Source organism: Sapajus apella, unplaced genomic scaffold (assembly GCF_009761245.1).
Source record: "Sapajus apella isolate SASKATOON/1434 unplaced genomic scaffold, GSC_monkey_1.0 scaffold1, whole genome shotgun sequence".
NCBI lineage: Eukaryota > Metazoa > Chordata > Mammalia > Primates > Cebidae > Sapajus > Sapajus apella.
Window position 1 is genome coordinate 12456983 of NW_022436941.1, and position 144179 is coordinate 12601161.

Here is a 144179-nt window from a genome sequence, read left to right on the forward strand (position 1 = left end):
AATTCTCCTTTAGCCAGTTTTGCCTACTGGTTCTCTAATGAGTTGAACATCATCTTTATTTACTTTATTTGTATTTTCATGTTTTAAGCGTTTGGAACATATTAGTTTGACATGCAGTTGACTATTTCTGGAGGATTCAGCAAGTTTTCTGTAAGAAAAGGTTGAACGTCTAGTTAGGCTGGCCCTTGTCAAAGCAGAAAGGAGACAAGTTATTTTGTTAAAAGAAACTCACTCTTCTGCAGCTAGCAAGCATGGCTGGCTGAGATTAAACAATCAAAGGCCTCTCAGCATTTATAAATCCCAATGCTCAGTCTGATCCACAGGAGTAAAGGGTAGATTCTAAAACCATGCGCAGGATGGGGAGGGGGAGGAGCCTGAGAACTGGGAGACCCCTGATCATCCCTTCCTAAGTTCCTCCTTTTATGCATACCCTTCCGGGAAAAAGCAATCCAGTGAAGTTGTAACAGATGTGAATTGGACTGAATTATACACATTCTGTTGGAGGGTGGTGGTGGTGTTAACAAGGTTAAGAAGGCAAGGACAATTAAAATACTCCAGAAATTCCATTTGTCCTGAAGAAAAAAGTGGTATGAGGGAGATAAACCTGTCATTTCTGCCAGTGGTGTTGGCTCCCTCATTGTGAGATACCTAGTATTTACTATCTGTAATATTTGAACAACATTGTCCTAACTGCAAGCCAGCTGTTTCAGCTGGTACACAACTTAAGAAATGATGAAAGGAAAAGCTAACTGTGTGAGACTCACTGAGAAACAGAACTGTGTGGTTTGGGAGTGATAAGTGATTTTCGAGTGCAATACTGACTTCTCGTGATGACTTTAGAATGTGACTTTGCCTAAATTGCAATTCCACAGGAGGCATTACGACCATCATAAAGTATTGGGGCAGGAAAGAGAATCTCTGCCAGATTACTGCAGCCAGTAAACTGAGAATTAGAAAATAGGCTGTGTTAGTACTAAGAGAAAACAAAACGAACAAAACAAAAAACCAAAAGCAAGTTCAGAGTAAGGAGCAGACTTCCAAGGTTGCTGGAGGTGCTACCAGTCCTACGATGCCGAGTCAGATCAACAAGTAGCTGGCTAGTCGCTGGTGTTGCCACAGACACGTCCAGCCTGGCAACAAGCTTCTGAGGCTTCCCTAAAGTATTCCTCAAACCCCTGGGCCTACAGCAAGCATGGGGCCCGCAGAATGGGAATCCTTACACACAGCCGTGGGAGACAATGGGTAAGATGATGATCACAGAGCAGAACCTGGGGAAGCAGTGACTCACCATGGAACCAACTTTAAGGCCAGGGCTTCCTCTTCTCCCCATTTCCAAATGAGTGTTCTTACAGTAACTCTATTTTCTCTCCACAACTCTATGTAGGAGGGGAGCAGTCCAGCTGAGTAGTTATGAGCACAGGGATCAGTGACATTTACTGAATCTGGACCCTGGCTTTGTATTGTGACCTGGCTTCACTCTTGTTATCGCATCTAGGAAAAGGGGATTACAGAATCTACCTCACAGTTGTGAGGATTAAATGAGGCAAAACATCAGCAGTACACAGAGGCTTTCAATAAACATCAGTCACTGTAAGGCATATTATGGGTAAAAATATCATTTGGCCAATCATAGGTTGCTGGATCATGAGGAGCCACATCTGGATTTCATCATAAATATTCTGGACTAAGGTAAGTCCCTATAACTAGAGACTCCAAAGGAGGCGGATGACTTGGATTTTCTGTTTTTTAGTTAAATGTGGGCCAGCACTATTATTTAGGGCAATCCCAGGAGTATCTATTGGTTTGGTTTTCCCAACTTCCCTCTAAATTTTTTAGATATGTGTTCTCATTGCTGCCCAGGCTTGAGTGCCGTGGCAGAATCATAGCTCATTGCAGCCTTGAATTTCTGGGCTCAAGTGATCCTCCCACCTCAGCTCCTGCGGCTAGGACTACAGAAGTGTGCCACCATGCCCAGGGTTAATTTTTTGCAGATACAGGGTCTCACTATGTTGCCAAGGCCGGTATCGAACTCCTGATCCAGCAATCTTCCTACCTCAGCCTCACAAAGTAGTGAGATTACAGGCATGAGCCATCATGCCTGGCCTCCTTTATTTTCCAATAACAAAATATTTTTAATGGAGAATCTACTTCATGCCAAGTGGGCACAAAATTCATGCCTAATTCATGGCATGGCTGAATTGAGGAGATCACATTTCCCAAACGGAGCCCACAGGGACCCTTCCCTAGTCTTTTCTGCCAAAGCTTATTAGGAGACACCACCTTTTTACTGCAGTTGTTAAGCAACCAGGACTGAGTACGGTTTTCTCAGAAGCCACAGAGCACATTACACAGTGACAGTCTATGTGAAGAATCAAGCTTAGAAAGAAGGAAAGATGAGCCCTAGACACTGTTCATGTCCCTGCTTCCTCTCACTGAAGTCCCTGAGCTAAGCTGTCTTCTGTTTCCTTTTTCTGTTAGCCTCCTTTGGGTTCTATTCTTGCCACTGACAAAGACCTAATATAAAAGGGAAACTGAGGAATTTGGAAAGGAGATAATCATTTGAATTTACAACTGGTGTTAAGGGGAGATGGAAATACATGTATACCATGAAAGGAAGGACAAAAGGAAGCGTAAAGAAGGCAGGGTTATATTGAGAAGTAGCCTATATAAAGAATTTCACTTAGAATAGAGATTATGTGACAGGTGTAAAGTATGTTTTAACAAGCCCTGCCATTGATTCTGAGGCACACTAAAGCTTGAGAACCACTGTTCTAATCAACGTTTCAATACATAATACATCTGTGCTTCCTTACCAATTTTCTGAAAAAACCCAAGTGTGAAATTTATGTCAATAATACTAAACTCACAGGTGCATGGACAGTAAGCAAAAGATCATCTTTACTGATGGAAAGACCACAGAGAAAACAGACTACCTGAACGATGTAGGTTATTATAGCTCTGAGACTGGCACCACGTAGCTAACAAATGTTGGCTGTGTCAACAGATTTCAAAATTCAAAAGAAACTTCCATTCTTCACAGTTCACTGTTTCCCAAAAGGAAATGTGACACTAAGACTTAAAGGCACATATTTTGCAATTCATAAACCTCTTCTTGGAGCATAATTTTCCATCTCGCTGCCACCAGCCACCTCCTTCCCAAATTGTCCTTGTCATCATCTAAATTTCTTAAATAGTAACATTTCTTAGGAACTCAGAGGACAGTCTTCATGGCTTAAACAAAAATGCTGTAAACTTAAAAATAACCTGTGACTTTTTGGTTATTCAAATAAACGCCTACAGATTGCTCCTTTTCTGTGACTTCCTTGAAAAATGGCTCAAATGAGGCTTAAGTTAGAATGTAAAAGAGCACACGTAGTATCTTCTAGTAGTTATACACCTTTATGTGTACCTTATGTAAATAAATATGAACACTGCCTACTTAGTTTTAAAACTGTCTTTTTTGGTATATCTTAGAGATATGATAGCTAGATATAAAATCACCCTATACATTGCTTCCTTTCTTCAGACGAAGTTAACTCTTCCAGGATGAAATCTCCAAAATTCTCTACCTCAAAAGCTTTGGCAGTATTCTAACAAAATTCTGACGGGTATTTACTCAGGTTTCTGCATTCAATACCCATGGATCCTGACCCTGTTTTGTGGATCAAAAAAGTAAGCTTATTTTCATTTGTAGCTGTGGGTAGAATATACTGGTAATTTGTATTTAGATCCTAGAAAAGTGGAACAAGGATGTGTGTTAATAGTACACTCTCATTTTGGGGAATGAGTTCCTGATCTGAGGACAGCAGCCACAAGGAAGGCTGCACAGCAGGAGGGGACAAATGAAGAAGCATTTACATTTTCCCTAATAGTTTCAAACTTTTACCCTGTCTAAAACAAAATTAAATGGTACATTCAAGGGGAAAAAAATGGGCTGAGGTTCTTAATGCTATCATTTAATAGACTATGTTAAATGCCCATCACATAGGTAAAATAGGTCCATGACCATTGCCACCAGATTCCATAAGGGACAATGAGACTTAGATCCTGAGGTATTTGAGTACTCTACCAAAAAAGTATGTCAGGTTGGTTAACCCATCAACACACTCCATTTATTATCTGAACTAGATAAAGCAGTACTCTCTGTCGAGCATGTCCTAGAACTTGTACCATCTTTACCCCAAAAGTTAAATATTAAACTACCATCTATTTCCTCTGACCCTACAAACTTCCCATAGGCACATAAACAGGGAAGCATATCAAATGTATTTATCTTTTTTTCCTGGTGAACGAACAACAAAAACCTGCTGGCTCAAAGATGAATGGTGTTCCTGTTGTAAAACCTATTGTATGGTCTGATATTAGAAAATGTCACAAACGTAATTGCCTTTAAATTCTCTTTTAGCTTTCTGAATAAGTGAGCAAGCTGGCCTCAATAGTGACTTGAGAATAAGAAAGACAACAAATAAAAAAATGGATATTTACAATTTGTTTCAAACCTCTTAAGGCAGCCTGTAGCCAATCTATATTTTTAACTATAATTTGCATTACCTTAACACACATTTGCTGGGCAGACAGGGGTGAGTACTTTGGAAATGGACCAATCTATCCCAACCATCTTATCTTATGGATCAACCAGCAGTGAATGCATAATGAGGAAATTCCTGGAGATGAAAGACCTGGGCTCTAGACCAACATCCTTCCTTGATTTGCCCCACGACCTTGGAAAACTCCCTAAACTGCTCCAAGCTGCTTTCTCAAGGTAAAAGAGATAAATAATTGTCCTGCATATATATCACACTTACAGTAATGTTCAAATGAGAAAGTGAAAATGCTTTCTAAAACTTCAAATGAGCTTAGACAAAAATCTTTGGAAGGAAAGAAACATTATATTTAGGGACAATGAATCCCTTTTAATCTTCTAGTTTCCTCATGCACAAATGAGATTGGCCCAAAGATAAAACAGAATCAGAAATGCCAGGTCACTTAAAAAAGAAAAACCATAATATGCCACATCTAGATGGTTCAGGTCATACTGTCAATATGAACAGTGATTATTCCAAAGACTTAGGGATAATGAATGATTTCAAACAACTTTTTGAGGGCATGATTAGTAGGGTAGAAGCTATTTAAAAAATTCAGACACAAATGAAGTAATAGTTATCTAAATGAGATGAAAACCACAAAGCTAGCAAAGACTTACAAAACAGATAAATACTTAAGAATGGACATTGAATAGTTTTAATGAATCCACTTCCTTTATTGCAGTAACCTCTGTACAAGGCAGCAACTGCAATACTCAAGGTTAAAACATTAGAAAAGCATTTGTGTGACAGTTATAGTACAGTATTATCAAAATATTACATTTTCAAACTTAGCAGATAATCATCCACCAGAGCTCAAATCTTTAAATTATTTCCATAGTCTTAAAAAATATGTAATGTCAGAAAGCATATAAAAAGAATGTAAAAGGAAACCTAAAATACAAATGAAATAATGTAACAAATAAATATTTGATTTCAGTAACTGTTAATAATCAGCTTAACACCACCATTCTCTCTAAACTTATTTCTTACTTATAGGAATAATGAACTGTCAAATGCAATGGCATAATTATTTACCTCCACGCTATCACCAATGATTAGAACTAAAAAACATTTGGCATAAAAATCAAAATTCAGCATAAAGCTATTTTTAGCTTCAACACTAGGTAAGCGTCTCTAAGAATTGTTGAAATTTATCAGAGTACTGTAACAACCTTGAAAATTTTTGACCTGGTGTCTAGTGTTAAGTGAAAGTAATGTATATTTTTTTAAGTGAAAAGCTTCTTACATTATTTCACAGACAGTATTACCCACCCCACATTATGCATATGTAGATATATTTTATGTACTTTATACACACATGTATGACGCATGACATTTGGTTCCTGTAGTACAGATTACAATGTTGTTTTCCTGAATGGGAAAAACTTAAGAAAAAAAAAGGTAAGTGTACCTGTGCACATTTCAAGATAGCAGCACTCAGTCCATGCCCTATTACCCATTTTAAAAGTTCACACATATTGTTTACTGAATAATATAATATTTCTACTGTCTTTCCCCCCAAACATTGCAAAACCTGCAGTGTTTTAAAACAATGCTGAGTTATAATGTAGAAATTTGTTTTTAGAAAATCAGTTACTTCATTTTCTTAATATTCTGAATTCAAGTTATCAGAGCTCTATACTTAGCTCATACTCATGCAGCAAAAATGCTGCACACCATTGAAAATAATAATAATAATGTTATAGATGTCTATTCAAGATTCATGAAAACCGCGGGTGTGGTGGCTCACACCTGTAATCCCAGCACTTTTGAAGGCCGAGATGGGTGGATCACAAGGTCAAGAGATCAAGACCATCCTGGCCAAAACAGTGAAACCCCATCCCTACTAAAAATACAAAAATCAGCTGGGTGTGTTGGCATGTGCCTGTAGTCCCAGCTACTTGAAAGGCTGAAACAGGAGAATCACTTGAACCCGGAAGGTGGAGGTTGAAGTGAGCCGAGATCGCGCCACTGCACTCCAGCCTAGCAACAGAGACTCTGTCTCAAAAAAAGATTCATGAAAACCTGCATATATCCTCTACCACTGAAACATATATCAATTAACCCACTTAACAGTACTTCAGGTGAAGTATTCTCCATTTTCTAACCGGATAACTGTGTGAAATTACAGAATGCCCTTTAAATGATCGCCTTTGTTCTATGAAACCTATAACTGTTAATCTGATTTTGAACTTATGTTTACTAAAACAAAAGGTTTGCCTAATGAATCTTGATTATTTTAAAATGCAAAATACCAGCAACATAAATTTCATTATATATACACATGTGCATCTGTGTATGCATATAATATACACATACACATATACAAATATGTAGACATAAATCCCTTGAAATGTTTTCAGGAAATCCTTCCTTGAATAATAAATGAAAAACTTCACATTAATAATTTTATATAAAGCTTTTAGTAACAGTACATATGCACTGTCAAAATTGTACTAGTAGACTATGATGTCAAAACAGACATTTCAAAAGCACAAACTGGCAGTTTTTCTCAACACAAAAGTTTTAAAGTATTAAGAATGGATTAAATTTTAATGTTCGAATAATATGTTCAAACCTGAGTGTATTAAGACTAAGTGTACTTGACAATTGAATGAATTATGCCTAAAAACATTTCTCTAAGAAACCAGTGGTCCATTTAACCATTTGATGAAACATTATTTTAATGACTTGTAAAGGATAGTACAGTATACTGAAATTCCACTTAGTGTTTATTGAAATATTCTATTAAATGACATTGCTTTGTCTAAATTTCCTCCAGAAAAATCTGTTAGTATTTCTTAAAAGTCCCTCAGATTTGAGGGAAATTCTAAATTAGGACAGTTTTCTCTCCAAATAAATATGAATGATCTTGAGTATTTTTTTTTTTAAAGAATGACGTGATTTTCAGCATGGCATACAGAAATTAAGTATGGGATAAATCTTCAATCTTCCCTAAGGTTTCAATAAATAACAACAGCCAATCGGAGGGGTTAAAAAGGTATTTGGGGGCCTTTTTGTTCATAGCTCTATATTTACAAATACTCATATTAACCTTACCGTGGGGTCACTTTTGGTTACCATCTCCCCTTCCCCATTTTTCATTGATCTGCCCTAATTCTCACCTTTAATATCTAACAGATACGTTTACAAAAGTAACAAAAGACATACAGTACCCAACATTAAATGATCAATGAAAGAAGAAAAGCAGTGTTCATTTTGTTTTAAAGTGGAAGAGACTAGAAATAAAAACAATAGTTGAAGGCAAAGTTTGACATTCTATAAATTTATAAAAGAGGATATATGGATGAAATTTGGTTAATTTCAAAAGGCACCTCGAGGCTAAAGGCTTTTTGTACTCCTTTCATCAATCAAAAAGTAACACGCTTTTATTGCTATTCAAGTAGCAAAGGAAAACTCTACTCACAAACTTCAGTTCAATAGAGAAGAATCACCATTCATTAAGACTGAGATATGAAATTTGACTAAAACTGAAGTCTCCATACACATATCAATGGAGCAACTTTCCTGTGTGCTTTCAAATTAATGAAATCGTGAAAGAAAAGTCACCATTTGCCATTGTGATGTTAATGTGTCACTGAAGATTTCAGTTACTACACTAGGCACTGAAGTACCATTCTGGAGGGTTGTCCACTGTATAGAACATTTATGAATAGAAGGTAAGGACACTCTGATGATTCCCACGAACTAGGAGGATTGGTGGTAGGTCCTTAGATAGAGCTTCTAACCATGCCATGTAGAGTGCACTAGACACAGCACCTTTCCGTGCAACTGGGAGACTCCTGGTATCAAAAGGAGAGAGAAAAAAAAATCTGAGCAACACATTTACAAAATAAAATGTAGCAAAGTTTATAAAGTAGATTATAGTAACTAGAAATTACTATAACCACAGAATATTTCTGAGTGAAGGAGAATTCTGCATATAGAGTAAACAACTACAGTTGTGTTCCTTAGCAATGGACACACATTTCTTAGAACTTACTGTTAGGCAATTTTGCCCTTGTGAAAACATCAGGGGAGTACTTACACAAACCTAGATCATATAGCCTACTACACATCTAGGCTATGACACAGCCTGTTGCTCCTAGGCTACAAACCTGTACAATATGTGACTGTACTGAATACCACAGGCAACTATAACATGATGGTAAGCATTTGTATATCTAAATATAGAAAAGTTACAGTAAAAATATGTTTTTTCGTTTTTTTTTTAGAGAGATGGGGTCTCAATACATTGCCCAAGCTGGACTCAAAATTCCACGGCTCAAGCAATCCTCCCACCTTAGCCTCTGAAGTAGCCAAGACTAGAGGTGCACACCACCATGCCCAGCTTAACATATAGTATTATAATATTATGGTACCACCATCATACATGTGGATACACAAGACTCTAATCTTTCAACAAAAGACTTTTAAAAATTTGTTCATAAGAACAGTAAATAAGTATTTCTATAAACCAGAGTACATTCGGTATCTAACACTAAATCCTAGATTTCCCCTTCTTCAATAAGAATAGAATTCTTTTAGGTGAAAGGTATGTTTACTATCAAAATTTAAAAAACAGAAGCTATATATGGATAAATGCAATTTTTATATTCTCTTATCTCAGTTTTAATTTTTTTGAGGCGGAGTATCCCACCGTCACCCAGGCTGGAGTACAGTGGCACGATCTCCACTCACTGCAACCTCTGCCTCCCAGGTTTAAGTGATTCCCCTGCCTCAGCCTCCCAAGTAGTTGGGATTACAGGCGCCTGCCACCAGGCCTGGCAATTTTTTGTATTTTTAGTAGAGACAGGGTCTCACTATGTTGGCAGGCTGGTCCTAAACTCCTGATCTCGTGATTCACCCACCTCAGCCTCCCAAAGTGCTGAGATTACAGGTGTGAGCCACCACGCCCGGCCTCAGTTTTAATTTCTATTTATGAATGGTAGTAGCAGTGACCAGTTGCTGTATAAAGTTTTTATCTAAATTTCAATGTTGTAATGTCTCTTCCATTACAGGTATTTCATTATCATCAGCAAGACTTGAAAGTTTCTGATATGCAATTAAATGTTTGTTGTTAAACTAACAATCTTTTGGTAGTTTTTTCATTATTTGACTCTTTGTGTGTGTGGAGGGAGGCCTGAGCTTTCCTATCTAAGGACACAGGCTCCAGAAATGAGAAAATGTGGGTTCAAAGAATATCTAGTGTTGTTTAGTAGAGGAAAAGCCAAAGTAGACATTCAGCATCTGTATTTAACTCAAAGACAATGTGTCTGGATGTAAAAATCTGTGTGTGGGAAACATAAGAATGGGAATACAGATAGGAATCACTATTAAAATTTAATCTTCCAAATAACTTTTTTGGGGTTATTTTCAAGAGGAAGCTGTCCGGGGTACAAATTTTAACGTAGGATCCTCCTATCCCATACATGCTTAATGGCTATGCTGTAGTGTTCACCAAGACAAGGAATTTTGAAAAGGTGAGAAGAAGGACAAACAAAAGGTTCCAATATAACCTATCATGATAAAAAAATTACTTGGGATTCATATAAGCTTAAAGTTTTTGTCTGTCTTTCTCCACATGCTTAAAGCATAGTATATTTTTACAAGTTTGTTTTTCCCTCCTGATAACCACTAAGTCAATATGTGTGTTACATAGATATGTAGTTGGAATAGAAATTAATTCAAAGCATATTATCATAAATTAGCAAGAAAATCTTTATAAAGATATTACTTACATGACAATAATATTAGCTGTGCTTGAATGTTCCTTTAATAATTCATTTAACCTGATCTGCCGGTATGTCTGTAACGAAACAGTTGGAAAGTCATTCCTAGACCCTATGGAAATTAGAATTTAGCATGGTCCATAAAACTACAAGGAATTAAAAAGAAACTCAAATGAATTTTAGTGTAATAAAAATATCTGTTCTCTATTTTTTAAAAATGCTTTCCGCTAATCTCATATAAATCTAATTTAAGGTAGAGTTCATTTATACAACTGACCCCTCCCATATCAAATTGAAGTTCTTAGGTTTTAGGTCGGAAGTATTTTTAAAAATTAAAAATTATACTATAAAAGATTAATGACAAGGAAGCAGAAGAGAGAGAATACCTTGGTCTTATAAAGTTCAAGCTCATTATCCGTTATTCTCCATGGTTCATCTTCTTTCATTTTATCTGCAATATCTTGCTCTTTATCATCTTCATGAAGTCTGTATGGCTCAATCATTTCCTCAAAAGCTACAATACTTTAAAAAACAGAGAGAATACTGACAACTAATCTTATTTTAAGTTACGTAACAGCAGAATCTTAAATACTAAATTATAACTTACAAAGTTAGTGCCTCTCATTTATTATGCTCCTCTTCATACCCCAACAATAATAATCACTTTGGCAATTTACTTTGAAAACAGCAATTTCTAGTGTCTCAAACTGAAAATTAGAACCCATTTGGACCATATAGATTCTGCATCCCTAATTTAAAATCCAAAACGCGTCAAACCAATATGATGGAAATGCTCACTGAAGCATTCTGAATTTCGGATTAGGGATGCTAAACCAGCATGTATAATGAAAATATTTCAAAATAAAAATAATCTGAAATCTGAAACACTTGTGGTTGGTCTCAAGCATTTGGGATTAAAAATCTCCAATCTGTAATAAAATTGCACTTTTAACTGCTAAAGCTGATCTCCTTGTATCTAATCTCTCCCACTACGGCCATTTTCTCTCAACCTAAGTAAATTTTACCATAGTACCCAAAACGATCCCTTTGAGCAGTAAGTCAAATTGTGTTACTCCTCTGCTCAAAACACCCAAAGGTTTTCCCAGTTATCAACGAATAAAAGTAGTGTAAAAAAAAATGTACTAGAACATTTTGAAGGGGAAAGGACACTAAAAATTTAAGAAAATGCAAAATTAATTTCTACATCCAAATATACTTAACAGTAAAATAACATGAATGGCATTCTAATCCTCTATGAACATGAAAAACTTATTTTCAGTATCAAATCTAGTACGAAGCACCTGGTATACACTGTTTTACAATAGAAGCAACCTCACCCTGATAACAACCTTACAAACTGTAAAGCTGTAACTCAAATCCTCTCTGAATATTGAAAACTCTTTAGATTTTGTTTAATATCTGCTACATGCATGCCAACTATCAATACAAGATTTTTAAAATACTGACTTCACATGTAATTAATAGCAGGAAAAAAAATCTCTGGGTAATTAAGTTGAATCTGTGTCTGAGAATGCCATCTATAAAAGGATCAGAAATTTGTAGAGTAACTTACTTTTCTTTCTTTGGTTTGGTATTGATATCTCCTAGGACCATAATATCAGAGAAGTCTATCCGGAACTTGCTAAGCAAAGTAGCCATTCTACAACGAGAATAAATAGCATTAAGATACAAGTATTTTTATTCAGAATCCATATATCTGAAAAGCATGATTTATAAAAAAAGTCAGTCTATCATGTGCCATAACAATGTCCATTTGAATTAATTTACACCATTCATTCACAAAGTAGACTTAAATTCACTGAGTAGAGACTACTGTTACATTCTTTTACTTTCTCTGAATCTCTCCTTTGTACTGAGTAATGGACAAAGAAAGACATTAATAATGAGATTTAAATGGCAGCTAATGTTTCTTAAGTTAATTTTAATCAAATTACACTGATAAGTACATAGATTTCAATAAAAACTAGTAGACTAGTTTTGGATTATTTTTGGATTATTCTTTCATCCAAGAAGATTTATTTTTGGATTACTTCTTTTTGGATTATTCTTTCATCCAAGAAAAATGGTTATCTCAGGGCCCAAATATAACCTATGGGCCATACTGAAGATATAGCTGATGGCAGAGTAAGTTCATAGCATCATGGGGGGGGAGGGAGCTGGGATAGGACATAGAAAAGCAGCATCAACAAGCCTGAATTTTCAGCAAATACCTTTCTGAAGCCATAGTTGACAATGAAACATTGGTGGCAACAACAGAAAAGTTGAAGTGCACATACACACAAAAAGCAATTAGCAAAATGCAATTTTACTTGTAATAAAAAATGCTTTTAAACTGAATTTTGGATTAGGGATGAGAAAACAGATGTGCTACAGGTTGAACTATTAAATTTATTACTAGTATTTCTTGCATAATTCACTATTTGAAATGAATAAACAGCTCGTTGAATTTGAGGATCTATCTACTAAGTGCCTATTATAAAACACGCTAAACATTACAGGGCCCACCAAACTCAAATTTAAGAAAATAATACCAGCCAGAATGTGATGAGTGGTAGGCATCAAGTATATTGTGATTCCGGAAAGAAACACAACTAAATCGGTGGGGAGGTAAGTGGGGAAAAACAGGGAAGGCACTATGAAGAACTGAGCTGGATTTTAAGAATGCAGTAAACAGATAAAAGGAGAGGCAACTGAAGAGCTATTTACAGTAGAGAAAAGAGAGTAGGCAAAAGAGTAAAAAGCCTGAAGTCACATGCATGTTTAGGGCAAATGGAAAAGTGTACTGAAGTATAAAGCATACTGGGGGAAATAGAAGAAAATTAATGAGAAGACAGGTTGTCAAGGGCCTTGACTGCTACATTATAACAATTAGATTTTCTATGGCAGGTAGCAAAGAAGTTGTTAAAGTATTTTGGGTAGAGCAATGATATGGTCAAAACTCTGCTTTCTGAAAATAAAACTGGGTTTCAATGCTTCTAAGTACCCATGTCTTACCTTTGATCCAAAATGTATACATATACATATTAGGTCAAAGGTTATGCACGTTATGTACTCTGTACAATATATTCATTATAGGTCAAAGATAAAACAAGAGTATTTAGTAAGCAGGTGAGAAATAACTGAAACAAACTAGAATTGTGACAGTACAGACAAAAGGAATACGATGGATGACAACGACATCCTGCATTTTGTTGTCCGGAAGTCTACAACATAATGTACCGCATATATAAATATGTAATGTTTGTGCACTTTCCCCCTTGATTAAAAAAAAAACGTTGCTTAGCATTTTAATGTAACAAGCATTCAAGAAGGACCTTCTAAAATGCTAACATGTTAAAAAAAATTACATCTAAGTAAAATTAAGTATCTACTAAACATGAACACTAAAGAGAACGGGTTATATTTAACTAAAATTTTTAACTTCAGTAAAAAACAAAGCAAAATAATTAGACATTTACTGAGTTGTCCAATTTTTATCTTATCAAATTTATACTGCAGCAATGAAGTGCTACTAGATTAATGTTCTTCAATGTGAAACAAACTTACGCTCTCCGGTCATGGTCTATTCTGTTTATCTTTCCACCAATGAATACTCTGATCTTACAGTCTTTCCATTTTTTCTTGGTAGTCAGAAGGTAAGGTATCAATAAGGTCAAACCTGAATTATAAAAATTAATAAATCATTTACTAAATGCTAGTTTCTTAAGAACATTAATTCAATTTAATCTTGAGAAACATGTTTACTACAACTCCATAAACAAAATTCTTCTTTCTGTCCTTCCTTCTTAATTCAGTCAAAAAGCCATTAGCAGACCTGAGCAAGAAGGGACTCCTAATGGAGTGTGAGCTCATTCAAGGAAGACAGCCAAATGGGATAGTGGTCTAGTAAAGTCAGGAGACTAGTCACGTACAACAAGATTGAGAAAATAAGTGTTATTTATAGACCTTAGTGGGAGCTGTGTTTAACACTGGACTGAGAAATACAAAAAGGTAGAAGCTGGACTGAAATTGGTTTTTGATCTCCATTTATATCTCCACACACACATTTACATGGAGTGCCTAGCTCCGTACATTGAGAAGGCCGGGGAGAAGTGACACTCTAGTAGCCACAAGCATATCTAATGCCCTGATCTTTGTTTCTAAACACTACTGTTCAGTAAAAGGAACCAGCGTTCCTTGGATCAAGGGTTACTTTCGTGGCTGTGAAGGGAAAGTGCAGAACAGTAAAACCAAGCCTGGAACATCTTGTGTCAGAAAATAACTCAAAGAATGACTGGGACATGATAAATGGAAACAAATCAGCCTAAGGAGGATTCCGCTGGTGAAATATGGGATAACTGGAACATCAAACCAAATAAAAGTAACAAATTATATCCTGGCATATTTTGGATATTAGGCCCTGCCCAAATCTCATGATGAATTGTAATTAATCCTCAATCCTGAAGGTGGAGCTTAGTGGGAGGTGTTTGGATCTTGGATCATGGGGGTGAGTCCTTCAAGGTTTGGTGCTTTGTGATAGTTCTCATGAGATTGGGTCATTTAAAAGTATGTGGCATCTCTGTCTCCTCTCTATGTCTCTCTCATTCCTGCTTTCATCATGTGATGTGCCTGCTTTTGCTTTGCCTTCTGCCATAAGTAAAAGCTCCCTGAAGCCTATCCAGAAGCTGAGTGATGTCAGCACAATGCTTGTGCATCCTGCAGAATCATCCGCTGATTAAACCTCTTTTCTTTATAAACTATGCAGTCTCAGGTATTTCTTCGAAGCAATAAAAGAGTAATCTAATACATATCCCATTGAATATCAATAAATTAGAAATCAATGGGTCCACACTGATAGAAATAAAGAGAAAGCTCTTCCTTACAATACAATGCCAACTAATAAATGAGGAAGAAGTGTTGGAATTGTAAAATCATCATTTGACAACCATAACAATAAATTCAGGGAAACATAAATGGATGCTAAAGATAGTGATGAAGGTTGCAAGAAGAATGGTGTATTTACATAGTCTCAGAGTAACTCCCCTGTGCCATCCCCAATACCTGTAATTATAAAGGTGGGGGGAAGATAACTTTTCAGTGAATAAACCTGGTGAAAACCATAGTACTCAATAATTAAAGTTAATTTCACCAGTGATGGGACAAATCAATATCCTGCGCCATCTGATGAGATACAGACAGAAGAGTACAGCATTACTTCTGTGATATTTCTGCCAAAGACAGATAACCTAAAACTAATTATAATTATAAAACATTAGGCCAAGCACAGTGGCTCACAGCTGTAATCCCAGCACTTTGGGAGGCTGAGGCGGGCAGCTCACCTGAAGTTGGGAGTTCAAGACTTGCCTGACCAACATGGAGCAACACCATTTCTACTAAAAATACAAAATTAGCTAGGCTTGGTGGCGCATGCCTGTAATGTCAGCTACTTGGGAGACTGAGGCAGAATCGCTCGAACCTGGAAGGCAGAGGTTGCGGTGAACTGAGATTGCACTATTGCACTCCAGCCTGAGCAGTAAGAATGAAACTCCACCTCATAATAAATAAATAAATAAAATAAATACATAAATAAAACATTAAATAGCACTTCAAATTCGGTGACAGTCAACAAAAAGGTTGACAACGTTTAAAAAAAATGCTAAGGTCATGAAGCTCAAGGAAGTACAACTGAACTACCTCTGCGTTAAGGACAGTGAAGAGACCAGACAACTAAATGCTGTGCCTGATTCTGAAGTTAATCTTTTTACTTTTGGGAATGCTAGCAAAATCTGAATGGGGTCTATGGGTAAATAATGCATACCATTTCTTACTATTCTCACAATTTCAGTACATTTAAAATCATTTTTTAAAAATTAACAACCTTACCTCCATCATCAAAAAGCCACCAGACATCAATAGTATTCTTTCCTTGTTTTTTCTGAAACTGTGTGCTAGCTTCAAGAAGCTTTTGGTCAGCTACATTTAAAGGCACAATAGGGCCTTTGGATTCTAAAGGATTAAGCAAAAAATAAAATGTAAGGAAAGTAAATGTTAAAAGCCCTTTGCTGAATTCCTATGGTTTCCTAATTTTTGTATTCAGATGTTTATAATACAGACAATTGCATAAGGCATCTACCATAAGCTTTCAGTTGTTTATAATAAAACTATACTTTATAAATGGCTACAGAGAAATAACTCTTTATAATAGCTAAACCAATCAAAATTATCTGCCTAATTACTAATATATTCAAGCATTCTGAATGAATGTAAGAGAATCATAAACATCAATCAAAAAAATTATACTGGGCTCTAGATTTTGTGTTTTTTTCAAAAGCTGTTTTAGTCTAACTGGACACATCAAGTTTACACCTGTTCTGTGAAACTGTTTCTTTGGTAATCTGGTATCTCAATAATTTAAAGCTCAAAACTTTTTAAAAGACAAAGCTGTTATCTGTAATATAAATGAAAGATGGGAGTTGAAGACATACTAACATATTCTTACAATTATCACAGTGAAACCTTAGTCTAAGGAAAGACTCCCTCATCTTTACCTATATTTTGTCCCCAATATGTGACATCCAATTCTAAAGCCATATAACCACATCTTTCTCGGAACCACAGAAAGATGGTGGGAACTCCTTGGAAGGGCACCCATTTGCTGCAGGCCTGAGAACAATACACCAAGGAGTTCCCATTTATATTCCCAGGAGTTAAAACAAAACAAAACAAAAAACAGCACTGATTCCGTGAGCAAGCGAATGACTACCATGAAACTCCTACATCAAAATTTTAAAAGCAGAAATCCATACAAGGACATCTGATCACTTCTGTAGAATGTCACTTTTCATGCTGCTGTGATATATGCAAACATGACAAATGATTTTGCACGATGAAATAAAATGGCTACCAAACCACACTGCTCCATAACTCTCACCTCTATCTCCTTCTCATAAAATTCATGTATGTTGACATGACTGTGTATCTCCCAAACGCAGCACGACTGTGAGAAATATTGTAATTTTTGAAATGAAAAATATATTAGTATCAAAATTGAGGACTTGGCTGGGTACAACTGATGGTAAAGGATGCAAGTGACACTGCAAATAAAATCTACTTCAGTGTCCCTACTTATCATCTAAACCATGCAGTTTAAACTAAAAAAAAAAAAAAAAAAAAAAAAAAAAAAAGGAATACTGGCTGTCTGGGTCTGAATATTTCAGAAATGCTATGATGATTTAAAGGAATTTGTGTGTGATATAATACCATTTCCTGGGAAGATTTAACTCTTTAGTTAGACTAATAATTTTTCTAATCTACATTTATAGAACTGTAACATCACCTCACCATGGAAACAAAAAGGTTAAAAAAAAAGGAATAAGGTTGGAGTTAAAGAGTTTACAGTATGAAAGAAGGATTAAAATAAAATGATGAAAAATGCCTGCCTTTTTTCAACAGTGGTTGAGTTGGAGTCTTGCCATCCTCTTCCTCATCTAGATTATGTTTAAAAAACACAAAAATAAGTTAATTGCCTTTATATTAATAAAATAATGAAAATGTAACTAGAGCACATTTATAAACAAAGTATAGTATGAAGTAACAGCCCACTGAAGAATAATCAAGACTGAAGATTAATATTTTCTGTAGAATGTTGAAGCTTTTAAAAAGCAAACATATTTGAGACCCCTCCCCTATACGATGACTAACACGCCTAAATTTAATTCCTATAAAGTTTTTCTTTAAATTTCAGCATATTTTAAAAATTTTTATACTTTCATACTTGAAATAAGTTGAAAAGACATTGAACTGTGGCTTAGAGAGTGTAAATATGACATTAAAAACTGATATTGCAGATAATACAAAAATTTTAAACATGCCACTGCATCACTGTGCAAATGACTGAAGAGCAATTTTAGAAACATTTAATGGATATTTGTTATTTGCAAAAAATTAATCACCACTTGAAATATTAAGAAATTTGACCGGAAACAGAAGTATTTTGCTTTAGATAAAATGCCAGGTTATACAGGAGTGATTTTTCTCAAATACATAACTTTATATATGTACGTATGTATGTGTGCATATATTAATCCATTTATATTTAAAGATATCTACAAATATTTTTCTGGCATTAACAATTTTTGTTCCCTTAATGTAAGTTTGTATTATGATATTTGTTTACGACATTTAAAACTCTGGACTTGGGACAAGAAAGAGTATACTGCAGTGGGTTCTGGAGTTAGACTGCAAGATTGCAATCTTACCTCTACTTGTTTCACTAGCTGTGTGAGCTTTAGTTACTGAACCTGCTTTTCTCTTTTGTAGAAAGAGCATTAGTACCTACCTATTAGGTTTGTTATACTAATGCAAGCATTAATGCACTGAGCTCTGTGCCTGGCAGAAAGTATTTAGAAGGTGTTCTTTTTGACTCCTTGCATGTTGTATAATTCAATAACCAAACAGACACAATTAAATATTGTGGACTTATAACTACATCCTAGTGTCTAATTCTGAGGACGTTCTAAAATGTATAAACTTTTCTATAGTATCTATGCTGCTAACTTTGAGAATAACTAACTACATAAAAAATAAACACAAAATAAAGCAAATGCTAATTTCTTAAACTTGTAATGGAAAAAGAATCAATTATATTTAATTTTATAGCATTCAATATTGTTCTTATAAAGAGATACGTAATGAAACCTGTCTTTTATAAAATTGTAATACTACTGATATTCTGCATTCGCTTAAAAGAGCTCAGAAATGTCAAGGGAATCTTGACATTTAAAAATTATAAAGGAAGTTAAAGGCATTTAGATTTTTATAATAAAAAGGTAAGTAGAAATGTACTCACCCAGTTTCCTGTTCTATAAAAATAATAATTTCATAAGATCGTAACATATATTATTAGCTAATGTATGGGTAACAACCACTATAATGTGGGTGCATGGAGTAGATGCTTGATGTGTATTACTTGTTACCCTCCCATCAAAACCTCACCTATTAATTCCTAACAGATTCTGTAGAAAAAGAATGTTTGAAACAAAAGAAAAAAAGAAAAAAGAGGAAATGAAAGAATGTATACTGCAAACTAAAATAAATGCTAGAACATAAGAACAGTTATCAGAATCAGTTTATAGAATTTTGAGGAAAAACAAAATACATTATAATCGAGCCAACAAAGAACTGAAAAGGAAAATGGGTGTTAACTAAACTTTAACTACTAATACCCTAAGCCAATAAGGTAAATAAGGAGGAAAGAAAATAAAAAGCAACATTACTGCTTCCAAGTAATATTGAAGAGATAAACTACACAGAGACATGATTGGTCCAAGGTTATAATTTCAGAAAAATGGGAAATATTTTGCAGGAATCAAAACTATGTTATGGTTTGATGACTTACAGCATAGATTTTTTTCTTGTTGCGTGTCAGCTGGGAATAAGACAGATGGAGATACTAGACTTGAATAGAGGTAGGAGAGTGAGGGTGGGAGAGTAAGATTTGGAAGTCATCCCTCTTTCCTTCTCAAACATGACACATCTATTTTGTAGATGAAATTATGTGAAAATCTCATGAGTCTGTTACTTTAAAGTTACCACGTTGTTTCCAAATTCAGATTTAACCTATGCTTCAAATTAAAATGTTTTCATTAAAGCAAGTATAAATAAAAACACAGAGGCCATATTAGTAAATAATTGGCATGGTTTCTGTTTGATGATCTACTCTAGTACTTTAAAACAGTCATTCTGTAGCCATTTTTGAAAGCCATAAATTTTACCTGACCAACTAGAAATGACCAGTTAGAGAAAAGATTATTTTTATAAGACATATATTATAATTAAAAATGTCTCCCAAATTAAAACATTACTAAGACTTATTGTTTGAATGAAAATTACCTTTGTGTGTAACAGGTTTTTCACTGAGTGGTTTGGAAGTATCTAAATCGGATTTTTTACTATACTCCACACTTACTACCACATCCTTGGTGCCAGGAGATTTCTCTTGTGATGACAATAATTCTTCTGTAGACATAAAAGTGTTTAAAATAGTATCTAAGTCATATTTTAACTGTTAAATAAGGCATTATGGTTTAATAAACTATTATGAAAACATAAGTTTATTATAAATGACCTATTTAAAAAACTATGATAACCTGTTTGAAATGACCATTCACTTAAATACACAAACCACAACTCAGTTACAGGTTGAATATCCCTGATTTGAAAATCTGAAACTTTTTACATGCTTCACATGATTCTCAAAGGAAATGCTCATTGGAGCATTTCAGATTTTGGATTTCTGGATTAGAAATGCTCAACTGATAAATACTGCATAATGCAAATATTCCAAAATCAACCTCCCCCTTCCAGATTCTTAAACACTTCAGGTTCCAAGCATTTTTGATAAAGACACACACAACCTGTCTTTGAATTAAGAGCTGGAGAATTAGTAATGAGTACAATTCATACAACAGTAGAATCTGGCAGACAGTAATACATAGTATGTGAATCTATTCTGCTCTGAATGTCAGTTACATACATTAAAAATGTAAAATGTAACAAATATTCATAGATATGTAAGATGAAAGACAACACTGAAAAATTCTATTCACTACTATAAAACCAAGACCAGGAAATAGAGGCTTCTTAAATTAATGGTGAAAGTACCATTTCTTCGTTTTAAAGTAGTTTCTTCATTTTCTCTTTCTGTCAGTTAGTAAATATTTGGTTTCCATCATACAAAAACGTATCACAAAGATAAATATAATATGAAATTGATAATCTGTCCAATTTATTTCTCTTCATTTACACAAATCCTCATCACTTATTTGTGTAAATGAAGAGAAGCAAAAGAAACTACATGCTAGTACTTTGCTAAGAGCTCAGAGGCCTTAATCTCCTTTTTAATCTTAACAACCAACCTGTAAGGTAAATACATTTTAACAGATAAGGAAACTGAGGCTTGGAGTCACCAAATTTGCCCAGGCTATAAAACACCTAACAGAAAAGGCTGAGATTTTTTAAAGCAGATTTGCCTGACTTCAATGCCTATGCATTTAATTCCTATGCCAAGTCAAATTCCTATTTTAAAACTTAACGATGAATAAAAAGGCATTTAAAAACATATAATAATGCTTATAAATACATGAAAATACTTTTTAAAAGTTTCAATCACATTCAAACTTCAATAAATGATAGAACTATATAATTTATTTGCCAAACTGTGATACATAAAAGGGAACACTACTATTTGTGTGAACAGGTACTCTAAACCTCAATTCTGGTACAGCAAGAAATAACTGAAATAGCATTTTGCCAAACCTATTCCAGATTGCTGAAAATGAGTATTTTGGTTACACTGATAAAGACCTCAAAGCGTTTCTTTCAAAGCTGCAGACTGCCCTTTAAGGGACAGAAGGAGGGAAGATTAAAACAGTTTAAATACAGAAGCAAATACCTCTTATGTATTTTTAGGCTTAGTTCCTTCTGATGATTTCGTTAATTAACTGATAAGGGTAATATGTTAGATATGTAAATTTTCTTAAGCTTATATTTCTTAAACTACCAGAAAATCTTCAGAGGATATAAAAATTTTCATGGGTGATCCACTTGCCTCAGCCTTTCAACTTGTGGGATTATAGGCGTGAACCACCACTCCCTGCCATAGTTTTTATAAAGTTGGCAAAAGTAGTAATAATACCTTACTTAGGGTTTAGTCTTCACTTTCAAAAATGCTTTACAAGTTACGCAACTATATTATTTTATAATTATTTACATACCATTCTTGATGTGTCAAAATTATACAGTAATTATGGGAGACAAGTATACAGTGGGAGGTAGAAAGGGGGAGCACATAAGCACATAGGGAGACCTCTGTAGTGACAGAATAGCACTGTACCTTTTTTTTTTTTTTTTGCTTGCAACAAAATCTTTATTCAGTAAATTTAATTCAGCCAGTTCAGCTAATATTAACGTGTGAAAGGGTGTTTCCTCTAGAAAAGAGCTTCCAGAACAAAGAATGTATACTGAAGATAAGGTAAAATCTTTAATTTTCTAAAAAATTAAAAGCTTCCAGTACTTGCACTAAGATGACTCTACCTCATTCAAAGAGGGTCCTGCTGAGCCATTGGGAAACAGGCCGCCATTGAAAAAAAATTTTTTTTTATTGTACTTTAAGTTCTGGGTTACATGTGCAGAACATGCAGGTTTGTTAAACAGGTATACATGTGGCATGGTGGTTGGCTGCACCCATCAACCCATCATCTATATTAGGTACTCCTAATGCTATCCCTCCCCTATGACCTGACAGGCCCTGGTGTGTGATATTCCCCTCCCTGTGTCCATGTGTTTTCATTGTTCAACTCTCACTTATGAGTGAGAACATGTGGTGTTTGGTTTTGTTCTTGTGTTAGTTTGCTGAGAAGGATGCTTTCCAGCTTCATCCATGTCCCTGCAAAGGACATGAACTCATCCTTTTTTATGGCTGCATGGTATTCCATGGTATATATGTGCCACATTTTCTTTATCCAGTCTACCATTGATGGGCATTTGGGTTGGTTCCAAATCTTTGCTGTTGTGAACGGTGCCACAATAAACATACATGTGCATGTGTCTTTACAGCAGAATGACTTGTAAATTTGGGGTATATACCCAGTAATGGGATTGCTAGGTCAAATGGTATTTCTGATTCTAGATCCTTGAAGAATCTCTACACTGTCCTGAACAATAGTCAAAATAATTTACACTCCCACCAACAGTGTAAAAGCTTTCCTATTTCTACACATCCTCTCCAGCATTTGTTGTTTCTGACTTTTTAGTGATCACCATTCCAACTGGCACGAAATGGTATCTCAATGTCGTTTTGATTTGCATTTCTCTAATGACCAGTGATAATGGGCTTTTTTTCATGTGTGTTGGCTGCATAAATGTCTCCTTTTGAGAACTGTCTGTTCACAACCACTTTTTGATGTCCACCCCCCCCAATAAATTTGTGGTGTGTAGACTGCAAAAATTTTCTCCCATTCTTTAGGTTGTCTCTTCACTCTAATGATTTTCCTTTGCTGTGAAGGAGCTCTTTAAATTAGATCTCACTTGTCAATTTTGGCTTTTGCTGCCATTGCTTTTGGTGTATTAGTCATGAAGTCTTTGTCCATGCCTATGTCCTGAATGGTATTGCCCAGGTTTTCTTCTAGGGTTTTTATGGTATTGTGTTAGGTCTTATGTTTAAATCTTTAATCCATCTTGAGTTGATTTTGTATAAGGTGTAAGCAAGGGATCCAGTTTCAGCTTTCTGCATATGTCTAGCCAGTTTTCCCAGTGCCATTTATTAAAACGGAATCCTTTCTCCATTGCCTATTTTTGTCAGGGCTGTCAAATATCACATGGTTGTAGGTGTGTGGCGTTACTTCTGAGGCCTCTGTTCTGTTCCATTGGTCTACATATCTGTTTTGGTACCAGTACTATGCTGTTTCAATTACTGTAGGCTTGTAGTACAGTTTGAAGTCGGGTAGTGTGATACAATGGTGGTTACACAAATGAACATATAAGTGCCACAGAACTACACAACCACACAGAAGTGTTTGTAAAACTGCTGAAATCTGAAAAAGGTCTGTGGGTTGTTCCAATGTCAATTTCCTGGCTTGGATATAGTACCTTAGAATAAGGAAAGATGTTACCATTGGAAACTGGATGAAGGGTACAGAGGACCTCTCTACTATTTTTTGCAACTTATTGTGAATCTATAAATATTTTTAAATTAAAAAATGTTTTTAAAAAAACATTTATCAGGTCTGAAGATAGAGAACATTACGACAACATTTAAGCTTCTACCATCAATATAACTCTATATAAAGCATATTTTTATAAATACGAAAATGTCTTATGATTTAGTGGTCATTTAAAAGTTTTGCCTCAGACTATTTTACTCACGTCTTTAAAAAATTTGGCTTAAGCTTATGCTTTGGATTAAATTTTAGTCTCTCCATTAATAATTACTAACCATCATCCAGGCTGGTACAAAGAGAAAACACAAACTTTAGTGGAGCCAAATGTGATCTTAAAATGCCATACAGTAAGTCCATGACACACAGTAATTATTAAAAGTAATGAAGAGTTTGTGAGAATGTAATTTTCTAATAGTTTGTATTTTTAAAATTAAAAGCTTATTTCAAACAAATTACCTTGTCCTTGAAGATGAGATATATCCAGACCTTCTTTTAGGCGAATAACCACTACTCCATATTGTATGTCAAAGGCATCACTATTAAAAAAAAAAAAAAAAAAACACAATATTTGTGTTATCATCTATAAAGATAATAGATGATCTCTAAAATTACTTTCAGCTTTAAATGACTGAATTTTTAAAACATGCTTTGAAAATCACTTGAGATACGTATGTTTCAAATCCCACAATATTCTCTTCTTCTGTAATACCCTTGAAAACTACTTTTTAGATCTTTGCAGTATTGACATTATATCTACAGCTGCCATTTAAAGCAGCAGCAGTATTTTTATTCTACTAGGTTAAATTATAGAAAAACTACTTTTGGAATGCCACTACAATGATATTTGGGCTTATATCATTAAAACCAAGGGAAATACATGCGTGCGCACGCACACACACACCCACCCACACACACACACACACACACACACACACCCCAGATGCTACTGCGAATGACAGCAGGTTGCAGGATATAAATAAATTACTTTTGAAAGGACTGAGGAAATTTTAACAAAATTTTGTAATTTTTACAAAACTGGTTTGAACAGTAGTTCAAAGATTTTATATACATCTGCAAATATATATTTACCTCTCCATTTTTAAAAACATAAATGGGTGCATCCTATACATACAAAAACACATTAAAATCTAAGACAGCTTTAAAACCAGACTTAAACCTTAGAATCTCAGTTATGAGCATACATCTTCATTTTAATCCAATTTTTTTTTTTGAATCTACTAATTTTAAATTCCAAATGTCATGTTGTTCTCCCAAAGTGGTAGCAGGCTTAACTTTCATCCTTAAAATTATTATTCATTATACAAGTAATAAGTATTCACTGTAGACATAAAAACAATAACATATTAAGATATAGCTATATGAAATGAAAAGGCTAAAATCTAATAAAATAATCGTTATTGCTCTTATTGACAAATGGAAGAATGTGTTCAGGATATGACATGTGGTTATAAAAGTTCTTTTGTTGTTTTTAAATCATGGAGACACAATTTGGCCATATTCCTATGATGAGCTAACTAAAACTAAATGAGTCACTGGAGAAAGAAATTTAAATAACATGTTAATCTTTCTCAGCTATATCTTGAAAGATCTAATTAATACTAGAGAAGAAATAACTATAAGTATTTTTAAAATTGGTTAATACACTGACTAAATCAAAATCAATTTCTTTAAAGTCAGGGAATGTAAGTTTACTTTGGATTAAACAAATGTTTTGTTATAAACTATAAAAACTGATTTGCAACTTCAGATCTAATATACTGTTAATAAAAACACAATATATAAAGCTTACCTCAATTGCACAAGGTATTTAAAATCACAGTTAAACATTAGTGGAAGTGCCACAAAAATGAGCAGTGTCACTGCTTTGAAACTGCTATTATTTTTTTAAACCAGAAAGCAGTATTTTACCTATCCTTTAATTGCTGTCTGATGTACAGGAGTAATGTTTAGGGTAATACTCTACTTTCAGAACACTCACTCACTTTAATCACGACAAGGTCAGAGTCAGAAAGACCCCTTCCAGTGTTCCATTATGAGCAACTACAACTAATAATGTGACAGGCATATGAAAGAATTTATAAAAATGTCACTTTTTGTATTTTTTAGGATAATTACTTCATTCTCACTGCTCTTGGGTCTTGAGAGAGAAAAAGCATAGCCCATAGCTCATGGGTTTTATGGCTTGTGGTCCACATTATTTAATCTTTCTGTCCTTAATCCCTATATATACAGAATACAGAATTAGCCACAATGAGGTTCTGCTTATAAAAAATAAACCCAAAGCTTAACTGTAGTGACAACATGCAACAAATCAGCAGTTTTAATTTTACTAAAACTATTTAACAATTAGTTGGGAGATCTTGTTTATCATATATGTTACTAATCCATATAAAGAGATCATTTAAAAAGTAGAGTATAAGATCCAGCTGCTTCCTCAAAGACTTTTCAAATGTCACTAATAAAACCCTCATATGTGGGATGGGCAAATATATGTGGTTATAGCCAAAGATACAACAGGAGTTCCAGTAAGGAAGTAAACCCAGTGAGTAAAGGGTTATCAGATCAAAATTCATAGAGAAAATGGGACTTAAACTTTAATCTTGAAGGTACTTTGCAAATAAAAGTTTTTTTTTTTTTTTTTTTTTTTTTTTTTTTTTTTCTAAGGACAATTATAAGAAGGGGACAGTTCTATTTTACCAGTGCTTAGGACAAGAAAAAAACTACTTCATAAATCAACTAGGGCATAGAGGAAACGGAATGCTTATCTTCAGTATAAACAAGATAAATAGGTTAGGCAAAACTTAGAATAATAGGAAAAGAAGTATTTTTCAAGATTAAGAAGAAAATCTGGCAAAAAGAAAGGTTTTATTCTTTTATTAAATAACTCAGTTTCCAAAAGCATGTGGTAGATTACATTAAACAGATACAGCCACAAAAATCCACAACCACATACAATCAGAAAGACAAAGTAGCAAAAGAATAAAAAAGAACCTAGACCAGGGGTCCCCAACCCCTAGGTCATGGACCAGTAGTGGTAGGGGCCTGTCAGGAACCAGGAGGACTGCACAGCAGAAGGTGAGCCATGGGCAGGCAAGCATTACCACCTGAGGTACAATCCCTGTCAGATCAGCAGCAGCATTAGTTTCTCAAAGGAGTGCAAGCCCTATTATGAACTGCATGTGTGAGGAATCTAGGTTGCATGCTCCTTATGAGAATCTAATGCCTGATGATTGTCAACTGTCTCCCATCACCCCCATACTGAACTGTCTAGTTGCAGAAAAACAAGCTCAGGACTCCCACTGAGTCTATATTATGGTGAGTATGCAATAATAGAAATAAACTCCACAATAAATGTAATGCTCTTGAATCATCCTGAAACCACAGCCCCCCTGCCACCCATGTCTGTGGAAAAATTGTGTTCTATGAAACCAGTCCCTGTGGTTGGGGACTCCTGTACTAGACAACCCAAAAAATGGAAGTTAACTCAAACTTAACTCTTCAAGGTGGTAGAAAAACAAAACATATAAGTACATTTAAATAAAATAAATGTAAATAATGAACAAATGATTAACTGCAAAATTTGTTTGGAAGTGGAACAAGACTCAACAGTGATAAAACATCCTTCCTTCAGCATATTATAATGACACAGTTTAGGAAGTGTTGGTGTGACATTTGGGAACTCTGTTCAGCAATAGCTGTAGGAATAGGAAAAAGCTTACAAACTTAAATGAGAAGCCAGAGTGCATACATGCATACACACACATACATATGTGTATATATATGCACGTATGTAAAAAAGACAATAAAGATCAATAAAAAACTTCTTAATAGATTAAAATCAATTTAAAGCCTAGATGTTTTGTGTGATTCTTTTTGTTCTTATATTTCCATCAGAAAAGACTACATGAGAAACAGGAAAAATTAGGGCAAGCTTTTAAAATTAACACTTTCTCAATGAACTAAATTACTGAATTAAAAAGATACTTACTGAAATAAGTTTATATACATATCCACATCCCTCATATCTGCTTGCAACCAATCTTTCTTAAATCCAAGGACAAGTGTGTTTGGTTTCATACGACCAAGACCAGCAGCCTAAAACACAGGGTAAATACAACTTTATAGATATATTATTTTCAACAAAATGTTTTCTAAAGTGATAAAACTGTTCTCCAAATTGACAGCTGCTATAGACACTCTTAGCAAAACAACTTCAACAATGAATACATGGGTATTTACTTATAAATTACATACAGTACTACATTCATCATATTACTTATAATTAAACATACACAAAAATAATTTGAAAATAAAACACTTGAAAAATTCTAAATGTACATTTTTGCACTTTTATGATCTACCAAAATTTTCATATTTTTACTAAGAGAAATAGAATATAATATTTTAAAAAATTATAATACAGTGGCATTCTCAGTTATGTATTTTGATAACAGCCATTAAAAACTACAAACAAAAGTTCAAATAGATGCAGTTCCGCAACACATCAATACTAAAATCTAAATTTGTTCTACAAATCATGCAAAAGTTCCTGCTGACAGTTAATTTCCTTCCTCAATTGTTCCATCAATTAATTTTTCTTGCAACCTCATCAGGATTTGCAAGTCAATATGCTTAACAATAGGGAATTGGTTTCAAGATCTTCCTCCAGCCCTTCAGGATACCAAAATCTGCTAATGCTCAAATCCCTTATATAAAATGGCATAGTATTTGCATATAAACTACACATATCCTCCCTTATTCTTTAAGTCATCTCTAGATTACTCATAATAGTTAATACAATGTAAATAGTTATACTGTATTTTTAAAATTTGTATTGTTTTTATTGTTGTATTAATATTTTTTCAAATAATTTCAAGCCATGGTTTGTTGAATCTATAAGTGTGAAACCTGCAGACGGCCAAAGTATCCCCCAAAGTCCACTCAATCTCTTATATTTTTAAACACATTAGAAAATTCTATTTCCAAGATTGTATGCATACACAGGTTTTAGTATTTTATTATAGCAAAAGTGAAATAACAAAAAATTGTCTTTTTAACCATTTTTAAGTGTACAATTCAATGGTATCAATTACATTTACAATGTTACATAACACTATTATCTATTTCCAAATACTTTTCATCACCCCAAACAGAAATTCTGTAACTATTAAGTAATAAATAACCATCGCCTTCTCCCTCCAACCCTTGGTAATATCTGTTGGTCTCTATGAATCTGCCTATTCTGGATATTGTATGAGTAAAATCACAGTATGTGTCCTTAGCATAATGTCTTCAAAGTTAATCCATGTTGTAGCAGAACTTCGTTCCTTTTTATGGCTGAATATTTCATTTTACACACACACACAAACACCCCATTTGTTCATCCATTTATCTGTTGGGAGACACTTTTTTGTTCATCCATTCATCTGCTGGAAGATACCTTTGTTTTTATCTTTTTGGCTATCGTGAATAACACTGCAATGAATATTTTTGATCTGTCCCTTTTGTTGCCCATGCTTCTGGTGTCATATCTAAGAATCCACTAACAAATCCAGTGCCATGAAGTCTTACCACTTGTTTTCTTCTAAGGGTTTTACGGGTTTTGCTCTCATATTTATGTCAGTGATTTAATTTTTATATATAGTGTGAGGTCACACTTAAGATTATTTGTGACATGCTAAAATCATTCATTGAAAAAAAAATTAAATACTTATCAAGTGTCGACCTGCCACTTGGGATAATTAGGACAGAAGAAATATCCCTAACTCTGTAAAGCTTACATCTCTTTTCAAAGTGTTCCATCCGTAGACACACTTCTTTTAAGAACTAAATTCCACCCCCAACACTCAATATTAAAAGCACCTTTGACTTGAAGAGGCATATAAAAATATTCATTTTAGTTTTTTAAAAATGATCTTAACCACACAGCATATTTTTAATTGGGGGGTGGGAAAGGAATTGGGGAGTAAAAGAAAACCAAGAGTATCTTTAGGTTGACACCTTTTTAAAGAAGTAAGTCATAAGATAACCAGTACCTTCTTAATGGTACAAAATACTGTCAGAGTAACTTATACAAATTTGTTAAAATCCTAATAATTAAAAAGGGTTTTATTTTTACAAAATTAACAATAACATCTTGCTCTGTGTACTTATATGTTCAATTTTCCTATTGTAGTAACTTTCCCTTGAATGACCCAAACTTCAAATGTATCACTCTCATCCGTAAATCTTTTGTAAATTCTAATCAAAGTAGCTATTCAGAGGTAATGTTTTCAGTGTCCAGATAACAGTATGTTTATCAGTGGAGTAATTTACTACTGAAAATATGTCTTCTCTGGAACATACTTCTTTACTAAGTGATAGGAAATCAGTTCTTCTTTGTGGATTACATAATTGATACCTATTTAGCAAAATGCAGTCATTTGAAGCTTATTACAAACATTACTAGTTTCAAACATTCCCACTGTGTTATTTTTTCAAATCTTTAGCAATGTTTTCTGTGCATCTTAAGCCAAAATTTGCTGACAAAAAAAAATCTAGTTTTGCTATTTAAAAATGAAGGTTTAAAATTGAGTTAACAATCAGGTGGCTATTGCCTTATAAAATATTTAAATGGAAAAGGAAAATACAAATATACAAAACAAGAATATTAACAGCGCTAATGTCCTTTGCTTAAAGAGGTCTTTAAGCAAGCTATTTGGTGATAAGATTGTCTCTTTTTAAAATAGTGAAGTCTTAGGCTGGGCATGGATGCTCATGCCTATAATACCAGCACTTTTTTTTTTTAAAGACGAGGTTTCACCATGTTGGTCAGGCTGGTCTTGAACTCCCGACCTCAGGTGATCCGCCCACCTTGGCCTCCAAAGTGCTTGGATTATGGGCGTGAGTCACCACGCCCAGCCAATACCAGCACTTTGAGAGGCTGAGTCAGGAGGATTGCTCAAGCTTAGAGTTCAAGACCAGCTTGCCTAACAGTGAAACCCCGTCTCTACAAAAATACAAAAACTAGCCAGGAATGGTAGTGCATGCCTATGGTCCCAGCTACTCAGGAGGCAGAGGTGGGGGGATCACTTGAGCCTAGAAGGTCGAGGCTGCAGTCAGCTACAGCTACTGCACTCCAGCCTGGGAGACAGAGTGACACCCTTGTGAAAGCTAGATACTTAAAAGCTAGTTTAACGATAAACAGATGTTTATGATTATAATTAGTAACTAGAGAGAGGAGGGGACAGAGAAAAACTGAGGGTAAGTCTAGTAAAACAAATAACATCTAAAAACTGCATCTCTACAACTATATACAAAGTCACTGTAGAAACAAATTAATGTACAAAATTCTTTTGACAAAGGTAATAAACAACTAAAAACCATTTGATACTTTGTGTAACAGGTTTCCAAAACGTAGAAAGGAAAGAGAAATACTCTCAGTGGCAACTTACACTAAAAATTTCAGTTATTAGTTCTACAGAGACAACTGGCACCTATCTGTAATCATATTTCATACAGTTCCTCAGACAGTTCTGCTAGAAAGTCAGTCTCCCAGGTATCTTTCTCAAAACAATACTCTTCTATGTATCCTAAAACTTTGCCACACACAGTTGATACAGTTGCCATGGTCTACTGTGGTGAATATATTAGGTGGATGAGAGTAATTAGGAGGATGAATTCTAACTCCTGCCAAATTTACAAAAGGATCATTCATACCACAGAGACCTTCTAGGGCAGTGATTCTTCAAGTATAGTCCCTGAACTGGATCAGCAGCATCACCTCAAACTCTGTTGGAAGTGCAAACTCTGGGCCCTCACCCCAGATCTGATTCATTCCTGGCTGGGGTCTAACAATCTGTGTTTTAACAAGTCTACTAGGTGATTCTGACGCATGCTGAAGTTTAACACCCACTGCTCTAAGAAAAACTTTTCATTCATTTCCTTCCTAAAATTTACTGCTTATATAAAGTGGTTATCAGAATGTTTCTATAAATTATACAAAAGAAGCAAGATTTACCTATTAGAAATAACCATATGATCCAGTGTAGCATTCTACCTAAAGTATTTCAGTATTTCACATACAAAAAGGAATAAAGTATAAAGTAATAAACATTCATTCACGACCCAGTTAAAAAACATCAGAAACACAGTAAAGCCTCCAATGTATCTTCATGTTCTCTTTGTATTTTTTCTATGCATTCTCTTACCTAGGAATACATACATATACAATTTACTATATTTTAAAAATATTTAAATTTTCATATTGTTCATATACTTTTTAAAACTTGCTATTTTTCCTAAGCACTGTTTTTGAGGTGTATCCATGTTGATATATATAGCTCCTTTCACCACCGTATAGAATTCTACCACACATTTGTACTACATTTTCATTTGTGTGATTGATGGTTGTTACTTCTGACTCTTTCACTATTACAAATGATGTTGCCATGAAGGTTTTTTTTTTGTTGTTGTTGTTTTTAAGATGGGTTCTCGCTCTGTCACCCAGACTGGAGTGCAACGGCACAATCTTGGCTCACTGCAACCTCTGCCTCCCAGGTTCAAGCAATTCTCTTGTCTCAGCCTCCCAGGTAGCTGGGATTACAGGTGTGTGCCACCACACCCAGCTAACTTTTGTATTTTTAGTATAGACGGGGTTTCACCATGTTGGCCAGGCTGGTCTTGAATCAGGTAATCCACCTGTCTCAGCCTCCCAAAGTGCTGGGATTACAGAAGTGAACCACTGTGCCTGGCCTGAAGTTTCATATAGTCTTCTTCACATATGTGCAAAAGTTTCTGTGAGGTGTACACCTAAGAATGGAATGTCCTAGGATATTCAAACCAAATTTGCAGGACATTTTGCCAGGTTGTTTTCCTATTTTGGACAACATTGTTGTCTAAACAACATTACCACAGCAGTTCAAAGATTTCCAATTGCTCTGTCAGGGGTATCCAATGTTTTGGCTTCTCTGAGCCACACTGGAAGAAGAATTGTCTTGGGCCACACACAGAGTACACTAACACTAATGAAAGCTGATGAGCTTAAAAAAAAAAAAATCACAAAAATACCTCATAATGTTTTAAGAAAATTTATGAATTTGTATTAGGCCACATTCAAAGCCATCCTGGGCCACATGTGGTCTGCAGGTTGGACCAGCTTGCTCTACACCATTTCTAACACTCTGTATTCGCAGGCTTAATTTTGGGTCAGTCTAATGGATATGGAATAAAAGTATACTGTGCTTTTAATTTTTATTTCTGTTATTTATTTTTCCTCTCTGTTCTTTTGCTTTTTTTCTTCTACTGACATAGTATTTCTGTCTGCATTCTGGACCATACCTTTTGTTGACTACATGTCAGGATCACTATCTTCCCTTGGTCTATGGTTCCTTTTCTTGTTTTCATGTTTTCTTTAGAATCTCAAAATTTTAAACTACAAAACTACTGAGCTTAACTTTTGGTGCCTCATTCTTCCCTAGCTCAAGGACATACAATTATTTTAGAATTTTTTTTCTAAAAAAAAACCAATTTGCCTTTTAAATTCAGGTGTTTAATCCATCTGGAAATGCGTTTTGTGTGGTTTTTATAAGGATCTAGTATTTTATTCATGTAAATAATGAATTATTCTGCCCCAGGCTTTCAATAGCACCTCTGTCATGTATGTTAAGTTTCTCCTATGAGTGGCTTTATTTCTTCTGTTTTGTAACATTCATCTAATTGTCTATTGCTATACTCAATACCACAATGTCTTAATTATTATAGTTTTTTGACAGGGCTTTCTTTCCTATAAAGCAAGCCTATTCTTGTCTCTTCTTCCTAGATGGCCTTGGTTATTCTTAACCCTGTGCTTATCAAGTCTAAGAAACACTCAACAGGAAGGGATCAGAAGACAATTTTCTAAGCCACCCACCTCTACTTTAACAAAGTAGCTCCACAATTACAGTTAACATGTAACAACACAACATTTCTACAGTCCCTTTAGCTCTGAATTATACAAATCTTAGTAGTTTACTTTCAGTGTCTCATGCTCTACTAACTGAACTAGCCAGGTGACCCAAAGTAGTTTACTTTAATAAAGACATAAAAGAAGATTTACCATTTGTATTAGTATGAAGAATAAAATCTATTAAATCTAGAATTTAAAAGTTTTTAAAAAGCTTATACAAATCTAAAATGTAGGCAGCATTTGAAAAGCATTAACAAAGTTACCTGCATCAAATACTGTGCACCTTCTCTCAAGTCATCTGCATGTACTGGAGCATAAAATGCCTTCATTTTGTTCTTAATAAGCCATCGCTGGTATTTGGCTTGATCAATGGACATCTCTTTCATGGCTTGTCTTCGAGGACCCTTTGAATAAAAATATTAATAATATATTTAATTAAAGGGTAATGTACTTCACATTTATACAAACCATTCATCCTGTTACACTGGCTTGAAACAGGTGACTAAATGTAGGGGTGGAACAAGTATAATATTGGCATTTCATTTTCATGTAGTCTTTTTAATACACAAGATTACAAAAAGGTAAAGTTGACGGAATAGTTAAAGCACAGGGGTGCCAGTAGAAAGGAAAAGAGAAGAAACACAGATTTAAAAATAAGTTAAGGCTGGGCGTGGTGGCTCACGCCTGTAATCCTAGCACTCTGGGATGCCGAGAAGAGTGGACCACAAGGTTAGGAGCTCGAGACCAATATGGCCAAGATGGTGAAACCCTGTCTCTATTAAAAATACAAAGATTAGTCAGGCATGGTGGCCGGCTCTGTGATCCCAGCTACTCAGGAGTCTGAGGCAGGAGAACTGCTCCAAACTGGGAGGTGGAGGTTTCAGTGAGCCAAGGTCATGCCACTGCACTCCAGCCTGGGCAACAACAGAACAAGAATCTGTCTCAAAAAAATTTTTTTATTTTTAATTCAAAAAAAATTAAAAGTTTCCATTCTAAGTAAATGAAAGAGGTTGGAGGTTATCGAACATGGAGAGATTATACAGGGCAAAATAACCACCTTCTATTTTTCTACAGAAAGTTTCCCTATTTTTCTTTTGTTACTCCCAAAAGTCTGAGTTAATTCTAACTTGAGAATATCACTGAATATCAAAGTGAGCTATATAATACTAATGTATTTTTATTCAAAATTCTGTTAAAGGATGAAATAACAGGAGGAAGGATATGAACTTTGTTAACTCATAACTCTATTTTGATCCTTGCAAGCCACATATAAAATGTGTTATACACAAATATATAAAACAAAAATCTAAAAATAAGCTTAAAAGTATACACCCTAAATGTAAATAAGTAAAAATATAATTCACCTTTTGTAGTAGGGAAATTGTCCAATTTGTAATGTCTTATGCTCAAGCCCTGATTTAGCTGATCAGCTCAGAGACAAACTAGAAAACTCCACAAGTCCCAAGTGGGGTCAGTGTCTCCATGTATCGTTCCAAAACACACACACACACACGCACACGCCTTGACTTTGCCATTATACAAGCAGAAAAACTTTAGCTGTGGATGAGATATGAGGTATACAACACACACTTCTAGAACCAAGGCTAAGCAGGATGAACAATGGAACTTTGGAGAGAAGCTACTCTGACAAATAAATACCCCTATTTCTTTTTTTTTTTTTTTTTTTGAGACGGAGTTTCACTCATGTTACCCAGGTTGGAGTGCAATGGCACTATCTCGGCTCACCGCAACCTCCGCCTCCTGGGTTCAGGCAATTCTCCTGCCTCAGCCTCCTGAGCAGCTGGGATTACAGGCACGCGCCACCATGCCCAGCCAATGTTTTGTATTTTTAGTAGAGACGGGATTTCACCATGTTGACGAGGATGGTCTCGATCTCTTGACCTCGTGATCCACCCACCTCGGCCTCCCAAAGTGCTGGGATTACAGGCTTGAGCCACCGCGCCCGGCCCAAATACCCCTATTTCTTATGCTGCACAGGTAAGTCATCATCCAGTCTGTTCTTAATAGCCACAATGCCAAAAAACTAAAAACTATATTCAAATTTATAAAGTTTAATATTTGTAATAGTTTTCTTCTGATTAAGACAAAAAACAATTGGCAACTAAGTGTTTCAACTTAGAAATTTGGCATTCACTTTGCTATTCTTACATACCAGGGATATTGCTTCCCCCTGGAGATATTTATCACAATTTGCCTATTTATTCCAAACCCCATTTTTTTCTAATAAGTAAATGTTCCCAAGTGTTCTTGGGACTTTCTCTCTCTCTTTTTTTTTTCTAAGGTTCATGCTTTGAAAATCTCTCTCTCTCTAAATATATATACACACACACGACATATATTTCTATATTTCTATATATGTGTGCGTGTGTATATATACATTTTTAATTATTATTATACTGTACGTTCTGGGATACATGTTCAGAATGTGCAGCTTTGTTACACATGGTGCATGGTGGTTTGCTGCACCCATCTATCCGTCATCTACATTAGGTATTTCTCTTAATTTCCCTTTCTAGCCCCCTACCTTCTTGACAGGCCCTAATGTGTGACGTTCCCCTCCTTGTGTCCACAGGTTCTCACTGTTACTCCCACTTATGAGTGAGAACATGTGGTGTTTGGTTTTCTGTTCTTGCGTTAGGTTTGCTGAGAATGATGGTTTCCAGCTTCATCCATGTTCCTGCAAAGGACATGAACTCACCCTTTTCCATGGCTGCACAGTATTCCATGGTGTGTATGTGTCACATTTTCTTTATTCAGTCTATCATTCATGGGCATTTGGGTTGGTTCGAAGTCTTTGCTATTGTGAACAGTGCCGCAATAAACATACATGTAAATATGTCTTTATAGTCGAATGATTAAAATGATCTATAATTCTTTGGGTATATACCCAGTAATAGGATTACTGGGTCAAATGGTATTTCTGGTTCTAGATCCTTGAGGAATGGCCACACTTGTCTTCCACAATGGTTGAACTTACACTCCCACCAACAGTGTAAAAGCGTTCCTATTTCTCCATATCCTCTCCAGCATCTGCTGTTTCCTGACTTTTTAATGACTGCCATTCTAACTGGCATGAGATGGTATCTCATTGTGGTTTTGATTTGAATTTCTCTAACAACCAGTGATGATGAGCTTTTTTTCCATGTTTGTTGGTCACATATATGTCTTCTTTTGCTAAGTGTCTGTTCATATCCTTCACTCGCTTTTTGATGGTTTTTTTTTTCATGTAAATTTGTATAACATAAGGAACGGGTCCAGCTTCAGATATAAGTTATAGATTATGGATATTAGCCCTTTGCCAGATGGATAGCTTGCAAAAATTTTCTCCCATTTTGTAATTTGCCTTGTTTACTCTGATGATAGTTTCTTTTGCTGTGCAGAAGCTCTTTAGTTTAATTACATCCCATTTGTCAATTTTGGCTTTTGTTGCCACTGCTTTTGCTATTTAGTCATGAAGTCTTTGCCCATGCCTATGTCCTGAATGGTATTGCCTAGGTTTTCTTCTAGGGTTTTTATAGTTTTAGGTCTTACACTTAAGTATTTAATCCACCTTGAGTTAATTTTTGTATAAGGTGTTAAGATAGGGATCGTTTCAGTTTTCTGCATATGGCTAGCTAGTTTTCCCAACACCATTTATTAAATAGGGAAATCTTTCCCCATTGCCTGTTTTTGTCAGGTTTGTCAAAGATCAAATGGTTGCAGATGTGTGGCATTATTTCTGAGCCCTAAAAATACGGAGCACTTAAGGAAGGGGTCCAGTTTCAGAAACATTAGTAAGAAAAATAACATAGTGAATTTGGACTCCATAGGTATCAAAAAGCCAAATCGCTCCACAACGACAATACAGTTTGTTAAAATCTACTCATAATGAATAAGAAAAACAAAGTGAGCTCAAAATGTAATATTTTTTAAAAATGCTACTTTGAGCCCATTTATGGGAAAAAACATTTTGAAGAAAACAACTACCTGAAAAAAAAAACAACAGATGTGCTTGTCAAATTACTTTCAATCTAGAAAGCCCTACAAATTACAAATTATATACAGACTAAAAAAAGTTTTATTATAAAAAATTATTTCACACCTGTCAGAATGGCAATTATTAAAAGTCAAAAAAACAACAGAAGATGCTGGTGAGGTTGCAGAGAAAAGAAAACACTTATACACTGCTGGTAGGAATGTAAATTACTGTGGAAAGCAGTTTGGCTTTTTCAAAGAGCTCAAAGCAGAACTATCATTTGACCCAGCAATCCCATTAGTGGGTATATATCCAAAGGAACATAAAGACACATGCACGTATATGTTCATCGCAGCACTATTCACAGTACCAAAGACATGAAATCAACCTAAATGCCCATCAATGGTAGACTGGAAAAAAAAATGTGATACATGTAATACCATGGAATATTATGAAACCATAAAAAAGAATGAGATTACATCCTTTGCAGAAACATGGCTGGAGCTAGAAGGTATTATCCTAAGTGAACTAGCACAGGAACACAAAACAAAATACCACCTGTTTGCACTTATAAGTGGGAGCTAAACATTAAGTACATGTGGATATAAAAAAGGGAACAACAGACACTGGGGCCTACTTGAGACTACTAGGCAAGAGGAGGGTGAGGATCGAAAAACTACCTACAAGGTACTATGCTCATTACCTGGGTGAAAAACAGTCTGTACACCGAACTCCTGTGACACACAATTTAGCTATATAACAAACCTGCACATGTACCCCTGACCTAAAATAAAACTTTAACAAATTTGAAAAAGAAAACAAAATTGATACTTACCATATGTACATGGCCACAGATCATTAAACCAACATTTTTTGTGAAATCATGAACAAGATGAAGTAAAGCTGGACGTGAGTTTGGAGCACCTGTCATAACAAGACATTGTGGCCTAATTTAAGATAAAAGACAAACAAAATTAGATAAATTTGTGATTCTGGCAACATGAACATGATTTTAAGTTGTTTCTCTAAGCAGCTTTCTGTATACAACTGTCCTTAAGATACAGGCCACAGGATTCTCAAATGATTTTTAACCAGGCTTTCTTGGTACATGAGAAATGCAGAAACAAAATCTTGGAACAAACAACATGTCAAATGTCCCTCTAAAATAATAGGTAATATTATACATCAAGATTCTGGTAGGTATTACAGAAAGAAATTACCATGCTAGTTAAAAAAAAAAAAAAAATATATATATATATATATGTATATATATATGTGTATATATATATGTTGGGTGCAGTGGCTCATGCCTGTAATTCCAGCACTTTGGGAGGCCAAGGCAGGCGGATCACAAGATCAGGAATTTGAGACCAGCCTGGCCAATGTGGTGAAGCCCTGTCTTTAAAAAAAAGAAAAGAAAAAAAAAATGCAACAATTTTTCATTTTCTGAAGATAAGAAATATTCTATATTTGACAGTTTGTAAAACTTCCTGAGAGCACAGCTTTGCCTTCATACACAAAACAGGTCACTTTCCTTCTTAGCTTGATCACTTCATAATTACTTCTACTTCATGATATCAGTCCTTTTTAATCTAGCTTAACATTAATGACTGTTGTCACATGAGTAAAATCACCTATGGTGAAAAAAAGATTTCTATTTGAACTAAAATTTTTAATTCCAGTTAACAATGACAAAAGCCAAATTGAATTCAATTGCCTTTACAAACATGAGACAGTGGCATGTCTTTCATATATTTGTTTTTTAACTCTTGATTTCCACTGACTAGAAGTGGAAATCAATGACGTTTAATGAAAAAAATACACTGGTCTCCATTTGATAGGTCCAAGTAGGTTGGCAAAAATTCTTTAAGGATTTATATAATCAAAATAAACTTCAACATAAAGTGAATTGCAGACTACAATTTCTGACTTAAACATTAACTTTTAGATGAGTCCTTAAAATGAGCATAAAAACCTAAATAACGACTTTTCAAAAAATACCATCTTATTTAGAATTTTAGCAAACAAGCTGGAAAAGCAACTGTCTGGGAGAGTTGCTTTGAGGCAACCTAACATGAAATCATGCCCCCGACTTTTTGAGCTTTAGCAAGGTACATGAGTCCTTAGCCAGAGAATACCTTTTCTAGCCTTCCTAGGAGCTAAACGTGGCCCGATGACTAACGTATAGCTCGTAAGATGTTCCTATTTCCAGGGCATGTCCTTTAAAAAAGGCAGCTGTGCTGCCTCCATACATTCTTCGCCTTTCCAGAAAGCCAGCCGAAAGATGCGGTAATGACTTTGACCACATGGACAAAAACAGCAAGAAATGGCAGACTGATAAGCAATGTGGGTCCTGAGTGACTAAAGTGCGGCAAATCTGCTCACCCGCCATGAACCGTCTACTTCTGGCTACCATGTGACACCAATGCCTTTCTTATTTGAGCGACTGTATTTTTCAGTCTTTTTGTTATAGTAGTTAAACCTATACCTTAACTAATAGAACCTGTTACTATGAGAAATTAACCTGTGTCCCCTGCCTTTACTAAATAATAAACTACAAAGATATAATTTGGTACAGTTTTATCATACCAAAAATGATACAGTACAAAGTCTATTAGGGATGACTTTGAGTAACAACAGCAGAGTCAATATCTGCCTTGATTTTAACTTCTTTCTCAAAACTCTCCCTGACATAAAGAGATTTTTTTAAAGGCACAAACCACAAAAATATCCAGAGTACAATAGCATTGAAGTATCGAAAGCTAGAAAGGAACTAGAAGAAAAGTAAAGGATTTGAAAAATCAGGAAAAAGTGAAATCTGAAAAGCGCATGAAAAAGCTATGAAACTACCTGATTTTACACCTAAAAATCACCAAAAGGCTTAGGAGTTAGGAACAGTAGGCCTTCTGGAAGTGGCAGCCACAGTGTGTTAAAATAAAAATTTACACAAGAAGTTACTAGATGGATCTAAATCATTTCCATAAGTGTGACAGACCACTGTTCCTATACCTTCCTAACCCTACTAAGCTGGGGTTTATTTGCTAGAAAGAGCCCCTGGTCTGGGAATCACCAGCAACAGCTGGGGGCAGAAGTAAGCTACTTTTGACAGGAGAATTTAAAGAACAAGTATATACTGAACCCTGAAACCTTCAAGCTCCTTCCCCACTTTGCTCCCGGAACTCTGCACCTACAAGCAGAAGATTAGAATCTTTTTTGGAAAATCTAATCAGATCAAAAAGAAAGCTTCTAAGATATTTTACATTCCTCAAAGAACCAGCAAAGCTATATTAATCTACATTAAGGTCTTCAATTGACAAAGTCCACTCACCAATGCTGAACTTCCCTTGCCAAGTATTAAAGATACTTCATTTCAGACAAGGCAAAATCCAAAAATCCAAATTAAAAAAACAGGAAACAGTAAGAAACTACAAGGTAAAGAAAACAAAAATCTTTTGGCCAAGTTTGGTGAAGGTTAACACAGTGATAAATATAGTTAAGTAAGGAAAAAATATCAGTTTCAGGGAAAACAAGAAAGCTATGTAGCAAAGAAAAAAACAATAATTTACCATATGGCTCAGCTGCACAGCATGTTTAAAGTCGTAAAAATATAAATACCAAAGATGATCTCATCAATATCATAATATAAAATATATTGGGAGAATGGGGTATAAAGGTAAAAATGCATGCATGTGGTAGGCATATGTAGATGAAAGACATCAATAGATGATGACCAAAATTAAAAATAAAAAAGTAACAGTCCCCCATTATCTGCAGCTTTGTTTTCCATCGTTTTAGAATACAGAACATTCTATAAATAAGCAATTCATAATTTTTAAATTATGCATCATTCTGACTAGTGTGGTGAAATTTCTCAACATCTGGCTCCATCCGGCCTGGGACATAAATTCTCCCTTTATCCAGCATCTTTGTGCTACAGACACTGTCTGCTCAATAGCTGTCCTGGTTATCAGGTTGACTGTTGCGTATCGCAGTGCCTGTGTTGAAGCAACTCTGATTTTACTTCACGGTGACCTCAAAGAACAAGAGTAGTGATGCTGGAAATTTGAATATGCCAAGAAAAACCGTAAAATGCTTCCTTTAAGTGAAAAGGTGAAAGTTCTTAAAAAGGAAAGAAAAAAAATCATATGCAGAGGTTACTAAAATCTACAGAAAGAAAATGAATCTTCTGTGAAATTAAAAGGAAGGAAAAAGAAATTCAGCTAGTTTTGCTGTTGCACTTCAAACTGTAAAAGTTACAGTGTGATAATGGCTTAGTTAAGATGAAAAAGACGCTAACTTCACAGGTAGAAGACATGAACAACAACAACAAAAACGTGTTCTGACCCATGACGATCAAGTTCAGTACTCTCTGTAGTTCCAGTTATCCACTGAGGGTCTTGGAACATAACCCCTGTGGATAACAGGGGACTATTGTGCAGCAAGATAAACATGGTATTTATGAAGTAAATTCAAGTGGTTACCTGTGGTTGCAAGAGAAAGAGGGATATGAGGAGCAGGCAACTACTGATTTTCATGACAAACCTTGGAGACTAGCTTTTCCTCTTTACACAATATTTACATATAATTCTGATAAAAATTAAAAAGCCAAATAGGGATAATTTATTTTTACTTATTTTATTTTTTAGACAGGGCCTCACTGTTGCATAGGCTAGCACGTAGTGATGCAATCATGGCTCACTATAACTTTGACCGCCTAGGCTCAAGCGAATCTCCAGCCTCAGTCTCTTGACCACAGGCATGCACCACCATACTTGGCTATTTTTCACGTTTTTGGTGAAGACAAGATCTCATTATATTGACTAGCCTGGTCTCGAACTGCTGGTCTCCAACTCCCGGGCTCAAGTGATCCTCCTGCCTCAGCCTCCCAAAATGATGGGATTGCAGGCATGAGCCACCATGCCCAATAATAATTTTTTTTAATGTTGCCATTACTACAATGAGCCAAAGCAACAGGTTTTTAAAATTTTTGGCAAATAAACATAAGACTCTTAGTCATACTCTCAGTTCTAGGATCCAACTTTTTATGTAAATGAATAATTTCTATTTTCCGTCATCCTTGACATCACTATCCAAAATACACTGAAATGAAAAGTTTTCCTCCCAGGGCTCTCATTCCCCCTTTTTCATTTCTGTCTACCTTAAGGCTGAACACCTGTGTGTGGTCTCTGAGAACTTTTTATTCTAGCAAAAAGGAAGGAGAGAATTCAAAAGAGTAACAAAACAATACACAATGACTTTTCTTGCTGGGAGAGAGATTTGGTAGAGCACTTCTCTTCTGACATTTACCTACTTTTCAGGGTTTCTTTAAAAACATTATCTTCCCTTTTGGTTTACGGACAAAAATGGAAAAGATTTGTGTTTATCATGCAGAAACCAATAAGGAGGGATTATTCATGACTAAAGTTTATACTGATGATTAATAAACTATTAGAAATATATTCTTTTTTTGTTTTCTGAGACGGAGTCTCGCTCTGTCACCCAGGCTGGAGTGCAGTGACATGATCTTGGCTCACTGCAACCTCCGCCTCCTGAGTTCAAGTCATTCTCCTGCCTCAGCCTCCCAAGTAGCTGGGACTACAGGCATGTGCCACCATGCCTGGCTAATTTTTGTATTTTTAGTAGAGACAGGGTTTCACCACGTTGGCCAGGCTGGTCTCAAACTCCTGACCTCAAGTAATGCCCCCACCTCAGCCTCCCAAAGTGCTGGAATTACAGGTGTAAGCCACCATACCCAGACAAAAAGGTAATATATTCTTCAAGTCATTTACTGAGGAAAATAGTAATAAATGCTCTTTATTATAATAAGGCATGTTAAAAAATCTGTATGAATCTCAAACTTATACAGTTATATAACTTTGACGGCCATGGAGAAAATAAAACTTTGACTTTCTGATACCTATCATTTAAAAGTCTTCAAGTGAGAAACCTCCAAAACACTCATAACATTTTTTAAGGTAGATGTTAATTTTTCTCTTCATACAATTTTGTTCTTGAATAATTAAACTGCCCAAGTCCAACTAAAAATTTGAAATGTATATGAAAATGTCACTGAAAAATAAGAACTGACTGGCCAGCAAAGAGAAAATGCTTCCATGCTTCCTTCTTTATCACTTACCTGAAGTTTTTCACGTGGTCTTCCACTCCAGAAAGACGAATTGAATGCTGCAGTGCATTCAGGTAAGTCAGGGCTTGTGTAGAGGATCCCCAATTCACATCTGTGGGAAGATAATGTTCATGCAGCATTAACATCAGTAATAACCAATCAACAGCCAATCTGAGGCACAGTGAATTAAACATGCTTTCACATTTAAAAACTCAATTGCTGAAATACACTATTGTACTTTCAATAGTTCACATACACAGCAAGATATTAAGACTGGTAATCTGAACTGTAATTCATTTAAAGACAAAGCATAATTTAGAAAAAACTGAGATGATAGGGCTGCAGACATGCTGTGCATACAACTCTAAAGAGTCTTTCACAAATAAAGTAAATACATTAAAATTATTGTTTGTATAGCCAAAGGTCTAAAGGAAAATGAACAAATTTTCTAATTGTTAAGACATACTTATTTATAGTACTTAACTGGATTATTTGAACAGAAAACTTTTATTTCTTATTGCATAAACAACTTGGACATCAAATGATTTTATACATTTTTTATAGACTTAATAGGTATATTAGAGAAATAACCGCTTCTAAAATGGTTTATTTCTGGAGCTACCACTTTAATCTAAAAGCTCATCAATTCATATCTGGATTACAAAATGTGTTTTCACTGTTTAAAACTACTATATTCAAAGTAATCTTGTAACCTCTTCCTAATCTATTCTATTGAGCCCAAATGAAGCCTTTCTCATCAGGTCTCTCTTGTGTCACAGGTTACAATGCTAAATACAGGGACCAATCCTAACATACTCTAGCATCATCATCTTACATGGAGATACACCTAGCTGTTATCAGTACAACATACTAGAAATCATTAATCATTTCCCAGGAAAACAACTTTGTCCAATTTCCCCCCACTACACAGTAACCTACTGTGAAAGATACTATGTCTTCTAGTATTTTGTTAACTCCATGGTACTCACTATAGTTCTAAGACCACAGTAGGTTACATGTATAAATAGCCTAGCTTACTAGGCTATACAACTAATATTCTGTAACTGAATCCTTTCAAAAAATAATTTTTAAATATACTGAGTGCAGCAAAATGTTAATTATATAAATTTATTTTCTACAAATAGGATCAATTTAACTTATGATTAAGAATGGAAAATAATAAAAAAATCTCAGAGTAATTTTTTCATTAAAACTACATGTATTAAAAAAATTATATAATACTTTAAGACTTTGGAAATAAAGTATCTTCGGTTTTATACAAAGTAGCTTTCAAATATACCAAAGATGATGCTTAAAATGAAAAATAACAAAAAACTTCTAGATGTTTCCAGCCTGGGATACAAACAAAAAAGGCTACTGACCTGGTTTTTTGTAGGTAACATAAATATACAGCCCAAGGACTATCACATATGTTAGCAATGCAGCCCACCAGTTAATGACAAACATTACTATGCAACAAAGAATTGCTCCAATAAGTGATATCCACATGTTGTAGTATTTGAATGCAGGACGCCATCCTAACAATAACAAACAAATAAATAAAAGTCACTCAAATATCTCATCTGCTTTACACAATGGTACAAATGTATTCAAAAAATAACAGTCTTTACGGCTGCCACACTGAGAGAACTTTCAGCATTAATTAAAATCTAGTATTGAATAGCAAAGTCAAAGACTTTTATTGATCACAATTGAATTTGACAATTCTTGATGGCTATGAAAAGGTAACATCTATTTCCACATTACTGTATCTTACCAGTTCTGCATTCAATAGACTATATATAAAAAAAGGTAAATCATCCTACCTTAGGTGAATACTAAAAATTACAGAAGGTTTTAAAAAGAATGGAGTCAGGGCTGGACATGGTGGCTCACGCCTGTAATCCCAACACTTTGGGAGTCTGAGGCAGGTAGATCACAAAGTCAAGAGATGGAGACCATCCTGGCCAACATGGTGAAACCCCGTCTCTACTAAAAATACAAAACTTAGCTGGGCATGGTGGCGTAGTCCCAGCTACTTGGGAGGCTAAGGCAGGAGAATCACCTGAACCTGAGGGGTGGAGGCTGCAGTGAGCTGAGATTTCGCCACTACACTCCAGCCTGGCAACAGGGCGAGACTCCGTCTCAAAAAAAAAAGAAAGGTTTCAAATTGAATCCTTAGTAGTATGGCTTTATTTTCTGGTTCTAGGATGATTCATATTCATGATATAATGAATATATAAAACATTTCAAACAAAATGTTCATAAAAATCATTAAAAATAATCAACTTGCTAGAAAAACTAAAAGCTGACTACAGAAACACTTACCTTCCCATTTAGTGAAGTATTCATGAAGCAAGCCCACTTTAGAAAACGTTGAAGATTGTTTTTAAATTTTCATTGGTAGATAGTTCCAAAGCCAAAATTATTTTTAAAAATCATTTCAATAAAATTTATATATTTAAAGTAAAAACCTGATGCTAGAATATTTGTGTCCAAAGTTCTCACACTTTATCTTCCCTGTTCTCAGTCTTCCAAATATTTTGAAGGAACAATGCTTTTGTTCCTTCAGTTCCTTTCCTGATTTGCAATGGTACTAACAGTTTATAAGAAAAGTCTCATAAATTTTCAGTTGATAGAGATCCCTTTTGCCAGAATTTTACAGAACTCACTGTGTTAAAACCATTTTCATACAGGTAAACCATATCACAATGATGTTCTTAGAACTAAAATAGACATCAGCTAAAGAACGAAAAACCAGTTTTAAAAATATGTAACATTTTTTCACAGTGTTATCAGAATTAGAGATTTACTGTCAAACACTTTGAAGAAACAATATTATCAGTAAACTTATTGATAAAGAGATCTTGGAAGACCTAATTTGAATTAACTATAAAGGCAGACTTAGCATTAATGAACTAATCCCACACATGCCATCTTTTAAAATGTGGCAAAAGTTTTATTTTCTTTGAAATCAAAAATATTTACAAACTTTAAAAAAAAATGTAAAATTACCTGGAGATTTTGCAAGTGATGCATGGAATACTGAAAAATTGATCAATGCATATGATGCAAGGAAGAAGTTTGAGATAATTGGAGCAATAACATTCAGCTCGGCTGCAAAAGAAACACATGTGGAAAGATTTATTGATGTATTAGACATTTACCTTTTTAAAATTACAAAGTATTTCAAATCTTTAGATAACAACATAACACCCCTACAACTACTATCCAGATTTCATAAACATTTACATTTTGCCATATATGCTTTATACACTTCACTTTTCAGAAATCCAATCCTATGCAAACCATTGAAATCTCCTTTATACTTTATCTCACACTTCTCCAAACTTGTTATACTCTGTCCAGTCATATTAATTTAATGACACATGTATAGTCTATATGCATCATATAGTACTGTTCTGGGTATTTTAAGTTATATAAATAGTATAGCATATATATAATTCTGCAATCTGATCTTTTACATTTACTTTTGCAATTTGTCCATATTGATATATGAAAACCAAGTTTATTCCTTTTTTTACGGCTCCATATTATTCTTCTGTTGATCTAGGTTGCTTTCATTTTTCACTATAATGAATGATACTAGAAACATTATTGTATATGGCTCTTTAAGTATATATACAAGTTTCAATAGGGTACATACCCAGACGGAAAACTACTGGATCATAGGAAAGTTTACGAGATATTGCCTACTTGTTCTCCAAAAGTGGCTACACCAAATACACATCTAACGGCATCACATGAAAGTTAGTTTCCACATAGTCCCACAACACTTGGTGGTACATCAGCCTTTTAATGTCAACTAGTCTCAGGGATTAGACAAAATTCTTTAAAAAGTAAAAAGTCCAATGTCTTCTTTAGCAGTGGAAGACCCAACAGAGCTCACTTGTGATCAGAAGCAAAAGAGCCAAAAAAGGGAACATCAAAGGCACTGATGTCACAAGGGACACTGGAATCCTCTTCCTTATGCCATTGTCATATTTGTTTTAGGAAAAAGAACATAGGAGTTCCCTTTAGCTCTAAACGACTTAGTAATGGCAATAATTTCAGCAAATATGTACTGAGTGCTATAATTTACAGTACTTTATAAACTTTCTTTGATTACAAATAGACTTAGTATAAGATAACACTGTTACTTATTTAATAATTCAATGTCAAGAATAATGTATATCCACCAAAAATCTATAATAACACACCATTTATATAACTAACCAATCAAGATGAATCCAAGTGCAATTAAGAATGTTAGGATGTAGCCACGAAGAGGTTCATTATTTTTCCCATAACCTTTAGCAAACATCTGGAAAGCTGGGTAGATGTTGTCCTTACATAGAGCCTAATGAAAGAAAACATTAAAATAAAATATATTAAAATTAGACATACAGATTTGCTGATCGTTCTAATAGGTTAATCAGGAATGAGACTCAAGTTTCTAATTCTCGTCATCTTTTTTTTATCCTGTTCTACATACTGCTTCATCTACGAAATGTAAAGGAAATTCAAACATTTCATACATCAGAAGGATACTGGTAGAAACTTCTATCTGCCTTACCCCATCCCCATGTTGAAATTAAATTTTATGAAGAAGAAATCAGAGAAGCAGGCATACGAGTAAAAACAAAGTTGGAAGCTTGATAAATATGATATAGTTGTGACCTATTTTAACCAAAAAAAGCCCAAATCTTAAAGCTGATAAAAATCCTGATTATAAAACTTAACTACCTTTCTTAAAACATAACTGAACACTGCCTTAAATAATATTCTCTACCTTGCAGTACTTATTGGCTATAAATACATTAAGAACAAGACTGCAGAATCAACATTCATTTATTTGATTTAGCAATAAAACATACTTCCCATCAGTATGCAGCTGTTTAATGTTCACTAAAAGGAGATAATATGTAACCTATTCATCTTTATATCCTTAAGTAATGAACACAATGTGTAGCATGTTAGATTTGTAAAATAAAATATTTAGGTTGACATCATACTGACTGGAACAAAGATGTTTTACTGCTTCTGATTTGCAGTCTTAGACTGCACTCCTATACCTTAGTAAGACGTCTTGAAAATGTATGCTAAATATGTCAAAAAAGCAAGACTCCATTTTGACAGCGGGCAAATGCAGAAATGTTTATATAAATAAACATGTTTACATTCATTCATACAAATACAATTAAACATGTATGTCTTAATGTGTGCATATATATTATATATATGTGTGTGTGCATATATATTATATATATGTACTGTTGACAGAAGCAAATAATTTGAAAATAGCAACAATTCTAAATTGAAGTATTACTTTAACCCTCCCTTTAATAAAGCCTGTGATATAAAAACACTTACCTGAAATATTTTGGGAGCACTCACAAGGGATGCTAATGCTGAAGAAAGAGTGGCTGAAAAGATACCTGCAGAAATCAATGGTGCAAATCCTGACACCATGCTCATTACCTTAAATAAAAGTGACAAAAATGGAAAAATAAATCTCACAAACAATTCAGAAAAGAACACAATATTCTGTGGTCACATCTTGAAGGAGGTTAACACTCGGGATAATTTTATAATCAGTAACAACAACGGTATGTGCATTACAAATATCTGAAACAGATCTACCACTAGCCCTTACCTTAAGAAAACTTTTTCATTTTTAAAATGTCAAACACACACAATGGCAGAGAGAAGAGTTTAATGAACTACTAGCAACCATGACCTAGTTTCAACAATGATCAACTTAGGGCTATTCCCCACAATATTTTGAAACAAGTCCCAGATATCCTTTAACACATAAATATTTCAGTATGTATCTCTAACAGGTAACTACAATGCCACTGTCATAGCTTAAAAACTTAATAGTTGCTTAACAATACCACAAAAAAGCAAGTCAGAACTCAAATTCCCTAAATTATCCTTTCTTATCTTTTAAAAATAGTCTATTCAAATCAGGATCCAAAAAAAAAAAAAAGTTACACATTATATTTGGTTTATGTGTCTCTTCAGTCTTTTTCAATCAACAGGTTCACATTTCCCTTTCATTATTTTTATATCATTTCTCCCATGGAGATCTCACACTCTGGATTTTTCTGACTTCATCATCATTGTGTTGCTTAACCTCTTCTCATTTCTATAATTCTAGTAAACTGGCAGTTCTATCTAGACAGTTAATCAAAATGAGGTACAAGTTTTGCAAGAGTATTGCATAAGTGGCTTCATGCACTTCTATTAGGAAAGCTGTTTCTTATGCTGTTAAGATAGTATCGTGGTTATGTTTTTTTTTAAGCCTTTATCTTTTAGAGCTAAATACAGAAATATTTCCAGCTAAAAGGATATGATATAAAGTCTAGAGTTTCACTCTAAATGATCTAGGATGGGAGGAGTTACACATGAAACAAAATTAGCCATGCACTGATAACTGATAAAGCCAGGGAATGTAGATATTAGGTATATTTTGTTGTTTTCTCTATAAACATGTTCAAATATTTCCCTCTTAAAAGACTTTAAACAACAACAATAACAAAGGATTGATCACTAAGACCATGAATCAGGTAAATCCAAATAGAGGGGCACAATTCAAAATAACCTGGTTCAAAAGTTGAAAATGTCAGTGTCATGAAGATTAATGTGGGCTAAAAACCCCTAGATTAAATGATTTTAAAATGACATAACTAAATGCCATGTGTGATCCTGGATGAATCTTGGACTTAGAAATAAAAGCTGTAAAGGACATTACGGGGACAAGTGGAGAAATATGAATAGAGTATATATATTTAAATAACAGTATTTCATCAATATTTAATTTCTTAAGTGAGATAACCATATTGTGCTTAAACAAAATGTGTTAAATACTTCAAAACGATTGTCATGCCATGATGTTTATAACTTACTTGAGGAGAAAAAGACTACATATATACACACACAAACGAATAGGGTAAAATATAAACTAGTAAATATAACTGAAAGATAAGTACACAGGTATTCACTGTGTACTTCTGAATCAACGAAACTTGCCAAAACACAAAATTAAAGTGGAGTTGTTTGGTGGATTCAACTACTGTCAACTTGAACAGCTGTGAATGGTATTATTAGTTTCCCAGCAGTGAATGGTGATCATCACACCCAGATTCTTTGCTTTGTTGGTGAAAATTTTACCTTTCATTTACATTGATTAAGAACATGTCAGCTGAGACCAAAAGGATAAGGAAATCAGGTTTTAAACTGTTTCTATCACACACTTGGCGGTAACATTTAATTGTTTAAACCAAATGGAAAGTTAGCAATGGGCACAATCCCTGTCCATAATGCATAAGCCTGACTTCACATATACATAAACCACCCCATTGACTAAACATCTCTCCCTAGATCTTCCATTAGATTTAAGGTTAAATATGAAGAATACATCTCTTAAGTGTTTTAAAAACATTAGCATAGACTTCTGAGAAGAATGGGGAGAAAATCTGAAAAGATTATTTGCTACTCAGCCCTTTTATAATAATTTAGTAGTGACATATATGCTGTGCATTTTTCATAATCACTATTTTTTATGGTAATTAATGCTGGATTACTTAGCACTGACAACCTTATCATTAGGGAAGGAGACTATAAAGGAGTTAAGGTGAGTCAAAATCCAAATGAATAAGCCCAATTTCTGCTATACAGCCTTATTAGATCGTACAAAATTCTACCTCTGTCTGTAATGATCTCAAAGTTAAATTAAGTACAAAGACAGAAAGAGATAAGTGGACAAAAGTGGAGAACAGAGTATATGATACATTTTACATTGTGGGAGTAAGGCAAAACTGACTCTATGAGCATTACTATAAGCTTTCCTCTTCCATGCTGAGGAAACAATACATTTTCCCTTCTTCTATCAGTTATAAAATGAAGTAAATAATGATCCATGCTTTTCATCTGGAAATGCTACACTTTGGGAACTGCTGTAATAGGTTTCCTGTTTTCTATTAAACAGTTGAACAGTTACCCAATAACCTCTGAACTTCTCAATATTTAATGGTAAAATCTGAGCAGCAAGGATAATGATATTGGAATGTAAATAATAATATTAGTGTCAACAATATTTAGCGGAAACAAAGATGAAAAAAAGATGGTCGTGTCTTTAAAGGGGAAAAAGGACAAAAGTCTAATAAAAGCTAAAAGACGGCAAGTAAACAAAATGAATGGTAGAAGTCTATGTGGGGGTGTGTATTGAAGATGATTTGGGATTCAAGAAATCTTCATGGAACTGAGTTGCCTTGAAGTCAGGCAGATTTGGACATGAAAAAATAAACCACAGGTGCATTCCAAGCAGAGTGAAGCACTGACTTAAAAAAAGAGAGTAGGGTATGCATGTGTGCGTGTACACACATATTCAGTGCCTGGAGTCTAGTTGGAGTAGAAGGCAGTGGGGCTCAGGATGAGGTATGAAGGGCTCTGACTGATAGACTCAAACTCGCATTTTGTTTATTAGGCAACAGTGAGTCAAAGGTTTCAGAGGACATTAAAATGTAGAAATATGGCAAGCAATTAAGACTATATACACAATGTAAAATTTAAGAGCAACAAGATGACCCAAATCATTTTATTCCCTGAAGTCTGTATGGCTTGTATAGATCTTATGATGGAGATTCCAACTTACACACTCCTCAGTTATGTCCTATCCACCATTCTTTATACTCCAAATGCCAAGGTATTTATATTTCACAAGATCTTCCCTCATGTTATAATGCTTTACAAAGTATTTTTGAAAAAATTTACTTACTTAAATTAGAAAAGAAGCTTTACTTATTCCAAATTCCTCTTTGCTTGAGTGAGTCCATAACTAGGCTTGATTAAGACAACAAACTTTTCTATCTTAAGGTCACACAGAAATCTGACTGGCATTTTCAGTCACTGGGCAAAGACCAATGTTTGTGCCTTCTATACACAATATCAATGTCAGAATTGGCCTGAATCATTAGCTGCACATGAATACTTTCTTTCATTTCTACAATTTTGCCTAGTCTTATGACTAGAAAACACAAACTTCTATTACATAATTGGGTTCAATATTTGTAACCACTAAAAGTGCAGTCAATTGCTTAAAACTATACAATAGAAACTAAAAACAATGCCTTTACAAATTTTAATTAAAAATTGTATTGCAAAACTTACAGATTTTATATAAAACACGTATAGAATTTTAAATACATTAAAATCCAAATTATTCTGTTCATACAATACTGAAAAAAACTACAAAGCAAAAATTTTATCTTTCTTTTGAAATCAGCAGAGCCATGTACTCTATAAATTTACTATAGAATATTTTGATTTAATCTCCTGAATCTATACCTTTGTGTTCTTTCTACCATTCTAGGACTTAGCAAACAACTCAAAATTATCCTCTAAATTAATTTTAGTAATTTATTTTCCCCTTATATAATCTTTTCTCAGTTTCTAAAAACCCGTAAATCTGACAGATTAAAAGTTCATTTCATTTTTAGTACCTTAAAGGGGGTAACAGTTAACAGCAGAACTGACAGCCTCAAAATTGAGAAGTACTATTATTAACCTGTCCAGTTTGTATGTTTTAGAAATGGACTACCTTTCAAGTATCCATTCAGAATTAAATTTTGTTGTTAAATGTTAAATGGTGATTTCATGCTGCATGACTTTATATGAGCCATATCTAATTAAATAACACTACTATCGATATTGATCAATACTTTTTAAAAGGCCACTTATATATAAAGCAATTATGAAGACAACGCTAAGTAGAAAACTGAACTCATTTCAATTGGTACGGATTTAAATTGCACAAAATAAAAATACTTAGTCATAAATCTAACAAAATACATACAGGACATGTATGCTGAAAACTACAAAATGCTGATTGAAAAAAAAATCAAAGAAAATACAAATAAATGGAGAGACGATCTTTATAAAATGAATACTCAACATAGTCAGTTCTCTCCAAATTGATATACCAGTTTAACGTAATCCTATCAAAATCTCAACAAGACTTTTTAAAAATAAATGTAAGGTACTTGGGTGATAGGTGCACCAAAATCTCAGACTTCGCCACAACACAAACCACTTCTACCCCAAAAACTATTGAAGTGAAAAAAAATATATATTAAAAAGTAAATAAATTAAAATGCACACAAAATTAAATAAGGTTATTTTAAATTTTTATATGGAAAGACCAAGAAACTAAAATAGCTAAAACAAAATTTTAAAAAGGATAAAATGGGAGGAATAAACCTACCTGACCTCAAAATTTATCATTTAACTAGAGTAATTAAGAATGTGTGGTACTGGCTGAAGGATAGACACAAAGATCAACAGAACAGAATCAAGAATCCAAAAGCGGACTCACACAAATATGACCATGAGCAAATGCTTCCATGCTTTCTAAAGCAGTATACTTATATACTACATATACATAAATACACACACACTAATGTATATATATTATATTCTGTTACATAAAAACATCACCTCCCAGGAGCTCTTTGCTCTTGAACAGCCTCAGATTTTTATCTATTCATATTTTTCTGTTTGCCCAATTAGATATCTACAGTCTTAGGGGATATAAAGAACAACTGGTCAGGCTCAATGGCTCATGCCTACAATCCCAGCACTTTGGGAGGCTGAGATGGGTTAGATCAATCGAGGTCAGGAGTTTGAGACCAGCCTAGCCAACATGGTGAAACTCATCCTTACTAAAAATACAAAACTTATCCAGGCATGGTGGCGGGCACCTGCAGTCTCAGCTACTCGGAAGGCTGAGGCAGGAGAATCGTTTGAACCTGGGAGGCAGAGGTTGCAGTGAGCCAAGATAGCACCACTGCACTACAGCCTGAGCAACACAGCGAGACTCTCTCTCAAGAAAAAAATTTTTAATAAAAGTAACAGCTGTCCTACCTTCTATGTTACAGCTATATTCTGAATGGTCAGATTTGATAATAGTCTCATCCCTAGATAAGTACAGAATGTCAGTATATTACAAATTCAATGCTCACCTGGAAGTTGTTCATTAGGCCATAGGAACAAGGATTGCTTTCACAAGATGAAAAATCAAAGTTTAATTTGCATGCTGCAGAAGTACAATTTGTTAGCTCTGTTACAATAGTGTCATTAACATTTCCAGTGGCATCTCGAACAACACAAGAACCTAAAGCACAAGTGACAAGAATAATATAGTTAATATCTACATTCATTTCAAAATTTTACAAATGTATATATTTATAAAGAAACCAAAGCACTGACTACATATGTACTCACTTATGGTAACATATATTGCATTTACAGTTAAGACTTTACCTTAAATAGAATTTGTAAAGTCTCATGGTCTCCAGTATCTAGTGAAACTGAACCTTTTATAAAGGCCAGTATTTACACATAAATACTTAAAAACCATGTAAACAGAATTGTGGAAAATGGTATATTAACAAACTATTTCCTGGCCTATTTGGTTAAGATACCCTTAAGTAAATATGAAAGCACTGTACTGAAAGAGTTCCAAATAGCAGCGATGTTTTCCTATACTCCAGATGTTTTATACTTGAACGTAGCTAAAATCAGACTTCAGGTAATATTACTCTTCTGTGAGGGAAAACAATTTGAATATTAATGAATTATAATTAAATCTTTGCCTCAAATATGATTATCGTGAAAAGAAGAAAACATATGGTATCTGAGATTTGCTTAAAAATAACCCATAGAGCAGAGTGACTGGGTACAGAGGAAACAAGAATAACCATGTACTAATATTTTTGCTAACATTTTTGAAGCTGAGTAATAATTATTGAGCTAATATGAAAATGCTCCCTACTTTTCTATAAAATTGAATACTTCCATAATAAAATATTTTTAAAGTGGCCTTCAAAAAAGCACTTCATTATTCAGAGCAACGTGTATTGTACAACTAACAGTAATTACCATTCTTTACACTTTATAGATTTTTACTTTCTGTAGCACTTTTACAATATTATTTCATCATATATTAAGGTAAAAATTACATGTGTAACAGCAAAAATGGAATAAACAGAACTAAGTATGAGAAGGGAGGATATTCTAACAACTAGACAGACTATATAGTTCTTTATTTTTAATTTTTTCATCTACCTTTCAGAGCAGTCCTTGCAAAACCATGTTTCCATAAAGGTACCTCTGAAACAAGTGGGGAATGAGGGGAGAATACAGCCTTGCAAATCCCACCAGCCCTAAAGTAGCTACACTTTCATGTGCTTTGTATTCCGATTGTCTATGCCTGCAATATTTTGGGGAAAAAAGGTTTCATTGCTTTGAGCTAAACAACCACTAGCGTAGAGGCTGCCTTTACTGGCGTAGCTACTGAAAATCAGCATCAAGGGGTTGCTCCTATTGCTTCAAGGGCTAATGTAAACAGAATGAAATAAGTATGAGAGCCAGCAGTGTTAGAAGGTAAAATAAAAATGGAAAATGTTTATTTGCTGTAGCAAACTATTTTAAACATAATTATGTCACTTTAAGACTAAATTTTCTTCAGTTCATAATATATAGAAGCATGCTAGAAACTTTTAGGGGAACACATATGTTTTGCTAAGAATATATATTCATCTGTTATTTCAAAGTAAATTTCAGAGATTTGTATATGGATAGCAAGGATAATGAAATCCAAATTCCTTTCAAAATGACAACTCAGGCTGTGACTGGTGTCTCACACCTGTAACCCCAGCACTTTGGGAGGCTGAGGCAGGTGGATCACCTAAGGTCAGGAATTTGAGACCAGCCTAACCAACATGGTGAAACCCCCGTCTCTACTAAAAATATAAAAATTAGCTGGGCATGGTGGTGGGCGCCTGCAATCCCAGTTACTTGGGAGGCTGAGGCATGATAATTGCTTGAACCCAGGAAGCAAAGCTTGCAGTGAGCCGAAATAGAGCCACTGCACTGCAGCCTGGGCAACACAGAGTGAGGCTCCATCTCAAAAAAAAAAAAAAGGCCAATTCAGTCCACCATGATATTGTCACGAAGTGAAATTTAAAAATTACATTTAAGCAAATAGCAGCAGAGTTTATAAATACAGTTCTGTCATTCCTTCAACAAATCAGTGAATATATAGCAAAAATAAAATTCTCTTATCAAATCCAATAAAAACTTCATATTGTCATATTGTGTAGTCTATGGGCTTGGAGTTTATGATTCATTAAATTAGATTTACTTAGGCATTATTCTTAAGAAATTTAACTGTAAAACTTGACAAATGTAAACTGTATGTAAACTGATAGTAATTAATAGTAAATAGCATTAAAGCCTTTATTTAAAACAAATAAACAAAAACCTTCTTTGCCATGAAAACAATTCTCTAAAACAAATGACACCATTTTTGGTAGTGAAATCTCTGAGTTTCTATTCTCTCATCTGTAAGACAAGGATTAGAGACTGGTTGACCACCTAAGTCCTTTCAAGTTCTACAATACCATGATTCCATGAAGTAATAACATGATTTTAAAACCATTTTCATTCAATTTAGTAAGAATTCAGTAAAACTTTTCCTAAGTAAAACTTAGTATGCCCTATTCTTCAAAACCGGTGTTTTTATAATAAAAAATTAGCTAGCATTGCTTAAGGGCCTTAAAGTAATCTTTATATATTGTACAAAAATATAAATTACTATTATAAAAAAATTCAGAAATTTGTAAAATTCATTTGCTTCTACATATGAATTGTTTTTGATAAATATATGCCAGTGAAGTGAAAGAGTTTATAAATGCAATTTCACATGATTTTCTAATTTACCATAATTAATAAAAATCCTGGAGATACCATAAAGCATTTGGTGGTTTAGATGTCTACAGAAGTCATTACTAGTTTTCTAAAAACTGTTTTTGAATTATAATAAGCAACTCCATGCCTTTTATTGAAATATTTCTGAATTTAAAAGTTAGGAAATGTCACCAAAATAAATATTTATAGTATGTACATCATGAAATTTCTGCAACACATAAAAAATGTAAAGCCATTTACCTACAGATACTGCAATTCCTACATAAACCAATGTAGTAATTAAAATGGCTAGGAGTGTTCCTTTGGGTATGGCTGACTGAGGATCCTAGAAGACAAGAAGATTTTTTTTAAGTCTATCTGTAAAAATAAATATACAAATTCCACTTTTAAAATATACAATTGATATGGCACTTTATAATACTTACTGCAAGATCACCTGAGATATTTGCTCCAGCCAGAATACCAGTTGCAGCAGGAAAAAAGATGGCGAATACAGAAAAGAAAGTCTCTTCCTCTCGAAAATCTGGCCCAAAGTTCTCATTAAATATTTCAGCTGTAGAGAACAAAACATTTTTGACAATTAATGGATAACAGATTAGACCATAATAATTGAAGTCAAGAGTAATAGGTATATATAACCCCTAACTTTTCTTCAGTCGAAGTAACTAGTAAATTTTTACATATTTCCTAGTTCTAGTATTTGTTCTTATATGAGAAAATGATTTACAATCAAAATGATTATCTGATCTGATTCATGTCCCATTTTTTTGTACACCTCACTAATTATGTGTCAAGAGTTTTCTGATTTAATTGCTATGACTAGCCCAATGCAAATCACGATGTGGATAATCCCCTCAATCTCTGACGTCAAAGAAATAAGAAGGGAGGCAGAAAAACAAAAGGGGCATCATGGCGTGGTGCCTCACGTCTTAATTCAGCACTTTGGGAGGCTGAGGCAGGCAGATTTCTTGAACCCAGACGTTCGAGACCAGCCTGGGCAACAAAGGAAGATCTTGTCTCTACAAAAAATTAAAAAATTAGTCAGTAGTTGTGGCACACGCCCGTGGTCCCAGCTACTTGGGGAACTGGGTTGGGAGGATCATTTGAGCACGGACAGTCAACACTTCAGGGAGCCATGATCAATGCCACTGCACTCTAGCCTGGGTGACAGTGAGATCCCATCTCAAGAAAGAAAAAAGGAAAAGCACAGCAACATCACACTAATATAGAACCAATTTTTTGATAGCTTCCAATTTATATTACTATCTGTATAGATTTTGGTCCACAGCTTTCTCTATTATCTAGTGACCTATTTGATTTCTGAGGCTGTCAGATAATTAGCTAAGGCACTTTAAGTAAAGTTCCTTTCTATTTCAACAACAATAAAAGCTTCAACTAGATCTACTGTTTTCATCTCTGACACTAAGATAACCAATTAAGTGTAATGTATCCATCTATCCATTCAATACTTCAGTATCTACATGTGTCAGGTCCTGCACTAGAGCTTTCTAGCATCTCAAAGTACTCAGAGATGCAATATGAACAAGTTAGACATTGTTCCTGCCTTCATGGAATTTAAGAGTCTCAATAGCAAATGACAAAATAAGAAACAGGTAATTATAAACAGTAGTATGTGTTCTGATGAAAAGAGGGAGTTGTAATAAGAAATATGAGAGAGAATCTAATTCAATGTTACAGAAGGCTAAGCAAATATAAGGAAGGAGACAATACTTAAGCTGAGAGTTTGCTGAGCAAGAAATCAGGCATGTGATCATCAGGGAAAAATAGTACACCAGAAAAGAGAAATAACATGTATGAAGACCCCAAAGTAGAAAAAGGTTTATTTTGAGGAAATAAAAGAAGATAAAATTCTTATAGTAAGGAGAAGAATTAAATGAGATTGGAGTAACCATTGAGGGATAAAGTATGAATATTTCATAAAAGTTTAAGTTTCATCCTAAATAAAATGGAAAACCAAAGTAGGGTCAGAAACACACAAATGACATACACTAATGTTGTGTGGACAATCGACTGAAAGATTCAACATCTGAAACAGGGGGGCCAATTAGGAGGTTGCTGCAGAGGCTCAATCTAGAGATGGCAGAATAAATGCACAGATTAGGAAAGAATTAGAAATTAAGAGGAGCAGGTAGAACAGGAAACACTAAGATCCTGGTTTCAGCTACTTAGATGGAAAAGCCTGAGAAGAAATAAGTAGGACAGACTTCAAATAATCAGTTGGATATACATTACGTTTGGACTTTAAATGAGAGATTCAGGAATAGAAACACGTCAGTCCCTTAACAGCATTTTGAGCCATCAGAACACACACCACCCATGGGAGAGTATATAGTTAGAAAGTCAGCACTATAATAGCTGTACAATTCTGCATTTAAAGGGGGGTAACTGGAGTAATAGACATAGTGACCAGTGAGTTAGGCACCTAGAGTATCTGACATCAGATAAAATAGACATGTTTCAAGAAGAAGGAATGACTAAGAGAAATGGAGAAGAGGACAAAAAACTCATAGTGGATCCAGCACCATCTGACTAATTTTGACCAATGAAAGCCAGATGTGAGAGCGGTTAAGGATGAAGCCACTTGGTAGAAGTTTGACAGGCCTACGAACAGTCTCAGAGTATTCTTCCACAGATTACTTATTAACTGCAAAGAAAAAGACAGCAACCTCACAATAGAGAAACTGTGCAGGTATAACCTTGATTAAGTAATAAAAGCTAACACCAGTGAGTAATGGAAAAAACTGCATCATGCATCCTCCATATGTGATGCACTAAGGAGGAAACATGATTCACTTAGGTTCTTGACAAAAAGGAATAGCCTGAATATATAAAAACAAATAAGACAACTGGAGAGACCGCCTAAAAAGCAAATGGCTTGTACTCTTGAAAAATGCAATGGTATCAAGAAACTAGTATTTCTAGCTGCTTTCACAATCTTAGGCACTTTTAAACTGCTGTGCTTAAATATGCTAAAAGAATGAAAGCTACTTTAGAATAAAAGTTAGAATTCAATTACAAATTCCAAAAACTAGTAGAGAAAAAAAGCTCCTTTTCTTAGCAGCACTGATTTCTCTACATTCTATCACCTTTTGTTGCTAATAATGAAAAAGATGTAAATAAAAGTAATTTTTACTCCAATTGTACAGCATACACAAAGGGGACAAAATTAAATTGTAAATTAGGATGAATCACCAAACCATACCCAATCCATTACAAAATATCTAAAATGTACATTTAACTGATAATAGAATTTTGTAACAGGTACCCTTAAAAAAGTACTGAATCTTTTTTACTTACATTTATAACCAAAAAAACCTTTGGGCTTCTTGCTCTCCAGTGGGATAAATGTTCCTATGACGAAATCACCAATAGCAAGAAGCAGAATCACCAAAAGAACAATCTGAGCCTGCAATTTTAAACATTAAAAATTAAAATCAAGTATCTTGTTTCTATATCTTGATTCATTTCCACTAAAATATAACTTCCATGAGGGAAAGAACTTCTGTCTTCTTTTGTCTGATTCTCCAGTGCCTTAAATAATGCCACATGCCAAGTAGCTGCTCAATAAATTTGCGTTTAATGAACAAAGAGATATTTAAAGAAATATCTGCCAGAAAAAAAGATAGTAAAAGTGAGATCATGTCACATTTCTGAAACAAGTTAAAGATGTGTATGCCTTCCCACAAGCCATAAAGTACTAAAAATTTCAAAACACTATAGGCTTTCATTCTAGATCATTCGTTCCTGTCTCTTCCACCTTAGCACTACAATCTTGACATGGAGAACATGCTGGACACAAACACAAGTTTTATATATGGTCCAAACATAATGTTGCACATGTGATTGCTACAGGAAAATAAGAAAAAGTACAGAAAGAGGATGGCAATATACGGAGGCAAATTCAAGTAGCAATGGGATTAGAAGAACAATCTATGAGAACTACCATTTCCCCTTCTCCACTCTTAACCTCTCAATAAAACTGAAAACTCATGAAGAGCTGTGTCATCTGTGGGAAAAGAAGCTACATACATGCTAATCATATCCCAGTGGTATAAAATTATGTAATTTTCACAAAGCCAATTTGTGAAATATGTAAACAAATGATTTAATTTTATACTAATATAACTTTAAAGTAAAGAACAAGATTGAAAAATATCCTTTTAGACTTTCCTAATTTTTGGTTTCATAAACATTATCATATAGAGCACAAATATGTGACTTTTATAAGATCTTTAAAAGTAAACACCTTTGTGGATATCCATTATTTGGGGGAAACTACAGCTGTGGTGTGATGCTCTAATTCTCAGAGACAAAAACACATCTGGGTGCTCTGCTTATGGGTAACGTGACTTTAGCAATTTTTTCGAGAAACAATGCTACTGGCTTTCAGAGTTACGACTTCTGAAATTTCAAAAGCAAGAATAACTTCTCTCACCTCGTGTGGGCATTAACTTTTAGTTACTGCCTCATATTTATTTTTAAGTTAAACCTTTAAATAAATTACAAAGTCAAATGTTTAATTTGGACTGATACACTGACCTGAGCATTTTTACATACTACAAAACTGGAGAATGGGTGAGGTGGGAAATTCAAAATTTACAAAGTACTATGTTTAACCAGATCCTAGGCTAAGTGTTATCTTCAAAGATTCTCTGCCTTGTCAAGTAGAAAATAACTTTATACATAAACTTTTGTGAAAATGGCCACTTAGGTACCATTAGAATCTGGAAATATTACCATACTTTAGAGTGTTCCCAAAACATAAGCTCTAAAAGTTCACGTATTAAGTATTTACAGGTGTTCCTATCATAACTTACTTTTGCTTCCCACTCCATTCCAGCTACTGAGATACCTAAAAGAATCACCACTGTAATGGCTCCAATAATTCGGATATCATTGATTTCATCTATCATAAGTATGGAATGTTCCTGGAAAAAAAGAATCATAAATATAATAAGCAACATTAGTTATTTTTATACAAATTCACACTCCTTTTGAAACATTTTAGAGATATCATAGTGCCTTACATGTAGAAGTTGAATAGTTACCTAAGGAATGAATGGAAGACCTAAAGGAACAAACTACTATTCACCACTGAGGTGTCTTTCAAGCATCTGATAACATAAATGTGTTATTAACACTTCTACATTTAATATAGACTTAACAAATCAAAAAAGGAATTGCTAACAAGGAAGTAAAAAAGTTATAACTCATACTGCTAGTTAGAATTTTAAGTTATATAGCAGAAATATATTTTGTATTTATTGTGATTAGTGAACTCATGCTAATGGTCTTTTATAATGCACGAAAGTGATAAGCACACCTTCCTGCTGCCATCCAAAAACACACAGTTTCCGCTCTGCCAACAAATTCATTTGTAGTTTAACATCAATGGCATTTTTAAAAGATTCCCATCTAAAATAAAATTAAAGATTATGATATCCCAGTTAGGTAAGTAAAAAGCTATTTATCAATTACTACCACTTCTCAAATAAGGTAATGAAGGGCACAAAAAAACTAAAACCTAATTTGTTTTGATAACTCAGGATGACTGTATTCTATTGCAACTGACAAAAGTATAGAAGATTATAATAATCCTATAAACTTGCTTCTTAAAAAATTAATATTGTTAATGCTTTTAAAAAGAAATTCTTTCATAAAAGTCAACTACAAGGGAGGAATAAAATTGCTTGAATTCCAGATAAATGACCTTAATACAAATATTCGGGTGCAAAAATCCCCAGATCCAAAGATGCTTTTGCCAACCAAAAGCACAGCAAGTGTTAATATTTAACCAATACAGTAGGAAAAGTCATTTCCCAACCTTATCCAACTTCAAGGATCCCATTTAATTTCATAAAGCAATATGTACTTTCTACTTTGCAGAAAAAAAATTGTTTTTCAAATTTAATTTTGATATCTCTTGAATTAATCTAACATTTGAAATTCCCTGCAGCACTCAGATAATCGTATCTGACAATTACTTGAAAAAAGATACTAGTGTATATATCTATTGACTAGCTTTTAGATTCATAGACCATGCAACAGAAGACTACAGCTATAGCTCAATATTTTATATAATAAATCTGATTAAAATGTTTCATATTTCATATTTCTCTAAATTAAATTTTCCATGAAACAAACACATGTATAAATCATAAATACTCTGATAAGAATTCAGAGTAAATCTTAAACTTTTACTATCAAATAAAAACATGCACTAAACAATGAAAGAATATAAACTCTAATGATTATATTGCTTACTCACTGTATTATAGCCCTTCTTTTTCTTCATCACTTTGGTGTACACAAGTAAAGGTGAATTTCAAAGTAGGTGTCAGTCCTTGTCAGATTTTATACTTCCTAAGGTAGCATTTGATACTGTAGAATAGTTATAACCTAACCTAACATGAGCAATTATAAGTGTCATTTGAGGTTCCTCTCATTTAATAATATTTGAAGAATCCTATTTCACTCTTACTTCTTCAATTACACTCCAGAGCAATATAGCCAGCTCTGTTTGGATATACTCATGGTTCTTGTTAACACATTCAAACTAAACTGTCCTGTGTTCTCCATTTCACCGCAAATGGCATTATCTTCCAACTAAATCCAAAAGTCAGAAATTTGTGCATAAATTTGAAATCCTATTTCTTTAGTTTCCCACATCCCATTAATTATCAAATCCAGTCATTCACATTATTTAAAATCTCCCAAATTTGCCCACATCTCTCCCACCCTGCAAGTCACTGTTTTAATATAAGCCACCATCTCCTCTCCCAGGATACCTACAACCTTTCAAATGGTCTCCATCTCTAGCTGTCATTCCTCAAGTCCATTCTCTGTACCATGGTCAGATACTTCCCTACATCCCAAATCTGGGCATGTCATGTTCCCCAATCCCAAACAAAACCCAAACTTAAATGCAAATAAGACCCTTCTCCTGATTATTTTTTCTCTCTCTAGTCTTAAATGTCTTGCTGCTTTGTGCTTAAACCATACAAAAATGTAATTTTCTTAACTCTAACCTTTACAGGCCTTTCTTTCCTTTTCTTCCCTATTCCCCTCATATGACTTCTACCTTTCCAATTTGCTTGCTAACTAACATCAAGACTCCCATCCTTGGAGAGCCCTTCCTTGACTACCTGGCAACCCCAATTCCTAATAAGTAACTTACATGCTCCCCCTTTATGTTGCGACCGCTGACATTCTAATAGTATTTTATTCTTTGCCTATCTCCTGTACTAAACTTTTTGAAGGGCGAATCTCTTGGTTGTATCACTGCTTTCCTAACCTCTCACGATAAGTGGCATATAATTCCTCAATAAAGATTTGGTAAACGAATGACTGAAAGGAAGGTGAATTACCTTAAGCAACTCCACCACAGTTTCTGCAAATCCAACCACATACATAGCAACTGCAACAGCATTGGCAAAAGCGAAAATCAGACCAATTGCACCACCAAATTCTGGCCCTAGACTTCTAGATATTAAATAATATGCTCCTCCTGAAAAAAAAAAAAAAAAAAAGAAGAACACAGGTACTAAAGTTAGGATTTAAAATGCCAAATTATCCTTTAATTACACAAGAATTTCACAAAGCAGATGACCCCTGTAAGCAGAGCAGTTAAATAGGCAAGTGAGTGAGTATATTTTCAGAAATACCTAAAAAGAATTCTTCATAAACCACCTATTAACAATTCTCAACATCCAGATAATGTTCCCCATATCAAATATAATATCATCCTATTTGAATTCCCATTTTATCTTTTAAAGTTTAGATTAAAATGGCCTACAGCCTCCACTCCTTCACAGATCCCAAGAGACCATTTCCCACTGAATTTCTAATTTATATATTTAATCTTAATGTAACTTTTATTTATTTATTTATTTTTTGAGATAGTTTCACTGTCGCCCAGGCTGGAGTGCAGTGGAGCAACCTTGGTTCACTGCAACCTCTGTTTCCTGGATTCAAGCAATTCTTGTGCCTCAGCCTCCTGAGTAGCTGGGACTATAGGCATGTGCCTCCATGCCTGGCTAATTTTTGTATTATTAGTAGAGGCAGAGTTTCACCAGGCTGGCCATACTAATTTTTTGTTTCTTTAGTAGAGATGAGGTTTCACCATGTTGGCCAGGCTGGTTTCAACCTTTTGACCTCAAGTGATCTGCCCACCTCAGTCTCCTAAAGTGTTGGGATCACAGGTGTGAGCCACCATGCTCAGACTTAATGTAACTTTTAAATCACAGTTGGTATGATTTTAGTTACTTAATTATGGCAATTTGCTAGTAATGTAAATATAAAGACCAAAAAAAAAAGTCTCACAGCCGCATATAACGGTATCCCAAAGATACGTCACTTGTATGCTAGTAAATTCTAAGTGGCAGAATAAACAAAGATATTACATGAGCTATCAAGAAGCAGATTATTTTTCTAACTTAAAAAAAATCAGTTTTGTATAATTTATACAAAAATTAACTCCAGATGGATTAAAGATTTAACCATAAGACACAACACCATGAAAACCCTAGAAGAAAACCTAGGCAAAACCATTCAGGACATAGGCACAGGCAATGACTTCACGACTAAAACACCAAAAGCACTGGCAACAAAAGCCAAAATAGACAAATGGGACCTAAGTAAACTTAAGAGCTTCTGCACAGCAAAATAAACAATCATTAAACTGGCAACCAACAGAATGGGAAAAAAATTTTGCAGTCTACCCATCACACAAAGGGCTAATATCCAGAATCTACAAAGAACTAAGGCAGATTTGCAAGAAAAACAAACCAACCAACCCATTCAAAAGTGGGCAAAGGATATGAACAGACACTTTTCAAAAGAAGACAAATATGTGGCCAACAAACATATGAAAAAATGCTCATCATCATTGGTCATTAGAGAAATGCAAATCAAAACCACACTGAGATACCATCTCACATCAGTTAGAATGGCGATCATTTAAAAAATCTGGAGACAACAGATGCCAGAGAAGATGTGGAGAAAAAGGAACACTTTCACCCTGTTGGTGGGAATATAAATTAGTTCAACCGTTATGGAAGACAGTGTGGTGATTCCTCAAGAGTCTAAAAATAGAAATTCCATTTGACCCAGCAATCCCATTACTGGGTATATACCCAAAAGCTTATAAATCATTCTACCATAAAAACACATGCATACATGTTCATTGCAGCACTGTTTACTATAGCAAAGACCTGGAACCAACCCAAATGTCCACTGATGATAGACTGGACAAAAAAAAATGTGGCATATATACATCATGGGATACTATGCTGCCATAAAAAACGATGAGTTTGTGTCCTTTGTAGAGACATAGATGAACCTAGAAACCATCATTCTCAGCAAACTGACACAAGAACAGAAAATCAAACACCGCATGTTTTCACTCATAGGCGGGTGATGAACTTGGGCAGAGGGATGGGAACAACACTCACAGGGCTAGGTGGTCGGGTGGAGGGGAGGGATAACACCAGGAGAAATGCCTGATGTAGGTGATGGTGTTGGCGGGGGGTGGGAATGGAGACAGCAAACCACCATGGCATGTATGTACCTATACAACAATCCTGCAGGATTCAGGATGTGCACATGGACCCCAGAGTCCAAATATAATTTTTAAAAAAAGTTGGTATTATGATTTAGGGTCACTTTAATGCTTACCTGAAGTTTTTAAGAGCTCTTCTAAAATTCTAATTTAAATTTGGCCATTAGGTCATATCAAAACAGTTTTAATAATACTGAAGTTACATAAAGCTATATACATATTTCTATAAACTGATGAAATACTTAAGACCATATAGTGAAATGTAATTAAATAGCTAAATATCTGTTTCTATTGTTCACCAGTTTAAAGAAGGTAAATGCACCAACAAAAAAATTATACAGTTAAAGTACTAATGATGCAAACATCCTTTTGGAAAATGCCTGTATTAGGTTTTATAGTTGATTTTTATCAATTTACTCAAATATTCTACACTTTAAATCCATCCGCTGGGATAGGTTTAAAAAAAAAGCGAACCCACTGGGATGGGTTTAAAACTTTCTTGGTTTTCATAATCTTGAAAATTAAAAAACAAAACAATCTAACTCTTTAACATTAGCCTCATGATTTTATAAGATAAAAATGACTTAAAATTTTCCATGAAATATTCTTGGGCACTAAAAACTCCAATTAATTTATATATGACAATTTTGTCAAAGAACCTAGAATGAATACATTACATCACATTATAATTAATCAAAAGGAAAATCCCTACAATAATTATCAGCTTTTATTTAACGTATATTTTCAAAAATAACAAATTATTTCATCTACTCCCAATAGCAAAAATGAATTAAAGTTTATTCTCATTTTGTAGACGAGAAAATGAAGTCACAAAGAAAGGTTATTGAAATGAGTCAATACTCTTGTGTTTAGTAGTTGACAATATAAACCTTACAACCAAAAATATCACCAATAGAATCTATTTAAGTAAGAAATTTGTGTTATGTGCCTTAAAGTTCTGATTTTATAAAACGGTAACTCTGAGATTTCAAAACTATTTAAAAGTCTTCCACAAATATAGAAACTTAAAACATAAAACTCAGTTTTAAAAGATTTGTATTGTTTTCAAGAAAAAGGAAATGACATATGGTTAAGAATATAAAAACAACTGCTCATCATCTTCTATTACTTCTTATGAAAAGCAACATTTATTTGCCCTATTTATTCCCACTTCCATTCCTACTTCCTAGTTTTTTGTTTTTTTTTTTAAACAAAATAAAACATCAAAATGGATGGTATTAAAGATCTACTACTCTGAAAGGCTCTGGTATTTTTTACTAATCAGCACAGACTAGGTATACACCTTATTTTGTTAAATATTACACATTTAACTTAATTCTACTAAATTACTGTTGTCATCCTCATTTTACAAATGAGAAAATTAAGGCTCAAGGAGGTTAAGTAATTTGGCTAAGGTCATGTAAGCAGCTAAGTAAAGAATTGTATTTAAACTCAGGTCTCCCTGACTTAATTGCTTACCAATATAGTATGTATGATAAACTCTTGTAAATCAGCTTTTCTTTTATTACTAATAATGCTGAAGATATTCATAGAAAATAAAAATTATTTTATTTAAAAAAAATCTATTAAGCAAATACAGATGTCAATATGGAAAAATGTCCTGATGAAAACTCATAATTTGGCCGTAAACTACCCTAACTCCTGACTGCAAAGAACATACTTAGTCAGATGCCAGAGATACTAAGTAGTGACAATACTGAATTTCATCATTATTACATCTTGATTTGAGGATATATGCCCTGTAACTCTTATTTAATCTCCAATCAGTAATTAAAACCCTAACTAGGCTAATCAAAAGCGTAAGATTAAAAACTGGTTCAGTCATAAAATACTTCTCAATTTCAAAAACCTGAAATGGCACACTGCGTATTACTGACCACGATAGAACTGCATTAGATGTATGAAAGATCCCTAAATATCTAAATTATATAACACACTTTTAAATGAATCACAAGGGAAATTAGAAAGTATTTTGAACTGATTTGACAACAAAAGTGCAACATAAAATTAGTGACATATACCTAATACAGAAATTACAGTAAAATTTGTTTTAAATGCTTATACTAAAAACGGAGGATATATCAACAATCTAAGCTTCTACCTTAAGAAACTGGAAAGAGAGTAAATAAAATCTAAAATGGAAAAAAGAGTAAGAAGAAAGCCAAAAGTTGTTTTTAAATATTAATAGAACTGATAAACAATGAGTTAGACTAATCAAGAACAAAGAAAAAAAAGTAAATTAACTAAATTAGGAAAGCAGGGATATGTCATTCCAAATCCTATTGCAATAACAAGTTAAGAAAGTTAATATATTAAATAACTTGATTATAATGATTTTCCAACTTAGATGAAATACACAAATTTCTTGATAACAAAAGGTGGCAGAAGTGTGACTGCAACAGGAAACTGAAGTAACCCTATAACATGACAGAGTTTACATTTGTGATAACCGCTCCCTGCCAAAAAAAAAAAAAAAAAACCCAAAAAAACAAAACTATAGGCGCAGATGGCTCTTCACTGGTGAGGAAGAAATAAGATCAATTTTACACGAACTCTTTCAGAAAAGAGGAAAAGGGAACAAATAAGATGAGCATAATACTGACATGAAAGCCGAATAAGGTTATTATAAGAAAATTTCAGACCAATATCCCTTATGATCATACTCAAAAATTTTAATAAAGTATTAGCAGGCCAAGCTCGGGGGCTAATGTCTGTAATCCCAGCACTTTGGGAGGCTGAGGCAGATGGATCACAAGGTCAGGAGTTTGAGAATAGTCTGATCAACATGATGAAACCCATCTCTAACAAAAATACAAAAATTTGCCAGGTATGATGGTGAACAGGAGGAGGCTGAGGCAGGAGAATCACTTAAACCTGGGAGGCGGAGGTAGTAGTGAGCCAAGATTGCACCACTGCACTCCAACCTGGGCCACAGAGTGAGACTCCACCTCAAAAAATAATAAATAAATAAAGTATTAGCAAGTAAAATTTGACAGAAAGGATAATCTCTCTAATTCAGTGAAGTTTATCCTACAAATGCTAGGTTGTTTTAGATGAAAAAAAAAAAATGTAAGTTGTGATAATAGAATAAGGGAAGAAAAAAACATGCAGTTCAACAGAGCAGGAAAATCATGAAAAAATTCACTAACCATTTATGGCAAATAATCTCAGCAACTCAGAAGGAGAACTCAATCTGACAACTGACATCTTTCAAAACCTTATAGTTAAGTGATGTTGAACTTATTTCTCCTAAGACTAGGAACAAGGAAAGGATGTTTATTCTCACCACTTCTAGTCACCATTGAGCTATAGGTCTTAGCTAGTTCAACTGGCCAAAAAAAAAAAAAAGGAGAAAATTTCCTAGAGACTTGAAAGAAAAAGTAAAAACCATCTCTATTCACTATTCACAGATGACATATCTTGGCTATTGTGAACAGCACTGCAACAAACATGGGAGTACAGCTATCTGGATCAGATGGTAGCTCTATTTTTAATTTCTTGAGGAACCTCCAAACTGTCCTCCATAGTGGCTGCACTAATATACATTCCCACCAACAGCTTTTCTCCACATCCTCTCCAGCATTTGTTACTGCCTGATTTTTTGATATGATTTGCATTTCTCTGATGACCAGAGATGTTGAGTACCTTTTCATATGCCTGCTTGCCATTTGTATGTCTTTTGAGAACTGTCTACTCAAATCTTTTACCCATTTTTAAATTGGATTATTAGATTTTATTCCCACAGAGTTGTTTGGGCTCCTTATACATTTAGGCTATTAATCCAATTTTTTTCTGGCAGAAGTTAGCATAACTAAATCGAAAATTTATATGAAAATGCCAAAGATCTAGAAAAGCCAAAACAATTATGAAAAAGAAGAACAAAGTTAGAAGATTTAGGACTTACTATGCAGCTAAGCAATCACGACAAGATAGTACCAGCATAGGATAAACAAACAAATCAATGCAACAGAATTCAGTGCAGATAATATACAGACAATTTGCTTTTCAACAATGGTATCAAAAACAGTAAGGAACAGATGGCTGTTTCAACAAATGGTGCCAGAACAAGTGGATTTGTGTACAAAGGTAGGGGTAAGAAGGTTGGGGAGAAAAACTGCACCCACCATCTCACACTATACCCCAAAATTAATATGAGATTTTCCACAGATAAAAATCTAAAAATTAAAACTAAAAAGCTTCTAGAAGAAAATATAAGAGAATGTCTTTATAGCCTTGGGATAGGCAAATATTTCCACCATGAATAACAAAAGCACTAACGTAAAAAAAAATGAGGAACTGGACTTCATCAACGGTAAACGTCAGTTCATTGAAAGACATGATTAAGAAAATGATAAAAATGGTAAGACAAGCCACAGGCTGAGAACGAATACACACAATATCTATATCAAACCTAATAACACATCTAGACACTGTATACAGAGAAATCTACAAACCAGTAACAAAAAGACAACCCAATTTTTAAATTGGCTAAAGATGTGAATATATCACAAAAGAAGATAGACAAGTGGCCAACAAACACATAAAAAGATGCTCCTCATCATTGAATATCAAGGAAATGACCCAAATTCCTTCTTGCCACCTCCCACCTTCTCCATATACTTCCACTGTGGTCCATATGTGTCGCCTCATAGAATCCTGGTACTAGAAGAGATCTCAGAAGTCGTCACGCCAAACTTCTCATTTCACACATAGTAAGGCTAAGATTCAGAAAGGTCTGTAATTTCATGCCATAAATGAGCAGTAAAGCTGTGAGAAGACTGAAGCAATCTGTTATTTAGTAGCATAACTAAAATCAAAACTAAAATGACTGCCTCACCTATCTCTTACTATTGTATGAGTTAAATAATTCAAAATCCTTTGGTAAAAACAAAGCCTGATCACAATTCCATTTTAAACTCAGGCAAAATACTGAAAATATTTTCCCTGTTGTGATGTTGTGATATAAGAACATACACTTGGTCTTCATCCAAGGTTACTGCAACAGAGCTTATAAAACCATTGGAATTTACTAACAAGGTAAGAGAAGCATCCTTTGTTGTTTAAAATAAGCCCCTTCAAATCTACCAGAGTTTATGCTAATAAGGTGACTCAGTGGGCCCTTAGATAGCTTCTGGATTGGACAGTGCTAGTTGCTAGAGAAACAACTATGTAATTACAGGGCTAAGCACTTTCAGTATCCCCATTACCCACCCCAGCTCCCACCCCTCACACCTCAGGGGAGAAGAGAAGGGAGAAGACTAGAAATTGAGCTTATCAATTAATGGCCAATGATTTGATCAATCATGGCTATATAAAGGAAAAACCCTGTAAACAAAGGGGTTTAGAGAACTCAGGCTGGTGAACACAGAGGCGCTAGGAGGGTGGCATGTGGAGAGGTCATGGAAGCTCTGCATTCCTTCTCCCATACCATGCTTTAGGCATCTCTTTTATTTGGCTCTGTGTTGTAGCCTTTATTATAAACTGATGATAGTAAGATGTTTTCTTAAGTTCTATGAGCCATTTTAGCAAATTATCAAACCTGAGGAAGGGGTTGCGGAAACCCCCAGTATACAGCCAGTTGGTCAGAGGTACACAAGGCCTGGAATTGCAACTAGCATCTGAAGTAACAGTAGTCTTGTAAGACAGAGCCCTTAACCTATAGGGCATGCACCAACTCTGCACAGTTAGTGTCAAATTTTAATTGAATTGTTGGATACCCAATTGGTATCCTGAGAGTTGGGGAACTGGTTTGTGTGGGGAAAATCCACATGTCTGGAGTCAAAAGTGTGTAAATCGAAACAAATCCTAGTAGTACTTGTTATTACCAAATGTGCAGAACTTCATGAATAGTGTAAGTCACAAGGGCTTTTGCAAAGATGAATGAAATGGCACAGAGTCTAGAAATAGACCTACACTGTTTATTTAGGGTCAATTAATTTCTGAGTAAACAGAAAAGAGATCATCTTAAAAAATGGTAATGGAATAACTGGATACGCATATGAATCTTGATTCACATTTCATAGTATATACAAAAGCTAGCTACAAATAATACATCTAGGTAAAAACCTAAAGCTATAAAACTTCTAGAAGAAACTCTTTGGGACCCCGGGCTAGGGGGAAATTTCTTAGATACCACTCCAAAAGCACAATCCAAAAAGGAAAAAGTGATGAACTGGGCTCCACTTGAACTATGAACTGCTCTTCTAATGATGCCATTGAAGGAATGAAAAGACAAGCCATCTACTCAGAGAAAATAACTACAAATCATGTATCTGATTTTATCTAGAACCTTTCAAAACTCAATAGTAAGAACTTCCAATACAATAAATACATAACCCTTAAAAAAATGGGCTACAGATGTGAGTAGACACATATTGTACATGACAATATGCCCAATATCTTTAGCCATTATGAAAGTACAAATGAAAACCATCATAAGATACCACTACATACATAGTAGAATAAAAAATAAAAAGGACAATACCAACTGTTGGTGAGGATATAGATGTGCAACAAGTGACACTCACTGTTGGTTGGAATAGAAAGTGAAAATATTTTAAAAATAAAGTTTTCTTGGTGTATTGAGGAATAAATCAAAGGGTGACAATAACAAAATTACATTCTAGTACCCTGGTTTACAAATAAAAAATGAGGAGTTTGTCTGCTTGTTAATGTTTGGCAAATGTTCTGTATTTTCTTGCCATTATTATAACGAATAGGAAAAGGTGAAGTGACAAACATGCAATCTTCCAACCAGGATCAGGTGTTACCTTATTATGAATGATTATCAGAATAATTCAATTAAATTATAACTCTAATTCTGCAGCAAACAATTTTGGAACCAGGCTGAGGTATTAGTAATAATAAACTCTATAAACTGACAAAACTGAAAGGTCACCAATGAGTAAAGAAAAATCCCATGTTGAATATTATATTACTTTCCAAATTTGTAGCTGAGCTATTTGTAGTATAGAAACAGTGTTTTAAAGAACTGAAAACATAATGTTATGTTAAACTTTACAGCTGCTTCAAACATTTCACTGATCTGAAAACTTATAATTTCAAAGAAATTAGCTATTAAAAAAAGGAACTATGGAGCTGAATTCTAACATAACTCCTTGCTTAATAATGGTAGGAATTAATAGTGATACAATGAATGAAACAAAAAAAATTTGATCATCAATGATAATCTGATTTTTCAAATACAGAAAGCACTTTTCTGTCACAGTATATGGGAAGTTTTTCCTTATTTCCAATGTTTTTGGCTTTACCTATTTACAAAAATGAGGAGGTATTCAATTATTTCAGAGAAAAGAAAAACAGATATGAGTACATAAAGGTAATTGTGACTTATATAGACATTTTAAAAATTCACCAGCAGAATCTGCTAAAAATTAATTTTGCTAAAAAATGGGTATAATTGATTTTTTCTTCTTACTACCCATGTAAATGATGTGACTAACCACAATGTCACATTAAATAAGATAACATATGTCAACACCAAGGTATCATGTCTAGCAGTTAGGTCTCAAAAGATAATGGCTACTATTATTATCTGAATGTAAGTTCCCAGAAAATAGCATCTTGTCTTTCATTGTTACAAACCCTGTGTCTGTAACAAAACACTCAACAATTGTGTTTTCATTGACTGAAGTACAAGTAACATAACACTTCATCTTCACCACGAAATAGGCAAGTTTATGCTGACTTTAGATTTTAGAAACTTCAGAACTACCTACCTAAAGTTTTATGTAACCAAGGCTTTTATCTGAAAAGGTACTGATCTTTGCTTTTAATTAAGTCAACTAAATGCCCCCAAAGATAAAATGGTTGAGGAATCTTTCTGTTCTGTTGCTCAGTTCATATAATACAGTATGAATTAAAACCAAGACTTTATAGTCTTCACTTTATGAAACGCTGCCTGCAGTTGTCCTTTATTCTGTAAGTGAGTGTAAATTCATGGATTAATTAAAGATGGGACAACTCTGGTCTATGTAAAGTAGGAAATACAGATCTGAGTAAAGGTGGCTGCTGACCAGCACCATCCAAGTTGCAAAACCTGATGCACATGATCCATGAAAATTCTATAAAATCCAAGCTCTCAAGAACACTGACATGATTCGTAGAACAGGAAAGGACTGTAAAATCCCCATAGACTGCAATAATCTGAAGAGTATTAATGGGTCTTTCGGGCAGGGACTATGTCAGAAATAAAGTAAACTCTATCAGTTCCTTGGCACTGCTATTCTTACCCCATGGAAGGCAGGGAATTGAAGTGATGCTTCTCTAACCTGCTTCCAGTAGCTTTAAATAGTACCTAAAATCACTACTAAAACAGAATCAAGCCTGAAACTAAGCATCTTTTATTTTCTGCATTTTGACTTTTTCAGAAACCTTGCATGTTTCCATTACTATTTTTGCCTAAGACTTCAAAATTGTACATTATTACATTTGTTACAAGTTAATAACAAAGTACAACTTTTCTAGATTGCTATCTATTTAATCTCTAAAATGTACTGTTAAAGCCAATGTTAAAATTAATTAGTAATATTAAATCTCTCCTATGGCAAAAAGTACACAACACTAGGAAAAGTTCATTGAATTCACATACTTCTGCAAAGCTGCAAACGTGTAATTTTCAAGATGAGAGTAAGACATTATTCAATTAATATGAATACATAATTCAGTTAAGAATCAAGATAAACAGGCATTACCTCAAATTAGTTCTTAACATTATTTTTTTAAAACTATGTATCAAGTTTAAAATGGGGCTTTTTGAATTAAAATTACTAAAAAGTAACCACAATGTTCCTCAACCTTTGAATAATATTTTAAGAAAATGTTATTTCCTCATTAACTCCCTTAAAAGTCAACTTTCAGTCTACACAAAGTTCAGATGGGTTCATCAGACATCACTCTTCCCCCAGTATTTCTCAGCTTCCTTTTAAGACCCCAACCCTCTAGATAATTCTAGCGCTATTATCGTCCTCTCTAAGTAGTCCTTACAAGGTAGGCAGTCAAAATCAAGTAACAAATCCAACTCAGGCATTCTTGGTACCACCAAAAAGCATAGTTTGCAGCTAAAAATCGCAAACAAACCTATACCTATACATCGAATCTCAAGTTTTTTTTTAAACCATTAACTCCCCTCTCCATCCTCTTTTGAGCCTTCTAATTTTGTTGAATAAGAAGGATTCCTTGCTCCATTGAGATTCCCAGTGTGTAATTTTCTGTCATCACCCTATCATATCACTTAACAAGTTTCTCCTTCCCCTGCATATTCTATAACATGTTTCTGGGAGATATATGGCATGATGTGATTCAGATTTAATTTGTTGGGAAACAATACTTCACAGGTGTTCTTATCAAGTAAAAGCTTTACAAAATTGAAATTAAAAAAAATTTTTATTTCAATAGTTTTTGTGGAACAGGTAGTTTTAGGTTACATCGATAAGTTCTTTAACGGTGATTTCTGAGATTTTGGTGCACCCATCACCCAGGCAGCGTATACTGTACCCAATGTGTTGTCTTTTACCACTCACCCACCTCCCACCCTTCCACTCGAATCCGTAAGTCCATTATATCATTCTTATGCCTTTACATCCTCATAGCTTACCTCCCACTTACAAGAAAGAATATATGAGATTTGGTTTTCCATTCCTGAGTTACTTCACTTAGAACGATGGTCTCCAATTCCATCCAGGTTGCTGCAAATACCATTATTTCATTCCTTTTGATAGCTGAATAGTATTCCATGGTGTATAAATAAATTTTTTTTTTAAATCCACTCATTGGTTGATGGGCATTTAGGTTGGTTCCATATTTTTGTAACTGTGAATTGTACTGCTACAAACATGTGTGCACAAGTGTAAGTCAATAATAATAAGTCAATAATGACTTATTTTCCTTTGTTTGGGTAGATACCCAGAAGGGGGACTGCTGGATCAAATGGGAGTTCTACTCTTAGTTCTTTAAGGAATTTCCATACTGTTTTCCATAGTGGTTATACTAGTTTACATTTCCACCAGCAGTGTAAAAGCGGTCCCTTTTCACAACCATGTCAACATCTGTGTTTTTTTAATTTTTTAAATTATAGCCATTTCTGCCGGAGTAAGGTGGTATCTCACTGTGGTTTTAATTTGCATTTCTCTGATAATTAGTGATGTTGAGCATTTTTTCATATGTTTGTTGGCCATATGTATATTTTCTTTTGAGAATTATCTATTCATGTCCTTTGCCCATTTTTTTGACAGGATTGTTTTTTTCTTGCTGATTTGAGTGAGTTCCTTGTAGATTTTGGATATTAGTCCTTTGTCAGACACACAGTTTGCTAATGGGTTGTCTATTTACTCTGTTGATTATTTCTTTTGCTGTGCAGAAGCTTTTTAGTTTAATTAGGTCCCATTTATTTATTTTTGTTCTTGTTAAATTTGCTTTTGGGTTCTTGGTCATGAATTCTTTGCCTAAGCCAATGTATACAAGAGTTTTTCCACTGTTGTCTTCTAGAATTTTTATTGCTTCAGGTCTTAGATTTAAGTCTTTGATCCATATAAAGCTGTAATTTTTCTAATTCTCTTTCCTCCTTCACTCATTATGTTGAGCAATTATCTGAAAAACAAATCTCATCGACTTCTTGGTTACCTCGAGTTCAGGAAAGAAACCTTTCAGGAGTTTGATTCAATGCTAGATTATTTTTATTCATCAATTTTCATAAGATGGTTCTCTAGTATGTCTCAAAGGTAAAAAGTGAGATTTTTTTGGTTTCATTGTGAACTTACAGATTTAGTCATATATTTTCATCCAAATCGTTTATCACCATTATTGCTGTTCAAATTATCCAAACTTTAGCTTGTGTTAGCTCCTTTAAATTGACTTTTAAGTCCTTTTGACATGAAACTAGTAGTATTCAACACTTTTGGATCTGAAAAGATGTCTAAGCTCATTTCCTGCTCTAATAAGGAATCAACCTTTTTTCTAAAGTCTGCTAGTTCTTTTGAGTGGAAATATACAATATGGGCATAAGAATTGCTTATTGCCACTGGGTTGGTCAGTTACTACAGGTCACTTTAATGAAAAAAGCTAAACAATATGTACTTTCAGGATAAATTCTAAAACTAATACTTTCAGTTTAGAATCCTGAATACAGGTATAATGTGATCTCAGTTTTATGCCTGTATCTACTTTCTCCCACGTGGAAAATACTTTTCTCATGATATCAAAATAAATCACATTAGGGGTTTCCAAATCTGAGACAAATACAGTGGAGACAGAGGGGCTTACATTCACCAAAAGAATCTCTAGACAACACTCACTGCAGATGATGAAGCTCTTATACAGTCTATAAAGACCATCCAGATGTCCAAAGTCACCAACAAGTGAAAAATGAATGCCTTCTAATAAAGCTTCATAGTACTTGGTCACTCACTTTCTCTTTCATCTTCTCTGGGTTTCATTATTTCGGCAAATGTATTACCTTCTCGATGGTATGAACACCTCATAACAGAATTCCAAAAGGTTTTTACCCTCTAGGTTCTACCTTTGTGAATAGACTTTTAAGGAAACTCAAACAAAATTATAACATATGATCATTTTTTGGGACAGATCTGCATGGGTTCCACATTCTCATACTGTCCCTGGCACTCCGGGACAGAAGACTGGACATAAAGTCTATGAGGCAGATGTATCTGTAAAGATATATACATACATACATATATATATATATGCATGCACATATATATATACACACACACTATATATATAATACACACACACACACACACACACACACACACACACACATATGTGTGTGTAAACCATTAATGGTACTGAAAAATGAAATGGCTTTTTGTTCACAATCCTGGAAAATCTATACCTTCCAAAAGTCTGATTCAAATGGGGAAAAGTGTGAAGTTCACGTTGCCAGTGGCTTCATGCCCCATTCCTTTTGAGGCTCACAGCCTAGATTCTAAGCTCTGAGGAAAAAGAGAAATTCTTTGATGATTTGCTGATCCCCTAGAAATACGTAACACCCCAGTCCATTTCTCTTCCCACTTTCAATCCCCAAATATGGCAGAGAGAAATGAAGCATGGAGTACCCAGTTCACGAGAAGCCAAAAAGAACTTCTCAACATTATCTGACTGACTCTGCTGAACATATCCACATTGTATATCCCAATATAGCTCAGTCCAGGTTCACAGAAGCATAAAACTTCAGTCAACAGTGATACATGCTCAGCATAGTCATATAATCATATTGATACAAGATACCAGCCTCCAAGGGTCATAGTGATTTGGATCCTCTGGTGTCTAAAACATATAAAGACAATGGTGAAAAATGAAAAGCTCAATCTGGTTCTCTCTTTCCCTCCCACACCCAAATACCTGATGCAGGTAAAGTGGAAATTGTGTTATATAATGTCAAATAGGGATATTTAAAATAGTTGAAGCAGATGAAATAGATCTTTTCTCAGTTGACTTGCTATGATGACTTTACAGGTGCGGGCAGACATTTTGTCTCCTTTCTCCAGGGATCTTCTCACTCCAAGAGAGGAGTTTTCATTTGGAAAATGGAATTCTTTTCTTCTTGTTTTCAGGGATCCTGAGTCCATTCTCCTATAGTCTCTTGGTTCCTCTTCCTAGGGAGGGTGAAATCTTACAAGGCAGATCTTATGGACTCTAATGAGAGGCCTCAGAGTGCCCACAGAAAGCTAGATGTGAAGGTATTTACAGTCCTAGGGCCAGGTGCAGTGGCTCACACCTGTAATCACAGCACTGGGAGGCCAAGGCAGGCAGATCACCTGAGGTCAGGAGTTCAAGGCCAGCCTGGTCAACATGGCGAAACCCTGTCTCTAATAAAAATAAAAACTAGCCAGGCATTGTAGTGCATGTCTGTAATCCTAGCTACTTGGGAGGCTGAAACAGAAGAATCATTTGAACCTGGGAGGCAGAGGTTGCACTGAGCCAAGATCGTGCCACTACACTACAGCCTGGGTGACAGAGTGAGACTCTGTCTCAAAATAAATAAATAAATAAATTTACAGTCCCAAGCATAGCTCACACAATGCTATTAGATTATGGGGAAGGTATACTGCCTTAGTCTCTTAATAAGGGATGGGGTGGGAAATGAGGTTACCCCAATACAATGTTGAACAAATGCCAGGAGCATGTTGCTCACTGATCCAAGGGCAAGCCTTGGAGGAGACAATAAGATGCTGCCCAGTGGATAAAAGACCAAAGTAGATGCTCCGTTCTTGCTATGAGACACTGAATAACTTAAAGCATACGTGTATGAGTTTACATAAAATTACATTGAAATATACTAGTCTGGAAGTACTCAGTAGCAACCTTCTTGTCCATATATATGTTCCTTAATATGTTCCTTCAGTTAAGGTAAAAAAATAATAATAATTAAAAATACAATTTAGATCTCTGTTTAGTAAGAGTAATCTGATGATGACGATACAAATAGATTCAACTTACCTCCTCTTACAAATCCATTAGTTGCTATTGCTGAAGTAGACAATCCTGTGATAGTTGTCACAACAGTGGCCATCATTATTACAAGGACTGACAGACCTTTACAGAGAAAGAAGACAGAATACTTACACTCTTGTTTAAGCATGCCATTGTCTAAAACTGGTTGGTCTAAGAATACTGAATTTACATTTCAAGTTATAAATTGCCCAATTTTTATCTAATTTTAGAAAAATCAAATCAGGATTATGAAAAAGGAACATCAAGACAATAATCTGATATAAAGGAATACACAGTTCAAAATGACTCTAATTGCTTGACTTTTATGAGGTTAAGAGCTCACTTTGCTTATTTATTATTCTCAAATCAAGCAGGATATAACTTCACCTACCTATTCCAGCTTGACCTACAATCCATGACAATCTAATGAAGAGCATCACACCCCAAATGTTTAACATACAACGTACCTAGGAAGGAAAGAGAGGCCAAGTCACAGAGGAAGAATAATAATCAAACATTATATAGTAAGCATTAAACCAGCCAAAGTACAATGACATGCAGTTGAAACTACAGAAGATTAAGTGGTTTTAAACCTAACTCCTGCTCCATCCTTTCTTTAACAGTCTTTATAAAGAGCTTAATAACAGCTTACATTTGAGCTAATATAAACACAATGTAACATATAAGTATATGAAAATAAACGCATGCATCACAATTGTCTGAAGCAGCAGATGCAACAGAGCAAGGTACAAGATATATTTTTAAAATTCAGCCCTGTAAAAAGTAGTGCATATTCCTTTTTATCAATACAAGTTTAACTTTTGCTTATTCTAACATCCTCATTTCATGATTTCTTTAGCAGATTTATGTATTACATAATATTTGTCAATACAAAAATGCCAATTGTTCACATTTTTAAAAATTTAAATTAGTTGTAAAAGTTTCCCCAATTTACTTTCACTTTATTATGTTCATACACAGAACACAGTCTTACCAAACACTAAAATCTAAGAATAAGCAACAATTCTATCTGAAGCTTCACATTCACCTTAGGGATTAGGCAATAAAATGACTATTAGAACTGTTATTTTTCTCTCTACTTCTCCCTGAAATTCCAATACAACCCCTATTAAGCGACTTCAAAGTCCCAATGAGAAGGCAATCTAGCCTATTTTAGTCAGCTCCTTAGTCCTATTCAAACAGAAAAACAGAAATATGAACCTTAATCACCTAAACCTATGCAGCAAAGTGAACTCAACACTTAAGTATTTCTCCCGTATTCCTTTCTTGCTTGCTAACTTCTATATGCTTCTCTTCAAAATATAATGGGGGTAGTGTGAAATAAAGCAGGCATATTTCAGCTCTATTCCCTGCTCAGCCTTCTTGATTCTGATGTTCCCAATTTGATAGTTTTCATACTTAATTTCTGAAAAGTGACAGTACATGAGATTCACAAGAGGCAATGAAATACAATATGCTCAGTAACACATTATATAGAATATAATCAAAAATAATTTGACAAAATAAATGTCGTTGTCTCCGTTACTGAATTTAGTATCCAAAAGCAAAGGAGGTACAAGTTATTAATTTGGTTTTCTACGGCACTCAGATAACAGAGTTAAAGTAGAGAAAAAAGAGTTCTCTTGAGAACTGATGAGAACATTAGGAAGATCTTATAACCAACAGATATGCTGTAACTCTAAAGTTAAGTCTATATATACATACCAATACACCCTTGATCCAGCCAAACTTCACGACTCCTTTGCTTTCTGCAGTGTATGTGACCACAGCATCTCTGGCTGGAGTACTTTCTTCCCCATTTGCAAAGCCATCCTCAAAAGGTTCCTGGTTATAAAAAGAAATGTGAATGATGCTTAACATTCAAAATTTAAAATCACCTGATAAAAAGAAACATAACTAAATACATCTAACTATATTTAAGAAGACACAGTACAGATTTCCAAGAATCAAGGGTTTCCAAATATTTTACCCCAGGAAAGGACAAATAAACTAGAAGAAAACCTTAATTACTGAGATTTCTTAAAATTTAAATCTCACCATGACAGTAAATCCATTTTAATAATTCTAAATTCTAGGTACACTTTTGGCAGTGTCTGGAGGGAACAATGACTCCTGTTTGCTAAATACAGGGTCGCTAAGTTGATCAATTCATATCTCATCTCTTAAGCCACAAATTAATATCACCTAGTTGCCACCAGTCCTACATCTGAAATTTCAACATTAACATTTAAAACTCCTCTTTATCACCAATAAATACGGGTTTTTAATAATCCATAATAGCAGGAATCCCATGGAACCCAAGATTCATTGGTAACTCCTCTCTTTACTCATTCCTTGTCTGCAGTGACTCAGTGTTCTTCACTGCTTTCCTTTATAGTTTTTCTGATTCAGACATGCATTAGTTGACACAATGAATTTCAAAACAACTGTTTCCTTAGATTTTTAAGTTTCATGTCTGACTCCATAATTCTTAGTTTTTTGTTCTCTACCTTCTCTCAGTGCTTCTTGGGTTTCGTTCTATCTGTATATCTAATATCATATATATCTAATATATATGTATATAAACAATTATATATAATTATGTTAATTATCTCTATATGTATACATACATAACAGAATTATATGTATATATATTAACAGAATTATATATAAAGAGAAAAATACATGTATATATATAAACAGAAATGAGATGCAGCAAGTTCTGTGCTACCTCGGTGCAAAATCTACATAATCAAAATTCCTTTTTCTTAACCAACAACTGTCAGCCAAGTAGACTCATTCAATTCCATTTAATACAATATTGCTATATGCTTTTTTAAAGTACAATCTAGATTAGCTCTTAGATTCCATATTTACATTCCTTAATTACTGTTAATTCTTTGATTTTTGAAGCAATAGAAGTATAAGCTAGATGCAATAATTAAGTACATTTTTAAAATAAAGGTGGTTTTATTATAAAATTCCAAAAATGTATTTTAAAGTACAGTCATGAGAATACTGCATAAGTAGAAATATATCTTCATACTGCAAACAACCACACAGCAAATTTTATATTGTCCATGGAACTAATACTTAAAAAAAATTCTTTTAAGAAGAGTTTTCAGAGCACCATTATTTTAACAGAAGTTTTTTGCATATCAGAGTTCATCTTTAGTCTTTTTCCTGTGGCAAGTGCAAGTCAAGAGGTCGTCCTCAGTCTGTGCTTCTACCCTTTTCACATCCTCTTGGATTTGAGGCTCACTCACTTGTAAATTGGCATATTCCTGGAAAAGTTTAAAATAATGACAGACTATGTCATAGTCCGTGTGACTATTTCTTGCAAATTCTTGTCCTGCTTTTGCTGTCTTTTTGGCCTCTTCATCGTGATCTTTTGCCCATTTAAGTTTTTCTAGCAGATTGCTCAGGTTTCTCTTAACTGGAATGTGTTGTTTCCAGGACTGCAGCTCATTGTAAAAATGTTCATAGTAGAGTCCTGCTTTGGCACAACACGGTCATCAACTAGTAAATACGGCAGGCGATAAGCTGCTACAGAGCTCACGCCTGTAATCCCAGCACTTTGAGAGGCCACGGCGGGTGGATCACAAGGTCAAGAGATTTAGACCATCCTGGCCAACATAGTGAAACCCCATCACTACCAAAAAAAAAAAAAAAAAAAAAGAAAAGAAAAAAGCAGCCAATGCAACTCCAAAGAGTGCCACCCAATGTGCTGGGCAGGCACGCCAAGTTTCCACTGCCCCAGGACAATCACAGCCCCTGTCCTGGCACGCCCAGCTGAGGATTACCAGGTGTTCTGCTGACCTGGCCGAGAACCATGCTACTCCTTTCTCATGACAATGATGAACTTAAAATTAAGTACATTTTTTGAAAATTATTTTAACTAGGCTTTGTAATGGTGAGAAAAATAATTAAATTTTTAATTAATCCTCATGTTTTCATTAATAGACATAGCTATAACCTCAAATGTGTGAAATACATGGACAATGAGTCATTTTAAGATACCAAGAATTTAATTATGAACTTTAACAGTAAACATTTATAATAGCAGTTTATATATTTTTCAAAAGAGATTCTAAAAGACATAAGTATTTTCCTTAAAGCACGGAGTTTCATAACTATTATCAACCAAAGATTATTTTACTGTACTATAAAAGGTATGTCCCAGGCTTATGGAATATGGAACTAACCAACCCCATAAAATTTTAAATTACCCCAAATTTGCAATTATTTTTAAGCTTTATTAAGATATAGCTTATATACCACACAATTCACTAAAGTGTACAGGTTAATAATTTTTGGTATATCTACAAAGTTGTATTCTTATTCTCAGCATCACTACAATCAACTTTGGAATATTTTTATCACCCCCAAAAGAAAGACCTCAATTCCCCCTTCCTCTAGCCCGTCAACCACCAACCATTTTCTGTCTCTATGAATCTGCCTATTCTGACATTTCATATAAATAGACTCATACAATATGTGGGCTTTGTATATGGCTTCTTTCACTTAGCATGTTTTCAGGGTTCATTCATGTTATAATATGTATTAGTACTTCACTATTTTTATTGCCAGATAATATTCCAGTGTACAGATATGCCTTTTTTTTTTTTTCATTCATCAGTTGGGACATTTGGGCTGGTTCTATTTTTTGGCTACTATGAATAATGCTGCCATGAACAGCTGTCTAAAGTTTTTGGGTGAAAATACGTTTTCATTTATCTTGAGTGTACACCTAGGAGTGGAATTGCTGGACCATAATATAATTCTCATCTCTTCCTTTGTATGAGACTGCAGACTGTCACTTCTCATTTCAGTGAATATGTCTGCCTATTTTTAGCCCTATTCCTGCTTAAAATTAAGATGCCTATTATTCTTTCTTCTGTTTTCTGGTATGAACATAGAAAAGTAACCATTAAACTTGTTAGAAGTATGCATAAACAGTAAATACACACACACACACACACACACACACACACACACACACACACACACACACGAGACCAGAGGCCTGTGTAGCTCAATCACAGTAACTACCTACTTCAACTCTACTTCCACTGTCTCAAACAGTAGAGTCAGGGACAATCCCAAACAATGAGAAATGGCTCTGAATAGGGATTGATGATTCAACTGTTCAATTATTCAAATAAAGCCAGAACAAGAATGTCTGTCAGTTAATTCAATGAACTTTAAAGAGGAGTTCCTTAGCTTTCACCATATAATACATAGCGATCTTCAGTTTTTTAGTGAAAGCAGACTTTAAAATATATAACCTCCAAGTATTATAAGAAAATATGTCTATAATATACACAAAAAAGACATCTTTCTTCCTATCTCTGTTAAAACTAAAGATGTATGTACTTATTAGGCTACTTCTTCCAAGACTAAGATTTGATGTGGGTGTCATTTTAACATGCAAAAGTATGCAGGCATCCTAAAATTTTTGCTGTGGGTGTTTAAAACTGAATTCCACTTCAAAGTTGAAGAGCTAGCAGTAATTCTGCAACTAGCTGTCCACCACACTACACATGACTATGTTCTAAGAATAAAGTAAATTTGCCAATATTTTATTTTAAAATAAAGGTTATGTCCACACAAAATAAAAAATGTATGTTTCCATCATCTTCTGGCAGCTCTCTTTTTAAAAGTGTTTTACTTATCTTTAAAATACAACCCAAAAGTCAAAAGCAAGTAACTGTTTTTATTTGTAGTTCAATTAGTAGACTTAAATATAATAAAATTGGGCTCATAAATGTCTTAATTTTCTGAAATACCAGAAAACCCAAGTGGAAGACACATCTTTTGTTTCTTTAAATAAAATTCGTTTAAGAAAAATAAGAGAATTACCAGGTATGGCATTTGGTCCACAAAAAAAAGTATGAAAACCATATAATCAAGGAGCTTCAAGTCTGCAATTATGAACTATAAATTATGCTGATACAAAGGTACATAAATAAAAATCTTCACTCTGCCATTTACACAGAAGTGATGGATTTGTGTTTTTACTGTATATTCCACATTAATGGATAAAAAAAGTAAAAACTGGCAACATAAATGATTTTATGGGTAATCTTATATTAAATGAAGCTTAACAAATTTAGAATTATTCCAGAAAATGATCTTTCAAAAAGTAGCATTATGATTTGAAGTCTCCCAGCAGGGACTGAGGGTAGGAGAGAGAAAAAAAGGAGAAAGAAAGGAAGAGATAAAGGAAAGAATGGAAAATCCAGATATCTAGGTCTTCAGTAAACAAAAAGGAAATGATTCAGTTGAACATGTTGAATTGGAGGAGCTATGAGACAATTAATTAAAGAGTTCTAGCAAGCAGTTAAAAAAATGTATGACTGGAACCTAGGAGAGGGGCCAGGGATAAAATGCTGGTAAGTAAAGAAGCTATGCAAACTGATGAAAAAAACAGAAAACAGGGAGCTGAACACTTTTCTGAGCATATAGAAAATACAATAAAAGATGGAAACTCTGGCCTCCATGGTCATTACTTCTTTGCAGGATGCAGAGAAAAGGATAATTTTTACACTATGGATGATCTCTTCTCTCCCTAGTATATTCAAATTTCCACCTTAACTTGATCATTCTTTCTCCTTTAACCATAGTTAACTTTTTACTGCACTCTGACTCTAGCCAAAGTTTCTAATAGTGCAGCACATTGTTAAATGCAGGCCAACCTGGCTTCCCCTCACCACAACACCAAAACACTTTTATTAAGACATCCAATGACTTCTCGGCTGCTATATCTAATGAACATTTTTCAGTCCCTGTCTCACTGAACTCCTAAAGTAGCATCTGATACTGTTGGCCACTCACTTTCTTGAAACAACACACTCTTTCAGCCTTTTCTACCCAGCAGTTAAGTGGTAGGAGTCCCTTTAGCACTTGGTCCTACACTCATCTCCCTTGCTCATGCCATATTTCCTATGGTTGTCTTACCAGACTCATAACTTTAAACATCATGTATATGTGTCAAGTCATAAGTGATGGCGTAGGTTCATTTCCAAATCAGTCCTCCTTTGTGAGTTTCAGCCCTGTTTATTAAATACTAATCTTACCACTTAGGATGTTTCATTATGTTTTTTATTCTAATCCTTACCAAAAGAGAAAAATAACTTGTCAATGTGCTATAAACAGTGACTTCTGTAAAATGAAGAGGCAAATAATTTTTCTTTTTGGATCTAGTTTTAAATTCCTGATAGTTTCAGTGAAAACACAACCATTTTCCAAATGATAGAATTCCAAAGATTAAAATGAGTCAAGGTAAATTATTTTAGGTATCTATTTTGCACAATTTTTGTATCAATTCTAGGATCTACTTCCCTCATTCCTTTGTTCCCAAATCTACAGAAGCTAAGGGGTTCTAACATGGTCCTCATTAAGTTCTGCACTGGATAGCTCCAAAGGATTTTTAAATTCTGTACTTTGTAAAAATAAAATATCTCCCAGGGTACACAGCATCTATGAAACTTCTATACAGGACTGTTATTAACAGCTGTACCAGACTACCTTTGAAGAAGAATTGCTAAAATGTCCAGATAACTCACCTGAGAAGACATGTCAATTTTTTTTTTTTTTTTTTTTTTTTTTTGAGATAGAGTCTTGCTCTGTTGCCCAGACTGGAATACAGCGGCAGGATCTCAGCTCACTGCAACTTCCACCTCCCAGGTTCAAGTGATTCTCCTGCCTCAGCCTCCTGAGTAGCTGAGATTACAGGCACCTGCCACCACATCCGGCTAATTTTTGTATTTTTAGTAGAGATAGGTTTTACCATGTTGGCCTGGCTGATCTCAAACTCCTGACCTCAAGTGATCCACCCGCCTGGGCCTCCTAAAGTGCTGGGATTATGATTATAAGCATGGATGGGTTTAAGCCACTGCATCCAGACTCAAATGTTTTAAGTATGAAATTGTGTACTAGACAGAGTTTTGTATTATTTAACTTTGGAAGTTTATTTGGAGGCTATTCTGGTAGAGAGGGTAGGTAAAATAGGCCAATCATTAGGTTTTTACATTATCTAGAATTTTTTTCCAATAAAAAAATCATCATTAGCTGCTCAAGCTAGCAACTCTTTTTAATCTGTATTCCAGGTAAAACTAGGTTCTTTCTTCCCTTAGATATTTTCCTACTGCAGCTTCTGGACCCCTGGGTCTACACCCATGCTTTTTTCAGGAAGGCTTGAAAAATAAAATAATATCAAGGAATTATTTTGATCTGTCATAAATATGTTGTTACCAACATGGTATATTTTGACATGATTAAAGAAAAGATAACATTAGTCTGATTGTTATAGAAGTGACAATCCTGTATTTTTCCATAGACCATTATCCTATTTTCCTTGAATTTTATAATCCCCCAAACTTTTATAACTTTTATCTAACTTTAAAAAGTTAGATAACTGAGAGTTCTAACTAAAATGTTTAATTTGATATAATGTTCTTTTGCTGAAATGCTGCTTTTAAAGTATTTTCTCCTGAGGGACTTTTGGTTTGCCTTTTCCCTCTGCCTGTGAAATGCACTTTGAAGATGGCTGGCTCTTTCTCATCCTTCAAGTCTATTTCACAGTTTTTTTTTTTTTTTTTTAGTCGGAGTTTCGCTCGTTACCCAGGCTGGAGTGCAATGGCGCAATCTCGGCTCCACAACCTCCGCCTCCTGGGTTCAGGCAATTCTCCTGCCTCAGCCTCCTGAGTAGCTGGGATTACAGGCACGCGCCACCATGCCCAGCTAATTCTTTGTATTTTTAGTAGAGACAGGGTTTCACCATTTTGACCAGGATGGTCTCGATCTCTTGACCTCGTGATCCACCCGCCTCGGCCTCCCAAAGTGCTGGGATTACAGGCGTGAGCCACCGCGCCCAGCCCATCCTTCAAGTCTTAAAGGCAGCCTTCTCCTTCCCAAAACACCTAACATATCGTTTCTTCTCAGTCCCTTTTACTTCCTTCATGACACATACCATACTCTGTAATTATCTTTTTATTTACTTGATGTTTTGTAACCTATGCATTCCCTCAGTAAGTTTTAAAATGGAAGATCCACAACAGCACAGAACTTTCCTGTCATTTTTATCAAAGATATGGTAAATGAATGTTGAGCTTTCATGAGGAATCTGTTTTCCAAATAATGTCCTGAAACAGTATAGAGAAATGAGTGTCTGTTCTCAAGTCAGAGTTGGGCTCAAATCCCAGCTCTGCTACTCACTAGCAATGTGTGTGTTTTGGCAAGTTATTTAATCCCTCTGGTCCTCAGTTCCAACATATGCGAAATGGGGATATTATCTAGTCCATACTGTCTGAGAAGACGTGAGAAAATATAATAATTGTACAGAACACAAAAACTCTCATATGTTCCTGGTGAGAATATAAACTGTTAAAACAATTCCAGGGAAAAAAAAGTTTGGGCATTATTTTCAAGTTGAAAAAATGCATAACTTTATCCCGGCAATTCTTCTACTCAGCATATCCTTAGAGATATACAATACACTCATGAAGCAAGATAATTGTATAAAAACGTTCATACCAGCACTGTTTAAAATTGCCAAAAACTAGAAATGTTGCAAACATTCTTAACTGCAGAATAAAGAAATTGTAGTATATTTATACAATTGAAGATAAATAGTAATTGAAATGAATTAATTGAGGGGTGGGCACAGTGGCTCATACTTGTAATCCCAGCACTCTGAGAGGCCAAGGCAGGTGGATCACTTAAGCTCAGGAATTCAATACCAGCTTATGCAACAAGGCAAAACCTCATTTCAATAAATAATACAAAAAAAAAAAAAAGTTAGCCAGGCATGGTTGCACCTGCCTGTAGCCCCAGCTACTTGGGGGCTGAAGCCAGAGGAGCACTTGGGCCAACAAAGAGGTTAAGGCTGCACTGAGCCATGATCTTACCACAGCACTCCGGCCAGGGCAACAGGGTGAGACTCTCTCAAAAAAAAAAAAAAAGAGTGAATTACAAAAAGACACAGTATAAATGAGTGTCACAAACTAAGAGTGAACAAAAGATGACAGATTGAAAATATGCTGTATGATTCCATTTATATAAATTTTTAAAGCAGAAAAAATCTAGACAGTCTTCAGGTATACATAAAGGTGACAAATACCATTAAAAAAAAAAAAAACACCAATCACCAAAGAAGTGATCACCGTGAGTTAGGGCAGCAGCTATTCTGTGGAAGAATTAGATTAGAAAGGGTGCACAGAGAATTTCTAGGGTGCCAGCAACATTCTATATTTTTTGATGTGGGTGGTGATTACATAGATGTTCACTTGACAACTTACATTTTACATTTATATGTTATGTTATTTTTAGATTCCACAAAAAAATATACTTTTAAAACATGAAGTGAGAAAATGTGTTAAATGCTTAGTACACTGCCTGATATTAACAGAGTAAAAGTGCAATAAATTTTGGCTGTTATTATAAACAACAAATAAGTGATCTGCTATTCCAACTGCCCATACTGTGAGCTTAAAACTAGATGTTGAAAAAATACATAAAAATAAATACTGTAAATCGTTACTAATCTAGACTCTACTACATAGCTTCTTATAATTTGATATTGGAAGAGTTTAACATTACCTCTGAAAGATTAAAAAAAAGCACGGACTTTCACATACAAATATGAAATCATCATTGTGCATGGTTGTGTTGAACAATTTATCACCCACACCATCTGCCAAGCCAACAGAGTATAGCACAAGCATGTGGCTTTAAAGACCAATGGTCACAGTTCTAGAAATGTTTCACAACTTCTCTGACATTAAAAATTTGTTTAATAAATGATAAACTCTTTCCTATTTACCTTAGTGGCAACTGATACACACTTTACAAAAGGAATGTCTAGGGTTAATATGAGATTACATAGTCTGAGAACAGAAACAAAACCTCTGGGCCCAGCATTACTTAAGCAAATTAAATAATGGTTAATAACAGCCAGCAGAGTGGGGATCTTTATTTTAGAGCACTAAACTAAATGTTAAGATACAATGTATTACTTTCTTGACAAGTAGCTTATTGTTGATTTAAATAAACCCAAAATTTTATTTCAAAAATATTAAAGTCCACCAAAAAATGCTACTTTCATCCTACAAACTTCTGAATTAAAATGTTATTAAAGATACTTTAAAGATCAAAATTTCTTATATGGTTTAACAGCATCTTCTTAATACTAGGTAAGTCAAAGTGTTAAATTAATATCATGAATCACAGCTAATTTAGCAACTAAAATATGTGCATATGTATACAAATTTTGATCCCAAAATGGCTGGGTTTATTCTAACAATTGTTCTAACATTTTTTTTTAATCAAGTACTAGCCAATCATATCACATCCCAAAGCTACCAACATTTCCTATCCGTGCTGTCGGTGATTGGTGTATTCAGTGTAATGCTCCCCATACAGACTACTCTTTGAAAACAAAGTATTGTTTTATAGGAATCCAATCTGCTCTGGTTAACAATGCTCTATTAATATCCACTGGTATTAATGCAAAGCTCAAAACTCAAGTGCCACAGATAAAAGTGGACGGTCTGATCATGTGACTTTACAATGAACCAAGTCAGAACTGCTGATTACAAAGAATTCAGTCCTCTATCTAGCCCATCATGTTCTTTACTAACCAAGACTGAGTGACAAAAAAATGCATTAGAAATAGCATTGCTTCAAATCCCACACAACTTGCTAATGTCAACAAACTAAAAGCTTAAAAATATTTTGAGTTACTAGAACACTTATATCTTCCAGTATCAATTAATAATGGTGCAATCTACATTTCAAATTATTTTAAAGATGAACCAAAAGTTGATAAGAAGATAGAGAAGTACATTTCTAGCAGCACCACAAATGGGTAAAACTCTGGAAAAGCAGTATGTACAATGAACCATGTAATTAAAAACTACATTTTAGTATACACCTGGATACATAAGATATACTTGGTTTTTCATGTATTTCTCACAGAAATTTATGATACTTCTCACTATGAATACTGGTTGAATATCCCTTGTCCAAAATGTATAGGACCAGAAGTGTTTCAGATTTCAGATATTTTTGGATTTTGGAGTATTTGCATCATACTTACTGGGGTTCAGCATCCCTAATCTGAAATGCTCCAACAAGCAGTTCGTTTGAGCACCATGTCAGAACTCAGAAAGTTTTAGATTTTGGAGCTTATCAGATTAGGGATACTCAAGCCCTATTACCTTTCCCATTTTTCATATAAGGAAACTGAGGGTCAGAGGTGAAGTCCATTTCCTAGAGGTCAAACTATTAAGCAGAAATGCTAAGAGTTAAATCCCTCATATGCTACATAATGATGTTTCTGTCAACAATGAACTACATATACAATAGTCCCGTAAGATTATAACAGAGCTAAAACATTCCTCTCCTACTGACATGGCAGCATTGTAAGAGCATAGTGCAATGCATTTCTCATGTGTTTGTGGTGATGCTGTTGTAACCAAACCTACTAAGCTGACAGTAATATAAAACTATAGCATATATAATTATGCACAGTATATGACACTTGATAACAATAATAAATATGTTACTGGTTTATGTACTTACAATTTTTATCATTGTTTTAGTGCTTACTCCTATTTAAAAAAAAAAAAAAAAAAAAAAAAAAAACTAACTGTAAAACAGCCTCAGGCAGATCCTTCAGGAGGTATTCCAGAAGAAGGTACTGTTATTATAAGAAATGACAGCTCCATGTATATAGGCCTTGAAGATCTTCCAGTGGGACAAGGTGTGGGGGTGAAAGACAATGATATGGATGATCCTGAACCTTTATAGGCCTAAGCTAATGTTTGTGCTTATGTCTTTGTTTTTAACAAAAAAATGTTTAAAAGAAAAAAACCTAAAATTTAAAAAACAGAAAAAGGTTTATAGAATGAGGATACAAAAAAAAATTCTTGTACAGTTGTACAATGTCTGTGTTTTAAGCCAAATGTTATTACAAAAGAGTCAAAAAGTTTAAACAATCTAAAAGTTTATAGAGTAAAAAGTTAAAACAAGCTGAGGTTAATTTATTGAAAAATATATTTTTAAATAAATTTCATGTAGCCTAAGTTTACAGTGTTTATGAGTCTATAGTAGTGTATAGTAATGTGTTAGGCCTTCACATTCCCTCACCACTCACTCAGAGCAACTTCAGTCTACAAGCTCCATTCAATAGTAAGTATCCCACACAGGTGTATCATTTTATCTTTTACATTGTATTTTTATGATTTAGGTTTCTATGTTTAGATACTTAAATACTTACCATTATGTTCCAACCACATACAGTAACATGCTGTTCAGATTTGTAGCCTAGAAGCAACAGGCTATACCATATAGCCTAGGTGTGTAGTAGAATATGTTCTCTAGGTTTGTATCATTATGCATAATGATAAAATCACCTAATAATATATTTCTCATAAAGTATCCCAGTTGTCAAGCAACATGACTGTATGTACATGGATAAGAAACCAGGGTAAATGAAAAAGAAGCAAAGATAGGAAAGAAAATACTCTTGATAGATGTAGCTGCACTTTATGACATCTGTGACTTTGCTTCTTTTTAATGGAGAGCTTTTCTCAATTGCATATAGCTTAAAAGGCTGAGAGTAAAGCCCTACTCACTAGAAATATCAGAAAATAGAGCCCAAAGTCAACAGAGGAATTGGAAATTAAGTGAAAATATTTAGAAAAAGTAGAATGATAGCAAGGGTAAGCCCCTGAATCTCTGCTGGCCACCAAATTACACAAATGTAGGGGAGACCACCAGGGCCAAGCTAAAAAAATAAGTACCTAGAAACCATAAAAAACAAAACAAAAACAAAACAGAACAGAGATATCAGCTATTGTATGGGGAGGAGTGTGGGTGGGGGTACAGAGTGTGCAGTATGAGCCTAGATAAAAAGTGCCTTTTAGAACCAAAAAAATAAATAAATAAAAACCCAACAATAATCTTCAGAAGAATATTTTTAAAAACAAACCCCAAAACCCCAAATCACTATAATGTAGTATCTGCAGGGCCAGTTTCCATCCAAAAAAAACTGCTAGGCATCCAGATAAACAGGAAAATGTAACCCACACTCAAGAAAAAGAAAAAAGCAGTCATTAGAAATTATCTCCAAGTGGCCTATACGTTAAATTCAGAAGACAGAGACTCCAAAAATAGCTGTAATAAGTATGTTTTTTAAAAAAGGTAAATACATCAATGAGTTACAGAGATGGAATCTAATAGAGAAAGGAAAACTATATTTTAAAAGTTAGAAATAGACCTGGAATTTTTCAAGAAATTCATGAAAAAAATAATTACAATAAAAAATTCATTAGGTGGATATAACAGCAGAATGGAAATGGCAGAAGGAAGAGTGAAAAACATCAACTTACAGATTCAAGAAACTTAACAAACCTACAAAGGATACACAAAAAAATAAAATCTTGAAGTACAAACTGCTGAAAGCCAAAGGTAAAGAGAAAATCTGGAAAGCAATGAGAAAAATAACATCTTACACAATTGGCTGACATCAGAAACAATGGAGACCAAAAGACATTGAGCTGGCATACTGAAAAGGCTGAAAGAAAGCTGTCAACTAAGAAGTCTATATCCAGCAAAGCTATCCTTCAAAACTCCAGTAAAATAAAGACATGTTTAGATAAGCAAAAACAAAGAGAACTTGTTGCCAACTGTCCTGTATTACAAGGAGTGCCCAAGGAAGGGAAGCAGTCTGATAAATAAAAAAGAATAAATCTAAATGAAAATATTTAAAAACCATACATATTTTTATTTTCTCTTTGTTTAAAGTCATGTAACTGTTGAATGCAACAAGTACAACATGTTTATCATGCAGATGACAAGAGCACTAAGGAAAGAAAAAGTACTCTTAAAATTCCTATATTTCAGCTGAAGAAATTCAATAGTCAAATAGAGTAACCACTAAAAAATAATGCAAAGATATATAACTAGAAACTGAATAGAAGAATTAAATAAAATGCTAAAAAAAAAAAAAAACAGCACCAAAAAAAGGCAGAAAAGGAGGATTCAAGAAAAAAAAAAAAAACAGGTAAAAGAAAACAACACATCAGGCCTAATTACAACCAAATCACAATAAATGTAAATGGACTAAATAGTGTACAAAGAGCATGAAATAGAAAGTTATGGTACATATACTTTAAAGTATTATAACTATACAAATATTCTATAGGTGCCAAAGGAAACTTTGATTACTTATTTACTAACATTACTTAATGCTAGGTAGGGAAATTAGGACATAAAATTGTAGTTTAAAGCTGCACACAAAAACGCAAGAACGGTTAAGGATTTGAGGTATTTAAGTTACTTTCTCTATTTCTCAAACTTTCTATATTATTTCCTCTTCCTCATGAAACAAGAAACATCTGAAATAAGCAAAGCACAATGAAACTCTTGAAATATAATTTTAAAGTGTGGGTTTTGAAAAAGGTTAATCCCTAGACTCTTAAAATCTAATATTCTAGGAAGGCTTGAGACTGAAATTTTCCAAAATTGTACAGTTCACTGACTCTTTTTTCGTATTGGGATTTAAACATTGTCATTTTCATTAGCATTATGCTAGATGAAGATGTTGCAATGATCAAAATTCTGAGAACTTTGGTTCCACTTTTCATGATTTTCTTATCTTCTGTTTCTGCAAGATGCTCTTTCTCTCTGGATCCACCTGCCAGTGTTGAGTCAGTTCCACTTCCAGCCTACCTTGGGTTCCAGAAACCAGACAGCCATATTTCTAATAACTATGTATGAAATGTAACTATACAGTCTCAAAGTACAGATGCCACGAAGCCCTTGATTGTGAATGCCTATTTGTTGTTATTGAGTTATTTTGCTTAATCACCAGTTCTTAACTTTGTTTCTTATCAGCAAATCTGCCTGATAATTGGGACTGATACAGGCAAGACAGTATAATATTTTCTTCAAACCCAATCTTGGGCAAATCTATTATCTCTAGAAATTTATAGGTAAGTTAGTACTGAGGTTATGTCCTCACCAGCTGTGCCAGAAAACATTTCTCCTTTAAAATACTTACTTGCAAATACTGTGAGTACACAATTCTTGTGGCAGTTTTATTTTAAACTAAAATAATGAGATTCAAATTGCTGATTAAAGAAATGAAAAGCAATATCACATTTTAATTTTATAAGAAAAAATCTTCCTATAGAATCAAGAGTTATTTACCATAACACTTAGTTTCCAAAATATCAAGTCTGATAAGTTATGCCTGAAACTATCAGGTTTTATAAAAAAAAATAATGAGGGTAATACCTAGATCCAAATATCCCGCCATAACTCATCAGGATTCAAACTTAACTTTATTACTTGTATGTCTGATATCCCCACAGCATTTGAATAGTACTCTTAATGAGCAACATATCATGTTCTGCTCATACTTAGTGTATAAAAACATAGATGTTTTTCTTAATCTTTTCTAATATCCAGGGTGTATCACTAAATAGTTAGGTATTAATAACTATTACCTTTCCTATATCCAGTGTTTACCACTTTCAAGTTGATACTAGCTTGAGTCTGTCCATCTGTCAACTAGCTTGCAAGGTTGTCATGCCCAGGCTACAGAAAACTCCTGAAACATATCAGATGTTTAATAATTGACAACTTAATTCAATTTAGTATACAGTTATCTAATAATTAAAGCCATATCTTTGATAGATAGTACTTATTTATATCAGGGTATTTCAAAATTGAGAATCAGCACATCAACGAAAACAAATGACTCTGTACTCTCAATACGGTAATCAAAGACTCAACATGGTCTAGGACACCAATTCTCAAATGAGGCTCTCTAAGAATCACCAGGAAAACTCTAAAAACCACATATACTCCAAGAGTATCAACCTGTTGAATTCCCTGGGCCATATTAGAATAACTGTCTCTGCCATACATAAAATACACTAACATTAATAATAGCTGATGAGTTTTTTAATCGCAAAAAAATTTTCACGTTTTAAGAAAGTTTACAAATTTGTGTTGGGCCACATTCAAAGCCCTCCTGGGCCACATGTGGCCCACAGGCTGTAGGTTGGTCAAACTTGCTCTACGGGGTTTAATAAAACGTACTTTGCCTGTTTATAAAAACAAAACACTGCACATATTCTTCGGGAAAGGGGAAACTGTCATTTTTCCCCAGGTGGTTCTTTCAGAAATTTTGGAATCACTGGCCCATAAGACAAAAATAGGGAGATCAAGACCTGGTTTCAAAAAGATCCTGCCCCACCAGGTATTAGCTTGAAGACAAAACCACAGCCTTGCAAAATGAAACTGTTACTCCAGGACCTTCTAAAAATCCACCTACTCCAACGACTGAAGATGAAATGCAGATATGTGAGTTAAGAATGCTTTGGAAACTAACATTTTATACAATATTAAATTCTTCACTGACCTTTAAAGACCCAAATCTCCACTTTCACAAAGAGACAGATTCCACAGATTCAAACACTTCATTGAGGACCTAATGTGTTCTAGACACCTTTATTTAAGGAAGGATCCTATGCAAAATTAGAAGAACATGAGACTCTAATGATTTTAAAATACTGGTGACTATTTAATGTGGAAGAAAAGAAGGAATAAAGAATGAAGGAAGGAAAAAAGTTCTTTTAGATATCATCTCCCTTGATAGCACTATCAAATACATCCTTCTGTGATGATGGAAATCTTCAGCATCTCCATTGTCCAATGATAACAACTTGCCAAATGTGGTTATTAGGCACTTAAAATGTGACTCAAGTAACTGAAGAACTGAATTTTTAATGCAATGTTAATTTAAAGTTAAATTTAACAGCCACAAGTTACTAGTCGCTGGAAAGTACAATCCATATTACATTTAAAAATTTATATCATAGTTTGGAAGATATAGACAGGTGATGGCAGAGGAAATAGAAAAAAACTAAGTAAGATTCAATGTATGAGAAACTTTCTTATTCTTAATTTTTTGAACATTTTCCTACTAGGAAGAGATACATCCATATTCAATGGATGTAAAAACATCTGTTGTGAGTATTTTGAAAAGAAAAAAATAACAAAATAACAAAAGCTTATGCAGTAAGCTCTTGTAGGATACTGTAGGATAACTGTAGGATACTGAAAATAAATGCTAACTGAGACTTAATAAGGCCTTCTCTAATCTCCAGTGCTGCCTTTACATGTCTATGATTCTGGACAGGTCATTCAGCTCTTTTGGGTCTTAAAAGTCACATGTAGAAAACAGGGTAATTTCTCTGCCAAATATCCTTTAGAGAATCTAGACAACAAACATAAGGTAAGATTCTTTTGTACCACATTAATATGTAAAGAATTAGGCCTATTATTCAATATGCATTAACTGAGGGTCTACTGTGTCAGGCCTATATTAGATACCAGGGACATATGGTGATCAATCACAAAGTCAGTTTCTCATGGAGCTTGAAGTTAGCTTAAGTCAACTTAAGCAACCATGTTAATAGATATACTGCCACTAAGTAAAATAAAGCCTCTAAGGGAAAATGAGTTTGTTCTAGACTGTAGGATGAAGGCTTCCTCTCAAAGGATATAAGGACTGAAGTGAAATCTTAAAAGTGAAAGTTAACAGTGTGTGTACGGGATAGGGGAAGGAGTGGAAGAGTCCATGGAGAGTACCATGTACAAAGACCACATGGCCAAAGGAATGATTGTGCCACTGAGCAAGTGAAACATTGAAGAGGCAAACCAGAGCTACATAATGCAGGGAGTATTGGGTGACAATGACCAGTTTTGTTTTAAAAAGATCATTCTGAGCACAACAGTGATGGGAAAGCATAGTGAATATGAGAAGCCCAGTTACCAGGCTATTGCTGCAGCTATGTTGGTGTAACAGTAATTGTAGTTTTTGACATTATTTTCAATGTCAAAAAATACAATTACTTTTGCCCCAACCTAATAGAATGGTAGCAGCTTAGATTAAAAGAATATTTAGAAATTCAAGTTGATAGAACTCAGTGATTAATTGGATGGGAGAATGAGAGAAATATGTCAAGGATGACCCAGAGGTTTCTCACTTGCAGTATGATGAACAGTGGTACCATTCCAAAAGACACAGCACACACTGGCAGAAGGCCAAGATTCTTTTGTTTTTGGAGGGAATGGGAGGAAATACTAAGTTTGTGAGCTGGAGGTGACATAAAACAAAAATGTCAAGCAAGCATTGGATACCCAGAACTCAGAGAAGGAGTATGGGTAGAAGACAAAATGTTGGGAGTCATTGGACTACAGATCGTGTAGCATAAGGAGAGAAAAAAGAGGAATGAGGAAGAAGAAAATTCCAAATCAAGCCTTGAGGATGTCCAGGTCAGAGAAGAAGACTGCAAAGGATGCCAGGCTGAAAGAGCCAGAAAGGGAGAAGGAAAACTAAGAAGCCAAGAAAGTGACAAAAAAAACAAAACAAAACAAAAAAACAGGAAAAAACAAACAAAAGAAAACAACAGCTTCCAGAAACGTGTGATAAGAATGGAGATCACTTGTGACTTTAACAAGAACTATTTAGGCAAAACGATATATAGCAGAAGCACACTTCAGGTGTTTGAGTGAAAGGTAAGGAAGCAATGACAGCAGTTATATACAAGACTCTCAATAAGTCTGGCTGAGAAAGGAAGGAGCAGTTTGTGCCTGGAAATGAATGAGAATTTAATAAAAGATTCTACTTTTTCTGTCAGATAGAAGCTACCCGAATTTCTTTAATGGAAGTAAACTATTGACAGGTTAAATATCCAAGAAAAAAAATAAAAATCATAGGCCCTCCGAACCAAACTGCAAAGTACTGTTTACATCTACACTGTCCAATACAATAACCGAAGGTCACAGGGAGCTACTACTTCAGCATTACTGAAATGTTTGTCTGAAGTGAGATGTGCTATACTGTATAAGAAAAACATACATGGGATTTCAAACTTGGTACAAAAAAATAAATTGAGATATCTCATTATAAATGTTTTAATATTCATTGTATCTGCAATGTTTTAGACAGTGTCAAAAGATATTATAAATTAATTTTGCCTGTTTCTTTCCTTTTTTAAACGACATATGTAGTTCATATTATATTTCTATTGGACGGCACTGATAAAGACCTCAAATGGTAAAAAGCCATAATCTCAACAACTGCTAGTCTAAACTTGGGACTGGAGCCCTCAGCCCAGTCATGCTCTGTGAAGTTTCCTATCTCTTTCCAAGACACAGCCAGCCCTGTAGCCCAATTCTTGAATTGTAGCTAAATGTTTTAATCATCCCCCTTCCTCTCATCTTGACTGCTGCAACAGTTCCATTAAGATGATAACAGCTTTATCATCTTAATGATATGACAATGGTAGTGATTGATATAATGAGAGGTGTTCAGATGCTGGATGTGTTTCAAAGGTAGAATTGTTGGGATTTGCTGGTAGTCTGGATGGGGGATGTACGGACAGAGTAATCTATTTAGAAAGAAGCTGATATTAATAGAGAAGTCTGTGGGAAGGGTAGGTCTCAGATGATTGGGGTTCTCTATGTATTTCCCAACTGGAATACTCAAGCCTACCCTACCACACCACCTATACTCCCCACCCGCAAGTCTCCAAAATGGCTAGCATGCCCTGTTTGAAGCTAAACTGATGGAGGAAATAATTCACACTGACCCAACAAAGAACTACCCCACAGGTTTCTAGAATTCTCAACCTAGATGAATATCTAATTTGTGACTATTCAGAAAAAGCACAGAATTTTTTTAAAAAAATTAAGGCAGAGAAATTTCTGAGCCCAATGATATTACAAATGCACTAGCCATAATTAGCTTCTGCTGAGAGTCAACATTCCACTAAGCTATTTTTGCTTTTCAGCTTTCCCCCTTCTCTCAATTAGAAATCACCATGTTCTCTATCAGCTATAAGCTTTTCATAATACCTTTAAGATAGCATTGGTAGAGATCTCAGTGAAAACTGGAAAAAGACAAAGGAGGCCCTCAGTAGATAGGAGCTTTCAAGTGAGAAATCACTAACATGTTTTTAACCTCAGTATTTTAAGTAATTTTCCTTGTTGTTCACCCTCAATGGGCTTTCACTTTGTGGAATCAACCCACTAGTTCCTAGCCCCTTTGTACGGTACTTGAAAAATGACTCGTTTTCACGGTTTTACCCAAAAAGCAAAGGCACATTTTTATGCTAAAAATTAAAAGCTGCTTTCTGAAGTTCTACTATTAAATAAACCAGTAACTGCAATTTTACCTGTTAATCTGTAGAATGAAACCCAATCTTGAGCCCACCTCCCAAACCTGCCCTTCTTAACAGTCTTCCCCATTAATATCAACTCCATTCTAAATAGGGGGAAAACCCTAGTATTACCCTGTCCATACATCCTTCATTGAAACCATCAGCAAATCCCAACAATTTTACCTTTGAAACACAACCAGCATCTCAACACCTCTCATTGTATCAATCACTACCACCTCAGTAAAAGCCATTATTATCTTTATAGAACCATTGCAGTAGGTTTTAGCTGGTTTCCTGCCTTCTACTCTTGCCTTCTTACAGTATATTGCCTACACAACAATCAGAGTGGTATTTTAAAACATAAGTCAGATTATGTCACATCTGTGCTCAAAACCCTACAGTGCCTTCCCCTAAATCACTCAGAGTAAAAGCCTAAGTCTTGATCATGATGTACAAGGGTCTACACTATTTGGTCCTCACTACCCACTGACTTTCTCTGCTATCACAGACTTTTTTTTTCTGACTTTAATGCTATGACATAGTAGCAGCAGGTTCTTCTCTTTTTCTCTCTTCTTTTCTATCCCCTAGACCTGTTCTAAGGTAACAAAGATGTTGAAGGGGACCCCTTGGGAATTACCACCACCATTTCTCTACCTTGAACACCTGAGAGTCAAATGATTATGTAACTGACAGAAATGAGAAGATGTGATGATGTAAATATTGATTATTATGACTTCTTCACTAGCATCTTTTGTGTTTTGATGCCTCATTACTTCAGTCTTGCTGACCTCCCTGTCTCTCAATCACACTAACCACACTCCCATCTATCTCAGGGTCTTGGTGTCTAATGCTCCTCTACCTAGAGTGTTCTTTCCCTGGTATTTGCATGGCACCTCCTTCTAGTGGCTGCTCACATAACAGAGGTCTTCCCTAACAATGCTAAAACAGCGTCACCCCAGCCATCATCTAGCCACTTTTAATTTTCCTCATTGCTAAATTTTCTTCACAGTACTTACATGTGACCTGTTTATTATCTCCTACCACCAGAATGAAAGGCCATTACTTCGTTTTGTTCACTGCTATATCTCCAGCATTTAGAACAATGTTATTTTTGATGTTCAATAAGGATTTGTTGAATAACTGGGTTCACATTTATTTCACTTCAGCATGGAACTATACTATAGACTTCCCAAATACATATATGAAATGTATAAGGAAAAATCATTGAAAGCAAACACACTCAACACATAAAAACCAAGAAACTCTATTTTGGTCCTTTAAATTCTAGTCTAACAGGATTCTAAAATGTATAAACATAAATGTAGATAGAGAAGATTATCAATTATGATTAGCAGTCTACTGATTTTTTGATCTATTTTAAATCCCAAAATTTATCTTTCCTTCAACCCAGGAAATTAAAATTTTTAAGGTAAAAATTAAAAGCTGTTTTCTTAAATTCAACTATTTAACAAACCAGTAACTATAATTTTACCTGTTTGCCACACTGTAGAACTAATTTAGTCAGTGTATACCAGGAAGAATGCATATAGCATTATGGGTAAGCCTGGCTTCAATGGCAAGTGGCATAGGTTTAGCAGGGTAGAGCCCCTGGCAAAACTGTGAAATCAGCCAAATTTGACTTTGCCACATGTAAATATTTCTTATCAATGTCCCACCTTTACCCAGTCCTGGATACTACTCTACTGTTTCCCCTTCCCTGGTGAGACACATTCTTGTTCCTCTAGGGTGACTTTCAAGGACTAAAGCTGTACACTGAAACGATTAATAGTGTGTGAAATTTCTTGACCAGATATCAACACAGCCCACTCAAAGAAGCAGCTCAGTGTTAGAAGAGATATTGTAATTTTTTAATGTTTTACTTAAAGTCCTCGTTAAGTGACAGGAACTGCTTACCTGATTTGTACATTTCTGAGCAAATCTTTATTAAGTGCCTATTCTCTGTATGAAGACAAAAAAACCACAAAGATGCTAATGAAGAAGTCATAATAGTCAACATTTAAATCATCACATCTCCTCATTTCTGTCAGTTACATAATCATACGACTCTCAGGAGTTCAAGGTAGAGAAATGGTGGTAGTAATCCCCAAGAGGTCCTCCTCAACATCTTTGTTATATTAGAACAGGTCTAAGGGACAGAAAAGAAGAGAGAAAATGAGAAGAACCTGTTGCTACTATGTCCTAGCATTAAAGTCAGAAAAACCTGGATGTGAAATCCAAATCCAGCTGTATTACTTTTTCTTTTGGACAGTCTTGCTGTGTTGCCCATGCTGAAGACCGCTGGCTGTTCACAGGCATGATCACAGTGCACTCTCTAACTCCTGGGCTCAAGCAATCCTCCTGCCTCAGCCTCCCAAGTAGCCGGGACAACAGGCTCCTACCATGGTACCTATCCTCCAGCTGTACTTTCTGTATCAGTGGCTTTTAAGCAATGTCTTCTGTTTCTTTTCTTTTCTTTTTGAGATGGAGTTTTACTTGTTGCCCAGGCTGGAGTGCAATGGTGCAGTCCTGGCTCACTGCAACCACCACCTCCTGGGCTCATGTGATTCTCCTGCCTCAGCCTCCCAAGTAGCTGGGATTACAGGCATGTGCCACCACACCTGGCTAATTTTATATTTTTAGTAAAGACAGGGTTTCACCACGTTGGTAAGGCTGGTCTCGAACTGCTGACCTCAGGTGATCTGCCCACCTCGGCCTCCCCAAATGCTGGGATTACATGCGTGTGCCACTGCACCCAGCCAATTTCCTCTATTAGCCCATTTTATCTTGAGTAAAATGTGTATAAGACCTGTTTCTTAGGAATTAATGAAAATCCAACAAGCAATGTGACACATAAAAGACAATACAGTTGCTCCCTTGACCTTTCCCCTTGCTAATGAGAAAGACAAAAATAGAGGAACCATATGGAAACCTCTGACATACCACCAGCAAAAGGCTCCTAAGCCTTGGCCCAAGGACAACTGAAAGAGTAATGCTATCTTCAAAAACAAAAACATTAGAAATTATGGTTTAGCAGTCAAAATGGTAAAACAAAAAACAAAAATTATTTTAATAACCTTTAATCCACTCAGAGCTAGTATGGATTGTCCACCACCCCACTTTCCACATTTGATAATCTTGCATTCCATCAAACACATTGAAGATGTCTATCAAATACTACCCTGTTATGCTCCACTTTTTATTTCTTCCTGTAGGGTCAAATATCCATACTTTGAGTTTTCACTGTGTGGGGGGGCAGGGGGTCTGTGTGTATGTATACACATTTTAAAATCAATTCCTGGTATTAGCTTTGAAGAGTTTCTGCCTTTTTAAAAACTATTTTCTCTCAGCTTCCCCCCAACATTGCTCTCCAGATTATTTGATAGTATGGCAGCTCTTCCTTAATTTCCTTTGCTAGGGGCTCCTCAATCTCTAACAGAACTTTAAACCATCTCCAGGTCCAATACCAGATCTTATTTTCTGTTCTCTTATCTATCACTCTCCCTAAGTAATTTAGTCCATGACTTAAAGCAACCAAACCTTTATATGTAAACATACACAACTTGGAATAAATGTCTTTACAGGCTACTCAAACAGAATAGCCTGAAATACAAACTTCTCCCAACCATCAGATCTATTCCTCCTTCAATCTTTCTCACCTTAAGCAACAGTACCAACATCTACTAAGTTTCTCAAGTTTAAAATCTGGAAGTCAGCTTCTGTATCACTCCCACACCCAATCCTTTCTGCCACCAACCTTTACTATCTCTCACCCAGACCACAGTAATCATTTTGAGTCTCTTTTCTTCCATTCTTGCCCCTGCCAATCCATTCTCCACCCAGAGCCTAGAGATGGTAAAACAAAATGGATCATGTGGCTACCTCACACAAAATTCTTCAATAGCATCCCAGTACGTTTATAATGAAAAACACTGATCTCCTTTTAGTTACTTGAATACACCACTCTTTCTCACCGCATTACCTTCATGTACGCTGTCCCATTGGTCTGGACTGTCATTCTACCAAATCATTAACTTACCCTTCAGGTCTCAGCTTCAATGTCATACTTCTCAAAAAAGGCCTTCCCAAAACCCAATTAAAATTAGGTCCTATTATATCTTTACAAGTATCCTTTTCCTAAATAATACCAAAAAAAAAGTTATTATCTGTCCAACTATTTTGTTAATGTCTGTCTAGGCAGAAGCAGGTTTGCTAATCACCACATAATCCCACAGTGTCACAACCATGTTGCCAACATCTAAAATACTCCCTTCCCCAATAACTATTTAATAAATGGAGAACTCATGAGTGCCGTTACTAACTAGAATGGCTATATAACACAGCAAGATGCACCAAGGATATTTATTCCCCTACAGTCTGACATATAGATAAAATGCTTTTAAAAAGTCAGTGATGGATAACGAAAGGAATTCAACTGGAGGGAAGATAATCCAGTCCTTTTCCCTAACAAGTTTCTGAGGTCTTTTACTTCTTTTGTTCTTCTATAGTTCCCAACAGAGTTAGTCCCATGGTAGATACTTATGCACTTGGTAGACCAAAGTAGAGTATATGCCAATCAGTCAACTGCTAGAATTAGGTGTTACAGAAATTCTAAATATTGTAATTCACTGAAGGCTAGAATCACTAGAGAAAGTGTTAGAGAGGTAGAAGTCAATTTAGACAGTGTAAGCGACAACTTCCGGGGATCCAGCCAGCCTACTTTATCACCCCACCTGTCTGTACCTCCTTCAACAGTGGTATGTAGTCATATTTGTACTACTTAACACCATTTCTTTAATCCATCTGCTAAAATTCTAAGCAAAATTATCTTCAATAATGTAGTTATTAGTCAACCCAATAAAACAGTGGCCGTAAAGATTATGAGTGGCAAAAGGTAAAAAAAACTATGAAGAATTAACTACCTGTTGCAAAAACGAAACTTGATAAAATACTTTATATACTACATTCACCTAATAACATAAGAATTAAGAAAATCTAAAATTGGGATCCTAGAGTCTTCTGAAGGGCCACTATAAGAGGGAAATAATAACTACTCTAGCCATTATTTTTCAGGCACTGAACATAATCACTTTTATTGCATTTTTTCTAATTTTCATGATAACCCGGGAAAGTTCAAGCTAAGAAGTTGAGTGGCTTCTTCAACTACTGTACAGCTAACAATACAGTTGTTTTTCAGGCACTTTGAACCAAAAAGTCAAGCAAAAAACACAAACACACACAATCTAAAGTTTTAGAGAACTTGAAGTGCTTCGTTGAGATAATTTAAAATAGCAAAAACTTCCCTAGGAAGTATATAAGCTCAAGATATAAAACTTTCAACTGGAAGTCTTTCTAAAATGTGTGGGCAAATACAGATCGCTTTACTGTTCACCTACTTGGCTTTGGTAAAATAAATCTAAAATATATCTGTATAATATTTTCATTAGTAAAAATGTTCTAAGAAAAGGTAAATTGCCCGTTCCTTATCTACTTTTGTCTATAATGATTTTTGAGTTTTGAAAAGAAAAAAGAAGAGACTTGAAAGAAACTACAGGAGTATGAATAAAACAAACGTTTTAGACATTGTTTTGCTTCTGATTATGACAAAATACCGCAATGCAATAACAAGAATAGTATTATCTAAAGCTACATGACGTCAGGTTTTTAAACAATCAATAAGCTGTAAGAGTTGGGACCTCTGTAATTACCTCTGTGTGAATGTTACATTATCAAACACTGGAACAAGTACAGTCTTGTATGAAATGACTGTATGAGATCAAATAATTATATCCAAAAGAAATCACATACTGGATTTAAACTTTTCCACACTATGATCATATCAACCTATGTGATACCATCCTCTTGTTCACGAAATTCCATCAATGTAGTAATTATACACTTGCAAAGGAAAGACTTCAAGTAATCCCGGCTCATAACGAAGTTAAACATTAATAAAATCTCAAAAGTACCAATGTTATCTCAAAACAATGATATTGAACATTGAAGAAATAAGTCTTATGTGACCCTAAAAAATAGATATACAAAAATAAATGACTTTATGGGGATGGCTTTCTATTTACAAAGTGTAACTGCTTATCGCAAAGACCCCATAGGTCTTTCTGGTCATCCTCTATAGAAAAACCAATTCTCCTGTTTCCCTTCCTTCTTTAAAGATTCGCCCCTCCCCCTACTTTTTTTTTTAAATATAGATCGTTCCCAAAACGTTTTCATTGCAAAAAAAATAGATTTATGTCATTATCTGGAACAGTGTGTCCCAAGACTTAAGATTTCTATGATACTTTGCATCTTCAAGATTACAAGAATTGAGCTTTAATAACTCATAGACCGTAAACACACCCCGTTAAAATTTTCCTTCAAACACCAACGTCCCCACTCTTGGGATCCCTAATAGGTGTACATAAGCCACATAATACAATCTTTAAAAAGGACATGGCTGATAGGTGCTCTCCAGCCTCTCCCAAGAGAGGTCCTCACCTAAACCTCCTGCACATTCCCTTCTCAGGGGCCCACAAACACAACTGTCATTCAGAGGGGTGGTGACTGTTAAGCGTGGGTGAGAAAGAAAGTGCACACGAGATACATAACTGGATGGGGAAGGTTGTTAAAGGCAGTCTCTCCAGTATCACGTAACTAGCCAAACCCGCTACAAACTTTTAAGAGATTAAGTTACATTCCTCTGCAATTCCACCCTTGACAGCTGAATCCAGAGATGCCAGCAAGTCTTGCATGTCCACTCTCGCCAGCTCACCCGGGAAGAGTCTGCAGCCACATCCCGAGGTCAGCATGCACCAGGCGCTGGGGAAGAAAAGAGGGCTGGGCGAGCTCACCTTTTCCAGCTCGTCGTGAAGCTCCGCCAGGCTGGGCCGGAGCAGCTTCTCGCCCAGCTGCGCGGCTGTGTGCCGGTAGTGATCGATCCTGGGCACAGCGTCCATGGTGTTGTGGCCGAAGGTGCGCAGGTAGTAGGTGTTGGTGTGGGTATCATAATAGTAGTGCTGGTGGTGCCCACTGCCGCCGCCGCCGGAGTGTAGGCTGCTGCCCTCGCTCAGCACCGTGTCCCCGCCGTTCTGGAAGCTCACGTTGGGCCCTTCGCCTCCGACCGCGGCCACATCCGACAGACTGTCTTCAGCCGAAGAGGAGGCAGCCGGGTCCACGAAGTTCACGCGGAAGCGCCCCTTGGCTTCCTCGCTACCCTTAGGCAGCCCGCTCTCGCCGCTGGCTTTCCCGTCCGCGGGGGTCTGCTTGGCCCCCGCCCCAGCACCAGCCGCCGCCGCCGCCGCAGCAGCAGCTGCCCGTCCGGCGTTCTCGGAAACCAGGTCCACCTGGAAACGGCTCTGGCTCGGGGTGGGCCCCAAGAGTCTGCCCAGCCCGTCTCCGCCTGCCGCAGCGCCCTCACCGAGGACCCCGCCGCCGTCCCGGCTCCCGGGCGCAGCATCCTCCGGCACCGAGGGCACAGCTGTGCCAGGCAGTTCCACCCTGGCGGCGGCCGGCGCAGCGGCTGGCGGCGTCTCCCCGACCCGGGCCAGTCCAGGGGCGCCGGAGGAGGGCGCCGTGGGCCCCGGCTCCATCGCTGCACGACCCTCGGCGGAACTGCTGAGCCCGGCGGCCGTCTCCGGTAGCGCGCCCTCCGCACCCCTGGTCCGCGGTGGCCGCGGCCGCAAAGCCAGGTGAAGGAGTCACTCTCCCAGCCGCCCGCTGGCCGCCGCTAGCCAGGCGGGCACAGAAGCCACCGGTAGCCGAGCGAGCGTGCGAGTGCGGCGGGCGCGGGGCGGGCCCCGCTGTTTAAAGCCTCGGCGGAGCCGCTGCGGCGGCGGCAGCGGCGGCTGGAGCAGCAGCACGCGGGAGGCGGGGCCGGAGGCTCCCCCGCCCCTCAGCCCGCCCACCCGCGGTCCCGCAGCGGCGCACGGCGGACGCTCTTCAGTTAACCGCTCCTTCGCGGCTCCTGCTTGGCCCCACGCGAAAGCGGCCCGTGCGAGGATGGCGGCCAGCCAGTCCGCGCCTGGCCTCGGGCAGTGCGGGCAACACGAGCGACGCAATCGGGGAGCAGGCGCGGCTACGCGCCGCCTCAGTGATGTGGCCGGGAGGATCTCCGCGCCGCTACCTCCTCTTCCGTCGCCCTCCACCCACGCCTTCACCTCCCTCCCCCGCCGCGCTCTGCGGCGAAGAGAAGCGGGCTCCCCGGCCGCCTCCCTTCTCTCCGCCCCGGGGCCGCGCGTCAGTGGACCGGCAGCCCAGGTCACGGGGCTGCGGACGGTGCACCGGCCCTGCCTCGCCTCACGCCGGTAGCTGATGCTCCCCCTGCAGCTGCCACCCCAGTGCCCCAGCCCGGGCTTCACAGACTCTTGCCCGCTGGCTTATTTTTCCCCGCTTTGGTGAACTCGCAGTACTTGGGCTGAGCCGGCGAAATCTCGCGAGATGCTGCAGGCGTCAGTGCCGCTTCCCACTTAGGCGCGTGGTACCCGAGGTCTGGCTGGAGCCGCGGGCCTGGCGTTGTTCCTGCGGGCGATGCCGGGGGCTTTCCGGTCGGGGCCGCGGCCGCTTCCGGAGCCGCGGTCTAGATGTGCTCCCCAGCCTGGTTTGCTCCGGGCTCTGGCCCTCTGCCGCGAATCTCCGCTCCTAACTCCGGGCCTGAACCAGAGGGAGGCAGGATTTCCTCTGTGCCGCTTTCGAGCGGTAGACTCACCCTGCCAGGCAGACCTACATTGGCATAACCAGAGATTAATTCCAGTTGTGATGCTGTGGGTGTCTCCACACTTCCGATGACACCTTTATTTTAAAAGCTGATGTTCTAAGGTGAGAAGGGAGCCTCGTTTAGATGTCAGGTTTTAATTTAAGGCATTTCCAGAAGTGATAAGAAGCTCATCTCTCAAAATACAATGCCCGTAATAACTACCCGTGGAGTCCTTACTAGGAGGTTTCTGCATGATTTGGGTTGTGCAAAATTCCTCTGTTTATATAGAAACAGAAACTTACTCCTCTGCAGGTCTCTTTCCTCTTAGGTACAATTTAAGGGAATATAACTGTTTTCCAACTTTCTTAGCAGCAGAATTTTTAAAAACTAAATTATGCCCAAAGTCCTAAGTAAAATCAATGAATGGCATCCTTCAATCACTTGATTTTAATGTACTTTATTTTTGTATTTTTAAACTTGACTTATGGAGACGAGCACCATCGTTTCCTGAACACTTGAAACGTGAAGAAAGAGCCACGGAGTTGGCAGAACTATTTGAAAATGCTGTAAGTAAAAGCCACAACCAGGCAACATTCAAAAAATTGTCATAACCATGATCTTATTTGAAGTTGACTACTTTTCAGTATATTTTATCATCTCTATTTTAAAACATGGTGAGAGGGAAAAATAGCTGTCGCATTAGGATTTTTTTTTTTTTTTTTTTTTTTTTTGAGACGGAGTTTAACTCATGTTACCCAGGCTAGAGTGCAATGGCGCGATCTCGGCTCACCGCAACCTCCGCCTCCTGGGTTCAGGCAATTCTCCTGCCTCAGCCTCCTGAGTAGCTGGGATTACAGGCACTCGCCACCAGGCCCAGCTAATTTTTTGTATTTTTAGTAGAGACGGGGTTTCACCATGTGCATTAGGATTTTTAAAGCTCGTTTTGAGCTTTAGTAATAACCAGAGGAGGCCAGAAAAATCAGGTGGCCCTTTAAGCAGTGCAGTTTTCTACTAGGGAACTGCTGCATTAATAGTTGATCTGTGCAGTACCTTTCAGCTCCGCAACTAATTCTGCCACTATTGGAATTCAACATTCATTTAGTTGAATGAATATTGAACACCTACTATAAGCTACTCTGTATTTATGGGATATAGCAATGAGCAAAACAGACAATCCCATCTTTCATGGAGTTCATTCTAGTGAGAGAGAGAGATAGGAACAATGGACAAGATAACTAGATAAAATACATAGCATCCAAGTAGTGAGTACTAGGGAAAGGAAAATGGGATATTTGTGTGAAATGGGGATCATAAAATTTTCCATAGGGTGGCCTCACTGAGATGACATTTGAATGAAGAAGTGAGTGATGTGAATTTCTGGGAAAAGAATGTTCCAAGCAGAGGAAAACCAAAAACCCCAAAGTAGGAGCATGCCTAGCATGCTCATGGAATTGCCTGTAGGCCACTTTGGCTGGAACTTGCTTAAGAGATGGGAAGAATCAAGGGCAATTACATCAGAGAGCTTAGGATATGGGACGTAATAGATCAGAATGTTTAGGACCTTTATGGCTCTTAGACATACTTGACTTTGAGTAGAATGGTGTGTTGGTCAGCTCAGGCTGCCGTAACAAAATACCATAGACTGGGTGGCTCAAACAGTAGAAATACATTTTTTCCCAGTTCTGCAGGCTAGAAAGTCTGATATCAGAGTGCCAGCATGATCATGGGCAGGTTTTCTTTTCGGCTTGCAGGCAGCACCTTCTCAATGTCTCCTCACTTGATAAAGAGAGAGCATTGTCTCTTCCTTTTCTTATAAGAGCTCCAGTTCTGTGGGATCAGGGCTTCATCCTGATGGCCTCAGTTAACCTTAATTACCTCCTTAAAAGCACCATGTTCAATACAGTCATATAGGTGTTAGGGCTTCAACATATGAATTTGGTGGGGGACACAATTCAGTCCTTGGCAGATGGCAAGTTGTTGGCAGCCTTCAGTGAAGGAATGACATGATCTGCCACTTTTAAGGGTGGAAATAGCTGTCTTGTAGGTAGGCAAGGGTTAAGTGGTTGGGTGAAATAAGCAAGATGTGTTAAGAGGTATTACAACAATCCAGGAAGCAATGACAGGGCCTTGACCACAATTGGGTAGCAGTGGAAATAGGGGAAAGTAGTTGAATTCTGGGGACACAATAGAATTTGCTGATGGATATGGGGTGTGAGAGCCCAAAGGTTTTGGCCTGAGCAACTGGAAGAATGGTATTGCTATTTTCTGAGATGGAGAAGGAGGTTGAAGGAACAGCTTTGGGTGGGATGAATATCAGGAGCTTAGTCTGAGATGTCCATGAAGAAAACACACAAATGTGTAGAAATAATAAATAGTAGTCACTCATATAAATGTGTAACTGCAAACAGAAGTTCTAGGAGAGAGGAACATGGTATATAAAGAGAATGCAAAATAGGCTAGATTTAGTCAAGATGGAAGTGACTTTTCAGCAAAGGTCTAAAGGAAAACTAGGACCAAACTGTAACTTGCAGAATGTTTCAAACGGGAAATATTGTGGACAAATGCCTTCATGGAGTGAGCAGGGACTGTCGAGAAGGTTGAAATCAGTTTGGTTAAAGCATAGTGCTTAGGAGGCAAAAGTAGCAAGAGATGAGTTTGTATTCTAAAAGCTCTATGAAAATATTAATGGGTTTCTAGATAGAGGGGGCACATGATCAGATTTGCACTTATTAGAACTCTCTAGGCCTGGCATCGTGGCTCACGCCTGTAATCCCAACACTTTGGGAGGCCAAGGCAGGTGTATGGCTTGAGCTCAGGAGTTTGAGACCAGCCTGGCAACAATGATAAAACTTCGTCTCTATCAGAAAAAAAACAAAAAAAAAAAAAAAGCCAGGCATGGTGGCATGCACCTGTAGTCCCAGCTCCCTGGGAGACTGAGGTGGGAGGATCACTTGAGGTGGAGCTTGTAGTGAGCTATGATTGCACCACAGCATCCAGCCTGGGCGAGAGAGTGAGAAGCTGTCTCAAAAAATAAATAAATGAAAATAAAACTAGTTATATTGTGAGTAGAAAGGGAAGAGGAATAGGAAGCATGGGAAGGCAGGACACGATTTCGCTAATCTGGTCTTGAGTTAATAATAGTAGTAGTAGCTAACCTTTATAGAGAATTTATGTCCTGGATACTGTGCCAAAATCTATACATGTATAATCTTACTTAATTCTCACAACACTATGAAGAAAATCATAGGATTACACCTATTTTACAGATGAAAAACTTAAGTAAAAAATAAGTAATTCCAACATTAATGACCACATAAAAGTCCTACAAAGAGCGTGTGGCCTAAGAGGTGAGAAGAAAATCAGATGAAGGCATTTGAAGATAGGGTTGGCTGTGTTAAATTGGACCAAGAGGCAGAGAAAAGTGATTTGACTATATATTGACTTTAGTAACATGTATTAGCCAACAAAATGAGAAAGCAATGCAGTGAGGGGAGGGCCACAAACATTCCAGGAGATATCAAAATGTTTGTGAAACTTAAGAAAAATTTCTCAGGAGAGGTCTCCCTTACTTAATTGTTGGCAAACATTTCATTGTCAAACTTAATGGTCATTTTAGAGACTAACCATGAGAACAGACTTGCTGTCAGTGCCATGACACTGACAGCAAGTGGGGACCTGACTGACTGCTCTGTTTCCTTTTTTGCCGCAAGATCAGCCTTTGACAATGTGTGTGTCTGAGTACTTAATAATATGTATTTCATGTACTTGGAATTTTAAGATTAGAAGTGACTTGCATAGTTGTTATTCCAAACTTGTCAATTCACGAATGCCAAAATGTCCTGAAAGAAGACATAAATTATGTTAGACCTACAACTTCTCATATCTGCAGCATCAGAACATGTAAAGTGCAAAGCCATGTAGAACCTTTAAAGTCAGCTCCCTTTCTTTTCCTTTTTTCTTTTTCTTTATAGTGAGCTTTAAGCTAGCTCCCTTTTCTTTTTTTTTCTTACAGCAAGTTTTAGTGTGCTTAGGTTAGTTGTACTATGCTTAGTTTAATTAGACGGAGCTTAGTTTAGTTGTACTGTGCTTTTCCTCTAGGTAATACATAAATTAATATTTGTAAATTATGTGTTTCAAAAGCGAGAGGTCAAGTTTTTTTGCTTACCCAAGTAGTAAATTTATGACAAATGCACTTAAAAAACAGTCTTTTTCTTTCTTATCCCTATTTTTGTCTGCACTTGTATTTGTCATAAAGCTAGTCAAGGAAATCTTTTACAATTTAAATTCTGTATTAGAAAAGTTATTTGTGATTACTTTTGTACTTCTAACAGGCTGTGGACATTTGCAAACTTCAAAGTTATCAAATATTAATATTTGAAGTAAATACTTTTACATATTAGCTTAGTGATGACACATTTGGACTCTGGTACCAGATGGCCTGGATTTGAATCTCTGCTCCACTAGTTGTTGTATGATCTTGGCCTAGTGTCACCTCTGTGCCTCAGTTTCCTACTCTACAAAATGGGGTATAACAGTGGTAGCTTTTTTTTTTTTTTTTTTTAAGACAGGGTCTCACTCTGTCACCCCGTCTGGAGTGCAGTGATAAAATTATAGCTCACTGCAGCCTTCATCTTCCAGGCTCGAGTGATCTTCCCACCTCAGCCTCTTGAGTAGCTGGGACCACAGGTATAGGCTACCGTGCCTAGCTAATTTTTTTTTGTTTTTTGTAGATACAGGGTTTCCCCCTGTTGCCTAAGCTAGTCTTGAACTCCTGGACTTAAGCAATCTGCCAGCCTGGGCCTTCCAAAGTGCTGGGATTACAGGCGTGAGCCACCACACCCAGCTTTCTTATAGAGCTATGAGGATTATATAAAGTGCTATTTGTGAGATACTTAGAACAGTGCCTGATAACATGGTAAGGCCTAATGTATGTAAACGTTAAATAAATGCTTAAAACTTAATATTTTATTCAAAAAACAAATAGTGCTAAGATACGACCTAAAGGTATTTCTACAAGTATGTCCTGTTTTGTTTTTCACTTTGCTTTTTGTTTTGATTTTGAGAAGTATTTAGGTAATTTTTTGAGTAGCATATAAGCAATTTTTTTTTATGTTACAGATTTTTAGGGCAGTTTTTACTGTCATTATGTTGCTGCCATATATTTGGAAGAAGGAACAAGCCCAGACAAAGGATGATTCTTTTTTATTCATCTTAAATCCGTTCCTTTTTCCTTCATCTGAGCCCTTTAAAACTAATGTGGCAAACTGGTGGGTGTCTGTAATTCCAGCCATAACAGCAGCTAAGCCAGGAGTATCACTTCAACCCCAAAGTTCAAAACCAACCTGGGCAAAATAGCAAGACTCCTATCTAAAAGCAAAATCTGTATAAATATGTTATAGGAACATTTTGTCTGCATTCACTACATTGCACTATACTTTAAAAAAAGAGATTTAAAATACAAACACTGATACTTCAAAAACACACATGTACTTATCTTTTAATAATTAGTTTAATTGCTCACCGTTTATGGAGTCTAATGCATTTCCTAACTATGTACTTATATTTTCTCAATATTAATGAAAAATCTCTAATATTTTTATCTTCTATTATATTTCTTAATGATTAATCCATTTTCACTTTTAAAAAGCCATAAAAATAAGATTTTTTTTTTTTTAAGATGGAGTTTCACTCTTGCCCAGGCTGAAGTGCAGTGGCGCAATCTCAGCTCATTGCAACCTCCACCTCCTGGGTTCTAGTGATTCTCCTGCCTCAGCCTCTGTAATACCTGGGATTACAGGTATGTACCACCACACCCAGCTAATTTTGTATATTTAGTAAAGACAGAGTTTCTCCATGTTGGTCAGGCTGGTCTCAAACTCTGGACCTCAGATGATCTGCGTGCCTTGGCCTCCCAAGGTGCTGAGATTGCAGGCATGAGCCACTGCACCTGGCAAGATATGTTTTTATAATTATAAGATGCCCAAAATTTTTTAAAAATCATAAATATGGAAAAGATCTTAAAGGGTTATGTAATAAGCCCCTACTTTGCAGAATATTCTACCTTTGACACTTTTTTTTTTTTAAGAATTTTTAGTAACACATCCTTGTGGTTACAAGTCCTTATGCCATAGCATTGGACATTAATAATCACTCAAATGCTTATCCAAGAATCAGACGTTTTTCTGAATGACTAAATTAAATTATTCTCATCATAATTCAATTTTTTGACTTCTTGTCCCATTCTTCAGAGGTTACTGTAACCCATAGAAGTGTAAGGTTGTTTTCAGTTTTATTTTCTAAATGATTTCCTTTTGCATGTCATTATAGGGCCAAATTTCCAAGTATGTAATTATTTTTATTACTTTCCTCTGGCTCTTTGCAAATAATTTAATCTTCCTTTAAATGTGGGCCAAAACTATTAGGTTCAATATTACAGTTTTTAAAAACATGATTATGAAGGTCTAAAGACAAGTTGTTACAGTTCATGTTATTGTTTTCATTTAAAACTGAAGTAGCAGCTGACTTTGAATATGGCCCTGTGTATCAGCTCTTCTGATTAATCAAGAAATGTTTCTTGTTGTTTTTGTTTTTATTTACTGTACTTTAGGTTCTGGGGCACATGTGCAGATCATGCAGGATATTTGCATAGGTACATACATGACAATGTGGCTTACCGCCTCCATCCTCCCATCACCTATATCTGGCATTTCTCCTCATGTTATCCCTCCCCAACCTCCCCACCCCCCACTATCCCTCCCCTGTCCCCCCACAATGGACCCCAGTGTGTGATGTTTCCCTCCCTGTGTCCATATGTTCTCATTGTTCAACACCCATTTATGGGTGAAAACATGTGGTGCTTGATTTTCTGTTCTTGTGTCAGTTTGCTGAGAATGATGGTTTCCAGATTCATCCATGTCCTTACAAAGGACACGAACACATCCATTTTTATGGCTGCATAGTATTCCATGGTGTATATGTGCCACATTTTCCTTGTCTAGTCTATTGTCCATGGGCATTTGGGTTGGTTCCAGGTCTTTGCTATTATAAACAGTGCTGCAGTGAACGTGTATATGTCTTTATAATAGAAAGACCTGTAATCCTTTGGATATACCCAGTAATGGGATTGCTGGGTCAAATGGAATTTCTATTGCTAGGTCCTTGAGGAATCACCACACTGTCTTCCACAAGGGTTGAACTACTTTACATTCCCACCAACAGTGTAAAAGTGTCCCTTTTTTTCCACATCCCCTCCAGCATCTGTTGTCTCCAGATTTCTTAATGATCACCATTCTAACTGGTGTGAGATAGTATCTCAATGTGGTTTTGTTTTGCATTTCTCTAATGACCAGTGATGATGAGCATTTTTTCATATGTTTGTTGGTCTCATATATGTCTTCTTTTGAAAAGTGTCTGTTCATTTCCTTCGATTACTTTTGAATGGGTTTGTTTGCATTTTTCTTGTAAATCTGTTTTAGTTCTTTTTAGATTCTGGATATTAGCCATTTGTCAGATGGGTAGTTTGCAAAAATTTTTTACCCATTCTGTTGGTTGCCGATTCACTCTAATGATTGTTTCTTTTGCTATACAGAAGCTCTGGAGTTCAATTACATCCCATTTGTCTATTTTGGCTTTTGTTACCAGTGCTTTTGGTGTTTTAGTCATGAAGTTCTTGCCTCTGCCTATGTCCTGAATGATTTTGCCTAGGTTTTCTTTTAGAGTTTTTATGGTGTTAGGTCTTATGTTTAAGTCTTGAATCCATTTGCAGTTAATTTTAGTGTGAGGTATCAGAAAGGGGTCCAGTTTCTGTTTTCTGCACATGGCTACCCAGTTTCCCCAACACCATTTATTACACAGGGAATCCTTTCCCCATTGCTTGTTTTTGTAAGGTTTGTCAAAGATCAGATGGTTCTCCAATCATCTGACAAACCACACATCTACATGTGTGGCGTTGCCTCTAAGGCCTCTGTTCTGTTCCATTGATCCATGTCTCTGTTTTGGTACCAGTACCATGCTGTTTTGATTACTGTAGGCTTGTAGTATAGTTTGAAGTCAGGTAGTGTGATGCCTCCAGTTTTGTTCTTTTTGCATAGAATTGTCTTGGCCATGCAGGCTGTCTTTTGGTTCCATGTGAAGTTTAAGGTGTTTTTTTTCCAGTTCTGTGAAGAGGGTCATTAGTAGCTTGATAGGGATAACATTGAATCTACAAATTACTTTGGGCAGTAAGTTCATTTTCATAATGTTGATTCTTCCTAACCATGAGCATGGAATGTTTTTCCATCTGTTTGTTTCCTCTCTTATTTCCTTGAGCAGTGGTTTGTAGTTCTTCTTGAAGAGGTCCTTTACATCCTTTGTTAGTTGTATTCCTAGGTATTTTATTCTCTTTGTAGTAATTGTGAATGGGAGTTCGCTGATGATTTGGCTCTCTATTAGTCTGTTATTGGTGTATAGGAATGCTTGTGCTTTCTGCACATTGATTTTGTATTCTGAGACTTTGCTGAAGTTGCTTATCAGTTTCAGGAGATTTTGGGCTGAGACTGTGGGTTCTTCTAAATATACAATCATGTCATCTGCAAATAGAGACAATTTGACTTCATCCTTTCCTAATCGAATATGCTTTATTTCTTTTTCTTGCCTGATTGCTCTGGCTAGAACTTCGAATATTATATTGAATAGGAGTGGTGAGAAAGGGCATCCTTGTCTAGTGCCAGATTTCAAAGGGAATGCTTCCAGTTTTTGCCCATTCAGTATGTTATTGGCTGTGGGTTTGTCATAGATAGCTTTTATTATTTTGAGATACATTCCGTCAATACCTAGTTTATTGAGGGTTTTTAGCATAAAGGGCTGTTGAATTTTGTCATAGGCCTTCTCTGCATCTATTGAGATAATCGTGTGGTTTTTGTCTTTGGTTCTGTTTATGTGGTGGATTACTTCTATAGACTTGTGTATGTGGAACCAAACCAGTCTTGCATCCCAGGATGAAGCCTTCTTGATCGTGATAGATAAGCTTTTGGATGTGCTGTTGCAATTGGTTTGACTAAAATTCCATCTCAGTTGTAACCAATTCCTTTTTTTTTTTTCTTTCAAGATTGGGTTTTTCTCTGTCATCCAGGCTGGAGTGTAGTGGCACTATCTAGCCTTATTGCAACCTCCACCTCCCAGATTCAAGCAATTCTCCTGCCTCAGCCTCCCAAGTTACTGGGATTACAGGCACCCATTACCAGGTCCGGTTAATTTGTTTATTTCTAGAAGAGACAGGGTTTTCTCATGTTGGCCAAGCTGGTCTTGAACTCCTGACTTCAAGTGATTCACCTGCCTTGGCCTCCCAAAGTGCTGGGATTACAGGCATGAGACACCATGCCTGGTAGAATTGTAACCAATTTCTAAAGACATAAAATTCTTATTATATAATCTATAATATATAAGATATATAAATATTAAATTCTTGATATATATTCCATAATATATAATTCCTGATATATAATAGAGTATATATCAAGAATATATATATCTTGCTATATATAATAGAATATATAATAGAATATATATAGAATATATATTAGAATATATATGTAATAGAATATACATCAAGAATTTAATATCTATAAGAAGTCAAGTAATTAGATATTTATTATAGTATCTTTCTAATTATAAAGCAATACATGTTTAATATAGAAGTTATAGGAAAAAAGCAAAAGGAAGTAACACAATGCCATCACCCTGAAATAACACCTTCCTGTTTATGATATTACAAAATGATTTATTGTATGTTTTGTAATTTTTAAAACCAGTAACGTGACCATTTCTCTGTATATGAAAAGGATATCTTGCAACTGCATGATTTCTAATGGCTTCATAATATTGCATTATTTAGATTTATCATAATTTACTGAATCTATCACCTAATTTTGAACTCCATTTATTTCCTTTACAAATAAGAGCATGCAGTGCTACATTGGATATCTTTGTGCATGTATCTTTCTTCTTGAGTATTTCCTTAGGATAAATTCTTAGAAGTGAAATAGCAGGATATAGATGTTTTTAAAACTTTTGGCATACATATCAAAATGATTTTCAGAAAGGTTATTATCAGTTTATCCTTCTGTCAACATGGTGTTTGAATGCCTGTCTTCCACCACCCTTATAAAGTCTGTGTAAAATCTTCCTTCTTAATCTTTGTTAATCTGATTAGCAAAAAGAAAAAGAGAGTTTAATTTGCAGATTATTGGCTTCTTGTAAGGTTATAGTTTTAAAATTAATTAATCATTTATATATTTTTATTTCTAAATTTGCTACTGATATCTGATATCTGTAGTAGACCATTACTGTATCCTAGAAGTGTGGTTTCCATTCTGTGGTTTCTGTTCTGTCTTCTTGTGGTAATAGCATACAAATTTTTGTTGTTTATGTTTAGGTTTTGTTTGTTTCTTTGATGTAGTGGGGAAATTACCTCTCTCTGTGTATCTTTGGAAGTACATAATAAAGGAGCTTGCCTGCCCCAGTCACATTGTGAACATATGACCAAATATGCCAATCTGGCTCTCTTAAGTGTCTTGAATTTTGGGTGGTGTGATGCAGAGTCAGAAAGTTTGTGGGACTCTTAGTTGCTTATATCTCACTACCTCTCTCTCTGAGGAACTGCCTTGTCTGAGGGCAGCCCAAGGCCACTGACTGGCTAAAGGTTGATATAAAGGGCACTGACTCTGGGACAATTCTAAAGAGCCATTAACTCAAAGAACACCTTGTAGGGTGGACTGAGGCTTCAGCTGCATCCTCGTTGTGAGTCTGCTTCTTCCTCTGCCCAATCCTGCCTTCCTCATTTCCTTATAGCTGTGTCTTCTGAGAGCACTCTCCATCAAACTTTCTCTATGCCATTCTCCACCTCAGCCTGTTTCTAAGGAACTACCCATTCCAGTGGCAGTACTCAGGGAAGACTGTATGGTAGTTCCTGCCACCAGCACCCTCTTGAACTACATCCCTTGTTTTTCCTGCATCTGTTTCTTCTTTCTTTTAGCTTTCCCTTACTCTCTTGGTAGTTTACTTCATCAGAATTAGCCATAATCTTGGTTTCTGTGGCTTGCAACCAAAAATCAGTATTAATACAATGTTCTTTGTCATTTTACCCATCTTAAGAGCTTTTTCATGTATTGTGACCAAAACCCTAAACTAAATTGGTTTTCTCCAGTATGTTAGTTGCATTTCAGTTTTATCATAGTGTTGACATACAACTATTTAGAAAATTTATTGCCGTAAGTATCTTGTTCTTTTTGTATGTGTGATTTTTACCTTTGATGTAATGCAGGGGTCCCCAACCCCTGGGCCACAGACCTGTACCATTAGGAACCAGGCTGCAGAGAAGGAGATGAGCTGTGGGCAAGCAAGGGAACCATCATCTGTATTTATAGCCACTCCCCATCACTCACATTACTGCCTAAGCCCCACGTCCTGTCAGATCAGCAGTGGCATTAGATTCTTGTAGGAGCCTGAACCCTATTGTGAACTGCACATGTGAGACATCTAGATTACAGGAATCTAATGCCTGATGATCTGTCACTCTCTTCCATTATCCCCAGGTGGAACCATCTAGTTGCAGAAAAATAAGTTCAGGGCTCCCACTGATTCTACATTGTGGTGAGTTGCATAATTATTTTATTATATATTACAATGTAGTAATAATAGAAATAAAGTGCACAATAAATGTAATATGCTTGAATCATCCCAAAGTCATCTGCCCTCACCACCCCAGTCTGTGGAAGGAAATGGTCCCTGGTGCCAAAAAGTTTGGGGACCACTGATTTAATGCTTAGAGAGACCTTTACTGTCACATGATCATATGCATAAAAATTAATATGTAATCTTAATATTTTTAAGATTTTGTTTTTATCTCCTAATTCTTATGACGAAGATTTTTACCTTGATTAATGACAGTGATTTAGCTATTTCCTACAAATAATTTAACTGAGTGACTTTTATGTTAAAATTTTCTATAACAATATCTTCCCATTTCAGTGCTGAAATAACAGACATTTCTGTTTTACTCAGAGAGCAATCTAGAAATGACCTGCCTAAAGCTGGCCAGGCAGCTCTGTCATTCTCATCAGGAGGCTCCTACCTCTGACTTTAAGATGGGAGCCTTCATTTATTGCTATTATCCAGTCATTGGGAAGGAACAACTAGAGGGTAGAAAACAGTCAACTTCCTATCATACACACACATGCCAAATTTTATTGGTCCAAATTTAGGCAGTTGGCTGTGCATAGCAGACTGGGAATTAGTCTTTTACTGGAATCCCCCATGATGACATGTTCTGCCCGTTGGTAAAAACCTGTGTTTTCCTGTGTTATAAAGAGTTATAAAACATTTAAAATACTAGTATTAAAACGGTATTACGTTGAACATGTAACTGAAAATGTTTCTACAAATATTAAGTGAAAATTAGCACATGGCTAACATTTAAAAGGAATGTTCCCCTTACAAAATGGTTTGTGTGTGTGTGTACCTGTATGTGCATGTATATTATAACAATTCAAAACTTTATCCTCCTTCTCCACTACTGCTACCATATATTTAAATGTGGAGCATGAGCTAGGAAGAAAGATTTTGTTTTTGGCCAGGCATGGTGTATTAGTTCATTTTCATGCTGCCGATAAAGACATACCAGAGACTGGGTAACTTATAAAAAAAAAGTTTAGTGGACTTACAGTTCCATGTGGCTGGGGAAGCCTCACAATCATGGTGGAAGGCAAAAGGTACACATCTTACATGGCAGTAGACGAGAGAGAATAACAGCCAAAAAGGCATTTCCCCTTATAAACCCGTCAAATCTCATAAGACTTATTCATTAACAGGAGAACAGTCCCATGATCCAGTTATCTTCCAAAGTGCCCCTCCTGCAACATGGGGGAGTTATTGGAGCCACAATTCAAGATGAGATTTGTTAAACCATATCACATGGTGTCTCACACCTGTAATTCTAGCACTTTGGGAGGCTGAGGTGGCAGGATCTCTTGAGCTCAGAATTTCGAGACCACCTGGGCAACACAGTGAAACCTTATCTCTGCAAAAAATACAAAAATTAGCCAGGCATGGTGGCACACACCTGTCGTCTCAGCTATTTAAGAGGCTGAGGTGCGAGAATTGATTGAGCCCAGGAGGCAGAGATTGTGAGATTGCAGTGAGCCAAGATCATACCACTGCCCTCCAGCCTGGGTGGCAGAATGAGACCCCATATCAAAAAAAAAAAGTTGTTTTGTTAAGTAGTGGTTTTTAGCCTCTTGACATGCTGCTTACACTTTTTTGCCCATCTCTTTAGTTTCTTTCTGTGAGGCTAGGTGAATATGAGTAATGTTGATAGGAAGGACATATTCATATGATTGCTTGAGAGCATTTTCAGTTTATGAAATAATATCATGAAATGTTATATTCTTGAAAATGAATGGCTAAATCTAATTTAGGAATGAATATTAAAGATTTAATGAAGAAGGAATTAGAAGTTCCATCTTCTAATCTAAATATAGAATCTCTTCTCTGTACTGATACTAATTTTTATTGTGATAGTTTGGACACAGTTCCATATTTAGCCTCTTTGTACTTAATTTTGAATTGTAAATGGCCAGACCTTAAAATTTATTCTGCAAGCCTAAGGATGATTCTTTGTATAGATATACCATTGTATAGATATGCCATAATTAAGGTAGCCATTCTAATGTTAATTCCTATTTTGGTGGTTTTGAGGTTAGCTTTTGTTTTTTGCTATTGTGAACACTCCTACTGTGAACTTTGTATACACATGCCATGGTGAATATATGAGTAGATTTCTCTCTAGGGTGTATATTTAGTAGGGTAGTGCTGGTTCATGGAGTATGTATATCTTCACCTTCAACAGATAATGTCACACTGTTTTCCCAAGTGGTTGAACCAAGAATGGTATTATTTTAAGATTCTTTACCATAACTTCAAGTATTTGCTTTAAGTTTCTGGAGAAAGGGAAAAAACATGAGTTATACCGTGGTATTGGATTTTATTATGAAATGAATTTAAAAATAACATCTGAAAAGAATGGAAACCCATTATTTTGTAGTCATTGTTTTGGCTTTGGAAAAGTATCTCAATGTAGATGATATGAATTCTATACCATGCATATTATTGAATGACTGGACCATGAACAATTATCCATGTAATTTATTTACTCTAAAATCTTATGTAACAGTATGACAATAAGAACTATTTAAAATATGTTATAGGTGTACAAATTTTTTACATATATGTGGCAAAATAAAAGTTTAAATCAGGCAGAAAGATATAAAATGAAAAATGAAGTCTTTACTGATTCCTCTCCCCAACAATCTGTTTTAGCTGCCTCATTGTTTCTTTTCTTTGTTTCCTGAAAAACCTATATTTATTTCTTTATATAACTAAATAGATCGTAATGCACGTGGTTTTTTTTTTTTTTTTGCAATTTTAACACTATGATTCTTTCTGCTCAATGCTAAATAATATTGAATTGATTGGATATATAATAATTTATTTAACCAGGCAGACTGATGGATATTTAGATTATTTTCCATTTTTTCTTATTACCAGTAATGGATCAGTGAGTACACTGGAAAATAAACCTTGTAATTTTTGAGAGTTTATTGATTAGATAAATTCCAAGCTATAAAATTATAGTTGAGATAGTACAAGCATTTTAAATTGATACATGTGGCAAAATTGCCCTCCAAAAAGCTGTTTTAATTTAGATTTTTATCACTGCTACTTGCCAGCATTGTGTGTTATCAGAATATTTTACCTTTACTGCTCTCATAGTTAAAAAATAAAACTTATTTTACTTTTCATTTATTTAATTATAGTGAAGTTGAGCATTTGTTTTTCTTTTTCTGTCAACTGCTTTTGAATATCTTTTGCCTATTCTACTAAGTTTTATTTTTTTCTTAGTGATTTGTAAAACTTGTGAATTAAAGAAATTAATGTTTTTGTCTATTATGTGTTGCAAATATTTTCCCCGCTTTGTGGTAAATTTTTATACTTTGTTTATAACTTTTTACACATAAATTTTAATCTTCTTTGTGTCTGTCAGGTTATATATAATTTCCAAATTGCTTAGAAGCCCATTTCCTGTGTTGCCATTTGTCTCGTAAATTTATAATGATAGTTAAATTTAATTCACATACAACCCAGCTTTTTTTTTTCTTTCTTTTTTTCAGAGAAATCTGTGAGAACATGCCTAGGAAAAAACCATTGTAGACAGATGAATACAATAAATCTAATGAGTTTGGGTTGTCAAAAAAAAATGTGTTTAACATTTAAATGATTCCTGTTTCCTTTTTCCTTCAGGGATCCTAAAAGTCAATAGGTGGGAAAGTTTTATTAGTAAAGAACATTACCTTACCAGACGTAAAGTTATCATTTTCTCCAACCTTCTTTCAAACTGCTGGTCCTCACCTCACCTAAAACACCCTATCAGAGACTAGCAGATGTTCTAGCATCTCTATAAAATTTATCTTGGTTAAATGTTGGCATGTGATAAATGAAATTAAATTGATTTATGTGGACTTTTTCTATATCCTGTATTTGCCTTGGAAAACCTATATTTGAATAGAACAGTTAAAATATAATTTTATCAAAACACTTAAGGATGTCAAAATGAGTTAGTATATGAATATATAAAAATAATCCACGTGAACCTAGCCCATACTTAGTCCTCAGCTAAAATGACTTCTGGTTTAACCCAAACTATAGTAAGAGACTGAACAAATCTAAATAGCAACACTTACAAGGAGTGAAGAGCAATGAATCATGCAAGACTTTTTCCATTTGTATTCTTTCTTCCTGTATGTTATAAAGTTATTTTAAAATTAGTAAAATTAGGTAGTGGAATGTCAGATCTTAGCTGCAACTTTTGTTCAGTAGGCTAGAAACTCAGAGCTACCAGACCGTAGTTAGTTGGACATAAGAGATTCCATATTGTCCCCAAAATAATCTTGCTATCTCCAGAGCTCTCCACCTCAGGCCTATATCAAAGCAACATCAGATCAGTTCAGACTGGAATTCATACTTTAACCTCTAAGGTTAAAGAGGTTTCATATTAGAGAATTCTACTAACTGTCCCATATCCGACATTTAAAGATAATCCAGATTTTCTAAAAGATTCCCAATTTTACAGCTTACTGTTTTTAATAGAAGCAGCTCGGGATATAAATGTTACGTTAGTTTATATCCTTATAAACATTTATCTTATAAAAGCGTTCTTTAAAAAAAAGTCTTAATTTTTAGAAACGCTGTTCCATTTATAATGCCGTGAAAAAACTGCTTAGCTGGGTCTACTTCTGCATGTTAAATATCAACTATAATACTTGTTAAATCAATACATTTAAAAATGTTCTTAAAGTGTTTAAATTTCTTCTCTAAAATGTGTATTTCTTATTAAATTCTGTTGGTTTTTTTTTGTTTGTTTTTTTTAAGGCAGAGTCTTGCTCTGTTCCCTAGAATACAGTGCAGTGGCACTATCTCAGCTCACTGCAACCTCCACCTCCCAGGTTCAAGTGATTCTCCTGCCTCAGCCTCCTGAATAGCTGGGACTACAGGCACATGCCACCACACCAGGCTAATTTTTGTATTTTTAGTAGAGATGGGGTTTCACCATGTTGGCCAGGCTGATCTTGAATTCCTGATCTCAAGTGATCCACCCGCTTTGGCTTCCCAAAATGCTGAGATTACAGGTGTGAGCCACTGTGCCTGGCCAAATTCAGGGATAACTTAAAAAACATTTTGGACACTAATAATAAAATTTTATAGAACATGATATAGTTTATGCATTCACCAAAGAAAATGTTGAGTTACCAAATTAGTTAGAAGCTGACTATAGAGTAAGTTATCACTGATCTGGTCCCTGCCATAAATCAATCCTTCTGCGTATCAGAATTTTTTTAAATAGCTGAATAATAGCTTTTCAATGTTAAGATTTTAAACTGCCTTTAGAAATCCCTATGAGGTGATGTACTATTATTTCCTGTACTCTTTAAGATAATACTGAAAATAGTTTAGCATTTAGCTAAGATAAACTTTTGAAATTTTATAACTATCATAAAATCTGTATGCAGCTATAGATACAAATTTAGATTTGGATCACGGTGTTCCATGATTCTCTTGTGTTTCTCTATATCTTTCAATCAGAGTCATTGACTTTTTTCCAAACTGTCCTTTTGTAAACATTTGTAATAGCAAATTGGAAGATTGAGATAATGTCTCCCTGTAGAGCAAAGAGCAGGTGGGCTTACTGTCCATAATAAAAGATTTGGGTGCCCTAAGCTCATTATCCTCTCCTGTAATACAGCTACTGTGCATGCTGGGGTCAGCTGGCTCTCTTCATATTGCCTGGTGGAAATTGGGGCATAAGGAAATGGTGCTAATGCTGATGTTCTGATGACTGCTATTGCTGTAAATAACAACGTCCTTTGTTTCTGACCCTGGATTATCCTGTCTCCCACTAGCATCCATGAAATTTTAGCAAGGTAATTACTGGTTTGCAAGTAGGGTAAAACTCTCAGAAGTTTTATGGGTCTTGGCAAGATGATATAGGATAGTCATCAGCAAACTTTTTCTGTAAAGGGCCAGATAGATAATACATGATCTCTGTCACATATTTTTTTTTCATTTTTTTTTCAACCCTTTAAAAATGTAAAATCCTCAGCATGTGCCCTGCTGTTATTCTTTCTTGGTAGTTGAACATTGAATTCAAGATTCTTTGTTTTGTTTTAAGAAGTACTAAGCAAAACAAGCAATAAAAAGGGGAATGGGGCGTGCTAGTGTTTGAATATGCTCTCTTGTTGCTCTAATTCTGTGCCTCTGTGCATTAATATTTGGATGCATGCAATGCTAGCATGGAAATTGGTCTTCACACATACTGCAGTTTTCCAGAAACACTCACAAACCAATAAATGTAACAGATATTCCATTTGTTAATGGGCATATATGTGAAAAAGCAGTGTAGAAAATAGGCTAATATTAGAATATGGTTAAGTCCTTAATAACTTCAAGTGTGGTTATGTAATGGACACCGTCAATGTTCATAACTTAAACCTGGGTACCTGGTCAAAATAATGCTTGGGAAACATTAAAATTGAGCTAAATTGTCTCAAGTTCTTTTATTCATATAAATAAAGTTTAAAGGAATGGGGGAGATTGAAAAAAAAAATGTAAAATCCTTCCTTAGCTTACAGGCCATCTGAAACCAGTCTTTGAGCTGTATTTGACTCATGGGATATAGGTTGCTGGCCTCTAATACAGATCATGAGATCAAATGACTATTCTCCCCCTCCAGGAAGTTCCCAAGAACTTCTCTCAAAATTATGATGGCTTGCTTTTCAAACATGTTTTTCTCATGACTATAATAAAATGAAGCATGTATTGTTGCATGTCTGCTTGAAAATAAAATATGACTGCAAAATTAATTAGATAATAAGAAGAAACAGTGGTATCTTCCTAAGTGATTTTTATATAACCTCCAAGATAATTTAGAGGGCAAAATGCAATTAAAATTGCATCCAAAAAGAAGGCAAGAAAGGAAGACAATATAAACAGAAAGCACTTTATAAAATGGTAGATTTAAATACAAATGTATAATAATTGCATTAAACGTAAAAGAAGAAAATATTTCATTATATGACAAAGTCAATTTTGTACTGTTTACAAGCATGATGTTTAAATTGTGAAAATGCAGAAAGATTAAAAGTAAAAGGATAGAAAAATATGTCTGCACTAGCCAAAGAAATGCTAACATAGTTATATATCAGTCAGATCCATGTATAAATTTTCAATAGAATATATAAATATTTTCAATGAAGATTTATATATTTTCAATAAAATTTGATTTCATAAATCAAATTTATGTAACATATGAGATAAAGCAAATGTCTTAGTCTGTTTTCTCCTGCTGTAACAATATCATAGACTGTAATTTAGGAAAAGAAATGTACTTGTCTCATAATTCTTGGGCTGGAAAGTCTAGGAACATGGTGCCGGCATTTAGTGAGGGTCATCCCATGGAGGAAGCCATCACATGGCAAGCAAGACAGCACCCGAGACAGAGAGGAAATCTGGCCAAATTCATTCTTTTATCAGGAACCCACTCCGGTGATAACTAACCCACTCTGATCATAATGGCTTTGATTATTCATCAGGGCTCTGCCCTCATGACCTTATCACCTCTTAAAGGCCCAGCTTCTTAATACTATTACAATTGTAACCACCCAACAGGTTCAGTTTGCCCACTGTCCAGATAGAGCCTATTTATCAAGACATGGGAATTGTAGTAGAAAGTTAATACATGTTAGAGCCAGCTAAACAGGAGACGGGAATTTTATTATTACTTAAATCAGCCTCCCTGAAAATTCAGAGGCTATTTGTGGACAGTTTGATGGGTAGGGGGTTAGGGATTAGGAAATATTGATTAGTTGGGGATGCCGTCATAGGGTGTGGAAAACAGCACTCCTGCACTGTGTCTGCTTCTGGGTGGGGGCCGTAGGACTGGTTGAATCTAGAATTGCAGGTACAGGTGGGGCTATCTGGTAGTCAGAAGTTCAAAAGCGTGAAAAGATATCTCAAAAAATCAATAAAGGAGTAATCGAAGAAGTTACAAATCTTGTGACCTCTGGAATAATGACTGGTAATCATGTATACCTGTATTTCAGCGGGATTCAACCTGCCCCCCTCATTTTCCTAATCTGATGGGTTTTCATTTGATTTGTAAAGGTGGTTTAGTTTAAATGAAGTGTTATTTTCATTTAAACTATAAATTAAATTTCTCCCAAAGTTACCTTGGCCCACACCCAGAAAAGGCAAGATGCAGTTGGTTAGATCAGATCTCTTTCACTGTCACAATTCTCTCAGTTATAATTTTTGCAAAGGCAGTTTCACAATGGCAATTAAATTTCAACATGAGTTTTGGCAGAGACATTCAAACCATAGCAGCAAACTATAAGGTAAAAGCATTTGTAGAAATAAAATGTATGCTTCATAATGAAACAAATATTAAGCCACCATGAGGATATAAAATATATGTGTATCTAATTATATAGCATCAACATATACAAAGCATTACTCTGAACTGGGTCATGTGCACACTACGAGGACTTGCTATGTCTGAGAAGAGTCAGGGTCAGCCTCACCAGGACCTCATAGCTTAGGAGATAATGATTCTCCAAAGGGATGGATGCTAGTGAACAAACACACACATCATGAAGTCCTTTTCACTTTAGCTTCTTAATTGGTAGCAGTGCTTTTCAACTTAGGCTGCCTATTAGAATCAACTAGTTATCTTTTTAAAAATACTGATGCAGAGATCTTCCCTGGACCAATTAAATTAGAATCTTGGAGGAAGGGAGGAGGGCATTGATATTGTTTAAGCTCTCCAGACGATTTTAATGTGCTGTTTCAGTGTTAAGAAGCACTGAGTTGCTGTGTAAATCATCAAGGTAATATTTATGGCAGTAAATAGCAAAAATATTTATAGATATTAATCTGTTTTTCCATGTGAGTTCTGTAGTTACCCAACATAAAAACTGTTGGTTTTTAAATTATGGATCATTACAACCTGTGGTTCCAATTAAAATTTTTAAAAAGAAAAGAGTTTAATCCTGCAAGGTTTGCTTAGTCTGTCTTAATTTAGAGCTACCTTTATAAATTCTTGATCATCAAGGTAATCATAGTTAAGTTAGCTACATTACCACATGAAAACAGTCTGGTTCACACAACTGCTTTAAACCCATAGGAAATTGATTCATTAGCATTTCCTAGATTAGAAATTGGCCATCACCATTATCAACAATATAGGTGATAGATGGTGCCCTAAAAGGAATTTTCTGAATGATACCTACTTTCTCATTAGTTATAACCACATTTTAAATGCTATCTCTTCCTTAAAAAACCAAAGCTACCCTTCTGGAAGTACAAAGAATCAGACTTGAGGCAGGACTGTCATGTGATGTGTCAATATAACTTCGTATAACTCAACTTGCAATGGCAGTAGCCATTTCTGAGTTGTAACACCATTTTAGTAGATAGATGCTAATATTGTATTAATAGATGCTAATATTGAATTAATCCAATACGTTATGCTAACCCTTTGTAAACGGCAAAAATGACCATTCTTTTTTTTTTCTTTCTTTTTTTTTTTTGAGACAGGGTTTCAGTCTGTCACCCAGACTAGAGTGCAGTGGGGCAAACATGGCTTATTGCAGGCTCAGGTGATCCTCCTGCCTCAGTCTCCCAAGTACCTGGGACCACAGGCATGCACCATTACACCCAGCTAATTTTAAAAAATTTTTTGTAGAGACAGGGTCTTGCTTTGTTGCCCAAGCTGGTCTCAAGCTCTTGGGCTCAAGCAGTCCTCCTGCCTTGGCCTCCCAAAGTGCTGGGATTACAGGCATGAGCCACCATGCCCAGCCCATTCTCTCTTTTAATGTTAGTATAACTATACATTTGTTAAACAGCACTATGGCATAGTGAAAAGTAACTTTTAGGATCAGATATGCCTGGAATTAACTTCCATTTGCTCTTTATTAACTGTGTGATCTTGGGCAGGTTGATTGTTAGCGCCTTACTTTCCTCCACTGTAAAATAAGAATACAACCCATTTTGCAGTGTTGTTGTGAGTATTAGGAATGACAGCTATCAATCTGCCATTTTGCTTCAGAATTTTACAAAATTATACAAATAAAAAAATGAGTATATTCTCCTTATAAACAAATTTAAAATTATAAAATACGAAATTACTTGCTGACCCTACCCCTTCCCATCTTGCCAGTGGTAAACACTAATATCAGTTTGGTGCATACTGAGAGACTAAATACGCAAACGGACAAAGACCAGGCTCTCTGCAGCAACCAGTCTGGAAGCCAAACCACAAGCTCTGATACAATTGGTCCAGAAGTGTCAGAGCGTGGCCAATGACTATCAGGTTTTAACTCAGGAACAGCCAGACAAAGTCAAAGGTACTCCTCAAACCAATCACATAAGATGCCTCACTTGTAATTACCTACTTCTAGCTTCCCAAACCAACAGTTTCCAATTGTAGCATATGTAAATCCTCCTTCTTTTTACTATAAAGCTTTTCACTTCTTCCTTGGCTGCCGGCAAGTATCTGCCAAACACAAGTGATGGTGTTTGATTCTCTTGTTATAGTAAGCAATGAATAAATAGCCTCTGATTGTTCTCATTTTGAGTGGTCTCTTTATTTCCATGATATGCTTCCAGTCTTTTTATTGTACATATACAGGTGGACATTTATATGTGTATATCCTTAAGAAATATATATCATTGTATGGATTTTTAAAAACAAAATGTTACATGTATTGTTTTCTATCTCGATTTTTTTCTTAAAAATGTCCTGGAAATCTATCCATGTTAATTCATCTTCATCATTTTAACTGAAGGGAGGTAGTAATATTTGTCTTGGCATCTTTAACACAGGTCTTTGGTGCTGCCTACTTCAGTGTTTGTTTTCCTGTGTATGTCTATCACAGAGACATTCTTTTTACCTTTGTACGCCCATCCTATTTCCCTTTCACCTCCATCCCCAGCTTACTCCTTTAATACTTATCCTTTGAGCTGCAGTTGATTCACTGTGAGTTTGCCTGGCTGGCTTCTTCCTTCATGGCTGCTAGTAATGACTAGTCAGTGGCTGTTTCTTCAGCTGTGCAAAGTTGGAGCATGTCTGGGAGTTCAAAGGCATTGGTCTCAGGTTGGTATATGTCCTGTGTGTTGCCTGTTCAACTTCCGCATTACTGACTGTGACAAACTACAAGTCTTACTCATGCTGGATTCTTTCATCTTGAGTCAGTTTTTCAATTGTATGTAAGGAATTTTTTCCGGTGAATTAAACATAGCAACCCTAGAAACTGGTTTGTGAAGGAAGCAAAATAAAGTTAAATGCTTCATTGATCTTTGCTCTTATGAAATAATTTAGGTAAACCTCGCAGTCACCCAAATAATGCCCCTCCTGGTAAATACCAAAATATTCAGAATTAGGACACCTCATGGTAAGGTCTAAGAAGACTCACTTTTAAAATCTTCCTATTTGCATGGGCTTCTAAAGCCTTTAGACCATATAAGAACAATTTAATGAAGTGATAGTAGTGTAGACTCTTGGAACAATATACCTTGCATTTGTTTTTTGTGGGTTTTTTGTTGTTTTGTTTTGAGACAGGGTTTTGCTCTGTCTTCCAGATTGGAGTGCAGTGGTGTGATCTTGGCTCCCTGTAACCTCCGCCTCCCCGATTCAAGTGATTCTCATGCTTAGCCTCCAGAGTAGCAGGGATTACAGGCGTGTGCCACCACGCCCAGCTAATTTTTGTATTTTTAGTAGGGACGGGGTTCCATCATGTTGGCCAGGCTGGTCTCGACCTCTGACCTCATGTGATTTGCCTGCCTTGGCCTCCCAAAGTGCTGGGATTACCGGCATGAACCACCGTGCCCAGCCTAACCTGTATTTGAATCCTCACTCCTCTAGTTTAGTGAACTTGGGCAAGTTTTATAACTTCTTGGATTCTAAGTTTTATCATGTTTATAAAGAAGATGAAATTGCTTCTCATACGGTTTGTTGGAGAGGAAAATCTTTTCCTCTACCCTCTTAGGTTCAGGGGGCCTGGGAATTAAACTTAGACAAAACACAGATTTTTGTTCATGCAGTAGGTCACAGAAAAATGTGACTCTAGACAACTGGAGATGGGGGTTTATATACCTAATTTCATAGGCGAGAGGTAACTTAATTGGGGAAAGAAAAAGGGTAGTAAAGGTTTCTATGGGAAGACCAAATGAGTATTTAGAAGAAGAAATAAGAAAGTTTGTGGTTTTTTATGCAGGTACAAGTGGTCTCTATCTTCTTTCTGGCCAGTAAAATTCTTTGGAAGAGGAGATTTATGGCAGCCTCACTCCCAGTAGTTTCTGCATTTAGTGAGATAAGGGAAGCTCTGAAAAGACTTTTTTTCTGCATCTATTGAGTCTCAGATGTCTTTAGAATAATCTTTATAGCAACTCTGGGGGTCTCAGTGAGTCCCCACAGGTTGCTGTGAGAATAACTGAGGTAATATAGCAAAGCTGTTAGATTAGCACTCCACAAATATTTGCTTTTATTATTATTTGAAAACTAGTCTTTCTGCCTTGTCACCAGTAGCAGATGGGAAATTATGGTGATTTTTATTTCTAACAGTGATCCATTTTATACATCTCAGCCAGTCTGCTTAATTCCTGGATCTGCATTTCCTACATAGTTACCCAATTGCTGATCCATTGCTTTTTCTCATATTCAATTAAACTCTCAATCTCACTTTTCCAAATCAGTTTTTTTCCGGATTGTTAAACTTGACTTAGAACTAATTGCAGTTGTCCTAAATAATTTGAGCAACTCAGGAAAATTAACATCTGCTGAGCTCTGTTTCTACCTTTCCTAAGTTTCTTTTCGTTCCCTTTTGATGCCCTGGGATGTTACTCAAGGCTCTTTTTAAACCCTCTCCACCTCATTTGGCTTTTTGCCGATCAGAGGTGAAACATTTGTCTGTGTAATCCTTTCATGTCATCAATTGTTTACAAATGTTTCACATTTAAAGGTCCACTACCGGCCAGTGGGGAAAAAAAATGCATCTTATGGATAGATATCATCATTTTTTGCTATTTAATGTCATGGATTTTCATATGGGATTTCTGTAGCTGGAATGAGAAAAATCCTAATAAGTTTAGGATGGGTCAGAAGATTTGCGCATTGGACTGAATATTCATGTGCTTCCCAAATTTCATATGTTGAAACTTTAATCCCAATGTGATAGTAGTTGGTGGAAGAGACTTTGGAAGGCAGAGCCTTCATGAATGGGATTAGTGCTCTTAAAAGAAGATACCAGAGAGCTAGCTAGCTGTCTTTCCACCGTATGAGGGTACAATGAGAAGCTGGCAGTCTGCAACCAGAAGGGGACCCTCAACAGACCCTCACCATGTTAGCACCCTCATCTCAGACTTCAGTCTCCAGAACTGTGAGAAATAAATTTCTATTGTTTATGTCACCCAGTTTATAGCACTTTGATATAGAAGCCAAAATTGACTAAGATAATTTGGATATTAGGTTATATTTGTTGCAGGAAGTATAGAACTTCTTGAAACATATAAACTATGTGTTGTCTTCTGCTGCCTGAATCCACCAGGTAAATATTCGCTTTACTTTGCTTGGTAAAACCATTACTCAAAAATGTCTTTGATGTTCTCTATACAAATGCAGAAAAGTAAAAACAGACTATTTCCCCATTTTATATTAGTAATTGCTATGTTGTCAATAAGTGTTTTATGATTTAAATAATTGGCATAAATATAATTACTAGTTGCTAAAAATATGTGCTGCATCTTATGAAAATACGTTTAAAAAACACTTGAATTGGTCATTTGACATGAAAGCATCATTCAATTTTGAATTCAGAGACTAAGTTGCCAAAAGAGAAAAATATTTAATGCCATTCCCTGAAGGTTAGTAAGTTTGTAATTAGTGGGACCACCAAAGTGAGTAAATTTAGAGCTGAAAGCCACTCACTGATTCTATAGTACACTTGAATAAAAAAAGATCACTGTTCATTTTGCTGGCCAAATAGCTTAGCAGTATAAGGAAGAAGGAACTAGTTTGGCAGCCTTGGGTAATATAATTATTATTTAAATTTTTAATATTTTCAATTAAACAAACCATCGATTCATTTTAAAATCAGGATATTTCTTCATTTGATTAAGTTTTTTCCTACTAGAAAATTAGAATTGTCACTATGTGTGTCAGAATAGAGATGAACTTTAGGCTCGTTTTGATAGAGAATTTGTTCCTGGTTTAATGGCAGTTATTGCAAGACTTGGAGTTCTAAAAGACCTTTTTCTTAAGTTTTCTCTATCTCGTAGGAAAGAAGTTGAACCCTAAAATGTCATTTAAAACAGTGACAACTCAAATTAGAACATCATTTACAATAAAAGACAGTAGGTAAGGTCTATAACTGTAATTACTTGGGTAACTCAGTATAGGAAGCTCTAATTTTCCTAAACTGTCAAGATAATTAAGAGGTTATGGAGTCCGTTAGCCTGAATTATCCCAGTGGTTCACTGTACAATTCAAATATACATGGTAACTCTAACTCCATACTTACATTTTTTCTTTTTTTGGAGACAAAGTCTCACTCTGTCACCCAACTGGAGTGCAGTGGCCTGATCTCAGCTCACAGCAACCTTCACCTCCTGGGTTCAAGCAGTTCTCCTGCCTCCACCTCCCCCTCAGTAGCTGGGATTACAGGCACATGCTGCCATGCCTAGCTGATTTTTTATATTTTAGTAGAGACAGGGTTTCACTGTATTGCTCAGGCTGACCTTGAACTCCTGAGCTCAGGCAATCTGCTTGCCTTGGCCTCTTGAAGTGCTAGGATTACAGGTGTGAGCCACTGCACCTGGCCGTACTAATACTTTTAAGGCTTACTTTGAAAAAAAAAAAAAAATGCCTTTGCAATCTTTGAGATACATTACTTAAAACAGCAGAGCCTCTTCTTCAAGACCACTGAAACTAACTAGCATATATGTTCTTGCTTAATGAGGTCTTCAAGAGCCTGATGATTATCCCTAGGTTCATATATTCTATACAACTAACCATTTATCCCATAGCACCTTATTTTCTTCAGCTAACAGATGAATAGTCTGAAAAATCTGTTCTCTTAATTGAACAACTATCCTTCTCAGAACTCACTGGGACAAAGCCAATTGTCCACAAGACACAGAAGTCAGGAAGGGGCCTGACTTCTGAATGACTGATGATCCATAATCTTAGCACAGAGAGTTTGACATAAAAGAATCTCATGAACTCTAGGTAAGGTAGGTAGCTGGCCTTGAAAGCCTGATCAGAAGTGAGACCTAGATGGCCTGTCCCTACTGGCCTGCTATTCAAGGGGAGAAGTGATGGAAGAGCCCAGTAAAGAAGCCTGGCAAAGGCAAGGCAAGACTCCTTTCTCTTGGGGAATTGGAACAGAATGAAAACCAGGACCAAGGCAGAAGCTCAGTTAAACAAACCAGTGCCAGAGACTCATAATCAAGATTGAATTCTGTTACCACAGATACCAAGTAGCCACACAGAACTCCCAACTCTCCAGCTTCCCCAAACCTGCTTTTCTGCCTTTCCCGTTTCAATAAATGGCACCACCATCCATTTTCCCCAGTCTCCCATGCTAGACCTGCTACTTTTTTTAATCTCTCAGCTCCAAATATCTGTTCTCTTCTTTCATAATAAAGTTTGACTGCATATTAAAACCATAGCAAAAACACTGGCAGACTAAAAGCTGGTTTCATTTCCTTAAGGGCAAAAAGAACTTACGGGACTTTACAAATATGGGACCCATCTCCACACTTTGAAGGGGGTCAGACATATTTGTTTTATGTCTTGAGGTTACAAATATGGGGTAATACTACTTCCCATAGATTTATTAGAATCTCCCTTCTAATACTAAAAATAAAATGGAAAATTCCATATTAAAACAGACTAATTGTTTATATTCAGCTTACAGATATCGACTGGAAAACTTTTGTTTTTGAAGGAAAGTACTTATGTAATTCCCAAACATAAGAAAAATAATGGGCTTCACTCTCATTTTTTGCTGGTTAGTTTTGCTAATTACTTGAGCCTTCTGGCAAGAACATTAAAATGAGAATTTTATCAGCTTAGTCACCTTTTGTCATATGTGAAAAATGAGTTACTGACATTTGTCAGTCGATCTTTGCCGTTCTGGTTGATGGGAAACAAAGTGGTGCAGAGAGTTTTAGACTGTTGCTACCATATGTGCTCCAAGTGATAGCATATTCCTGATTCTCAGTAACTAGGCGAGGATGGACTTTTCTTGCTCATGCCACCAAATATCATTCCTAATGAAACACCAAAGTTTATCATCTTGTGGTAAACATAGAGAAACTCTATTCAAGATTAGTGCCCTTCCACTTGTAATCAGAATGAGTTAACGAGACTGAGCATCCTAAATGTCCTACTTCATGGCAGGTACTATGGGGAATTGAGCTCATTTGGTAATATATTTTGTTTTTGTCTGTTTTCTAATAAGACTGATGAGCCACCACCCTAAACATTTTTATTAGCACATAGTATGTGTCAGCTCTTGGGATTGATACCACGAAGAGTAGGATACAATTCCAGTTCCTATAAATAAGTCTACCTGAGACTTTTTAATGTTTTCTCTTTTTGATGGTTTTAATGTTTCAACCCATGAAAACATTTTTGAGGGGATTCTACTGAAGAAGCAATGGAGACATCCATTGGAGGTTAACACTATTCCTTTGAGTGGTGTGATTATAGGTGCTTTTATATTTTCCAAGTTTTTAGTTTGTTTGCTTAGCAGAAAATGTGTTTAATGTTGTATAAGTGAGAAAATAAAGATTTTTTTTAAGTGATGACAAAGACTTATACTCTTTTTCACAATAGAATACTTAGTGAATATTTGCTAAATGAATGAGTACATTTTTCAAATTCTTTAACTTTTCTCCTAGTGTCTTTAAAAACAGTAAGGGCATTTATTTCAGGTCTAAATAACTTCCCAAATTTCCTTTAGGGGAGGTGTTCTGAAAACTTTGTCTTCAACTTTTGAAAACCCCTGATGGTGAGTAAAGAGCTTGATAAATTCTGTGCATGTTATATTCCATTCAAAGGATAAAGAAGATGAATTTGTTTTCCTTTTCTCATTTTTAGAACATTCTCAATATAAACACTATTTGCATGTAGGACATAAACATAGTCTGAGTGTCATCATCTAACCTGAACTAATATGACTTGCCTAAGTGTTTCTAGGCAAGTCAAGGACTTTCAAGAAAAGTCCTATCTTGATGGAATAGATTAGAGAATGCAAAAAAATGTCTATTTAAACTGTGGGATGTAAAGATAAGTAAATGTAATGAAAAGCAACCTTAAGTTACTAGAACAATCTGATCTCAGTCCAGGGGTGGAAGATTTCAAAACATAGTCTAGCTTATATGTCTGGACTGTGAGGGCCAATGAGCCCAGTGTTTCAACCTTAGATAGTCCATTCACCTTGATTTTTTTTAGCCAGTAACTGTGTTGCTAAACTGGTTAGACTTCTTACACAGAGGTCCCATGGTCTTGAGGAAAACCATACGATAGGAATGTAGTATGATCAGGAGAAAACAGTTCAAAATATAAGCTTTAATGATGGTGGGTAGGAGTGCTTTGATATCAATACTGGGAGCAGAGCCAGAGAGGGCTGGTGGTAGTTTTTGGTAAAATTCCAGAGAGTTAACTAGATGACATGAATTTTACTAAATTAGTCAATTTATTGAGAAAATAGAGCTGGAAAGATTTAAGATTTTAACATCATGAGAAAATTGAATATGAATGATTGAATTATCATTTAGCAAGTGTTTTCATTCTACCGAATATGTTACTGAGACATTTAGAGTCCTACTGAAGAAACAAGAAACCCACACAACAAATTAAATAAAAAGAGTATTATATGCCATTTATGAACCAGTCAAGTCCTCTTTCTGCCATGTCTTGCTCTAGTAGCTACTATAATAGATTTGGACCAGTATTTTTGTTGATACAACTGGACAACAGTCACCTAAGCCCCAAACATTTACCTACCACTTCCCATATCTTTGGTTTTCATTTGCTTGTCTTTTAGATGTGCAGAACTTCTCTAATACCATGGTGGAGGCCAGCAGAACTACCCAGTCAGGCATGTGCAATCAGGAAGTGCAGGGGAGGTATTGCCAATAGGGTCATCTTTAATCAGTGGAGGACAGGAACTTATAAATAAATGTTTGGTTTCTTTTCCTTTTCACCTCTCAGGTGGATTTTCTGAGATGCATTTCATAAGACTCATTATAAAATCCTAGTGTGACCTAGCAGCAGTTACCCATAGTGGTGGCCAATTCAAGAAGGCATTTTTGAACTCATTCTCCCTCCTTCTGTATCCTACTCTCTTAGGCTCTCAGTTATGCTTCTTGAGATTATTTTCCAGATAAACTACCAATATGCAAGCCTATGTATTAGCCTTATTTTGAAAGACTAATGTCAGACCAGGGCAGGGAGAAATCAGTGTGATAATGAAGGCATAGCCCACGAACAATAATTGCAAAGAGAAGTGAAAAGATAGATTTGAGAGACAGAATCTATTTAAAAATGATAGGACTTAGTAATGAAACAATGAAGACTGACAGTAGTCAGCTGAGATGGTCTAATGATGAGTTCTATCCTAGATGAGGCCATAACGTTAGTGGGATGCCCATTAGACATTTGGAGCTGAGATGCAGGAATCAAGTGAGAGTTGAAGTATTGAGGATGAATGAGTTCTTTTTTTTTTTCTTTGAGAAATGAGTTCAGTGGCACAACCACAGCTCACAGCAGCCTTGACCTTCAGGGCTCAAATGATCCTCCCACCTCAGCCTCCCGATAGCTAGGACCAGAGATGTGTGCCACCACTCTTGTCTAATTTTTTTTAAAAAATTTGTAGAGATAGAGTCTCCCTATGTTGCCCAGGCTGGTCTTGAATTCCTGGGCTCAAGTGATCTTCCCATCTCAGCCCCCCAAGATGCTGGGATTACGGATGTGAATCTCCATGGCTCCATGGCTGGCCATGAATGAGTTCTTGAAAAAGAAGACTTCATGAAGAGACAGCCAACAGGCTATGGGCTGAATTTCAGACAATGGTCAGATTTCAAAAGTCCAGAGGAAAAAGAAAAGACGGCTCCCTAGCACTCAGGAAAATAGACAAGTTTAGAGCTATGTGGAATGGTGGATGAGCAGGAAAAACATACAGTTCCATTCCACCATCAGGTCAGAGACCAGACTGAAGAAACTCAAGGTGGAAATAGAGAATAGACAGTAAAGAGTTAGAGACAGTAATGGAGATGGTTCACAGAACAGATGAATGCGGAGGGAGGTAGTTCACTCTTGACAAGTAACAAGCTTGTTAAGAATGAACTGAAGGAGACAAGTTAGAAGCATGTAGATCCAAGTATAGTAATTTTTGTCAGGATTTAAAAAATAGAAAAAAAAATAACTAGGAGAGAACTTTCATATTTAAAAAAATCCCAATTTTTAAATTTTCAAATAAAATTTTACTGAAATGAATCATTGATTACATAGAAAATCTAATATCTTTTACACATGTATGCATTTTTTAATAAGAACACTTATTTTTTTAATGAGTATAAGCAACACTTATTTTTTTTAAAAAAGATGAACACTCAAAAGCACTTTCTCTAAGATGTTGGTCCACAGAATGGCATTATTGAAAAGTAGCTCTCTTCCAGAAAATATTGGAAGAATTCCACTTGAATAAATATTGCATAACTGAGTGCCTACTTTTACATACCCATATTTGTGTTAAGCTAATCCTAGTTTCTAAAAAAAGGTTGTTGTACTGTTGAAAAGCATTTCTGAAATACTGCCAAACCCATCTTGTGATTGAAGTTTTTTGGTATAAAACAGGTTAGGGGATGAGAGAGATGCCAAGTAGGTATTTAGAGAGAGAGTTTGAATTTGATTTTCTTTATATTAGAATAAATCATGGTTTAGATCCCCAACCCCTAGGCTGCAAACCCTTAATCTAAACGAGGGATTCCCAATCCCCTGCTGGCCCATGGCCTGTTAGGAACTGGACCACGCAGCAGGAGGTGAGTGGGGGCAAGTGAGCATTACTGCCTGAGCTCGGCACCTGTCAGATCAGCAGTGGCATTAGATTCTCATAAGAGTGTGAACCCTACTGTGAACTTTGCATGTGAGGGATCTAGGTTGTGCACTCCTTATGAGAATCTAATGCCTAATGATCCGAGGTAGAACAGTTTCATGCTGAAACCAACCCCCACCCTTCCTGTCATGGAAAAATTGTTTTCAATGAAACCGGTTCCTGGTGCCAAAAAGGTTGGGGACTTCTGGTTTAGATAATCTGTTTCTGCAAAAATGGTTTCAATATGCAATATGGTCATTTTCTACTTTTTCCATTGAATATTTTCTTTCTGGTCATTTTTAACCATCTACTTTAAATATAAATGACATTTTATCATAGTGCGCTTAGATTTTAGCATCCATTATCCTTCCAGGGTGTGTTTATTATCTGTTGGACTTTCACTTTGGATTAAACAGTTACTGTATGTGTGAAATTTGAGACAGTGACTAGCTACCCAGAGAATGAGTGAGCCTTATAAACTAAATATTGTTCATTCAATGGCTTGTTATAAACCTTTTCTTTATCCACATAATATAACTGTGACAATCAAACTATAATTTACAGAAGGGTTTTTTCTTGTTGTACATTCTCATGACTATCATATCTGGCTTCAACTGATATTAAGCAATGATAAGTTATCTTGTTTTGTTTTGTTTTTTCTTTTTCGAGACGGAGTTTCGCCGTTGTTACCCAGGCTGGAGTGCAATGGTGCGATCTTGGCCCGCTGCAACCTCTGCCTCCTGGGTTCAAGCAATTCTCCTGCCTCAGCCTCCCGAGTAGCTGGGACTACAGGTGTGCACCACCACACCCAGCTAATTTTTGTATTTTTAATAGAGATGGGGTTTCACCATGTTGACCAGGATGGTCTCGATCTCTTGACCTCGTGATCCACCCGCCTCGGCCTCCCAAAGTGCTGGGATTACAGGCATGAGCCATCGCACCGGGCCAAGTTACCTTGTTTTTTAACTTTTGTATCAATAAGGAACTTGGATGTCTTGTGCATTAAGAATAAATACAACATACGCACCAAGATGAGGGACAGGAAAAAAATTAGGACAAATAAAGTTTCACAACAAAAAGACAAAGTAATATATGGAATGTTTTTCAGTCTGCAAGTTGAGTAAGCAAAACTTAAAGATATAAAAGTTAAAAAACAACAGAGAACTCATCCATTGCTTAGTATCAGTTGAAACCAGATATTACAATAGCCATGAGATCTTTTTTAAAAGGAGAGAATAAAATGTTTTGCAATGCTACCAGAGAGAACCACTGTTGTTTTCTTTACATGATGCTATAATTTTTTGGCATGCCTATTTATAAATAATTTAAAACATAAACAGTATCATTTGGGAAGGTTAGCAACTAACCTTCCCAAACTTGCTTTTTTCATTAGCATCTGTTACATACGTATAATCCTACCCTAATATTCTCTGATAATATGATTCATACTGGGCATATAATGGATGTACTAGTCCTCTACTGTTGAATGTTTAGAGTGTTTCCAGTATTGTGATGAATAGCTGTACAGTCAAATCTTTCCCAATTTCCTAACTAACCCTTTAGGATATATCACTATA

The 144179-nt window shown here is 35.6% G+C and overlaps 1 protein-coding gene across 2 annotated transcripts; it reads right to left on the reverse strand.

The window, feature by feature from the left end:
- Window positions 1–5236: 5236 nt before the first annotated feature.
- On the reverse strand, window positions 5237–109944 carry SLC12A2 (solute carrier family 12 member 2). 2 transcript variants are annotated; one of them, XM_032262528.1, is made up of 27 exons: window positions 109020–109944; window positions 82655–82774; window positions 81321–81396; window positions 80936–81031; window positions 65244–65383; window positions 62694–62804; window positions 61174–61282; window positions 58281–58408; window positions 58096–58180; window positions 55107–55258; window positions 49456–49563; window positions 48319–48442; window positions 47098–47199; window positions 45465–45620; window positions 44095–44194; window positions 38794–38905; window positions 34246–34386; window positions 28046–28152; window positions 24493–24572; window positions 20210–20335; window positions 17758–17805; window positions 16202–16324; window positions 13886–13997; window positions 11892–11978; window positions 10705–10840; window positions 10328–10395; window positions 5237–8389 (listed from the first exon to the last, which is right to left on the reverse strand). In XM_032262528.1, exons 1-27 carry the CDS (start codon window positions 109755–109757, stop codon window positions 8254–8256), a joined length of 3621 nt encoding a protein of 1206 aa, XP_032118419.1. In that variant the 5' UTR covers window positions 109758–109944; the 3' UTR covers window positions 5237–8253. The 2 variants fall into 2 exon arrangements, with proteins under 2 accessions (XP_032118419.1, XP_032118500.1); XM_032262609.1 differs by lacking the exon at window positions 17758–17805 and having other exon boundaries at window positions 7245–8389.
- Between the last annotated feature and the right edge of the window lie 34235 nt (window positions 109945–144179).

Coding starts and splice junctions, on each gene's coding strand:
- SLC12A2 (XM_032262528.1), bottom strand. CDS start 109,757: ATGGAGCCGGGGCCCACGGCGCCCTCCTCCGGCGCCCCTGGACTGGCC. Junction 55,259..58,095: donor AGGAATTGCAGTATCTGTAG/GTAAATGGCTTT, acceptor CTTGTGCTTTAG/GTTCTTGTGTTGTTCGAGAT. Junction 24,573..28,045: donor ATGTATATAAACTTATTTCA/GTAAGTATCTTT, acceptor TTTTTTTAATAG/TGATGCCTTTGACATACAAT.